Raw genomic sequence first — 144179 nt, forward strand, 5'->3', positions numbered from 1 at the left:
CATTTTAATGTCTAATTCAATTTGTACTAGTGGAGTAGAGGCCAAAAAATTGGTAATAAAGCTATTATAAAAGTCATGACACAATTATAATAGCCTAATGACAATTATGTTTATGACAGATTTATGACAAGTTATGTCATGAAAGACAGCTTGTGATGTACTGTAGTTGTCACGTTTTCATAAAAGACATCTCAAATAATGTCATTTTGCATTTAATGACACAACTGAGCGACAGCTGTCATAAGCAAGCACAAAATCTCATGTCATGTAATGATTATAAAGGTTTTATGACAGTCATATGAACACAGACTTCAAGTCCGATTTTTAATAATTTTGAGAGTAATCTTAAAAAAATGTATCGTATCTTCCTGACCCCAAATGTTTACGTGGTAGTTAAAGCGGTTGAAGATTTCCCTGCTGGAGAAAAGTATTCATCTGTATTGAATTTAGTTGACTGTACAAAGGTTAGAGAGGAAAAGTCCCGTTTGCTGTTTGCTATTAGTGCAGTCGGAGAGAAAAGCAATAACTTGTGTTTTATATACAGTGCTGTATTGTATACAGTATATGCAGTAGATCAGATATCAGAGCAGCACTTCAGTTTTACTTCATGTATTTGCATGTGCGCCTGTTGTGGCTGAGCTCTAGAAACCTTTTTTTTTTTTTGCCATTTTTAGGATGTCAAATTCAGCTTCATGTAGGGGTTTAGCATTCCTAGCTCCACATTTTCAACATCATCTGCTGGACTCGTCTAGATATCATATTCTTTATCAAAAATATTGATGTATATTAGGTGTCGGTGGTGATGACACTGGGTGATATTTGTACATGCTCCAAAGCGGGAGATCAATCAATCAATCAATCAATCAGTCAAACATCATTTGTATACCATATGTTTTGCACATTGTGTATATATTTTAATGGATGTAATACATATTTTTATACATGTTTGGCGCATCCATGAGCTCTATTTTGTGAATAGTTTTAAAGATACGAGTATATATACGCCATCACGTGTCAATGAAAATTGATGTATTGTGAAAAATACTGTTGTAGAGGATGTTTTAGAGTCTCTTAAATATACCAGAGGAATGACATGAGCAAACAAACTGTCTATTGGTGTTTATTTGTGTCAATGGAAATGCTTAAACAGTATATACAGTTGTTTGATAATGCACATCAAATGCAAGCAATGCAATCAAATAGCAATTAAGGGCATTTTACAGTGCTCTCAACTCTAAATACCACATTTAACCCGGAGTAAAGGAATGTTTCGCACATCTGGCTGGGGGTGTGTTTCCGAAAACCATCGTTAGCCAACTAAAGTCGCAAGTTCCATCATTACAAACATAGTTCATTGATTTGACGTTTCCCAAATCTGTTGTTCCAATAAAAATTCGCAAACTGCGTCGTAAACTTGTGCACTTGTTACTACATCTCTAGAGCTGTAGTTAGAAACATAATTCCTGGCTGTGTTCTATTCCCAGTTATCCCCTGTGCCCTATTTATTTAAAACATTCTAACGTTTGAATATGTGCCATTTACATATATTTCAATTATTTGGAAAAGGAGTGCATGTTTTGACCAAGACTAATATTGTTTTTTTTTATGTGTGTGTAAAACAATAGAATTTGCCCAAAGAAGTTATGAGTTTCTTCTCTAAAAAAGTTGCTACTACCCCGTTTAGAGCACCATTATGGGCGTTTTACGTTAACTAACATTGTTTAAATGATGGGTCTGCAACAAAGAAAAAACAGGTTTTGGGAAACACTCCCAAAACGATACATCAATATGAAGCCAGGAGTTTCGTCGCACCCCTGGTCGCACTCTCCGAATGATGCATATTGTGGCAATACTATATCTGGATAGCCATGGTAATGCCATGTCATAATTATCGCAATTTTGAGATATTTAAAAGTTCTAATTTGAGTTGTTTACATCCTTCTGTTTGGAATTATGCATTATTAGAGGGTAAACAAACGGCGTAAATGAATCTGTGGAAGTCATGTGGTACAATGGTCAGATGGTAGATGACTCTTGATTATAACTCTCAGTAATGTCTCCATTTACAATATGTAATTACTAGTTTTACAACACCTTGAATGCTTTTTACATGTAGTAATTTTATCCAGCATGCAAACAATTTTAACTTATAACGATAAAACGTTATATTTGGACCCAATATCCTATATTTAAGGACAATTAATTTAAATCTTGATATTAATATTTAGAAGCTTGGATGTAAATAGCAAATAAAAGTGATTAGATCTCATCCAGATGTCATTTATAAATTGCGATTCTGAAGTAAACTGTTTTTCAAGGTGAACTGCATGTTTTCCCTCTAGCAAAAACATGTAAAATCATGTCATGTCAATTTTTTCACCAATTAATTTTAATTAATTAATCAGGCTGGTAATTTTCCGAGAACGATAACATTAAAATATTTATCTGCAAGCAGCAGTATTTGGGGTTCAAGTGATTGAGAAAAACTGATGTGTTTTTGTAAAAATTTAATAAATTATAATTTAATAAATTGCTTTCTAATTCGAAGTGCGACAAAAATAATTAAAATTAATAATTTAAAAAAATTATTTTTAACAGTTGTAGCGCAACCAATTTGTTGAAGCATTGTCATGCTTCTTTAGAACGGTGTTATGTGCTTCTTAGATTACCAAAGTTTAGAATTTCTCTGGATTATGTTTACAAGAACATCAGTAATCCAATTATTTGCCTAAATCTGAATAAGACAATAATATGATGGTGTTTACATGAGCTGCTTTTTAAATGTTCCTTTCATGATCTTGTTTTACATGTTATAGCACATAATTCGATTAACGTCATTGCATCGCTGCTATCTACATTTCCTCTGGAGTTTCATGTGATTTCAGTTGTTTCATTTTTAAATTTGCCGAATTTTTACTGCAGTTTGGCACTTTCATGCAGGAACATTTCATGCATGCCCCCTGTGACAAACAAGATATTAAATGCAAGTATGAACTGCTGGTAAAGTGTACAAGATGCAGGTGTCTATGGTCCTTTACTGACTCGGTAGGTGTAGAGAATAGTGTCAAACAGCTGTGTGTATATAGACTATCCTGTCACAAAATCCTACACGATGGTAATAGCTTGATTGCGGTGATTACATGTCTCTACTTCAATAATGTGACTAAAATCGACATACTCATATCAGATTTCTGTTTAGTTCTATTATAAACTTAATCGGATTAAATGAATCGCTGTTTACATGGTAGACTCTTAATCTGAGTATTGTCTTAATCCCATTAAAATCAGATTATTGGTGTCCATGTAAACGTACTTATTGTGCTATCTACAGTCGCTTATACAATTAAGTAGCAAAATATCACCCCATGGGGACCCAGTGCCACCTTGGTCAATCAGACTAGCGGTCTCTCAGTTAAAACTGCTTTGATGTTAATTTTTGCATTGTAGCGCCACTATTTGGTAAGACCTTGCTACATCTTTTTTTACAGTGGCCTCAAATCAAGCTCATTCATACGAGTTTGGGTATGATAGTTCACTCTTTTCCACAGTTATGGAGGTTTTTGTAAAAGAGGCCTTGCACACTTTGAACGTTTGGTCATCCTGTGTTGAACCAAAATGAGAATTTCTACTTTTTTTGATAACTTTTACTATTCAGACAACAGAGTGTCTTGACTGTGCAACGTTTGGTTCTCTTCTAACAATTACAAAAGGGTTTCGGCGCTATTCTTAAATCTCTAATAAACGTTTTTCAGCCAATATCGATATATTGAGCATCCCTAAATCTTATGATTATGACATGACAAGAGTTCATTTATAGCTCCTTAATGAATATATAGCTGGTCAAACTTTCCAGATCTTCATGGTAATGTGTTCTACAAAAACATCCTTTTTACATGTTATGATATTGGTTATTATGACAAGGCATTAACATACTTCTGTTGCGTTAATTAATCTGCTTCAGTGACGCAGTACAAGTCAACAATATGTACTTCAGAACTTAAAGCCTTTATGTAAACAGGTCACAGAGCACAATGACACTGCGTATAATGATCATAAGCCAATGATTTATGGTTACAGTGTGAAACGTTGGATTAATTGTTAACCCTAGTTAGGATTCTGTTTACCCAAGGTTTATAACAACCCAGGATTAATCATTTCAGTTGTGAAAAGCCCTTCAGCCTCTTCCATTATGTAAAAGAAATATGTACAAGAAAGAAACATTGTTTTCAGAGACGTTCAATAGTGTTGTTCAACTAACTGTTCTTCAAGCTCATTTACCTGACTATTACATGAATGCAAACTAGCATTAAACTCCAGGAATCCTCAATGCCACTCAAACATGACCATGTTCATTTGAATATCAGTTAATATTGTTACAAAACACAATGCAAAACATCTTTTGTCTAGATGGCTTGTATTGTTATCCAAATTCCTCTCTCAGTCTACAATAGTTATGACTGCAGCATATTCAGAATATATGCAAAGCAGTACTTGAAGTATGCGACTATGTAGTGTAACTATATAGCTAAAGCATTGTTTTATTGAAATCAGTTAATTCAGTCTTTGGGGGTTATTAAACCCCCAAGTTGATCAAGTGAATGATTTGTGAATTTCTTCCGGTCACATTTTATTTTGATGATCCATTTGTTGAGTTTAAGTTACATTGCATCTAAATGCCAACTAATTCTCATTAGATTATAAGTAGACTGTTAAATTGGAGTTAAGATTGGGGTTAGGGTTATGTCGAGTTCAGACTGTATGATTTTATCCCTGACTTTGACTCAACGACAGGTTTTGAGGAATCGCCGACAAATGCCTGAAATCACAGTCAAATCTAAGGGCTTATGCATGTGAGTGACAATCACACAGTATGAACTATCAAAGACGCAATCTGAGAGAATCACAGATGAGTCGCCGATGCCTGTGAGATATTTGGCATGCTAAATATCTGGAGCTGTCTGCGATTCAAAACATGCCGTATGAAATGAGTTCTGACTGAAAATAACATCGGCGATCGCCAACAGCCAATTCAAGAGTTCACACTTAGCTGATGATTTACAAAAGCTTGTTTGGCATGCTGTCCTGGGAGAGAGCCCCGAGCTCAAGGACTCCTCGAGCCCGGGGCTTCCTCCCGTTGGCAGAGCAAGAGGGGAGCCTGAGCTTGGTGGATCTCAGAACTCCCCTGCCGCTGTAACTAAGGGAGCGCAAGGGATTAGACAAGCTTGATTGTTATGCATGTTGAATGTCTTTGGATGGTGGGAGGAAACCGGAGAACCCGGGGAAAACCCACGCGGACACGGGGAGGACATACAAACTCCTCACAGAAACACCCACCGGTCCTGTGGAACCAGGGCCGGCAGTGTTCTTGCTGTGTGGCTCACAGTGCTAACAACGGGGCCGCAGTGCCGCCCAATCGCAGGTAAAGGAGGAGAAAAGGGGAGGAGGGGGGTTTCTTCCAAACGAAGATAAAGTGAACTGAAAACTGTGGCTATTTATAGTAGCTTAGGGCTCATATGATTGGAAGATAGTGATTAGCAAATGCGAGACTGGCCGTGATAAATCATAAGCACGTGATCCTCTCGAAATTAGTTTATGAATAAACTTCACTAAGAGAGCAGCATTCACTTGTGTGTGGGTTTGTGAACCTGCAGGCCAGCGGAAGGTTGAGGGAGAAGTTAAAAGCGCTCATTTTCAGTTTGAACCCATGAAATGGACAAAAAACTAGTGGAGGTTTGATATGAGCACACGTGTCTGTTTCATACAGAAAGTTAAAAAAGAAAGTTGAGGAGAAATGGCTAATTCCCTTCAAAATCAGGTGAGCAAATATGTACATTTTCTACCCCATTAAAGGCTACTTTCTCTCTCATTATGTAGTTAATAACATAAGATATACTATGTGTTTTTGGCTGTGAGACGTAGTTTGGACGAAGTTGTCGGTGACTCTTCCTATTGTCAAGTCATGCAATGTGAAAGCCCCTGTCGCTGATCCATTTTGCTGTGTTAACAAAGCAGCGACAAAACGCTAGCCCAGATAGTCATGCAGTGTGAAAACATCTGTGACACGACTACTTCAAAAATCATGCAGTCTGAACTCGGCTTTAGTGTAAGTTGACGAACTAACAAATTTCTCACAGTCAGTTAAATGTCTGTTTAGCAGCAGTAATAAAAGATATTAAGCAGACAGTCTACTAATACTCAAATGGACCATCAAAATGAAGTGTTACCTTTCTTCCACCATTAGTGATGTCTATGATTATATGACCCTAAAAGCAATTCCATTAGAAGTGGCTAATACAAATGACAGGTAACCAGTGGTACAAAATCACATCAAATTTTCGCAATGTGAATAATCAGTTATTATTTGTTTAACTTGATTATAATTGCATTTGTTTGTACATGTATTTTTGGCTGTCTATGTATTAACTACAAAATTCTTTCAAGAGAACAACGAGAGAGAGAGAAATCCCCAACAGTCCAGACACATCTTCAGGGAAATTTTGTCTCAAGTCACTTCACAGGTCAAGATTTCACTCTGTTTTAAATCCTGTTTACTGCACAGATTTCTTTGTTGCAGGACGGACAACTGTGGGCGACATCTTTGAAGCGATTCAAACAGAAGGGGACAAGGCAACATCCGGCCACACACCTGTCCCAGAAACAAGAGAATGACATGGCACATGTTCTTTAATACATCTATTAACCGTAAAAATAAACATCAGTGTTAAGAAGTTTTATTGCCTGCTTGGCAGATTCAATAAAAATCAATGTTTTTGAATGAAAGTAATTTAGGTTGCAACTTTGCAGGAATACAATCACAATTTTTACATACACTTTTTAAGAAAATATAAGCAAAACCATTTCCACCACAGGATGAAAAAAATCCTTAATTTCCTCAATTTACTTAATTTATTAAAGTAAGAAGTTGCAAACAATTTAGATGTGCTGTATTTAAACAAACAAATTAAGTTGAGCATGTCTACACTTAATTTGTTTAAATTCAGCCCACATAAAATGTTTGCAACAGTTTTGCAAACATTTATTCTGTGTAATTGAAACAGAAGAATAATTAAATAAAAATCAAAACGCACTCATCTACATTTTGGAGATTCTTTATTCTGTTCAACACAACAGAAGATATTCTGAAGAAAGCTGAAAACCTGTAACTATTCACTTGCAAAGAAAAACAAGCATGATGAAAGTCAATGGTCACAGTTTTCAGCATTCAATGTACTGCCTCTTCCTTTGTGTTCAACAGAAGAAACTCAATCCTGTTTAGAACTGAAGAGTGGGTAAATGATAGCATGTGGGTCACCAATCGCTTTAATATTTACACTTTCCAGATAAAAAAAATATGTATAATTTTGTGTGAAATCAAAATAATTAAACTTTTTTTTTACCATGTGGTAGAAACTGGATTCCATATACACAAAGGATAAAAATTAAAAATACAAAACTTGTATTAGCTTAATGTATCAACATTTATGAAGTTTGAACACCTTTGCTAATTTTTTGAATCAGATTAGTGTTTCAAAGTGATAGTAGAGATTTTCCATGACTCTTTTGCAGGTTAAAGGGATGATTCACACACAAAAATAATGAAAATTACTTCATTTACTCTCCCTCATCTGGTTTTACACCTTTATGGGTTTCTTTCTTTCTTCCCTCTGTTGAACACAAGATATGTTGAAGAATGCTTGCAGCTGGGACCCATCGACTTCCATAAGTGAAAAATTATATGACAGTCAATGGGTGCCAGCTACCAGCCTGTTTCTTAATATATTTTTTATTTTCAACAGAGGAAACTCAAATAGTTTTTGAACAAATGAATGGTGAGTGAATTGTCATTTTTCTGAAACTGTCTTTTAAATTAAAACACCTGTAGATGGCGACAAGTGCACCATTTGAGTGAATATTGTATTGAATCATTTGATTTCTTTTCCAATATAATGAAAGTCAATACTCACAAAAATGATTTAGTTACCTGGAAGACTACAGAGGTTGGACAGTAGCCCCTTTCACACAGTGATACCGGTAAATATTCGGAAAATTTCCAGAAAGACTTCACTGGTAATTTAAAAAAAAAACCCTGTTCACACAGGCAAAGACGTTATGGAACTTTTCCAGAAAAGTTCCATCACAGGCAAAGACGTTATGGAATTTTTCCAGAAAAGTCCAATCGCACATCTATTCCAACATACCGGTAAATTTTGACATCATTAACCAAAAATGACCACTAAATGGCTGCGCTTGTATTTGTAAACATTTGACTACATTACAAACTCTGAGGATACATCAGTATTGTGAACAACTTTGATGAAAACATAAAGAAACACTTTTGAATGTCGAGATGTACATAATATGTGTGTGTGCTGACGCTCACTGGGTGTTTCAAGGGCACACGCAATGGGTCAAGCAACTGAAGGATGCAGAGCTTGAAGATAAACAAACAAAAGCTTTTCAGAAGCATCTTATCAATAATTATTTACACAATTGGCATAAACAAGGAACATAGAAACGTTATTTGACTAACATCTAGCAGCTCAATGTGTCTGGAAAAATATTCAAATGCTTTGTTTTTCATAAAGCGAGCGGATACGAATGCATCTAAGTGTTCTGATTGGCTAAAGTAGATGTCTTCTAGATGTGAACGCGCTCTTTCTGGCAATTTTCCTTCTGTGTTCACACAGCGCAGCATTCAGACAAATTACCGATCATGTTACATCTTCTCTTTACAGAAAATAGCTGGAACGAATGTACCGGTATTTTCAAAAAGGGCCTGTTCACAGCTAGTCTGTATGTGTGAAAGGGGCTAATGAAACTGAAACACTGGCCAGTTTTTAGTGTTGTAGGTTTCATGGCTGAATTTGACCAGCCTGTTGGCCAATCATTGAATGCACATTCCACCAGTAAGGGCAGAATGTGAAAGTTTAACTAACAGAGTAATAGTACAGTTTTGCTTAAAATATTGCAAGGCACATAACATTATATTTTGACCAAGACAGCAAGTCTTTGTGATGTATCAAGAGGCCCGGTATCCAGGGTAATATCAGCATACCACCAAGAAAACCACATCTAACTGCACGCAAGAGAAAGCTGTCAAAAGGAATGTCCAGGAGCTAACCTGGATTGTATCAAAAAAAAATTAAACCGCAGCAGAATTAAATGTGCAACTCAACTCTCCAGTTTCCATCAAAACTGTTCAGCGAGAGCTCTACAGGGTCTATGTACATGATCGGACTGTTATAGCCAAACGTTTGGTCACTCGTGCCAATGCCAAGCATCGATTTCAATGGTGCCAGGAGCTTGGGTTATGGACAATGTGAAACATGTATTGTTCTCTGAGTCCACTTTCACTGTCTTTCCCACATCATGGTGTTACAGTGTGGAGAAGGGCCAAAGAAGCTTCCCACCCAGACTATTGTATGACCAAAGTGAAGAATGGGGGTGGATCTGTGATGGTTTGGGCTGCAATGTCATAGCATTCCCTATAGACTGATTTCACGCGGCCGCCATTTAAAAAGTAATATTGAGGCTAAGGTGGGAAAAAACCTGGAAGTATTGCCTGAGTCATACATGAATGTTGCATACCTGGGTATTTATCTTATCAGTGAAGAGAAAGTGACACAAATGTAAAATTTCACCGCCTTTTGAGTGAACCAAAGGTCTGTTCTGAATGAAAATTGAAAATAAATAGGCATTTTAGACCTCCTTTTCAGCTTAGTTAAGAGAAATGGCACTAGTTAGCAAACACTATCTTTCATAAACACGTTTTAGATGGCATTTATCAAAGTCAAGTTGATGAACCGTTTCTTTCACTGTATTAGACCTGCCATGATACTGAATTTCGGTACTGAAATAAAAAAAAACAGCAATTTCCCCACTTACATTTGAGCGCTGTTGAAAACAATACCGCTAATTTGCCAAAGTATTCACCATTGATCAACAGAATTGACTGTGATTGGCCGTGAAGGTCATCAGTTCACCGCACTTCACAGTTGTTTACTGAGTGCAAACACAAACGAGCAATCGTCAAATCTTTGCAGCTTTAAACGCTCCACTATCCATGTATCTGTGTTTGTTCTCGGTGAAGAGCGGTGAACTGATGGCCTTCACGCCCAATCACAGTCATTTCTGTTGAACACTGGTGAATACTATGGCAAATCCGCATGTTTAAGAACTCGCTCAGCGGCGCTTAAATGTTAGCAGGAAATGGACGTTTTTAAAACTTCAGTACCGGGACAACTCTTACAGACAACATGAGGGTGTGCTACAGATGACTGCATTGTTTTATCGCTCACTGGGTTATATAGCAGGGAAGCCTCCACAGTGTCAACTTGGTGTCATGAACTGAAGCCTAGGAGGACACTCTTTAAGAGATTGTGGTTTTGTTTAATGCTTTTAATTGTTCAAATTAAACTTGACTGAATGATATTAAAGTGACGTTTACACAATATATACATTTTTAAATCAAGGCAACAGCTGGAGCTTTGAAGTCCACAGCATGTTCTTGCAATGTTTACAGTGCTGATCCTATACTTCCGGGTTTCTTCCCACAGCAACATCGCTTTCGTGTTTTAAAATGGCGGCCGTGTGTTATAAGCGTGTAGGCACAATACTTGTGCTAGATGTGTGTGTCACTGCCAAGGAGTACCAAAACATTCTGAAGGACCATGTGCACTCAATCGTTCAAACATTGTATCTTGAAATTGGTGACATGTATCAGAATGATAATGCACAATACAGATAGCAAGACTGGTCGGAGTGGTTTAATGAACATGAAAATGAAGTTGAACATCTCCCATGACCGGCACAGATGCTAGATCTAAATATTATTGAGCCACTTTGGGGTATTTTTTGAAGTTAGAAAACATTTTCCTCCACCAACATCACGTAGTGACCTGGCCAGTATTCTGAAAGACAAATTGCTCAAAATCCCACTGTTTACTGTACAGGACCTGTATCTGTTATTACCAAGACAAACTGACGCTGTATTGACAATAAAAGGAGGCCCTACACTATACTAATGAATTTTTGTGGTTTAAAACCAGGCCTTTCAGTTTCATTGTCCAACCCCTGTAAGTTTTTGTTGGTTTGTAAACTATCTGAAAGCAAGTGAGTAGTAGAATTAATTGCTTACTTTGTTCAAACACTATGATGCATTCTGCTTTGGTTTTTGTCTAATTGTTTTTAGTGGCCATACAAAAATTAATTCATTAACTGACTATATTGTAAAATAAAACATACATTCATTAAAATTGCATTACAACACTATTAAGGTGCTTTTACACTGCATAGTCAGGCATTGTTTGATTCGGTATGAGCCATACAATTACCAACATGATGTATACACACTGCTTATCATAACTACCAGCATCAATGGATTTGCGAGAAAAGATAGTAAGCTCTCTATATTTAAATTTTCATTAGTAGACACTGCTCAAGGACACCATTCCATCAGTAGAAGTCATTAGCCCCTTTCACACAGTGATACAAGTAAATATCTGGAAAATTTCCGGAATGACTTTACCGGTAAATTAAAAAAAACGCTGTTCACACAGGCGAGGACGTTACGGAATTTTTCCAGAAAAGACCGTTCACACATCCATTCCAAAATACCGGTAATTCTGACATCATTAACCAGAAATGAGCTCTAAACGGCTGCGCTTGTATTTGTAAACATTTGACTACATCACAAACTCTGTGGATGGATCAGTATTGTGAACAACTTCGATGAAAACATATAAACACTTTCGCATGTCGAGATGTACATGATATGTGTGTGTGCTGACGCTCATAGACTGTTTTTGGGCACAGGCAAAGCTTGAAGGTAAACAAACAATGGCTTATCATAAACATCTTATCGATAATTAATTACACAGTTGGCATTAAGATGAACATATAAACGTTATCTGACTAATTTCTAGCAGCTAAATGTGTCTGGGAAAAATATTCAAAGGCTTTTATTCTCATAAACAGCGCGGACGTGAATGCGTCTGACTGTTCTGATTGGCTAAAGCAGATGTCCTACGCCAGCACGTTCTAGACGTGCACGCACTTATTCCGGCAATCTTCCTTCTGCGTTCACACAGCGCAGCATTCCGGCAAATTACCGGTAATGTTACAACTTCTCTTTCCGGAAAATAGCCAGAACGAATTTACCGGTATTTTCAAAAATAGCTTGTTCACACTTACACATCTTTCCGGAAACTTGCTGGTAATTTTCCGGAAAGGTGTGTATGTGTGAAAGGGGCTATTGCCTCTGTGTTTTGGATTGGTTTGTGTCACATGTTTATGTTGCGTTTATGATGATGTCATGTCAGTATAGACGTTAAACAATTCCAACAATCTCACCCACTTTAACCGATACTAAACTGTACTGGAAATGTAAAACTGAAGCGAGCCGAACCGTACCATGCACTGGAAAAGCAGCTTCACATTCACAACTGTGCTGTTGGTCTGAATAATCAGCAACTCTAGCTTTAATCAGTAGTACTTGCTATGTACATAACAACAGCAATCTTGCCTGTGTGATTATTGATTATTCCTTGTAGATTACTCACCCCACCACAGACAGGAGACAGCAAAAGAGGAAGGCATTGCTGCTCAGTTTATACTGAATCTCAGTGGTGACAATCTTATGGCAAGAGGGGCATTTTACTTTGGCAGGGGACATGGTGATTTCATCCAGGGGTACTGTAGAACCTGGAAAGGTGAAAAATATTTGAGTTATTTTTATGTCAGTTCCGAATATTGTGCCATATAATACAGCTGTAACCCCTCCAGTTACAACTGTATTCGGACAAGCATCACTGACATAGGATATGAACAAGCTTTTTGGGCACCCAGGATTCAACAAGCATCTGGCATTAAATCTGAACATGGATCCTTGGCATGGGATTCAAACAAGCACCTGAAACATATTAGCATGGGATCTGAACAAACATTTCTGAAATGGGATTCGAAAAAGCACCTGAAACATACAGGCATGGGATCTGAACAAGCATCTCTGAAATGGGATTCATACAAGCACCGTGAAGAGATACTAGCATGGGATCCAAACAAGCATCTCTGAAATGGGATTTAAACAAGCACCTGAAACTAACTAGCATGGGATCAGAAAAAGCATCTCGGAAATGAGATTCAAACAAGCACCTGGGAGCGATACTAGCATGGAATCTGAATAAGCATCTGGAACAGAGAATAGCATGGCAATCAACGAAGCATCTGACAGAGACACTTGGCATAGGATTTAAACAAGAATTTCTGCCATGGGATTCAAACAAACGTCTTCTCCATGGGATTTGAACAATGTTTCTGCTATGGAATTTGAATAAGCTTTTAAGGCATCTTAAAGTCACGGCACTATGATAGCATGGGAGGAAGACATACTAACAAGGTCGCCCCCCAGCTTCTAGCATCAGCCACTAATGCACCAATAAGGGCAAAAGAGTGAGGTTAAGCTTTACAGCTCTAGCTAACTGTTCTCAATTAATCCCCCACCAAAACCTCATCAAGATCATGTCACCAGTGTAGCACTCCTCAGCAGGCACAGGACATCAACATGATGTCAGATTAATGTTGTACCCCAACAACGTGGGACATTGGATTTTGTGCAACAATGTTCAGTGTCAGACAGACGTTGGAATTTGGTTACTTTCTAACGCAACCTAAAAACAACAAAATATCCACGTCTTATGATGTAAGAGCTTGACATTGTGTGGACTTTACCACTATGACGTCTATCAGACATTGGAATTTGGTTGCCATAACTGACGAATAAATGTCAGTGTTTGATGTTAATATAACGTGGTTTAAGATGTTGGCTTGACGTTGGATTTTGATCACTTTCCAACACAACCTAAAATCAACCAAATATCAACGTAATTTTATGTCATTATTGGACATCAAAATAACATTGTCCTTAGACATTGGCGACCTAAATCTAACCTATCATTAATGTCTTATGATGTTGTGTGTCTGCTGGATCTTTATCGCATGGCATTAGTAGGGGGCACACTAATAAGGACACACACTGCAAGACAGCAGCCAGCATTATCAGTTACTAGTGTACCTCTCAAGGCCTGGCGAGTGAGGTTTACCAGCACAGCTCTTACCACCTACACTCACCCCCCAAATCTCTCTCACATCTGGGTCATAGCACCAATGTAACACTCGTCTAAAAGCATGGGAAGCAGGCACAAAAACAAGGGTGCTAAAGATGGCAGTTTCTAAGGTGAGATTTACTTGCAAAGCTCCTACTAGCTGGCCTACCTTAATGTATATTTTACCTGATTTTTCCTCTTGCAGAGGATTTATAGGAGTAGTTTCTGTAGTAGTTTTCAACAGAATAGGTTCTGTTGGGGAAATGTGGAGAATGTACTGTCTTTGGACTGGAGCTTTTTCATCCGACATGGAGAACATATCATACATTTACTGTTACAAATTTAAAATAACTACATTATATTACCTGGTAGAATGATGGCAGGATTAATAGGTTCTGCAGGAGAAATGGGAAGAACGTAAAGTCCTTGGATTGGAGCTTGAATTGGATCTGTCACAGAGAGTATATTATATAAGTTAACACAAAATAAATAATGTTACATTTGCAAAACTGATACTGAAAAAGTGCCATAAAAGCCACAATATCACAAAACATAATGATTTTGTATTGGCCATTTATGATGTGTCATAATTATCCGTAGATATGGAATAACAGTTCATACACGTGCTTCTGTGGTCTAAATTAAATTGCAAAGCCTAACATATGATTTTTTTCTCCTAAAAATGGAAAGACAATAAATAGGATGTAGTAGGGTTGGGCGATGTAGACCAATTTGGTATCGTATGCAGTCTAATGTGAAACATTCGTCGTCGTAGGCGGCGGTGAATTAACTATTTATAAATAATTAATTAATTCAAAATGAATTAATTATTTGTAGCCTACCATTACAACTACCTGTCCCGCATGGTCTTTATTTTACCCATAACCAAACCATAAATAAATGAAGATAAGTTACACACAAATTACCACCTGCCAATCACTATTTCCGAGGGACTCTGGCATAAATACGCAGAGTGATCTTTGTCGTTATAATGGCGTCAACAAACTTGATTGGTAAAAAAATAAATATGATCCAGTGGAACATCCTTGATAAACTGTCCGACATGCACTGCTCCTGGGGTTGTGTGCTCAAAGCACCTGCTTACTGCTTGAGCTTAGACATGCACATACGCTGTGGAAGGAGGGCTTTTCAGAAATGCTAGGTGAACGTCAACGCTAGAAATGCCAGTGTTAACGTGGACCGTATTTGTTCTAAAATGCCATTTTAAAACTAAGACGTATTAGTGGAAACGGGGCCTAAGCTTGTATTTTCCACGAGTGGGTTGTAGCTGCAGGGTGGAGGATCGTCTATCGACCCAACCCTAGTATGCAGATTTTTGTAATATTCAGTAAGTATTAAGTAAATATTCACAACCTAGAAAAAGAATTTCAATAATATTTCAGTCATTTGTATCTTTTAAAATATCGAATCATATTTAACATATTGCAAAAACTGGTTTTTGATCTTCTGTTTTGTTTGTTTAGAATGCATAGCCTAGTCTCATGCCTTTGTCTGTAGATACTGTTGTTAAGCATTGGCTTCTTTTCTGAATTAGGTCCCTCTCCTTTTGTTCCAGCTCCTTTAGCTCCTCTTCTATTCTGTCCAGTTCTGAAGGTCCATCTTCATTTGCATGGCATTCTAGAAGCAAAAAGAGATGTAAATATGTAAAACAACCAAATTATTGTTTGTACTAACTAGTCAAATGTAAGCATGCAGACGATTTCAGAGTAGAGCCATTGCGATTTGAATGCTCATTTCCTGGTAAAGCAGGCGCAGCTCCTTTGGTATTAAGATAGAACAAGTAATGACACGCCATTGTTTGCATGTTTTATTGTGCAGTGAAATAACCAAATGTTGTTGATCTTAGTATGAAGTTGATAGTGACTGAGTGGGTTTTAAATTACTTTGGGTCATTGGAAAAACATGCCTCTACCAACATACACTTTAAAAATAGCAGTTTTCCACAATGTCAGAGTATTGGCATGGTAGGGTAAAGTGCTTATAAGGTTTCTACAGGCCACACTTTCTAGCATTAGTTGCTTGTACGCCTCTTAAAATCAAGTTGAAAAAGGCTCTAATAAGTTGGCTTCTTATCTGACGGCAGTTGTGTCTTCAACAAGAATGCAAAATCTGCATCTGAGTCACACCACCAATGTGACACTTTACATCTGACCACATGAGTTAAGTGTCCTAAATGAGGGTGGTAAATCTGCATCTGAGTCACACCACTAATGTAACTCTTTACATCTAACCACATAAGTTAAGTTTCCTAAATAAGGGTGCTATAACTGGACCTGGGTCACGGCACCAATGTAACATTTTACATCTTAAATGTAGCATGAGTTAAGTGTACTAAACAAGGGTACTGAAACTACATCTGGGTGACATAACCAATGTTACACTTCATATCTGTCAGCAAAAGACATGTTAATGCAAACATGGATGTAAAAAAGTGCAGCCTTTTAGTCACTAGTGTACTTTTTGTGATTTACAGTGAGTACAGAATGTATTCAGACCCTCTTAAAACTTTCACTCTTGGTCATATTGCAGCCATTGGCTAAAATCATTTAATTTTAATCATTTAATTATTTAATCAAGTTAATTTTTCCTTATCAATGTACACACAGCCACCATATTGACAGAAAACACAGAATTGTTGATATCTTTGAAGATTTGTTAATAAAAGAAAAACTGAAATATCACATAGTCCTAAGTATACCTTTGCTCAGTATTTAGTAGAAGCACCCTTTGGATATACAGCCATGATTTTTTTTTTTTTTACACCTTACCTTAGGAAACCTCTGCCATTACTCGTTGCAGATCCTCTTCAGTTCTGTCAAGTTGGATGGTAAAAGTTGATGGAGAGCCATTTTTATGTCTTTCCAGAGATGCCTAATTGGGTTTAAGTCAGGGCTCTGGCTGGGCCATTTAAAAACAATCACAGAGTTGTTTTGAAGAAATTACTTAGTTATTTTAGCTATGTGCTTAGGGTCATTGTCTTGTTGGAAGGCAAACCTTCAGCCCAGTTTGAGGTCATAGACACTCTGGGGAAGGTTTTTGTCTAAAATTTTACTGTACTTGGCTGCATTCATCTTCCCCTCAATTGCAACCAATCGTCCAGTTCCTGCAGTTGAAAAACACCCCCACAGCATGATCCTGCCTTTTTGTTCCTTCTTTTTGTTTCTTCTTTACCTCACCAAGGCTCTTCTCTTTGGATAGCTTAGTTTAGCCGGACAGCCAGCTCTAGGAAGGGTTTTGGTCATCCCATTTAAGTATTATGGAGGCCACTGTCCACTTAGGAACCATAAGTGCAGCAGATTTTTATTTATTTATTTTTTGTAACCTTGGCCAGATCCCTGCCTAGCCACAATTCTGTCTCTGAGCTCTTCAGGCAGTTCCTTTGACCTCATGATTCTCATTTGCTCTGACATGCATTGTGAGCTGTAAGTTATTATATAGACAGGTGTGTGGCTTTCCTAATCAACACCAATCTGTATAATCAAACACAGCTGGACTCAAATGAAGGTGTAGAGGAAGATCAGAAGAAATGGTTAGCACCTGAGTTAAATATATGAGTTTTACAGCAAAGGGTATGAACAATTACGACCATGTGAAATTTCTGTTTTTCTTTTTTAATAAATCTGCAAAAATGTTAACAATTCTGTATTTTTCTATCGACATGGGGTGCTGTATGTATTATTATTATTGAGGAATAAAATGAACTTAAATGATTTAAGCAAATGGCTGCAATATAACAAAGAGTAAGAAATTTAAGGCGGTATGAATACTTTTCATACCCACTGTACCTGCACAACTATTACTAAATTGGTTACTCAAACTTCTTTGAGACAAGTAAATGATGACATAATATAATTTTTCGATAAACCATCTATTTAAGTGTCCTAAACAAGGGTGCAACAACTCCATCTGGGTCATGGCACCAATGTAACATTTTACATCTTAAAGCAAGAGTTAAGTGTCCTAAACAAGGGTAAACGGCATCTGGGTCATGGCATCAATAAAACATTACATGTGACAACATGACAGCAACATGTGCATTTTAACAAAGATACAGCCTTTATTAGCCTTTTAGTCACTACTTTGCTTCTTTTAGTTAAGGTTTACCTGCATAGCGTCAACTAGTTTGGCTCCATTTCACTCACAACCTAAACATCATCCCCGTCCGGGTCACCGCACCAATTGACATTGCACCTTATCTAAGGGCATGGGAGGCATGTAAACATTTGAGTGTTAAGAGTGTGTCCTGACCTGCTTCCTTGTGATTTGTTGTCCATGTGTGTTGTCTGCATGTTCTTCCGGAGCATGTGACTTTTGTTATGACTACTCGCCATGTGCTCCAGCGTGTTTCTTCCCCGCCTTTTTGTTATCCTATTATATTTTCATTAGCGATCAGGGTTGTCACCTGCGGTTCCTTGATTTCATCTCCTATTTAATCCCTTTTGTCTCTTCACCTTTTGTCAGACCGTCTTTGTGTGTTGTCTATGCAACTTGCTCGAGATCTGTATAGTTTGATCATTTTCCTGTCATGTCCTGTCAATCTTCTAGACTCCTAGTACTTTAGTTTTAGTTTTGGTTCTGCCCCTTCTACTTATCTCTCCTCTGCCCTCTCAGACCTACCGTTTTGGTGTCAGATCAAACCACCGATCCTTTGTGGTGTTTAGATTCCACCCATATCGATCTTCCGCCCACTAGCATCTCCTCACCTCCATCTTCCTGCCGTATCGTCTGCCGAACACGCCGTCATGCCGCTCTGCCCACTAAGCACGGGCACCCACCACGCTGCAAGTCTGCCACCGTGTGGCCAACCTCAGGAACTGTTCCATTGGTCTCCTCCGGGCTTCATTTACACTGAACATTGAACTTTTTATTTGCTCTTTTTCCTCTACTTAAAGTGTTTTTTGGTTCGATCTAAGAAAATAAATTCTGAGTGTTACCTGCATTACTGAATCCGTGATTTCTCCTAAGTGATCAGCTTGAACAAAATATGAATTCAGCGGGTGCTGATCAAGTTCGGAACGCAGTGACACAGCAAGGCATCCTTCTGGGGCAACATGCCACCCAGTTAACAGCTACTTTACAGGAGGTTGAGTTCCTGACTGCACGTGTACCCGAACTGAACACGTTAGTCCAGGAGCTCCAGCTGAATGTCGGAGTCGGCAGACAGGCAGCTGTTTTCCTCCACCCAGAACATGAGCCACATGCTAACAATACACCTCCCTACGACGGTGATCCCAGCTGCTGTCGGTCCTTTTTATCACAGTGTTCACTGGTGTTTGTGCTCCAGCTACGTCGCTACGCCACAGAGGAGTCCAGGGTGGCTTTCATTAGAACTCTTCTGAAGGGCAGGGCCCACGACTAGGCCACGGCGGTGTGGGATGCACGGGCTCTATTTTGTGCCACTTTCGATGAGTTTCCATAGGAGATGACTAAGCTGTTCGATCAATCAGCTCAGGGGGATGAGGCAGCTTCCTTTTTGGCCCAGCTTAGTCAAAACGAACGCTCCATAACTGACTACTTGATCCAATTCAGGACTCTGGCTGCTGCTTGTGCGTGGAACGAGGCAGCTCTTCGAGCGAGGTTTCAGGATGGCCTGGATGACGATATTCAGGATGAGATTGCCACTCATGATCTTCCCCATAATTTTGATGCACTGGTCGATCTGGCTCTGTGAGTGGAGCAGCGTCTCCATCGCCGCCAACATCGGCGCATGACCCGTCTTCCCTGGGGGCTGAAAGAGGCAGTTTTAAGCTTGTCCCATCCACTTTCACTGGCTTCAGATCAAGAGATTATGCAGCTAGGACACCTGCAAACGACCACCTAGGAGAAGTGGCATCGTCTGGCTAAGGGGCTGTGTCTGTACTGCGGGAGACCAGGCCATCAGGCAGTCCGGCATCCTTTAAAAGCCCCCGCTTACCAGTAAAGAGGGGGATACTGGTGGGCACACTCCCCTGTTCTGACACCCCCATGCATCGCACCTCACTGCCAGCCACACTTTGGAGACGTTGTGCATTCGTGTTCTGCCCTCATCTACTCTGGAGCCGAAGGCAAATTTATTGACAGCAGTACTGTTAAAGCCAGGGGCATTCCGGCCAGTCCCCTTTCCTCACCCATCTATTTTCGTTCCTTAAATGGTCTTACCAACACCTCCATCACCCATTCCACTCCTCCCATAAGTCTAGTTATTTCGAGCAATCATCGTGAGGTTATCAGTTTGTATGTTTTTGACACCCCAAGTTTTCCCATAGTTTTGGGGCACCCTTGGTAAACCAAACATAATTCTTATGTTGACTGGTTATGTAATTCTGTGTTATCTTGGAGTCCGTTTTGTCTTGCTTTGTGTTTGGGTTCTGCTCCTTGTCTGGGTCCTGTCTCTCATGTCTTACAGGCTAAAGCAGTGGATCTCTCTGGAGTCTCGTTGGAAAACCACAATCTGCGTCAGGTCTTCAGTAAGTCTCGGGCCACATCCTTGCTTCCCCACCGACCCTATGACTGTGCCATCGAGCTTCTCCCAGGCTCTTCTCTGCCCAGGGGTCGATTGTATTCCCTTTCTCTTCAAGAAAGAGAGGCCATGAACAGGTACATTCAAGAATCACTTAAAGCTGATCTCATCCGCCCCTTTTCCTCTCTGGCCGGGGCAGGGTTCTTCTTTGTTAAAAAGAAAGATGGCTCTCTGCATCCTTGTATTGACTACAGAGGCCTCAATGACATCACCGTTAAAAAAGGTACTTTTGTGCCGCTGATGTCTTCTGCCTTTGAGTTATTGCAGGGAGCCAAGGTCTTTGCTAAACTAGACCTCCGCAATGCCTACCATTTGGTCCGGATACGTGAGGGGAATGAGTGGAAAACGGCATTCAACACGCCCACGGGACACTTTGAATATCGGGTCTTACCTTTTGGGCTCACTAATGCCCCAGCTGTCTTTCAGGCCCTGGTCAACGATGTGCTAAGGGACATGGTAAACAGATTTGTCTTTGTGTACCTGGATGATATCCTCATCTTTTACCCGTCTAAGCAGGTACACACTCAGCATGTTCGTCAGGTGCTGCAGCGACTGCTGGAGAACCAGCTGTATGTCAAGGCGGACATACCAAGTTCCACACCAAGTCAGTTTCGTTCCTGGGAAGATAGTCTCAACGGAGGGGATCAAAGCTGATCCCGCTAAGGTAAAGGTCGTGGCTGAGTGACCAGCACCCAACTCTAGAAAAGCTCTGCAGTGGTTCTTGGGGTCACCAACTTCTATAGGCGTTTCGTCCGGAACTTCAACTTGGTTGCTGCGCTCTTTATCAGCTCTCACTTCCACTAAGGTAATGTTTACATGGTCTGCCGAATGCCGCTCCACCCACTAAGCACAGGCACTCACCACGCTGCAAGTTTGCCAACCTCAGGAACTGTTCCACCGGTCTCCTCCGGGCTTCATTTACACTGAACATTGAACTATTTATTTGCTCTTTTTCCTCTACTTAAGGTGTTTTTGGTTCGATCTAAGAAAATAAATTCTTAGTGTTACCTGCATTATTAAATCTGTGATTTCTCCTAACATTGAGTAGCAACAAAAAATAGCACTTATTTGGAAAATCATAATACAGATTTGACAGTACTTCACCATTGGGATTTTATGAGTTTTCTTTCCATTACCCTCTATTCTGTTCTTCTTTTGGATCTCCTGTAGAAACTGAAGGCGGTTTTGGAGCTGTTGTCGCCTGTAGAGGACGTTCCACAGGTTTTTGGTGTCTTCATCCTGTTCAGAGGCCTCCGGCAGCTCTGGGTTCATAGTACCACTGCCCTACAAGTCAAATTACATTGATTTTACAATCTAATTTGTACATTTACATTTTAGCAAATGAGAAAGACTCCAAAGTCCTACTGTTCTACACGTGTAGTTGTCTGTGGATTTACTGTAACAAGAATAAGCTTGTGAACCATTTACAGTTATCTGCAAACATAACAAAATGTGGTCTAAAATTTTATTGTTGGTTTATTTTGATTGAAGCCACTGTAAAAAACGAACACAATCTATGTAAAAAAAAAAAAAAAATATATATATATATATATATATATATATATATATATATATATATATATATATATATATATATTTATTTATTTATTTATTTTTATTTTTTTTTTACGTTAAAATTGATTAACATCATTTAGATCCACCCAACTTTTCATGTAGCTACCATAGATACTTCACACTCCACACTGTCCATACTGTACCAGTGGTCAACAGTAAATCAACTCCCAAATTGAATGGTTCATATACCTGGTATTAAAAGCTGAGAGATAAATTCTACTTTCCTAAACCTTTAGTTAACCTCCTTAAACAGCGGGTAAATAAGTATTGAACATGTGGATTGGAAAAAATTCAAACATGCAAATAAACCAATCTTTTTATTTTTCAGAAATCAGGACTTTTTTTTTTTTGGTAATGACATCTTCAAGATGCCTCTTGTATGGATTCACATGCATTTCTCAGGTATGACTTCAACAGCTTCTACAAATCTTAAAGGTTCTGTAGGTCTCAGCTTTCAATCTTATATTGTATTGGATTCAAGTCAGGTGATTGGTTGGGCCATTCTAGCAGCTTTATTTTCTTTTTCTAAAAGCAATTGAAATTTATCTTGTCTATGTTTGGAAACACTTTTATGAACAAATTCTAGTATGCGCATTAAAAAGGTCATGTGATGTTGTCATAAGAAATCATGTGATGATAAAAGTTTGCAAATGGACAAACCAGCTGGCTAAGCACATCTAAAATGTTGTTTTAGTCATTCTAAAACACCTTAATCATTTCAGTGTTAGTGTTATTATATTATTAATGACCTCCAGAATCAAGAGCATTTGTGCTGTGCATCTCACGACTTCAAACGCCACCATGCGCTCATTGCATGTCGCCATTTGTCTTCTGAGGTGCAAGTAATTTATTAAATAAATAAAAGATTCACGCAGCTTCTCCTACCACAGCAAATTGCGTTTTTACTGTTGATATTTGGCGCCAGATAATGATGGAAGTGGTGATTTCTTTCTCTTTGACTGATTGGATGGAAATGCTGCTTTATTTGCATGTTTTTTATGCAATATTCCTGCTTTGCGCATACATTTAATTTGCATCTTTGGATGGAAACATAGTTATTGTCAAAAACCTAAATTATATTGATTATGTAGTTAAACAATTGTAATTATAAATGAATAATAGCTTCACCACAGTATAAGCTTATTTTAAACATAGTTTTGTATTAAAACTAAACGTTTCTCTATTTGACTTGAGAACTGTGTTTGTACAAATGGTAATTTATCTGCCAAAAATAAAATTAAAAAACATTGCTACTACACTTTGAATATATTAAATCCATGGTTAATTATCATAATTTGAGTTCTAACAACACATAAACTTACACTGCACTTAACGTAGCACTGGAATGCTGAGTTAACAGCACAAATGCAATGCTACAGTAGCTTAACTCCAGACATAATCTTGTCTACAACTCAATCCTAATCCTGCTTTTTTAATTATCTTCTTAATCACTGTAGTTTATAAACACCCAGCTCTTCAGCAAAGCTTCTGTGGCCTTTCCCTGCTCTTTTCATCTCTGTATTGTTATTCAAAATCCTGTGAAAGCACTAACCACACTTTGCTCATCATTTTTTTAGCTATCTAATACTGACTCCATTTAGTTACTGTGTGAAAAAGTAGCAGTTAAACATTTGGAAACACAGATTCTATGATCTAAAGATTTAATAGATTAAGTGTTTTAATACATAAAATACAAATTGGGCCTTCAAATGCATTTCTTTACAAAACTATTAATTTATCCATTTGTTCATTTTTAAAAAGTCATTTTGACTAAAAATAACCAAAATTTGCTAAACTCATTTTTTGTATTATACCTGTGCAGCGTTTTTCACATTTTTGAGGTTATACATTAAATTAGGGATAAGCCGATACCACTTATTTTTACAAACCGATACGAGTATGAGTATTTTAGTTTGTGTACTTGCCGATATGGAGTACCGATTCCGTTAAGTGCAATTCATTTGAAAAGAGTTTTTTTTTCTTTTCTTTTTTTGCCTGTAGCAAGTATGAACACAAAAATCTTTAACAAAAGGCTATTCCAAGTCAAAATTATACACACATTGTTGATAACCCTTTAAATCAATAGACCTTATCGATTACCGATTAAGCATGGACATTTAAAGAATTAGCTATCCTTGCGTTGGCATGCATCCATGACTTTATAATCAAGTGTGTGCAGTTTACGTTACCTTATGGAGTCACTCTCTTGATATTGCATATTGGGGACCGATAGAATGTTTACAGAAGATAGTTTTGATTTTTTACATATAATGTTCCATTACTTAAAATTTTCTTTATTCATAGTTTGTATATGAAATGAGCACTAGCTTGTTTCACTGTGATTATTATGCAAGGATCAGATTGCTTTTTCGGTTTATTCCTAAGTAGCCTATTGTTGATTAGGTATTTTATAAACAGATTGTTTAAAAGGACTAAGCTATTATTATGCAATGCATCAATTAATACATTAAGACATTAAAGTCTGGTAGGACAACAAATCACATCCACATAGTGAAATACTGTTGAGTGGTATCGGCATTTCATGTACAATACAAGTACGAGTATAAGTATTTTAACCAAATATCAAACGATACTGGTATCGATATTGGTGCATCCCTACAATAAATAATTGTTTTGTAATAGTTTTCATTGCTTAACAGGTTTCCAAAATGTGAAAACTATAGCAATAATAATAGAATGAAAAGGAGTGTCAACCTCTAACTGGAATTGTAGGTGTACTAACACTTAGCACATTAAACAAACCAGGCTTTGAAGATCTTGTTATATTTGATTATGTGATTTAGGTAAATTTGATTTAGTGATTTTGCAACACAAATATGCTATGCACATTTTCGTGCCAATTTCCATAGAACTCCTCTTTGCAGATAGTTAGGTAATGTTTCATTTCTGAAGAACACACCCAAAGCAGGCTTTCTAATCATTGTCCACATAAACAAATACACAAGCACCAATAAAGAGACACAAACATGAACATTTCCTCACCATTTAGTGATTCTAAACATTTATGAATTCTTCTTTTGTTGAACACAAAACAACATATTCTGAAAAATGTTGGGTGAAAAGCAGCCATTGACATCCATAGAAGCTGATCCAGGATATAGGAATATATTGAAATGACATGTAAACATACAAGTTCATGTTTGGAGTTCAGGTATATAAAATGTCATGCATGTCAAAATATTGCAAAAAAGTCTGTTTACATTTTTTTGAACAATTAAAATTACAAATCTGTGCAAATATATTAGAAGTGATAATATGTATGTTAATATATGGACATATATTTTAAATAATAACTAATATATTTGAACTTATTTTACATATTTTTGTGTATTTGTAATTAATATTAGAAAAGAAAATGTTATCGACCGTTCTGAAATATATGTTGCATATATGACCTGTCTTATATACTTGTGAAATCCAACTTGTATGTCATATAGGAAATTTGCTTAAATTTCCATATATCAGATTTCTGTATAGGATAAGAAAAAGAAATGGCTGCTGCTCTTCAACATTCTTCATTATATCTTCTTTGTGTTCAACAGGAGAAAAAAAAACATTTTTTTTTTTGGGTTAATTATCACGTTAAGTGCTGGAAAATGACCCAATATTCTGATATACAGTTGCAGTCAGAATTATTAGCCCCCCTTTTTATTTTTTCCCTCAATTTCTGTTTAACGAAGAGAAGATTTTCTCAACACATTTCTAAACATAACAGTTTTCATAACTCATTTCCAATAACTGATTTATTTTATCTTTCTATACAGCTTAAAGTGACATTTAAAAGCTTAACTAGGTTGGGCAGGTTAGGGTAATTAGGCAAGTTATTGTATAGCGATGATTTGTTCTGTAGACTATCGAAAAAATATATAGCTTAAAGGTGCTAATAATTTTGACCTTAACATGTTATTAAAAAATTAACAACTGCTTTTTTTCTAGCCAAAATAAAACAAATAAGACTTTCTCCAGAAGAAAAAATAATATCAGACGTACTGTGAAAATTTCTGTGAAAAAAATTCAAAGAGGTTTAATAATTCTGATTTTAACAGTAGATAAAAACTTTTGTTGCCATTTTCAAACTATGCTCCCTCGATCTTAAACAATCTTCCCACACTGTAAAAATTAAATGTAAATTAATTAAAGTTTTAGGCTGAATCAAATTAACCTTATGAGTCCATTGAACTTATATTATGTTAAACTGACTTGAAACAGCTTGCACAACTTATAAAATTAAGTTAGAACATGATTAACTTAGGTTAATGAGTTACAATGAGCTAAAACGTGCTGTCAGGACTAACTGATCATATTTTTTTTACAATGCAGTTATATAATAAATTAAGGTCTAAGTTATATAGAAGTTATTAAGTTTGTAGTGAAATTGACAGCACCTCTTTTATGTATTAAGAAAATGCATGATCTACAGAAATCAGGCATTGTAAAATATTGCAGTACATATAAAAAGGTACCAACATTCTATTTGATATTTTAATGGGAATCAACTGATTTGCTTTTGAATGTGTCAAAAGTGTTGAAACATTACTTTTTTTATTTTTTTATTTTGCGCACCACTGGTGCATATGTTTAAATATATTCAATATAATACCATTACAGTCTATTTACATTTAAAATAGATGCTTTCTAAGTGAAAATATGTAAAGATTAAGTATATTTATGCAATTTAAAGCTGAATTCTCAAGATCTTTACTCCAGTCTTCAGTGTCACATGACCCTTCAGAAATTATTTTAATAAGCTTGAAACATTGATCAAGAAACATTGATTACTATAGTTAAGGATGAAAAGAGTTGTGCTGCTTCTTATTCTTGTCGAACCATGACATATTACCCCTTTAAAAATAAAATTTCAACAATTTTACCTCTATAAAATGCTTTAATTCATTGAAAACACATTAAATGTAAAATGATTTAAAACTTTCTATCCATCAAAGAATAAAAAAAAAGTTAAAAGCTTCTTGAGTTTCTACAAAAATATGCAAAACTGTCAACAATTTTAACAATAAGGACCATTAGTAATGCTTGTTTACCAATAATAATTGATCATAAAAGAGCAGAAAATCCTCATTAGATAAGAATCATCAAATCTCTGGTAGTTTGGTAGTTTTGTTTGTATATATTACACAAGTTGAATTCAGTTTTGAGTGTTTGAGGCTCCAGCTGTTATCAAAAAGAAGCCCATTTACATGATTTGTTAAGAAGTTCAACAATATTTCTGATTAAATGTTGAGGACACAACATTACCTGCAGGCACAAGGGTGCTGCGTTTGTTCAGTGAGTCACAGTTCGGTTCCGGTTGTGGAAATATATTGCAGTATTGAAGATTATGTTATTCCTCTTGCAGTCTGCGTTCAGCACTTTTCCTTATGCTGTGGTTTTGCACAGTAAAACCTCCATTATCTCTCATGCCTTCATCCTCATCTAATCATAACATCAGACGACATGGAAAAGCTAAAAAAACCAAAACAAAAACAGTGTGAACAATCATTAAAAATGCTGAAAAAATTCACAGCAAATCCTTCCGATGATATTCACCTCGTTCACCGTTTGTGTTTTTGTGAGCTAAACAAGGCAAGATAAAATTTCCATCTTGGTTTGAATGCATTTTCATAATCAAATTTGCAATAGGGGATGACTGTAAACTGGTGAGTGTGTGTGTGTGTGCGTGCTTGTGGTAAATGCATACTGCTGGTTTCCAATTAGAATATGAAGATGTTCAGCAATAAATAATACTTTCTTAACATAATATTGTGTTTTTAATTGATGAGGAACAAGGAAAATTTTAATCATGAGCATCGTGATATCAATTTTAGGTTGTAACCTTTTATTTTAAAGATATTATTTAAGTTTTTTTTTTTGGTTTGTTTGTTTGTTTTGAGAAGATGTACATGGCATCACTTCATAAATGCACAAAAATAAGTATATATGTAAAGAATAAAATAATAATAAAAAGCTTGTTTTATGTAGTGCCCTTCCAGTGTTCAAGGGTGCTTTGCAATAAACGCAGGAGAACAAGAAAAACAAAGCCATAAAAGGCTTGAGAAAATAGCAGACTGATAATAATATGTAACAGGAATAACAAAGAGAGGGGAAAAGACAACAAAAAAGAAACACTCAAATCTAATGAACTTAATGATTATAACATTCAGAAAATATGAAAATTTTAAAAAGAGACTCAAACAAAAATGTATCTGTTAACCTAAAAATATTTGTATATGTAATTTTGTCACATTGTAATTCTTTTTATATTTTAAGTTTTTTTTTTTCTAAAAGTTTGGCTGGAATTATTATTTTTAATTGCTAATGTCAATATTATTAGCTCCTTTCGGAAGCATTTTTTCTTTAAATGGCCACTGAACATACCACAGTTGTCCAGTGACAAGATTAGTTAACCTAATTTACCTAGTAAAGCCTTTAAATTGCACTTTAAGCTGAATATTAGTATGTTGTAAAATATTGTCATCATGGAAATGACAAAAGAAATGAGTTATTGGAAATTATTATAAAAATATTGTATAATAATGTGTTTTAAAAAATTTTACAGCACTTGGGAAACATTTGAAAAAAATTAAGTTTTAAAGGAGGTCTAAGACTTTTGTCTTAAACTGTGAATATACCGTATTGAAATTTGTCTTTTTCTGTTGGTCACCTCTAGAGGTCAGACTTTCACAGTGGACAGAGTTTGTCTGGACCATTTTATACAGTCATTCGTCTGGACACTGATGACGCTGATTTAACAAATTTAAACTTGCAAGTTTGGCTTTCAATTTAAATTTTAAGAATTATTATAATGGAAATGCACAAACTAAATCTGCTTAAGTGATTGTTTTTTGACAGATGTAGAATACCAAAGCATGGAGAGAAGTGTCTAAATCCGTGTTTAAGTATCATTTTTAGTAACATGTTATTTTAAAGTGTCTTTGTTACATATAATCCATGTATAGTGATTATAATTAATTATACATAATTGCATGCAACCTAACTGAAATTCATAACCCTAATCATGAATGTAGTTAATTAATATTATTCACTAAATGAATAGCACAAAACACCCTAAAATAAAATGTAACCTCCTCTTACTTTATTGTTTTTACTATCCTTGATATTGATATTTCACCATATATTCATATAAATTCTAAATTGTATATATAGAGATTTATATATAAATATATAAAAATAAATATATATTTTACATTATATATACAATTGCAGTCATAATTTTAGTTCCACAATTTAGCTCCACTTTTAATTGTTTTTCTTTTAAAAATATTTCCCAAATGATGTTTAACAGAGCAAGAAAATTTTCATGGTATGTCTGATGATAGAAAGTCTTATTTGTTTTACTTCAGCAAGAATAAAAGCAGTTTTTAATTTTTAAACAGGATTTTATTGTCAAAATTATTAGCCCCTTTAAGTTATATATTTTTTCAATAGCCTGCAGAACAAACCATCGTTATACAATAACTTGCCTAATTCCCCTAACCTGCCTAGTTAACCTAATTAACAATATATATATGCATATCTGGGTTTTTCAGCAATATCTCATAATTTTTGTATGTGGGTAAGTGTGATTATTTTTGTTAAATTTATTGCTTTATTTGTTTATTTATTAAATTTGTTTGACAATTATGTGTATTTATATGTTAATTTTATTATTATTTATTTTAATTTATTAATCATACCAAATATACCTTATTGTTTTTCAGTGTCTTAAATTTGTCTTTTTTTTTTTTTTTTGCATACTGAAATGCAAAAATGTGCATATTGAAATGCCACCTATGGTATGTACTGCAATACTCTTATAGCGTATTAAGGTTATATAATAAAAAGATAAAACTGTTTTATAATCATATGCCCCATATAACTTATAACCATATAACTTACTTTAATGCAGTGAAAATTAATGATATAATAAGTTCCCCCCCAAAGTTCCCTCATGTACATAGCAAGATGTTTTGTAATAAAAACATGACTATAATATAATTTAATATAATATGATATAATATAATATAACCCCTTATGCAGATGCCAATTTATGAAAGAAAAAAGTTTAGCATTATATTGTAATTTCCCTTTTAATGTGAAATTTAATAATAATAATAATAATAATAATAATAAATGTTTGCGTGGGGTTTCTCCCACAGTTCAAAGAAATGCGCCATAGGTGAATTGAATAATTGTATTGTATGTGTGTTAATGAGTGTGTATGGATGTTTCACAGTACTGGGCTGCAGCTGGAAGGGCATTTGCTGTGTAAAACATATACTAGATAAGTTGGCGGTTCATTCCGCTGTGGCGACCCCTGATGAATAAAGGGATCAAGCCGAAAAGAAAATGATTGAATGGATGGCTGTTGAATGATCATTATCTACATACACATATTCCCGCAGTGTTGGAGTCTGTGGGAGGCAGTCGACGTGTTTCTGTAAAGGGTGTGCGTGTGTCCATTGACATTGTCTGTGTGACCCAAATGCTGCCTGAGAGGAAGCAGCTGGACTGAGTGGGTGAGTAATAAGCCATAGATAATAAGCGGTAAGGTTTAGATGGCATACAGCTGTGGATCAATATAGCATAATTTTTGTGCCACAAACAGTACAACAATTACTGTTTTTACATTACGAGGGCTGGGGGTGGTGGGCGTAATAAAATACAACTGAGTCAGAGTATAATATGAATAATAATCGATGTAATTACTGTTTTTACACTAATGAGGGTAGAAGTTAAAAATGGTTAATTTAATAGACAATATAAATGATAAACAGCATAAATAATTATTGTAAACTTCCGCCCGCAGCTCTATCCCTTCTAGCAACAACCCTAATAAACGTTTCTGCTGCAAACCCTCAAGAACCCGCTCCTCCACTTGAGCATTCAGACCTGCGCCTCCTCTGTTTCTTCAGCTCCATCATTGCAGTTCTATCTATAGACCCATCAGTGTGTCACAGACGGGACGTCCAGTCTCTGCTGCAGGCACATGTGCCAAACGTGTCCTGGGTTGATGATGTAATCTGGGGCGGGACTTACTATAGAGTGGGCGTGGCACATGGGACTAAAACTCTGAGCAAAGGAAACAAGATTATGCTGCTGCAGTCTTTCATCGCACTGGGGAAGTAACGATAGATGAATATTAGGCCATTGTGCTGCTCTCTTGTTGGTGTTGATATTGTGGATTTATTCTTTAAAGAACATTTAATGGAAAATCTAACGCAATATATATGTTTTCATTGTCCAAATGGGAAATTAGAGCATATTTTAATATACTGCATGGAACAGATGCATATCAAAATATACATACAGCTATGAAGATAAAGACTGCACTACATTAGTGTGTAATTGCTTTTGTCCGTTGCCAGCATGGTGAAAGGAGCTGAAAAAATGTATATATATATATATATATATATATATATATATATATATATATATATATATATATATATATATATATATATATATATATATATATATATATATATATATATATATACATACATACATACATTTTTTCAGCTCCTTTCACCAAAATAATATATATATATATATATATATATATATATATATATATATATATATATATATATATATATATATATATATATATATATATAAATTTTATTTTTATTTGAGGTTTCAATACTGCATTTTAGTGACATTTTAAGCTCTGTTTTATCAGGATTAGCTTGTCTGCTGGTTGTTACCACAATTTTTATTGTACCGAAAGCATTTCTTAATTATTTAGAAAAAAGAAATAGGTTTAAAAAATACTTAATTACTTATTATTTTTAAAATACTAATTTATCACATCATAACATTAAAAAAATAATCTGTTAAAGTTTTAAATTAAAAACTGTAGTCTATTGTTTTTTGTTAGGAAAATAGCAAACTGGCTTTCACATTCAACTTTCCTCTGTGTAAATTTGGTCATTTGAATAATAAAAAATTCAAACAAAATTCATAGATAACAACAATAGTCTAATTAGTATTAAAAATTAACTTTAATATGTTTTAGATTTATATTTTAGTGCTTCACTTATTTTATCTGTCATTTTTTCATTCAAGAATAAGGTCCAAGTCAGCGCCTGGTAATGTGCGTGAACATATAGCAGTGACGTGCTTGCGGTGACCCCAATTCTTCCCGATTCTTTCCCTCTCTCTGCTCCTATAATACTTTCCTGTCTGAAATATCTACTGTCCTATTATATTAAAGATGAAAAAAAAAGAATAAGGTCCAAGATTTAGAAAAAAAAAAGTTACTTGTAAACTGTATTTTTCTATTTAACAATACATTAGGTCAGTAGTGAAAGATGACTTCACTTATGTCAGGTTTCACTTAGTCTTAAAGCCTTCTTTGATTAGTTATATTCACATTGTGTGATGGCATAGCAGTCAACATAGGACAAATGAGCTTGTATATGCAAATTCCTGACTTTGTCAGTGAGGGGTGGGTCTTTTGAACTACCGGAACCCCGAACTAAGCGGAAAAGAAAATGAATGAATGAAATATATATGGAAAGTAACAGCCCATGTATTATTCATATAATGCAATCCATTACACTAAATTTAATTTGGTGCATCTTTTACGTATCCATATAATAATCGTTGATTGGCATATCTTTAGAGAACAAGATAGGTGCTGCAGACTCTCATAAAGTCGAGGACGAAAACAGACAAATCACATCTACTGAGCGCAGACACAATTAAAGATACCTGCTTGTACTTGCAGTCATTACTCTACAGCTACACACACTGAGAGAAACACACATGCATGTACACACACACATACACACACACATACACACACACGATAACTGTGTTCCTGAAGCACAAACAATGGAACAATGAAAAAAGAGTCAAATTTGTCATCACAGGAACACACTGTTTTCAAATATATTGAAATGCTGCTTTTAATTGTACTGTATATACAGTATTGTATTGAACAATACTGGTGTTTTTACTTCACTACTTTTACTTTATTTTTACTTTAAGGGTGTCTTGAAGAACATGAGAGGTTCTGCTATAATTGAAACAGTAGTGTGCATGACTTTGTATGAATTAAACAATTTTGGAAACAAATATATTTTATATTGTTACAAATATATGTGAAAGAGTCAAATATGAGTTTTTATTACAGCAATTAATGCATAATAAAGCTTTTGTTTTCCCCCATACATTAGAATACACAGAATTACATTTAGTCCAGCTTAATTTGATTTTTCTGAATAAAGAAAAACGCAATCATTTTCATACACTTAGACAATGTAATAATAATGTGTACCAAACCAAATAGTTATTTCTGGAATGAAATGGAAGTTTCTTCGGATAACAGTACTGTAAAGTGACACTAGCTTTTTAATCTGTTTTACATAATGTTGATGAGGCAGATACTTCTGTTGTTGTTGCTTTCTGTCTGATAAATCTCTTTTTGTCCTCCATTTCATTGTTTATTTGCAGGAAGGTTGTGAATCTTTTGGATTTACCATTATATAGCTTTGTTTTTACTGACTTTGTCTTCTGGGCATTAATGTTTGTGTTTCTGTGACATTCAGTATTATTGTTGTCGAAATATCAACAGACAGTGGTAAGAGTACTGAAAAATTATACTCAAGTACTAGTACTTGCCCAAAAATGTAGTGCAAGTAGAGTAAAAGTGTCTGTTGTAAATATTACTCAAAATTTAAATAAAAAGTAGCTCTTTAAAAGTACTCAGTGAGTATTACACTGTGAAAAGTTGATGCGTTACATGCAGTTTATGCAGGAATGTGTAAATGTAACATTCTGTAGTGCATTTAGTGATCTTCCTAAATTTGTTCATTCCTTCCTTCCAAGCTTCCATCCATTGTTTGTTTGTTCCTTCCTTCCTACCTTCCTTCATTTATTCATTTCTTCATTTGTTCCTTGATTCATTTATTCCTTTGTTCATTTGGTCCTTCATTCATTCATTCATTCATTCTTGCCTTTGTTTGTTTGTTCATTCAATCATATTTTTGTGCCAACCTTCATTTGTTCATTCATATTTTTGTTCATTTCTTCTTTAGTTTGTTCAGTCCCTCCTCCCTTAGTTTGTTCAGTCCTTTCTTGAAACCTTCCTTCATTCATTTATTTTTTCCTTGCTTCGTTCCTTCGCTCATTTGTTCGCTTGCTCATTCGCTCATTCCTTCTTATGTTTGTTCCTTCCATCGTTTATTTTATTCATATGTATTTTTGTTCCAACCTTAGTTTGTTCCTTTATTCATATTTTTGTTCATTCCTATCTTCCCTGGTTTGTTCAGTCCTTTCTTGAATCCTTCATTCATTTTTTCCTCCTTTCATTCGTTCACTTCCTCGTTCGTTCATATTTTTGTTCCTTCCATCATTCATTTGTTCATTCATATTTTTTTCCGACCTTCGTTTGTTCCTTTATTCATATTTTTTGTTCATTTCTACCTTCTTTAGTTTGTTCAGTCCTTCCTTCCCTAGTTTCTTCAGTCTTTTCTTGAAACCTTCATTCATTTGTTCTTTCCTTCGTTCCTCCCTACATTCGTTCGCTTGCTCATTCGCTCGTTCATTCGTATTTTTGTTCCTTATTTGTTCATTTGTATTTATGTTTGTTCGTTTGTTTGTTCCTTCATTCCGTCATTCCTTTGTTCCTCCCTTCAATCATTTTAATGCTTCCAAAAGTTTTGCTGCATTTATAAAGTGCATATGTCTTGAGATAGTTCATTACGATGCAATTTACTTTGTGTAATTTGATTGGACATGGTCGCAGGACTGATTTTTCTACTTTAGCCAATCACCATAGACAAGAAATAATAAATTAGTGACTGCACGTTGAATGAAAGTGGTGGAGTAAAAGTACCAATACAGCACAAAAATGTACTCCAGGGAAAGTAAAAGTACACATTTATAAAACTACTTAGCAAATTACAATTCCTGAGAAAACCTACGCAATAACAGTAATTGGAGTATTTGTAATTACTTTACACCACGGTCAACTGATAATATTGTTTAATTTGGACAGCATACAGAAGGAGTTGTGTTAAAATTGACTAATAAAAAAGTACTTGAAAGTATATTCTCCAAAAGCTGCATGGAAATCATAAATGTTTTGAAATATTTTTTCTAAACAAAGTGTGATTGTGGATTTAAACTGCAACTAAATGAATTTCAAATATAAATTTTTGATGTTTTAAAAATACAAAGCAGCGAGTCTTTTTTAATCATTAACAATAAGTGAAATTTCTTGAAAACCTAATCAGCATGATTGGATGCCTGAAGGATCATCCGGAAAAAAAAAGCTGCTTAAAATTTGTGTCACGGTCACACAGGGAAGACAAAGATGAATAAACACCAAGGGTATTTATTAAAGCGATGCAAAAACAGTAGGAAGGTAAAGCATGTGAATGGTGTTGCAGAGGGTGAGCAATCTCACACACAAACAGTTCAGCTGGAAAGTTCAGTTCTTTGGTAAACAATAAATATAAGAATAGTCACTTCCCTGAAACTGGTTTATATTCATTCACAGGAGAGGGAGAACATCCACAGAAAAAGCAATGGAAAATACAGGAGAGTAGGCAAGGATAACCATCTGTCTTTGATTCCAGCCGGTTAGTGAGTGAGTGAGGCGAGTATATATAGTGTGCTGGTGATTGTAGGTGTGGGTGATTAGTAATCAGGTGAGGGTTCACAGATGTGGTGTGTGGTGGATGGTGATTGAGAGCGGTGATTGGGACTACGGGAACGAGCAGAGTCACACTTTGCAGTCAAATTACTCTTTGAATTTTATATTTATAAGTGTATAATAACTTTATAAGGTAAAAAAATATATTATACTGGTGAAATGTAATGGGGAAGGCTGAATATAGAATATATTTCAATGGATTCCTTCTGTTTGCAGCCTTTTGAGTGTTCCTATTTTTTTTTTTTTTTTTTTGGCCACCAGTCAGTCATCATCGTAATATCATATTCTTGTAGTGTAACAGTACTGTCACAGTTTGCTATAGACACTGCTGGTGAAAATGTTGATATAATAACAATAAAATAAAATATGTTATTATAATAAAATAACATATTAAAATCACCACACTAGAATAATTACATTAACATGCAACAACAATAAATACATAAATAAAAACAATACAAAAGCTTACATTTAATTATTAAATTAGGCCATTTATTTCAATATGTATGTGCTCCTTTGCACCAAATACACAAAAATGTGAAATTTGTATGAAGACAGGTAGCATGTTACTCTGCTAGAATCTTCAGAATATAGATATGAATAAAGTAATGACGTTTTAATGTTTGTCATTTTAGGGAAGTGCAAAGACAGGGAGCGAACCAATAATGAGAATACAGCCTTTAAAAATATGCATTGTAATTAAGATTTATATAAAGAATTTAATCAAATGATTTAAAAGAACCATTTAAAAGTGCATTTTAAATGTTTTCTTAACATAAGAATGGAAAATAATTTCATGAGGTCAAAAAGCCAGAAAAAAAAAAATCTTAAAGGAACACTCCACTGGTTCAGTTGAGTTTTACCATTTTAGAATCCATTTAGCAGATTTCTGGGTCTGCCAGGAGCACTTTATAGGTAAGCTTAGCTTAGCATAATTCATTGGATCAGATTAGACCATTAGCATCTCACTCAAAAAAACGTACGAAACATTTTTTGATAATTTTCCTGTTTAAAGTCTAAAGTGCTAATGGTTTTCCCAGTGATGGGTTGCAGCTGGAATGGCATCCGCTGCATAAAACATATGCTGGATAAGTTGGTGGTTCATTCTGCTGTGGTGACCCCAAAGTAATAAAGGGACTAAGCCGAAAAGAAAATGAATGAGTGCTAATGGTCTAATCCGATTCAATGATTTACACTAAGCTAAAGCTGAATGGAATCTCAAATGGTAAGAACTCAACTGTATCTTCAGGTGAGTTGTAAAATGAAACTACATTTCCAAATTAAAAATTGTCAGTGTCTCACATTTTAAAAGTAACTTGCCTACCCAGAAGTGGCCGCCTAGAGCAAAGACCCCTGAAGGAATCCTGTTTCAGAGATGAATGGGTGTATGGTATTTGTGTTATCGCAGTGATCAGATCTCTGGCTCATCATATCCTGCTGACTCACAATTGTCAGTCTTCGGCTCAAGCTGTTGCAGGCGTCTCCTGACAGGCTCCTGGAGCGCCAGAGTGACTCATCTGATATCAAACCTGTTCTCATTCATTCTTCCTCACCCAAACCTGCCTGCAAAAAAAAACTTGTTCCGATTGCAGCACAGTGTTCGCACTTAGCAGGACGACATCTGCGCTGTCCTTCTCTCCCGCCATGCAGAACATTGTGCCCTGAACGATGAGCTGTGCCAAATAACAGAGAGAAGAGCAGGAACCCATTTCAAAGGCCAAGACAGGCTGATTCAAGTGCTGTTTGATCCTTGCTTCATCTTAAATCTAAACACCATTTTTAACCAGTGATGGTAAACATGCTGGAGTAAAAGTACTATTACTTGCCCAAAAAAATAGTACAAGTAAAGCAAAAGTTGTAAATATTACAGAAAATATGAGTTAAAAAGTAGCCCTTTTGAAAGTACTCATGCGTAGTGAGTGAGTATAACACTGTAAAATATAGGTTGATGCGTTTACGTGTAATTTGTATGTGTGTGTGTGTGTGTAAACAACATTCTGTAGTGCATTTAGTTATTGTTTAAGCCATTTTGGTCATTATAAAGTAAACACCCATCATCTTCTCATCATCAGTCTAAACCAGCAAAGTTGGCCCATGGTAACCTTTGATTAAGCTCGCCACCACATCTGAGAAGAGACATAGAATGATTGGGATGGTTGGGGCAAAACAGAGATCGTCAATACTAATTTAACATTACTTTTTGTTTGTTTAATTGTTGAGCTACAAAAAAAGCTGACTGAAATTAAACGTTCCAGTTAAATGTTCTGAATCAATCAGAATACTCTTACTTGATGGATGGCAGACAAAGCACAGGCATTGTGTTCTAAATGGGATTTTGAAAAATGTTTTTATTGCAAGAAGTTTATTTAATTTTAAATAATAATAAATTATGAATTCACTATAGAAACTTTAATGTAACTCAGTTTAGTATATTTACCTTTGGCCTGCCAACCTCAATCAAGTTTGGAAATTGGCCCTTCATAAAAAAAAAAGTTTAGGTACCCCTGGTGTAAACATTCTCTGGGTCATGGCGAGTAAAGTATCTTCTTGGGCACTTTTAATACTTCCTAACAGTTTGCTGCATGTCTTAAGGTAGTTCAGTATGATGCAGTTTACCTTCTATGTGTGATTTGATTGGACAGGAATCGCAGGACTGTTTTTTTTTTATATTATTTCTATTGAAAGGAATGAATAAAGTAGTGACTGCAGGCTGAAGGAAAGTAGTGGAGTAAAACTACAGATACAGCACTAAAAATGTACCCAAGGAAAAGTAAACATACACAATTTTAAATCTACTTAGTAAATTACAATTCCTGAGAAAAACTACTCAAATACAGTAATTTGAGTATTTGTTATTTTACACCACTGTTTTTAACCCAGGATTTAAAAAAAAACATCTTGTGTACCCAGGGTTATGAAACTCTTGCACTTTTGCAGTGTTAAAGTGATAATTTACCCAAACTGAAAATCCTGTCTTCATTTAGGAACTCTTCACTTTTCACAAATGTTTTTTTTTTTTTTTTCTATTGAACAAACAAAACGATATTTTGAAAAATTCTAGAAAGTGGTAACCATTGACATCCAGTATTTGTTTTTCCTCAGTGGTTACAGGTCTCTAATAATTTTCAAAATATATTATTTTGCGTTAAAAAAAATAAAAATAAATAGAGAAAGATTAAAATAGTGAACAGTGTTGGGGAAATCACTGTCTATTGAGACAATACCCTTTACATTTTCTCCAATGCATTCAAAATAATGAAAACATTCTGTCATTGATTGTGTGATTCATAATAACTAATTTCATTTTAACTCAGCAATTTATTTTTTAAAAGCTTATTAGATAAACTAAAAAGTAACTCGTAGTGTGTTACTTTACTGGTTACTTAGAATAGGGATTCTCCGATCAGTACTGAGTACCGATTCCTTGTCATGGTAATCAGCCGATACCAAGTACTGATTCGGATGCTTTAAGCTTTATAATGCATAAAGCACACTTTCAGTCCAAGTATGATACTTAAGTATACCTAAAATACTTAACCATTTAGTATGAACATGTCATGGTCAGAAGAAACTTTTCAGAACAAAATAAAATCATGGAAACATTGCAAATCATGGATCATCAAATCATCAAGAAGAATTCAACATGCCTCAATGAAGTTTGGAGCAAATATTTGATGCATAAGAAGTTAAAATGCACACCTAAAAATCCATTACTTCTTTGATTAAAAGACATGGGTCCATAAACTACGCTCATTACAACACGTATATTAAAATAAGTTATACTGTTGAATATTCAAGTTTTTTTTTACATTTCCCTAATATTTCCAGCCAGGCTTTAATGAACTTGCAATATTGTTGAAAACACAGAACATTCAGTTTTGATATGTCAAAAGATTTCAGTTGTTACGTAAATCACATTACTTGTAATGTGTTACCCCCATCACTGATAGTAAATATATTTTTATTTTTAGACAGAACTATGTCTTTTAATCCTGTTTGATAAATGTTTACAGTGTGAAATGATGTAGGTGTTTGAATGTTATGGCTAGATGCTTAGCAACTGACACTGCAGACACTCTAAAAAAAGACTGGGCAAAGATATGGCAAAGAAATCATGTCAGTTGTTCATGATAAATTGAGTTTTACTTAGTATGTAGGCTATCTCAGTATTTAGATGACAAATTAAGAATGTTCATTACTGGTTATCACACTTAAATTATCATACTGGCTTCCAACATTCTTCAAAACATCTTTATTTGTGCTATTAAGAAAGAATTGGAATCACTTGAGTGTTTAAATATTTACAGCCCTATCATCCTGCAGCCCAAAACCAGTTACTCACTGAAACTGAGCAGGGTTGAGTCTGGTCAGTACCTGGATGAAAGACCACATGGGAAAACTAGTTTGCTGTTAGAAGTAGTGTTATTGAGACCAGAAGGAGGCCCTAAACCTGTGAGTCCTAATGCCCCAGTAAAGTGAAGGAGACACTATACTATCAATCAACTTTCGGATGAGAAGTTAAACCAAGGTCCTGACTCTGTGGTCATAAAAAATCCCATGGCAATGCTCGTAAAGAATAGGGGTGTAACCCTGGTGTCTAGGCCAAACACCCCCATCGCTCTTACATGGCTTCTCAATGATCCCTATCGACCGAATTAGCTCTGTCACTGTCTTTTCACTCCAGCAATACCTGGTGTGTGATGAGTGCACTGACACCGTTGTCCTGTGGCTGCCGTCACATCATCAAAGTGGATGCTGCACACTGGTGGTAGTGTGGAGAGAAATGAGGGGTCATGACTGTGAAGCGCCATACACAATCAATGTGCTATATAAATACACATTACTTGCTTACTTACTATATTCATTCAAAAATCATGCTCTTGTTGTGATTCTAGAACAAGTGGAGGGCGAGTTGAAACCAATATCATCATACCATGTTTAAATAGATAGTTCACACTCATCCTCTACTTGTTCCAAACCAGTTTGAGTTTCTTTCTCATCTTGAACAAAGGAAGATTGAGAAGAATGATTTAAAATAAAAACTATATTTTATTCTTGCTGTTTGTTTTTTTAAATATCTTTTGTGATCAACAGAAGAAAGTTAAAAACCACTTGAATGTGTAATTGTTGAGAAATGTTCATTTTTGAGTGAACTCTCCATTTAGATTTTCTCTTCATCATTCTAATGCTCCGACTGAGTTTTAGCAGATCCTCTTGGATATATTCGAAATCGCCCCCTACAATCATCGACTGTTCCCTACATTAGTGCCCTAATATAGTCTACGTAAATGAATGAGTGAATATGCGCACTGATAACACTAAAAAGCATAGATAGATAAACAGATATTCAAAACTCTGCGGCTAGAATACTTACTCATACCAAACGTTGTGCCCCAATCTTGTATGACCTCCATTGGCTCCCAGTTGCCTAACGCATTCAATTCAAAATTCTCCTCCTTGCATTTAGATCCTTAAATGGATCCCTCTTATCTTTGCAACATGCTTGCCCACTACATCCAAACTCGCTTATTCCTAGGTAGAATAGAATTTTGGCCCAGATTTGGCATAAAGCTGTCTTTAAGCCATGTTTAAGGCGACACACAAGATTTGGGCCAGATGTAAAATGTAGTATTTGGCCCAGATGTTACACATTGATATATGGGTCATCTAAGTTTGGCCTGTCTTGACCCACATTTAAAATACATTACATAAACTTTTGAGTAAAGACATTTTTTTACTAGACTACTGAATGCTTCATGGCTTTATCAATTTCATTGCAATCGAGACACACCAACATATCTGGCCCAGATCAGGCCCAGTTATGAGTTATGAAGGCTTGGCCCAGATTTGGTCCATGTTTGGCCCTTGTCTGAAAGCTAGACTTGGTCCAGTCATGTACCGTAATTCACTGCGGCATGTGGGCCAAGCAAAATCTGATTGTGTGGGCCAGAGCTGGGCAAGAGAAATTTCGCTACGTGGGTTACGTTCGTCTGACTCTGGCCTTCTTGCTGTCCCTCGGTACTGCCTCTCTTCAATGGGAGGCAGATCATTTAGTGTTATTGCACCCAAACTTTGGAACTCTACACGCTCACTCTGTTCTGTTAATAATATCTCAGAATTTAAATCTTTACTTAAAACTTACTTGTTTTCTGAATGTTACACTTCTGATTTGATAAACTGACCACTTGTTTGATCTAGCATGAACAAATACAGTAGTAAATGTATTGTTCATTGTTTGTTCATGTTAGTAAATGCATTAATTAACATTAACTAATGAACCTTATTGTAAAGTGTGACCGTTATTTCAAGTCTAATGCAACATTTAGTTTGTTTGTTTTATTGTTAAACACTACCTGAAATTAAATGTTTCAATTACATATTGTAAATTAATCAGATTTAGTTTAAATGTACTAATGGTGACCTGACAGATTGAGGACAATGCAGAGACTTTGGTTGACTAGTGTATTCACTCCACAGTTCATTGCTATGTTTTATTGCAATAAATTATCCTTTTAAAAGTTTTGAAATTATTTTTAAGTAAAGTTTCCCAAAATAATTTTGAGAAGAAAGCACGTGATATGATTAAGTACAACTGGCTTCTCCTCTCAGTAATAATCCAATCAGAGTGATCCAAGCATTCTATAAATGGACCGCTTTCCCCCAACTGCTGTATCTTCGTTTTGGGAAAATCCCCCCTTCCACCCCATCTCCTCCTTTTCCTCCCTTTTCTAAGGGGGAGCTCTTAGACCTGCCGGATCTCGGATCCTCTTATATGCTTATTGACTATGCGGGAGCCTTGGGCTCAAGTATCTCTGAGCTCAGGGTTCTCTTCTGGGACAGCAAGCCAAACCTGCTATAAACGTTAAGCATAGAGGGAACTCTTGAAATATTATGAAATAAATCTTTAATATAGTGTATTAATGTATATACTACATTTAAACTTTAGTATATACTGCTCAAAAAATAAAGGGAACACTTGGAGTTACATTGTGTTGTTTAAGTGTTCCCCTTTATTTTTCTGAGCAGTAATAGTTTGGTATTTTCCTTCGGCCCCGTGCACATAAGGATATTTAAATTTTCACTCTTTATATAAAAATCTTTACGCAAAACACAAGCAAGCAAGGAAGCAAACTCGGAGAGTATGGTGGGAAGCCTTATTTTATGAAAGATTAAATGTTAACTTTAAACATTAGGAGTAAATTATGAGAATTATGAAACATGAAGCAGGACAACCTAAAGTTTTGGTTTACTTGGGGTTTAGACTGACCCAGAGTTAATGGTTTTAAGTGTAAAAACATTTTAGAAAGGTGGGAAATTACACGTGTGGGATGGCTGATCACTGTGAGTTTGTGGGCCTGGGACAAGGTTCACCTGGCACACAACAGCACCATGCATGCTAACCCCCTGTTTACTTGGCAACATTTTGGTTTCCAAGTCACACCCTGAAAAACATACAAAAGAGAGGGAGGAAGCAGAGGAGCAGACTGAGACTGTGCTGAACTTAAGAACTCTCTCTTTTACTAAGTGCTTAATTTAGAGGTCACACAAGGACATCTAACATGAGAACCTGCTGACCACTTGATATTCACGTAGTAATGACTTAACCAGGCCTCTAGAAACATCTGTGGTAGGTTTTATGTTTAGTAAGTATATATACAATGCTCAGCATATACGAGTACATCCCATTTTGAAAATGAATATTTGTATCCATTTGTCAGTGAATATAGGCAATATATTTTTTTAGGGCATTTGAACAAAACAGAATTATTAAACAGATATATTTATTAAAATAATACTTAAGTCACAAGACATCTTTAGAAATTCAAGATAATACAATTAAATTAATGCAAATAAATTACAAACACTTAAACAAAATTGTGTTTATTTTTTGTTTCTCTTGATTTTTTGCTATTTTTTAACATTTTATCTAATATTTATTAACATATAAATTTGGGTGTGCTAGTTTTTTAACCATTATTGTAAGTTATTTTGTTTTATTATTTAGCTTTCAGATTTAGCTTCAGTACTGACTATAAAATAAATAAAATACTGTAAAGCTTCCTATTAAAAATATGATTTTAAATCAGAGTTTCCCTGTGGGGGTGGGGGGTGGTGGTGTACTAGTATAGGCTTAGCACTGTATATGAACAGTCTTCTAACCCAAATAACATTTTTTTTGTATAAAGAAAATGACAGGATAAAGGCACAGTATATACAAATATCTGCACACAAACATACATATGTACATACAGTATTGAGCTTATTCTTCAATGTGGAAGAGCCCTCGTTTTTGTGATTGTTTTAAAACTTATAATTCCGTTTCCTATTGGAGAAATGACTAGGAATAAAAAACATCAGAGAATGATCAAACTACTTGCTGTACAAACAAGTGTGTTTACGACTATAAATAAAAAGAAGAATGTAATAAGAAATTATGAGTTTGCAACAAGCAGATGAACATGCCCTTTTGAATGTCTGAAAATCAATTGAAGTGAATGAGACCGGAAGTGTCGAGTCAAAAAAGATTCCAATGGCTGCTCCCGCCAGTGAGTGAAGAATAAGGTCAACAAAGGCACATCATTTTTTCACCACTAGATGGCGCGCATTCACAACAAACAAAGGCATAGTTTGATGATTCAGCACTGTAAAAATTCTGCAGTTTTCTGTATTTTGTGGTTTTATTTTTGTCCTTTTTTATTTATGCTTTTGAATTGAATCATGGGACCTTGATCCCTTTTTAACAACTGTAAACCTTGAAAAGTAAAAAAAAATTGACTTTAAGTAACATTTTTTAATAGTTTAAAATGTGAATGTCTGGGTTGGTGTTTTATATTATAGTGCAAAACATTATAAACTGCGAGTACATTTTCTTTTATTTTACAGACTTATTTACAGTTGAAAGCAGAAGTTTACAGACACTCTGAAAAGGAACATAATCATTTTTTTTTTAAATGTCTGATGGTAAGTCATACTAAACGTTTGCTACTTTAGATCCGTTAGGATTACCTAAATTATTTTCAAAATGCAGGAATAATGAGAGATTTTTTTTTGAGAATTCTTTATTAATTTCTAGACGGTCAAAAGTTTACATACACTTCCTTAGTATTTTTGTTTAAACTGTATAACTTTGGTCAAATGTTTTAAGTATCCTTCCACAAGGTTCTCACAATAGTTTGAAGGAATTTTGGCCCATTCCTTCAGACAGAATTGGTGTAACTGAGTCATATTTGTAGGCTTGCTTCCACAAGCTTTTTCAACTCTGCCACACATTTTCTATAGGATTGAGATCAGGGCTTTGTGATGGCCACTCCAAAACATTCGCTCTGTTGTCCATAAAGCACATTATAACTATTTTGGCAGTAGGGTAATGGTCAGCTTGGAAGAGCCATTTGTGGCCAAGTTTTAATTTCCTGGCTGATGTCTTGAGATGTTGCTTCAGTATTTCTACATAATGTTCTTTCTTCATGATGCCATCTATGCTGTGAATTGGACCAGTCCCTCCAGCAGCAAAACAGCCCCACAACATGATGCTGCCGCCCCCATACTTCACAGTTGGGATGGTGTTCTTAGACTTGTAAGCTTTCCCCTTTGTCCTCCAAATGTAACACTGGTCATTATGGCCAAACAGTTTAATCTTAGTTCCATCAGACCACAGGACATGTCTCCAAAAATTTGTCTTTTTCCCAGTGTAATTTAGCAAATTATAATCTGGCTTTTTTTGTTGTTGCCGGCTTGTTGATTTTCCCATGTTGTCACAAAAGGAAGCAGTGTGTTTGAGGTTTTCTTTAAATACTGTTCTACAGTTGTGCCTCCAATTAACTCAAATGTTTTCAATTAGCCAATCAGAAACTTCCAAAACCTTTACACCCTTATCTGAGCTCTTTCAGAGGCATAATAATCTTATTGTATGTAAACTTGATTCTCAATAAAAGTTAGAAAAATTTCTCAAAAAATCTCTCTCATTATTCTGCTACTAAGGATAACAGAAACACATTTGATAATCCTAACTTACCTAAAAGAGAAAAAGTTTAGTCACATTAACATCAGACTTTTTTTAAATGGTTATGTGCCTTTTTATACAGTGTATGAAAACCTCTGGTTTCAACTGTATTTATAAATTATTTCTTATTAGTTTTATAATTTCAAACTACTAAAATGTCAAATTCACATTGTTAAACTGTAGAGTTAAATTATCAAAAGTTGACAAAGGAGATACAAAACAGTGTTACCTCAAGGCAAGAATTCACTAGTTCGAGCCTCGGCTCGATCAGTTAGCATTTCTGCAAGGAGTTTGCATGTTCTCCCTGTGTTGGGGTGGGTTTCCTCCGGGTGCTATAATGTATGTGTGTAAATGCGAGTGTGTATGTGTGTTTCCCAGTACTGGCGGGTAGATGGAAAGGCATCCACTGCGTAAAACATATGCTGGATAAGTTGGTGGTTCATTCTGCTGTGGTGACCCCTGATTAATAAAGGACTAAGCTGAAAGAAATGAATGAATGACAGAGCAGAGCTCAAGTTCCCATAATGCAATTCATAACCATAAATAAACAGAATACACTTGTAAATCACAAAATACAAAAACTGTTGTTTTTTAGTGTGTGACTGAGTGTGGAATTATGGGAGTTGTGGTCTTTATTATATCCAACAGGACTCCTGCTGAGTTTTAATTACGCCACAGTCCACCATTTTGAGTTCCTCCAGTTGTGATCATGTGGAGACGAAGCAGTGCTGTTTTATCGTACTAAGTACATTTTAGGGTTCTGGTATAATGTTGCTCTGTGCCATTTAAGACAATACACAACATATTAAGGTTTCTTTGGTGTTTCTGTTAACATCAAAATATTCTATTAGCATGACTACACTTGCTAAAATTGCTTCTTTTCAGGATTTCATCATTTTTCAAAACCTTTAGGATAAGCATATTTCACCCAAGCCTTCAAACTGACATCATCAGAGAAAGACTGTCATTCCAGAGCAGAAGAAGGTGCTTATGGATTAAAGATTACCAAAACAAACTGTTTTTGTGGAATAACTAGCACACATTAATTATTGACTTTAAGACTAACAGTGTGTGCTAGAAAAATAAACACCGTAAATTCTTATTTCATCCAGACTTTGCTAATTTATCTTGTAAGCAGAAAGAATTCTGTAATATTTCTATTACACCTATTTTAAAACTGATCGTACAATGACACAGCAACAGCTTATCAGCGGAGAAGTCATATCATAGGACATACAATATTTATTTAGGAACACAAACAATGATAAGTTAATTATCAGGTAGTCCACAAATATTGTGGGAATGGTCTCAAAACAGTCAAACAGGGGAAAACATACATGGAAAACCATTTGGGAACAAGGGACCCCGAAAGAAAAAGTTTGATCAGAAACTGGTGTAAATGGAAAATAAAACATTGTAGATCAGCAAATGAGTTTTTCTTTCTTTCTTCGGATTCATCATTTGAAATAAACGGCAATAGAAAAGCAGATGGTGCCAGAATCACAAGTTGAATTGGAGATCTTCGACTAAAACTAGCAATAAGACAGAATTCCCCAAAAAGCGTTCATGTAGAATTCCCCCAAAAAGCAAGAAACTACAAAATATCATATACATGTGAATGCGTCATGCAAAGTGGCAAGTCTGCTTACAAACATGTTGTATAGTAGTCCGGTTTCAAATGTAGCTTTAGCGGCGTGGATTTACTCTCCCCAACTAAGAAACAACAGTCTGGAAAAAAAGCTCCCATCAAACAGATTCCAATAAAACTACAAACCATGATTATAAAACACCCAGATCTTTCGTAATCTATTTTCAGACAATCTCTGAGGACATCAGTGAGCTACCGCTTAATGGATATAAAGCAAAGCGTGATGGAAAAATCCGGTTCAAAAAAGTGTGTTCAACTAGGAAGATTCCCTGATTGGTTGAGTAGTGTCAGGTGACCAGTGAGGTACGAAAAAGTCCCATTATCCAACGGGGAGAGAAAAGATCAGTCCCATATACAATGTTTAAGTGTGTCAGTCTCTCTCTCTCTCTCACACACACACACACACTGTACACATGAACGCTTGCATTGAATACTAGTTAGTTAAAAACCGCAAAAAACAGATCGCTAATCCACATGCAACGTCTTGCATAAAGAACACCAGATAAAAGAATTCAAAAGGAAAACGTTGAGAAAAGTTGCTGCCTTAGATGCTAGACGTCAATCTTTGAGAAAATATCAGAAATAATCCACAGGCGCAATGATCATAGTCCCGTAAATGTTAATCTACTCTTTCATTATAAAAAAAACTTGCTCTCTTTCTTAGTAATACAATGTGCGCTTGTTTCGTTCTTCCGCGTATTACCTTCTTGTTGGCTTTCGCTCCTCTTCTGTAAATGTCCATGTTGCTTGGTTATTCTTGGTGTAGCTCTCTCTGCCTCCATGTTTGGTGAGTAAAAGAGAAAAACGAGAGCCCTCCCCGAACCCTCGCTCCACGGGTCGGTGAAGGTGGGAAGGAGGACAGGTAGTCCAGGCCCTCATCTCTCGGCCTCCATTGCGGCGCTGGCCTTCTGTTCGGATGCCGCTTGCTGGTTGACAGCTGAGGGCCAGCCTGGGGGTGGGTGGGTCTGTTGGGCGGACGGGCCCTGAGTCCATAAACTCTGCTGGTTGGCCATGGGTGGGGCCATGCCCCAGCTGACTGGGGGTGGAGGGGGTGAGGTGGCCATGCTGGGACTGCTGCTGCTGTTGAAGCTTTCCGAGGCTTTTAGTCGAGAGAACATGGTAAGTGCGTCTGGGAAGTTTGGTGGCGTCGCTGGTGTGTTGGCAGGAGTACACATCTGAAATTGAACAGATGGAATAAGAATGATAAATATGCTTTTGGATAGTGTGCATTATTTGTAACACTTTATTTTGATGGTCCAATTGAGTATTAGTAGCCTGTCTGCTTTAAATCTGTTGATACTGCTCCTTCAACAGACATTTAACAATGATAAAGACTAGAAGAAACTTAGCAAGTATATGTCAACTTACACTAACCCTAACCCTAATCTAATAGTCAACTTATAATCTAATGAGAATTATTTGGCATGTTGATGCAATGTACCTTATATTCAACAAACAGACCATCAAAATAAAGAATTACTGCATTATTTCCTAAATTCCAATTTAAAATCTAGTGATATTGTGAAGACAGCAATAACTATAAATGTTACTATAAACATGTACTAACACATTTTATCAATCATAACGTCTGTGAAATGGCATGTTATTGCACGACAGATGGTCATTTTGAAAAGTGATTAGCCTGAAATTGTGCCTTCTGCCAAAATGTAGTATTTACAGTGAATTGTATTAATTGCTACATCAATTTAAACCATAGGTCTCATACTTAATTACTGGAGCAAAACTATAAGGAGCTGGGGCCCTCCAGGGATTAAGTTTGAGACCGATTTTTTTAAACAATCTCATGATACTGTAGAGGTAGATAGGTGTCATTTATTTGGCATAGAAGCCAAAGCCAAGTCAAGTTGAGCTTTATTGTCATTCTGCTACAAGTGTGGACATACAGTGAGTGGAACATAATGTTGCGTCTCGCAGGACCACGTTGTTACATAAATAAGCATGATCATAAATATGAAAGCAACACTGGCCGTAGAGCTGTTAAACCTATACATAACTAAAATACCAGCGAGGTAATCTACTAACTATACATATATTATAAATACTAACGGTATTCTTCGCGGTAATCTACTAACTATACATATATTATAAATACTTCAACTATAAAAACAACCTAAGGCTTGGCTTGAGTTTTATAGTGAACTTAAGAGAATTTGTTGTGTTTTGTAATTTTGCATGTTTTAAAATTTACTGTATACTTTAAACTTTTGTTATACCTTTCAATTCATAGATTTATTTTTACTAAATAATAATAATGGCTCTTTTTGATATAGGTTTAGGCACCAGTATTGTAAAAAACAAACAAACAAACAAAAACTAAAAAACAAATGATAAGCAACCCTAGTAATATTTTTGAATAAAAAATCTTGTGTTCACTAAAGCTGAATTTATTTGATTAGATTTAATTATTACAATTTTAAATTGGTCATATTAGTCATTGCAACACTACTCCCCGTGTATTTTCTTTAGAAAACATTCCAATTTGCTGCTCCAAGTTTTTCAGGATCTTCAAGAAGTTCAAAATAACAGAATTTTTCTAATAAAAATGATTGGAAACATTATTTCTTAACAGTCCCTTTTGATATGATGATGATGATGATGATGATGATTATGAAGTCTTTATTTGTCCCATACTCTTTTACAGTTGAAGTCAGAATTATTAAACCCCTTTTTTTCTTTTTTTTTTAATATTTACCAAATGATGTTTAACAGAGAAAGGTAATTTTCACAGTATATCTCATAATATTTTTTCTTCTGGAGAAAGTCTTATTTTTTTATTTTGGCTAGAATAAAAGCAGTTTTAAATTAAAAAAAAAAAAACATTTAAGGTCAAAATTATTAGCCCTTTTGAACTATGTATTTTTTTTTTTTTTTGATTGTCTCCAGAAAAAACAATTGTTATACAATAACTTGTCTAATTACCCTAACCTGCCTAAAATATCTAGTCAAATATTATGTATTGTCATAATGGTAGAAATCTGTTGAAAAAAAATCTTCTCTCCATTAAACACAAATTAGGGGAAAAAATAAACAGGAGGACTAATAATTCAGGGGGGTTAAAAATTCTGACTTCAGCTGTACTTGTAGCGAAATTGGACCATACACAAACATCACACATTTTAGGGGAAGACAGGTCTAAGGTCAGACGAGAGGTAGCTTTTAGAAAGACGAAATAAAATACATTTGGGAAAAGGGAGGTAAAAAAAATATATACAGAATAAAAGCTTTATTTCTTCATTTAAAATAGTACTTTTAAATAGTTTTCTTAAAGAATGATTTTAATAACTTGCTTTTATCTTCCTTAATAAAAATGAATCAAATCCTGCCCTTCCTCTAAAAGTAATTTCATGTTTGGCTGATATCACAAACACCATTGTACATATAATTAACAGACCACTTTTGATTATCCAATTAATTCTCAGCACATAAAACTAGGTCACATCTTTTAGAGACTCCAGAAGTAAAAAAGGTATTTCATGTAGATTTTTAACCATATCTTAACATTCGTAAACTAATAAACACATTTGAATCCGTATGATAAGCAACTAAAACATTTTGCCATTGGAAAATCCAGTTCGACTAAGTTGTCCCTGCAGATCGCTCCGACATTCCATCCCTTCCTTCGCATTCTTTCTGCCAGTGTTGACTGGTGCTCTTTTAAAAGTTCTACTTCCTGTTTCTCATCTGCCCTGGCATCACTCTCTCGGTCTTCCTCTTTGTGCCATTCAGCTTCACCATCACCTCAATGACCTCCCCCTATTGTCCTCTATGAACTCGCTGTCCTCTCTCCGCATTTACAGAGGTACACAATAGGCCTCGTGAGAGCAACCCCGCCATCCTGTAATGTTTTTGGCGACAGGACAACAATTACCAAAATAAACAACATTTGAAATCGCCACAAAAGTGCAGCCCGTGGGTTATCTAAGGACTAAAACATGGGGAGAAATTGAGAGATTTTGTGAATGAAAGCTAATTCGATGGTCAGCGTTTCATTGGGATACTTCCCGGTGTGTCCTTGCTCAGGTATGAGAACCATGTACATATTGTCTTACTGCAGTGATCACATCGGCATCTGTGTCCCGTCCTGTCAGCAACCTTGAATCCTGCTGCCTGCAGTTTTTATTGAACCGCTCGTAAGGATATCTCTCTCTAAAAACCACCACAATTACTCCATTGTGGTCGGTCAAAAGTCTCAAATGGACCTCCGTGTCCCTAGATGGCTTTAATTCTCAAGAGTGTTTACAACAAGAAGTCTAAAGGATTAAAAAAAGCTGCATAAATGACTCTAGTCATGAGTTTAGGAAGCCGCACAAAATGGCATCCGATAATACATCAGGGGTCTGGACAGATGTTGCAGATGTGGAGTTGAAGGTCAGTGGTTTTTTAAGACAACCGCCAGACTTGGAGCATCTGCAGATTCTCCATAATTCAGTAACATCGACAAAGAGCGTTTCGAGAGGTGCGGTGTACATAACAAACATGCTCCGGCCGACAGCTGGGTTGCTATGGAAATATTTTGGTTCTGAGGACAGATCTGTTGATGAGAAATGAGGTCAGAGTTGGCATAGAAAAACAGAACCTGCGGTACACAGTCCTGCTCACTTTGTTAGCCTTCATTTGTGTTTGTTACACTTCATTTACTTGGAAGCCGAGAGTATGTTTAAAACAATATTAGTCACTGTTAGCTAAAGAGTGTGATTTCTGCATCACCACAGCATCCCCAGACTAAATAAAGCAATTGTTTTCAAACAGGTTTTCCAAATTAGGCATGGGACGATAACCATTTTCAAGGCGGTTGGGGAAAAGTCAAGGTATAAAACCATCAAAATTTTCTGCTTTACAGTTCCTATACAGCATGTACGATTTTTTATTTACGTTTTTTGTTTTTGTTTTTTAGAACAACAGTATCTCTAACAGAGAAGATATCCAAAGATGCCATTTTCAATAGTAAAAAAACAGTGTTTTTGAAACTAATAAAGACAGCAGAAGTTAATACATTTGAATTATTTAGCCTAATATGTTTAATGCTCCAAAATATTTTAAATGTTTCTCAAAATGAAATATATTATGTTCAAAGGGGAAATAACTGCATTTAAAATACTGCATTAAAAAAATAAAACTAACTTAAAAATAAATAAAAAAATTAAAAATAACTTATTTAAAAAAGAAGTAATTACAATACGATGAAACGATGATATTTGTATCCAAGATTATCATACAGTTAGAACAGAATCTTATACTGGCCCATAGCTATTCCAAACACAGCCCTCGTCTTTCAATGGTTTGGTTAAAAGAAAAAAGGAAGAAAAAAGAAAAAAAATCTAACTCACCATTGATAAATGATTGTAATTTAAAAAGTGAACAAAAATTGGAAATAAAGATTGTTTCAGTCACATATAGCACAATTTTTCATAAGTGTTTTACTCACATTTTGAATTATGCTTTGCATTGCATTTGCATTTGTGTTTAATGTAGAAGAAAATTTCCATAAAATATAATGAATGATGTCCTGTCAGAATTTTGTGCTTAAATAAACTTAAAGTCTGCTTCCTCATATATCCCTCTTTTATTTTGAATATTAAAAAACAACAACACTTTAATATTTAGGCATATACCAACCCCACAACTGAGTGCGGTTGCAAAATAAGTTTCCTGTAATACCTGCTTCAGACATACACTACTGGTCAAATGTTTGGGGACAGTATGATTTTTTTAAATGTATTTAAATAGGCTTATCCTGCACACCTAAGCTGCATTTATTTAATCATAAATACAGTACAAATTGCAAAATTGTGAAACGTCATTGCACTATAAAATAACTGTTATAGTAAGTAGTTTATCATTTAATTTGTTGCAGTGATTTTAAAGATAAATTTTCAGCTTCATTACTCCAGTCTTCAGAGTCTCATGTTTCTTTAGAAATCACACTAATATTTTTTATGATTTTTATTACTAATGGTAATAGAAATAAAAACAATAATGACTGGAGTAATAATTGCATTTGAAACTACATACAATAGGGTGGACAGCATACAGCCATCAACTGACATCCTCCAAGTAAGCAGTAGGACGGTTTTGAATAGTTTCATTATTTATTGCTTATTTTCGATTTCCCTATAAGTGAAATGAATGTTTTTATTTTTACTTTTGAAACCTAAAAGCTGGGATGCACCAAGCTGACCGGCAGCCATTGAGCAACATTGGGCCACTAGTGCACTTTAGTGTTCACGAAAATGTTTTCGTACAAACAAGGCCAAATGCAACCGATGCAAGGCGACAAAACAGTTTGTTTTCATCACCGCTAGTTCTTTATCATGAGCTTGGTGTGTCCTAGGCTTAAGTGTTGCACACTATAAGATCTTGCTGACAATACAGGTCAATTGTGGGATTTGAAAATGCAAATCTTTGCTTCAGCAATGTTTTGATTTCAAAATAAATCTTGGCGCACATGAAAAGTGAAAGTGAAGAAAGTGTATAAAGCATGTTTGATAAAGCACATCTGTAACCACTGTATCATGACATCAGCAGGAAAAAAAACTTTACTTTTATTCAAGTAGTCAAACCGTTTAAAACAGCAAGTAAAAGGATTTACAACTTTAATATGAACACGAGACAAAAATGCTCCTCAATTTCGCTGAAAATGTATAGCACAGAAAAGAAACCCATCAAATTCCTTTGAACTAAAACAGTGAAGCAATTCACCACTCCACACTTTCATTGTAGCTTGAAGGGTCTAATACAACCAACTGCTTTGCATCTTCACACAAAGTATATATGGCTCAGTGCTGGAATTATAGAAAGTGAACACATTGTGGCATATGATGTATAAAAAATAAGAATAAGCTTTGTAATGAGATAATTGATAGTTCACTTCAGTGTTGTTGTGAGACAAGAACGCTAGACTGCCTGATCTGCTGTGTGAATATCTGAGAGAAAGAGAAGATGGGAAGTGCGTCAAACAGGCTGCCGTTGCCTTCAGGAGGTGCTTTGATTTTTTATAACAGTAATTTGTGATCACATACTGCAGAGATGCAGAGCTTTTTCTGATCTCTGTACTCTGTTATACTGTGTGTGTGTGTGCTTTTCAAGTGTTTGTACACATGTGAGCAAATGATCTCTCAGTTCGGGGCTTGATTATTAACCTGAGTGTTGACACAGAACAGAGAGATTTCAAATCAAAACAATAGGCAAGCATTGTCTAAAAATGGCGTTTTTATGACAAATACAAGGCTTGAATCATATTCAATATGTGTTTAACTTAAGGACACGACTCTGCGGCCAGTATAGACTGCGGTGTCCACTGCCAAGTGATTGTAAAAGAGTGAAAGTTGTTCAATCTAAGCGGTAAAAGACAGAACCCCTGGAGAGTTATGACAGTTTCAGTCTAAGTGCATTTTAAAGGCTATATAATAGTGATAAATCAAGCAGTGACAGATCCATTCTTCATTTTGACATATATCCAATTGCAACAGCTTATTGAAAAACAAATTAGAGCAGTACTTGATTCTATATATAGTTCACTGATTGGATTTTGGCCTGGTTTGCACTTGTTGGTATTAACTTGTGTGTTTGAGTGATCCAATCATGAGTGGTCAGCCGAGACGCATTACTGCTGACACCTGGTATTAACGTGTTCAAATGAGTCTCGTGATCTCGTCATGCTCTACATCACCTACAGTCCTCAGCGTAACACACGAGAACCACTGAAGAAACAAACCCATGTTATGGGGCTTACAAGAGAGAGGTAAAGCAAGCAAACGGAAACAATGACGACGGTTAAACAATCTCAAATGCAATCTGTTTTTTTCCATGCTAGGAACATAGAGAAGGTTGCCTTCTGTTAAAGTTAAAAGTGGACAGGCTCAGAACATTTTAGATGGTCTTTACTAATGTTTAATGTTGCCCATCAGGATGGAATCAGCATCTTTTGAGATGTGGGCATTCAAAAGTGGATGCAGATTAACGTGAAGTTCTGTAAGCATTATAGAAAAAGTAGGTTGTGTTCTCACTGTATTGTTCAGTTATAACACACCAATGAACGAGAATGTTCTGCTTATTATATATGCACATTCATTGCAGTTATGCTGTCTGTTGCTTTAAATGCTTGTGCTGAGCTGATTCTGACTAGTTATCAGTATTTGCATTGTTTATCAGCCAGCTTTTAATCAGATTTTCCCTGCCCCTCCTCCACTGTAATTGGACAGCTACCTAGTGTCATTGGCTTCATTTACATACAACTTTTGTTTCAGTCGGAATTAAATCATTCTGGGGTTTGTTTCCCAAACAATGACATAACTCACGGCTGAACTATCATTGTACGATGCATTGTTTGGGAAAAGATCGATGTAGTAGCGGGTGTTTCCTAAAACCTGTAGTTTCTCATTCACAGATTCATTGTTTGAACCAGGCTAGTTCTGATGTAAAACGCCCATAACGATGCTTTAAATGGGGTGGTAACAACTTCTTTATAGAAGAACCCCATAATCTTTGTGTGTTCGCACACACATTTAAAAAAAAATCCAATGTCAGTTTTGGTAAAAACATGCACTCGCTTTTCATATGAATTGAAATATATGTAAATAGAACATATAGAGCAAATGTTTCCTTATATATTATTGAGATCATTACATATTCTATTCTAAAACATAAAATCACTTACAAAAGCTAAAACGTATTCTAATATCATATATAAATCAAAAAAATAAATAAATAATGAGGATTTTTTTAAGAAATGAAATTTAATTTTTATTATTTACTAGGAAATGAAAAAAATCCTACTTGAATAACAATATTAATCATTTTAATGATGATTATTATTAAATAGGATGTAGTTAAATTTTTTTTTTTTTTGAAAATCTACTTTTACAATTTGACACATGCAGACCACAGCAGAAATGTTCTAACTAACAGGACCATGTCATATACAGTACAGATACTTAATAAGATACTTAAAATATATAACAAACGTTAATGCTTTTAATTCATAGCAGGTTGTTTATTGTTTTCAGAAGCCTTAAGAGACGTAACATAAATTCTGCTTTTAAATAATAGGTTACCTATAGCTTTCATCATGAGCCATGGCTGTGTTCAATGACATCAATATTTTCAAAGTGCACTGTGAAGGAAGCGCAATTGTCAATGAGAAGATCGCTAAAACTGAACTGTAATAATACTTTAAAAGCAAATTTAGGGCTCAAAAATAAGGACTGCGCGATGATCCGGGGCCAGCGTAAGAGACGTTCAGGAAAGTAGACAAGATCGTTAATGGCCTGATGGGGCCAGCGCTGCCTTGTCATCAAAGTTTAATTTGCCTGCAACTATTTGTCAATTGCATGAATACAGTCTTAGAATCGAGAAACAGTATGTGCATTTAAGCCTTTAAATGCCACCTTCTCTGTGAAGTCATAAACACCATATTGCTTTTCGGTTCCTTTTGTCTGATTGGATGCTGTGAGCACGTGATTTTTTTCTGTAGAAAAGAGATGGCAACATCAAATTAAGGCTAAATGAAAACATCTGTTTTTAACTGGACACAGATATACATGGGTACAACACAACGAAAAAATAAAGTGATGTTTTGCAGTTTGCCATGAGTTTGACAAGACACCTTTTGTTTTGCAATAAAATACCTGCATATTTTGTCATTTTTGTTTACATAACACTTTGAATTTTGCTCATTATACATTTATTAACATTTTTTAAATATTTAAATTCTAGTTTCACAGACGCTATTTTGACGCATTATTTAAAACATGGTTAAGAAATAGTTATTTACTTTATTTTTTGGTGGGGCTAGGGAAAATTTTGTCAGGGCAAGTAAAAATCTGAACCACTGGTGCAATCGGGCTAGCAGAAAAAATCCTTAGCGTTTAACCCTGAAATTAAAACCCTGTGTTTAATTGGGCTTAAAACTAAAATATGCAGGGCACTGACCCTCCAGGACTGAGTTCTATTCTAAATAATGAGGCTATTTTTTAAGAAATTAAATTTGATATTTATTATTTATTAGGAAATGAAAAAAATCCTACTTTAATAATAATAATAATGATAATTATAATTAAGTAGGATGTGGTTGATTTATTTTTTATTTTTTGAAAATCTACTTTTACAATTTGACACGTGCAAACCACTGCAGAAATGTTCTAAATAAAAGGCCCATGTCATATACAGTACAGATACTTAAAAAGATACTTAAAATATATAACATATGTTAATGCTTTTAATTTATAGTAGGTTGTTTATTGTTTATTGTTTTTGGAAACGTAACATAAATGGTGTCACTGGTGCAATCGGTCTAGTAGAAAAAATCCTTAGCGTTCCACCCTGAAATTACACCTAAACCAGGGGTGTCCAAACTCGGTCCTGGAGGGCCAGTGTCCCGCATAGTTTTGCTCCAACATCCTTCAAAACACCTGCATGGAAGTTTCTTGTATACTTAGTAAGAGCTTGAATAGCTGGTACAGGTATGTTTAATTGGGGTTGAAACATGAAACATGTAGGGCACTAGCAATCCAGCACTGAGTTTGGATACGTAACGCCCTATTCTAAACGAATAGGGCATAGGGGGATAACTGGGAATAGAACACAGCCAGGAACTATTTTTCAGCTCCAGCTCCAGAGGTGTAGTTGCAAGCATACAAGTTTGCAACTCAGTCTGTGAATGTTCGTTGAAGCGATGGATTTGGGAAATGCCAAATCAACTATGTTTGTAACAATGGAACTTGCAACCTTAGTTGAGGCCAACCAGCCAAACATTAACGTCATGATTTTACACATGTGCACCGTACATTGCTCACACTTTTTAGTTTGGGAATCAATTGCTGTAAATGTGGTTTACTCTCCCCACCACACTATTTACACGATGCAATGACCATGACATCAACTCAAGGCCTAATGGTACAGTTCAGACATAATAACTGACTACAGTTGAAGTCAGAATTATTAGCCCCCCTGAATTATTAAACCACTTGTTTTTTTTTCCCCACTTTATGTTTAATGGAGAGCAGATTTTTACAACACATTTCTAAACATACTAGTTTTAATAACTCATCTCTAATAACTGATTTATTTGATCTTTGTTATGATGACAGTAAATAATATTTTACTTGATATTTTTCAAGACACTTTTATACAGCTTATAGTGACAATTTAAAGGCTTAACTAGGTTAATTAGGGTAACTAGGCAGGTTAGGGTAATTAGGAAAGTTATTGTATAACAGTGGTTTGTTCTGTAGATTATTGATAAAAAAAATAGCTTAAAGAGGCTAATAATTTTGTCCCTAAAATTATGTTTAAAAAATTAAAAACTGATTTTATTCTATCCAAAATAAAACAAATAAGACTTTCTCCAGAAGAATAAATATCATCAGACATACTGTGAAAATTTCCTTGCTCTGTTAAACATTTAGGAAAATATTTAAAAAAGAAGAAAAAAATTTGTAGGGGGCTAATAATTCTGACTTCAACTGTATGTATTTGCTGCCTTTAATTAGACATTCTACTATTTCTTAGCTTCTAAGCATGTAATGTTTCACACTGTCTGCTTGTCCCACTTCCCCAATTCACAGCTTCCACAAGGGAGAACATCTGCTCTCTTTTATAGGCTACATGGACTGTAGGGTCATCAAGATAAGGAGCTTCGCTAAATGATCATTTTAATCAATCTGTCAGTTAACTGCTAGAAACTATAATCATTTCTCCACCCCGTCTCTAAGGTGCAAGGAAATAATCAGTGTGAGCGTTTAATAATATTGCCAAACTGTTTAAGTCACACCCAGGAACAAACAACTGTTAAAGTTACCAGAACTCGTACCCCTCCCTTTCAGCCCCAATGCCAGGAAAAGGGCCTTTTCTAGTCTTTGTGTGATAAATCCTGTTTTAATTACTGCTGTAACCAGACGAAAACTGGGCATCTCACTAAGATTTTCTTTCTTTTTTTTTCCTTTAGAGGTTACTGTGTACACAGAGCTTCACTGGATGGGATACAAGAATTCCCAAGGAAAAATGTTAAATTCTCAAAAGCTGGAAGAAACCATTGCACAATTCTCCTGAAGTTCTAATGGCCTAAATCAACATACACAGAACAGTTTTTCGTTTAACAATTGACAAATTAAATGTGCTAAATTTAGAAGCACTTTAGATTAGGAAATACAATGTTCAGTGTTTCCTCTAGGATTTTTTCCAGCTGTGGTGGCAGGCCTTTTACACAGATCTACCAACTACCTATGATGTTCTTCAATGACAAATGTCGTGAGCGCAGTATAATAAGTCAAGATAGCATTTATCTATTATGAGCATGTGATTTCCTCTGTTCGTGAGCAAAACTTCTTGCATGCCCTCAAATATACGCTGCTCAAGTGCGGATTTTCTTGTACGCTCTCAAATAAACGCTGCTGAAGTGCGATTTAGAATGTTTATGTAACGAGTATGTCTGCACCATTTTTTTAGATTTGCTAGGAATATTTATGAATGTCTCCAATAGACCTACAAAGCGGCATTAATGCATCCTGAAGTGAGGTGAAATGGCTAGGAACTCCAGCAAGATACAGTCATTGTATGCAGAGCGAAAGACCTTTATCTATAAAGTACAATTATGGAAAGTGTTCATCTTAACTGAAAGCCATGTAGTGTTTGCTGGCCTCACGCACCTGTCAGTCAGTCAGTCAGTCAGTCAGTCAGACAGCATGTCATCTTAAATGTTTAAACAAATAACATACAACACTAATGCGGTTAGAGAAAAGTTTACGCTGTTATAGTTCATTTACCTTTTAAAACATTTTGCTGTGAAAATAACCCGCTATTTTAAAAAAGAACGATTGAATGTTTTGAATGAGAAGCTGTATTGTAGCCATGGTGGGATACATTTTGATGTGGCACCCTACCATGAAAGAATGAATGTAGTGGAAACCAGTTGTATATTAAAATTCAACTTACACAAATTTCGTTTGTTTATTATTAGTACATGTAAAGCACATAAATATATACAGGGCTATAAAATAAGGACTGCCCGATGGGCCAGGGCCAGTGTGAGAAAAGATCGGGACAATAGACAAAATCGATACTAGCCTGGTCGGGCCAGTGCTGGATTGTCACTTAATTTTAATTTGCCTGCGACTATTTGTCAATTGCGTGCAAATACAGTCTAAGAATCGAGAAACACTTTTGTGCTTTTAAGCCTTTGAATGCTACCTTCTCTGAGACGTCATAAACATCATATTGCACTGGGTCCTCTTATCTGACTGGATGTTGTGAGCATGTTATTTTTTTCCCATAACCTGGTAAAAACCAGGACAGCGAAGAGACGGCAAGATCAAATTATGAGGCTAAAAGAAAACGTCTGTTTCTAATATCTTGGAAGCAGACATTTACATGGATAAAACACGATGAAAAATAATGAAGTGATGTTTTGCAGTTTGCCATCAGTTTGGCAAGTCAACCACCTTTTGTTTTGCAATAAAATATCTGCACATTTATGCTATATTTTACTGCTAAATATTTTACTACTTTAAAAACAGTTACAATATTTTCGTATATATATATATATATATATATATATATATATATATATATATATATATATATATATATATATATATATATATATATATATATATATATATATATATATATATACCAATCGGTCCAATCGGGCAAGTAAAAAAAAAACCTTAGAGTTGAACCCTGATATATTGCTGTATTTTGCTGACATTTTTCTACATATTTTAGTTCCCTTATAAACTTAAACATAGATACCAAAACCACTAGCAAGCAGTTAATATACTTTAATTTATTGAATGTAGGTAAAGCCTTAATTATCAGTGTCCTCAATATTTGTGACCAAAAACATTTTATGTATTGTATGAAAGTCCAATAATCTGTAATGGTGAGAAAATGTAAAATATTTATTTGTGAAAAAAAGCATCACCTTCAATATTATTATTGTTATCACACTGCTTTAAATACAAAAATATCTTTTGTGAAATAATACGCTAATGATGCATATTCAGTGTCATCATTGAGCCGCAATCACACTATATTTTCAGCATGCAAAGTTATGGATGCAGTTGTCATAATATATGAAATTACATTCAGTGGTGTCTTTTAAAACATAAAAATATGATAATACATACAAAATATCAAAAAATATCCCAGGCTTGCGATTCTACTTCACTATTGCAACAATGTTATCCTCAATATTTAAAGTCATTTCTTTTCTTTGAGCTTCAGTCTTTTACTTTAGCCAAGTCTAAGGGATCGCACCATAACATATCCATATTCTATTGGTCAAACGTTTTCTGGTAAAATAAATTAACAGGTCAGAGTTTACTAAAATTTATTCTGGAATGCAAGAAGGCAGAAAACTTTTTTTTTTTCATTTACATATATGTAAATGAAAGACACGGAACAAAAATAGTGACTGCCACTTTCATAAGAAATACATCGGACCAGGTGATTAATCAAAATAAGAGCAAAGCTACGGTTGTCATGCACATCTTCTCAGAAAAGCACAGTGTGAACAGCTGTAAATTTCCTTGGAAGGCCAGGGGCACCAAAGGAAACTTCAAATATCGAAAAACTAAAAAAGAAACTCTGAAAATCCCCATAGTGGTAGCTGAATAAATAAGCTTTAACTGCTTTCATTGGTTCAGCTTATATTAATAAACTATAGAATGATCTCACATAAAGATTTGTTTCAAACACTCAACTGAAGTTATGGCTTGCTTGGGACTTGTGGAGCTGATCATCAATGGATTTGCTCTTAAGTGTAAGGACTTTCTGCAGTTAAACTGAACCGCACTGAACTAAATTTCAACTGTGAAAACTGGACTGACACAGTTTCAATTGACTAAACTTTAAAGTTAAGCTGCTATGACAATCTACATCATAAATAAACTATAGAAATAAAAATGAATAGTACAGAGCCAAACACAGAGCCATAGTTCACTTAGAAATGACACTGTCATTATCACAGGATAATTATCTTGATGTCATTATCGAAGTCAAATTCAAATTCAAAACCATTTTTTTTTGCATAGCTTATCGTTGTACCACTATGTGTAGTAAATGAGGTTCCGTCTGAAAATATGTGCTAAAGGTTTATTAGAACCAGCTTTACCAACAAACATTTATTGAAAGGCCAAAAATGCATAATATTTATCCTTCTTTGTCCTACATTACAAATCTTCAAAGGGGAGCCATATGAATTTCATTATACCTTTATGCCAGTTAAGTTTAAAACCTTTTTTAATTATTTATGTTTTAACACCAAATCAGCAGCATCAGCTATATTCATGGCAACATTGGTATTAATTATTTAATATATAATTTACAATCATAACTAGGGCTTTACAATATATCATTTCAGCATCGATATCACAATGTGATCCTTCGAAATTGTCACATTGCAAGATTTTCAAGATTGAGTCTGTATTATAACGCATCATCTGCGTTTGTTTTTGAAGCCTGTGACTGTATGAGGATTGTAAAATCATTCAGCCTAGAGAAATTGTAGCGGTAGTAACTTTAATAAACATTTTATTATAGAAGTTTTATTGTATTATTTTTTTTTCACTTATTGTACTTGAATACAGTTAGACTTATAAAACACTGTTTGTTTCGCCTGTAACCTTTCCTTTATTTATATTTATCTATGCTTTTAATTTATTTATTACATTTTATGCAGATGCACTTTCCTACAGAATCATCCCAATCAGAAATGATCAATTATCTCCAAATAGAGATATTCAAGTCATCTGTATACAGTACACATGGCAATATATACAGCAAAGTGAAAAAATATCACAATATTAGACGTTCCCAACATTGTGCAGGGCTAATCATAACAGCTTATTAATAAACAAGCATTTTACAAAAACTTACAAATACAACAACACTGAAAAAAGATCTTTCAATTCGATCGTTGATAAATATTCCAAAATTCCTCGGAAACACCTTTTTCAACATTTCCCTTAGATTTTTTTCCTAAATAAAACCCTTCTCTGATATAGTTTTAAAAATATATATGATTGCTATTAAAATGTTTTATAGTCAAAATGCACTTATACAAGTCACAAATACGTTTTTCTTACCCTTTCAATAAATAAAGTGTGAAAAGTCCTGAGTCGCCAATTCTACACTTGTACGTACAACCTGGTCATGTCTACTTTCAAAATGGTTCCTATTTCTGTGTGGTATCCAAAGTTTTGAGTATTTCTGTAAATTATGAGCAAATGTGGTGGGAAATTACTACAGAAGCAAGATCACCCTAAAAGACGACATCAAACATTACATCTGTTCAGGGCATGATCTCAGCTCTTGACAACATGCCCATTCACAACAATCATTTCCCATTAATTAAGGTTTAGTAGTTAAACGAACAGCAGTGAATACAGATGTTAACCTTCAGGGAGCCCTTAACATGTGGCAAACTTTAATTGTGGCTGTGATGTTGTCAATAAAAATAAATGAAAGGATCAGTTCAGACCCAAAAAAGAAAATTCTGTCACCGTCTACTAAATGATTTTAAATTCAAAGATACAGTCACGTCATCTACTCATTTCAAATAGTCAATTCTACACAATACTCCAAAAAAAGGAATATAGAATCAAACCAACATATGGTAAAACATCTTTTTTCATACAGTATGACTTTACCGGGGGACAGAATAAGCTATTCAATGCATGAAAAATTGAAGCACAAACTTGATTAGGAGAGCTCAACCAATAACATTAAGTGTTGGGAGCCATGCAGCAAAATTACACCTGAAGCTATTTAAATTGTGATGCAGTGGGGAAACTATTCTGTGTTTATAGTGTTAAACAATGATCCAAAGACATTCTTGTGTTTTCCCTAAAACCTTTATTCCGCATAAGAAATTAATTGTTGCTGTAACTTAATTTAATTATGAAACACATTTCCACATATTTGAACTGCATTATTTCAACTAGTTTATGGTGTTATTTTAACCTATTTGAATTGCGTAATTTCAACATAATTTTGGCAAATAGCCCTTGAGCTAAATGTTTTTTTAATAATTTATGTTTAACATCTCTCATTAGAATTACCCTGCCCTGTGGACACAGCTTACTCTTCAGAAGCCAATTCATTTCTAATCACTTAATTTGGATAACAGGAATTTTGCGCTATTTATTGCAGCTGCTTTGATAATGAATACAAATAGCTGACACTAATCTCAGATCTAGCTTTAGTACAGTTTGTCTCATTAAGCAATGCACAAATATATTATAATTAAGTTGCCAACACCCATACTCTTCTGCAAGGTGTAACCTTAAAACTACACATTATATGAAACTCTATAAATTTTAAAACCAAGTGAGGATTAAATTAAAAAAAAATGTCTTTTTCCTAACTTAAAACATCAAAGAACTTTATTGTCAACATTTCCTCTCTTAATTCAATCCCATGCAAAGCATGCATCGAACTATACACTAACCAGGTTAAACCAACACAATTCCTTCATGTTGTCCCAACACAAAACAATTAGGTTAACTTAATGTTTTACAAATATAAATGGATTGAATATAAAACAAATTGTCTAAAGAAATGATAATAATTGTGTTGTTTCAGCTCATTTTATAAAAGTAGTCTAAATAAACAGTAGCAATCATGTTAATCACAAACAGAAAAAAACAAGGATTGATCTGAAATCTGAAAATATTGCACAACATTATATAGTGGTGTGCAATATGTAACTAAATATCTAAGAAAGCTTTCATTACATATTTTGATATTGATTAAAAATAGTTTTTATTAATAAACAAATAAATATATTTATCAATTTAACAAAATGCAAAAAAACATATTAATTGAATAAAATAAGTCAAGTAATTCTAAATATTAGCAAACAAGTAACGACTTTTGCTTTAATAAACTATTAATTACCTTCTTTTTAATAGTTATTATGGTATTTTAGGTATTGAGGAATATCTAATAAGATAATGCAGAATAAGTAGTAATAATAGAAGTACAAATAAGCAGTAACCAATATCTCAATAACATGCATGCTAAAAAGCAACAAGTTAATAGTGAGAACTGCTCTCTAAAGTGTGACCTTATTATGTATTAATTTTGATTAAGTTGATTCTGTAGGGGAGTGAATCATGCATAAAATGTAATAAATTACAAGCATATGATAAAAGCAATAAAGCAAAAATAACAGTGAAATAAACAGTGCATGCTTTGGTTTTGTATATGTAAATGTAGAAATTACACTGCAAAGTCTTTATTGTATAATTAATTCAATAAAATGATTCTTTATTAAGCTTCCAATTGGTAACACTGTTTGTGCCTGAATACTTCAATCTCTCCTAGACCTTAATAACATGCAAATTATAAAATTTCACTCCATTGTGGTTAAACACTGCATCAACATTGAAGCAACAATCCCAACTCAACATTGCATATCCTGCAATGTGACTATTGCAGATGCACACATTGCGATATCGATGTTGAAACGATATATTGTGCAGCCCTAGTTACCATAAGAATTATTACATGTCATTTAGATTCAGACTAATGAATAATTTAGAACATTGTATAAAGCAGTCTGATGTACGTGACTCAAAAAACAATTCAGTCACAAAGCTAACCTCATTATAGCTGTGTTTACATCTGGTATTAAGATGTGTATCTATCAATCCAATCACAAGTCAAAGATGTGAAATACTGGTTTAAATGGAGACATATTTTGAGCTTGCCCACTTTTGACCACTTATAGATAGGCTGAAACCATATGAGACTGGATTGCTTTCATAGTGTAAATGCTCATGTAGTTGAATGCATTTGAATAGCCACAAAAGACCAGCCACTCTCCACTACTGACTCAATCCTCAAATAGTTTGATATATGTTGGTGAAATGTGCAGGTGTGAATTCTTAGGTTTGGTTTGACAGTATAAAAATGTAAAAAGTTCAATGTTCTCTTCCAGTCTGGATTCAAACACAAACTCAGATAGAGTTCAGCATAGTTCTAAGTTTAATGTTAAAGAAAAAATGCTGGTCTCTATATTGCTTTCTGTCTGCATGTGTGAGTCTATTTTTACAATAATAGACTGAGAGTTCAGGAAATCAGGAAATTGCTCAAAGTAGACAATAAAAATGGACACTGTGTAAATGGGAATGTTTCTCTGATCCAATTGAATAGCATACATCTTAATACCATTTATACAGCCTATGAATGATAATCATGTTTTATTCCACACATTACTATTGATTAGGTACAAAGTCCTAGAAAGATCACTATAGAAAGTTCCATTTGTAAAGGGGTGTATACATAGACACACACACACACACACACACACACACACACACACACACACACACACACACACACACACACACACACACACACACACACACACACACACACACACACAGAACACATTCTTTAAAAAATGTCCCCATTTCGAACTCACGTTATACATACAAGCATCAGCCAAATAATTACACATGAAAAAAATTAATGCTATCATTGTTAATTTGTTTTAGTGTATGGAATGGGACCACATTGTAAAGTGCTATCTATACATCTAATATCTCTATGTTTCAACTGTGACAACATTTATTTATGTATATTGAGTACACCCCATTTTTAAAATGAATATTTTTTTTCCATTTCTCATTGAATAGGCAATGCATTAACAGATATATGTATTAAAATACTAACTAAATTTTCCATATTTTTAGTTTCTTTTGATTTTTCCTCCTGTTTAATACAATTTTTTTTTAAATTTGCATTAAATATTTATCTATAACATACATTTGGGTGTACTAGTTATTACGTAAGGTATTTTGTTAGATAATCTCCAGATTTGGCTTCAGTAGTGACTAATCTAATGCATACGCATTGCACAAATATAATATTGTTTAGCTTTCTATTAAACATATTAATTTAAAAGATAGATTTGTAAGGGTGTACTTATATATGCTGAGCACTGTATTTAAATGCCATGCCAGCAGCACTGGCTTCATGTTAACATTGGTATTTAATACATAATGTATCATCATTAACAGTTTCTTAATAAACAAGCTGTACACGAAAACATTCAGATAACTGACAATGAGATATTCCAGAACTACATTATTATTACTAATATATGCACATAGCTTATGTTTCTTTATCATCAAGGAATTAAACAACAGTCCTCTGCTCAGGAAGACATTGATTTGGATTGTTAGACCGATGAAAAACCACATCCGTGATACTTTAACCTTGCGGCCATTATTTCATTTCATTTATGCTGCAACACTGAAATACTGCCTACCTCGGCACACTACAGTAATAACACAGAACACAGCTCGTGTGTGTGTGTGTGTGTGTGTGTGTGTGTGTGTGTGTGTGTGTGTGTGTGTGTGTGTGTGTGTGTGTGTGTGTGTTTATTTCTGGAAGTCCCGTCTCTCCGCAACATGGCCGACACTATGGCTACAGCTTTACATTGTTATTGTTTCAGCCACGGCATAAACTGAGCACGTACACTCAATATAACAAACACATGTATAGAAAAAAAAAGTTACATTTAATAAATCAAACACTTACGAAGAGTAAGCCTACTCACCATTTGATGATGGTGACCATAAGGGATATTTGTCTCTTGAAAGAAGGCACTGAGGGCTGTCTGTGAGTGAAAGATCAGAACACAACATTACTTCACATGCCGTATTATAATAATTACAGGCCATTTTAACATCAGGCTAGACTGGGGAACAGTAGGGGTTCGCTTATTTGGGAATGGCTGTAGGATTTATCCTGATCCAAACGAGAAACGAAAGCACAACATTGTATCAGTGTTGAGCTCTTTGAGTGTAATCTGTCAGCGGTCATCTTCATTGCATAATAGCATGGGAAGCTAGTACAGTGTGTCATGTGGACGGATTATAGTATTTAATCTGGAGTAAACTCTAATTGGATAGTAGCCTGTCTGTTGAGCTTTTTGCAATTTTTATACTATAAAGGTGTAGTTTTTCATACAACAAAGCACATGCAAATGCAATTATTATATTTAAAACCGCTCAGTGAGGACACTAAAACACGTTTGGGTCATTGTTATCACTCTGATAATACAGAATGACACATATGCATATGTGTGCTATGCAGTGCACCACATAAACAATGCACTGGCGTAGGCATGCATAGTGTGCTCTCCGCTGCGCTTACCTCAAACTGCCAATGTGCCGCTTGCAAAAGCTGTTTCGCCTGGTCTGCGGCACATCCAGCTGTCAGGACGAACTGGTTGATCATAACTTGATGTTTGAGTTCATCCATTTTGGCTGGTGCTTGTTTCCGAGCCACGAACACTGGTGTTTTCACCCGGGACAGGATTTTCGAGATTTAGCCTCTCTCCGCTTTTCTCTTTCAGTCGTCCACCATTACAGCCGGTTGAGCAAACACAAATATTTACTGTAGGAGCGCTGGTGTGACGAGCGCCGAATGATTGACACCGCGAATCAGCCAATCAGAGCGGGGCGGGGATCATGGGAATTGTATGCGTTGGGATTCCACGTTTGTTGTGTTTCTGATGACACTATGCTAGTTTGGCGTTTATGTTGAAGCGGTAGATATACACATTACGATTTGGTTTATATAATGTCAAATAATCGATTCTTAAACTGAGAGAGGGAATATGTAGATTACACAGAAATGACAATGGCGCGTGCTGAAGTTGCTCTTTAAACAGCGAAACTGCAGGTCCCGTCATGCAACGCTTTGTTTGTTAAGTTCTAGAGGGCTGAATTTATGAATGACGGTCGTTCCCGTCCAATTCCCATTCGAGCTATGCCACTACCTTCCCAAATATGGTAAACAAATCTTCCAACACCAATTAAATCACTAGCGTCTTAACAGAGGACCTCCGATGTACTTTTAGCGCAGTCATTTCTTTTGCCCTGCTAATAGTAAGCATATGGCGACTACTTTTAGATGACGCCGCTTTTATATTTATTATTATTATTTTATTCTATTTTCACAACAGTGCGTGAATCTTTCGTTTGCGTGAATGCGTAATGTTAAAGAAAAAAGCATCACTTTAAAATACGACATCAACAAAACATTAAATCGTGGGAATTTTTGTGGTCTTTAAGATTCCAAATTTTTGGGGTCCAAATTGAGACCCCCAAATATTGTCAGGAAACCCCATCCTAAAAGTATAAAGCCCCAGTTTATACTGTGACAAAATATTATATTCCATGGGTCTAAATAGTCTGTTTTTGAAAACTATTTAGTTTTTTTAATGTTTTTTTAGCCATTATATTAATTGTTTTCAATTGTTCGCATTGCTATTATTGGTTTATTGTTTACAATTTTATTTTACCTCATTTTAATTTAACATTATTGTCATGTTGTATTAATTTTAATTATTACAATTATCATAATTATTACAATTGAACTGTTATTAAATTTAAAATAATGTTTCTTCTTACTACGGTGACGATGATTATGATTATAATTATTATGATTATTATTATTATTATTATTATTATTATTATTATTATTATACTTAGGCCCCAGCATTTAATCTGTTTACATTTTACATAACGTTCTACTTGTTATAGTATTGTTGTTTAGTTTATTTTGACATTTTAATATTAATTTCAATCGACACTGTGTAATTTATTTTAAAGTTTTTTATTTTATATTGATTATTTCTAATCATTTGTTTTATTCCTATTTATTTTTGTTTATTTAATTTCCTTTTTTACTAATGTTAATTTGTTAATAGAATGCTTGATGATTTTTTTTATATGATGTTTATTTATTTATTTTACAGTTTTGTGCGTTTTGTACTTTTGCTTTAGTGCTTTTTGACTGGGACACCTATCATTTGCTCAGGCCCGGCGCCAGGAAGTCAAAACTGAGGGGGCACTTTAAATCCATAGGGGGGCACTAGACCTGGTGACTGATTTTGGTCTCTTGTTTCTTTCATTTAGGCTATTTATTCGCATTTATTATTACTTTGCATTACTGCCTAAGTTACTGACCTAAGGCAGTAATATAGGCTACGTTTTAATAGTAATAACAATACGCAGTTTCGCTATTACGAATTTTATTAACGATGGTAATGCATACCGCTTATTAATGCAGACGGATGATGGCTTCAGTGCCAAACGAGTGCTTTAAATCATATGTTATTCTCCTTATTTCCGTTTTATTTCAAATAACAGCCCTATGAATGTTTAAAGTTTTAGGTAAAGACGTCAAATTATGCCCACACATGCAAGCTGACCCACGATCAGACAATTCATTTAACCGGTAAATAAATATAGTGAAATCAGCTTAACCGAGTCATCACGCTTCACAACCAACATCAGTGTTGGGGAAAAGCTAAATGTGACAATCTAATGTCATTCAAAACAATTACTTAGTTACATTTTAAGGCATTAGTGTAGCCAGAAAAAATACCTAAAAAAGATACAAAAATTCACAGTTATTACCGTGAAAATTGGTTAAATTTTTATATGCTATATAACTTTTTTTTTCATCATTTTAAATGTAAAAACAAAGATTTGTCTAAGGCTATTATAAATGTGCTTTTTTCGTGATATTGTAAACCATCATAAACCATATGTACCATAGTTTCTAGGCCTACCCGTCATTTTATTTATTAATTATTTTATTTATTAGGCCTTTTTTAATAGTTTGTTTTCAGGTTATTTTCATTTTAGGGCCATGAGCTAAGTCAAAACAAACTCGATATGTTGTATTTTAGCTCTTAAAACAGATCTACAATATATTTTATGTTGTTTAATTTTGCATGAGCAAATAGCAGTATAGCCTAAGTTACATACTTTTAAAAGATTATCATTCTGCCTACCTGCAGCGCACGAGATTTCTCGGTTGATCCGCGGTAAATCCACTTAAGCACTATACCTATTCCATTTATAACACTGCAAACTTGACTTCGCAGGCCGATCATCTTTAAACGCAAAATGCATTTATTATGTGTTATACCTTGACTGCAGTTGCATAATGGGATGTTTCTCTACGCAACTGTAAAAGTGCACTTTTCAGCAAAATGAAAGCAAACATTCAAAGGGTTCTGCGTTTTGTCAATTTTAGCTTAATTGTAATAATATTAATAATAATATTAATAAATAAATTAAAATATTATTTATAGTGTAGCCTACTGTGGGACTGTGCAGTAAACTATTTATTTTTATTAAAACATTTTTATTAGGCTACATCTTCCCGAATAACTAATAAATGACTGGCAGTTGCGTCTCTGCTAAAATTAATTAGCAAATAAAAATTAACAGCAAATTTCTTATGTGTTTTTTCCTTTTAGAGCTCAAGAGAGTTGTGTTTAAATAATTAGTTAACCAAAACATGTAATGAATTAAGCTGCTCCTATGTCACCCATTTTCTCCCTTGTGAGTTGAGTGCGCCTCCATCGCCGTGTGCGCGTTTTAAAGGCTATTTACGGGCGCACCAGACCTGACGCGGGGACCGGATCTCTGGACTATAGGACTAGCTTTAACCTCACCATTTTCATAATTTAATTGCTATGTCATATATTTTAAAATATTTAAATGTGTGTTCTGAAGGTTGGAAGGACGGGAGTGTTAATAATTAATGACAGAAAGAATTTTCAGTTTGAGTGAACAATCCTTTATAAAAACTGGGGGGGCACAAACTCTGTCTGAGGGGGCAATGCCACCCTTTGCCCCCCCGTAGCGCCGGGCCTGCATTTGCTGCACTGACATGTGGAATATCTAAACTGTCATGTGAATCACAAACAGAATAACACAATATAACATAATAAAAAATACAACATAATAAAAACATTTAGCTAATTACAATGTATTTAAAGTGAAAAAAATGTAAATATAATAATAATTATTATTATCATTTTAATAATAATGATAATAATATTGATAATAATAACAATGACGATAATAATAATAATAAAATAATAATAATAATAATAATAATAATAATAATAATAATAATAACAACAACAACAATAAACGTATTATTAATAAGCTAATACATAAATTAAATTTTTATTGCCTTCTGTTCAAATCAGTAACAGAGACCACAATAACAGACACCATTTCCCATCATCCTCGGGAAATCCCATCTCGCGAGAATATGGGCTCCCCAGTAGAGAGTCTTTTTCGTTAGTCTTGTTGTTTTTGTTTATATTTCGTTCACCGAGAAAAACGTCGTTTATTTGTCGTCTGCGTATGGGTTCAGAGGTTTGTATAAACCAGTCTGTTTTTTTCCGAAACGCCAAAACGTAGAATCAGAAGTTTATTCCTTTTGTTTGCAGTTCTTCTTGACGCCAGAGATGGAAATGTGTCCGTAGTAGCGGAGAAACAAACGGCATCCAGCTAACTGTCCAAAACAAACCTGCGTTTACCCACATATATCGTTCTCCAGCAACTCTTTACGTCTAAACATGGGTTCAATACTGAGCAGGAGGATTGCTGGAGTTGAAGACATCGATATTCAGGCCAATTCTGCGTACAGATATCCTCCAAAATCAGGTAAAATGTCACTTAAGTAAAGTGTCGACAAATGTTAGCTTTACTAACGTTACAAGTTAGCTTATACGATTAGTGCGTGTTTTAGGATTTTCTGGTGTCATAAATCTACTTTTGCACGTTATTGGTGTTTGTTACATTTTGTACTTTTTCATTAGAAAAATCTGGTAATAACTGGGCTTTATCTTCTACTTTGGTTGTGTACAGAATATATATTAATTTGAAAAGTGTTTATTTTCCAGCTCTATCTTAGCATCATATCCATTCTAGGTTATAATCTCTATTAATAATAACGTTACCATTGTTGCAGGAAATTATTTCACTAGCCATTTCTTCATGGGAGGAGAAAAGTTTGACACACCCCATCCAGAGGGATATCTTTTTGGAGAAAACATGGACTTGAATTTCCTAGGAAACAGGCCTGTACAGGTGACCAAATGAAACGACAACAAAACTATAAACAGCCTGAAGTTTTACATCGTCTTTTAGGGCTGCACGATATTGGAAATATCAGACATTGCAATATTTTCTTTTGCTGCCATTATATATTGCGATAGAAATATAATTTCACCAGATGATTTGAAAAGCTCTATTTGTAAAGAGTTCATTAATTTAGATTGACAGTGTTAATCAGGCATTTTTCTATGCTGTGCAGCTGCATAATTTATTGTAAAATACAAGCAAAAATGAATAAATAAACAATGTTTAATGGTTTTGAGTCTTAACAGTGTTCAAGTACAGTAATTGAACCATCAAATGTAAAATAACATGGTCATCATTGTATAAATAATAAAGTAATATCTTTATTATTTATTCTTTAATAGATAATGCAATCTTGTGATGTGACTATAGCAGATACACACATTGCGATACTGATGCTCAAACAATATGTTGTTTAGCCCTGTCATCCTTACTTAAATGCATTATCCTGTTTTCCACAGTTTCCCTATGTAACTCCAGCAGCACATGAGCCTGTGAAGACCCTGCGGAGTTTGGTGAATATCAGGAAGGATTCCTTACGGCTTGTCAGGTGTGTATATGATCATGCCTTTAAAGTGCCTGGGAAATGAAATTAAGTTTTTAGATGTTAGCATCAGTCTATTGGGTTTAAGATTATCTATAGGTGAGTGTGCTCCAAAACAGTGACAAAATTGGTATTAAGTAGATATTATCATCCAAAGTTCGCAGTTTGTCACTTGCCCCCGCTTGTTAAGTGTGACGTCACGCGAAGCGGCTTCCGGGTCCAACCGCTCTATTCAACTGAATGGGGAGACTCATGAAATGGTAATAATAAACGTTTACAAAGTGATTTAATACTTTCGAAAGTCACGATTGCAATATATATGTCCATGCCTCATAGCCGATGGCCAGAAAGTGATTCATTGTTTTATAAATTGTTAAATTTTTGGTATTTGTTCTGCAGCAAGTCCAGAGATTGTTGTGTCATAAATTGTTGTATCATAAACGAATGATTTCTCTACTCAACTGAATGGCGGCTTGGACCCGGAAACAGTATTACATAAGTCACAAACACGTCACCACTTATCAAGGGGATATGGATCAGTGATTTATTATTTTTTTTCTTTTACATCATCTCATTCTTTAGTTTCTCACCAAATCTTCTGACCAATCTAGTGCTCTTTAGTATCTGACATGTGCCATCTCTTCAAGACGTTTTTAATTTCAAGACTTTTCATTTGATGCGCCTGAACTCAACCGCTTTCTGTGGCAGAGCTGTCATTGGCTGTCTTTTAAAAAAAGGGGAGGGGCTACTTCGTCTCACCAAGGTTTTCATGTTTTTGTTAATGTTCACATTGAACAAAATTGCACATTTCAAAAGCACATCACCAGATCTTTTAGAAATTTCTGATGACGAAATACAATACAAAATACAAATATGCACTACTGTACAAAAGTCTTAGTCCACTAGTATTTTCACCAACATAAGCTATTTTAAGTCACTTATTCCAAACTTTTGCTGTAGTGTGTCAGTAGAAAATATCAGATTTTATTTTCAAACATTTTTTTTGTTATAATCCAGCAAGATTTTTTTAGGCGTAAAGCAGTCAGTGCTTCACACAGAGATCTAATCTCAGCATCATCCAGTCCATCTGAAAAGACAAACTGAGTCTGACTAAATCCTGTAAACTACATGAAAATGTATGCACGAGTGTACATAGGACAAGAGCAGTTATAAATGCACATTGATAATAATGAGATCAGATCTCTTTGTGAAACACACTATGTAAAGTACTTGTATAGTGTTAGGTTATTTGTATAGTCAACTGTTCATAGTATATGTTCAGTTAGATTATCGCTTCAGTACACAAAAAAGAAATAGAATACATATTACTTTTTTGAAAAAGTACATTATACTGTATAACTAGATTAACCATGTATATACTTGTTAGCTTTACTGTCTACCATACTCATACCTTAACTTTTTTTATTTTGATTGTAATGTAAACAGCGCACCATTTGTAAAGCTGCTTTGGAACAATAATTCTTGTTATATGATTATTAGTTGGTGAAAATAGTGACCCAAGACTTTTTTTTTAACCTTACTTTTTGTTTGCAGATATAAGGATGATTCTGACAGCACACCAGAAGACACAGGAGATCCCAGGGTGCTTTATAGTGTTGAATTCTGCTTTGATACTGATGCCAGAGTGGCGATTACATTATACTGTCAAGCCTTTGAGGAGTTTGCCAACGGAATGGCAATGTAAGTTTCCACTGTGTGGAGTTTCTGCAGTTTATGAATTGTAAACTAGTGGTTTTGTGCTCAGTTTTGTAACTAATGCTGATTTCTGACTGCATGATTTTCAAAGTAGTCCTGTCACAATGTTTTCACACTGCATGACCATCTGGGTTAGCTTTCGGTCACTGCTGTGTTTACATTGCAAAATGGATTGGCGACAGAGTGTTTCACAAAGCATGACTTTACAATAGAAAAAAATCATCAACAACTTTGTCTTGGTGTGCAAATTAACATCTCGCACCCAAACAACATGAAAGTAGTGACATGGAACCAACATGAGGGCACATAGTATATCTTTTCTTTATGTTAATGAGAAAGAAGCCTTTAGGGGTGTAGAAATGTACTTATGTTGCTCACCTGGCTTTTGAAGGGAATTATCAATTTCTCTCCAACTTTTTTTCTTTTTTGAACCGGTTGTGATATTGCTCAGATTACACCTCAAACAGACACAGGTGCTCTTACTAAATTTCCATCAGTTTTTCCTCCATTTCTTGAATCCAAATAGACTAAAAAGAAACCTTTTTTTCAAACGAAGCCATGCTTGTTGATATTGTGTTCTATACTTTCATAACTCCTCCCTCAGCTTCCTGCTGGCCTGGCTGCTCCTTTTTTATTGGCTGTAGGTAATTGCCAATGTTATTTTCAATCAGAACACAATTTACACTGCAAAATTGTGCAGACAGCTCTAGATATTTAGCATGCCAAATATCTCACAGGTCTTTAATAGTTGACACTGTGTATTGTTACTCACGTGAAGGAGCACCGATTTGCCTGTGATTTTGTGCATTTGTCAACGATTTTTTACAACCTGTCGGCGAGTCAAAATCGGGGCTAAAATTATACCGTCTGAACATTACATCAGTGATTAGTTATGTAGAAACTTGAGTTTCTTGTGATTGATAGCCTCGGTTTTTTTAAAGTCCCACTTGTGCCAATGGAGCCCAGTGAAACATAACCCTTTGTTATCTAGGCGTCTACACACTCCACTACATAGCAACTAGATTATTTGCTTAGAAAAAAGGTACAACTATTACTCGATCTTTTTGCAAAAGATTATTCCCTTTTACAATGGTACCATGGTTTTAATGTACATTACTCATAGCTGACACTCTCAGATGTGTTGATGACAATTGCTACTATTTTCTTTTTAAAGATACAGTGCCAAGAGCCCTTCAATGGTGTCAGAGACGGTCCATTATAAGAGGGGGATAAATCAGCAATTTTCTCTGCCATCCTTCAAAATTGATTTCACCAAATGGAAGCCTGAAGAGGTGTGATTTTTCTAAGATTACATTTCTCTAGATGATTAGAAACAGGTTTGCATCAGTGCAGTCTCATCAAGGCAGACTTTTAAAATATGTATATTTATAATTAATATAAAAGCTATTATTAATAGTTAGTCATACAGTATTTTTTTGTAGCTGAACTTCGATCTGGACAAAGGAGTTTTTCCTTTGGTGGTCCAAGCAATAGTGGATGATGGAGATGGTCGGTGTAAAATCTTTTATAATAAAATACACTTAGTTTTGGTTATGTGTTATCTGTCTCCTCATAAAAAAATATATTTTCTGTTCCAGATGTCACTGGGCATGCACACGTTCTCTTGGCAGCATTTGAAAGGGTGTGTATTTCTTCAGATTTGTTTTTAGCTCAAGAATGTTAGCTGGACTCTTGCTGGATTTTGCAAGCCTTCGTTCATGTTTTACAACATTGAGTCAGTCATTAACCAGGCAGCATTTTATACAGTTAGGAAAGTTTGACATTTATAGTTCCCATCATCATGGAAAATTTGTAAATATCATTTGAAAGTTTATTTTGGTTGTGTTATTTAGTGAAATATTTAACCTTATAAATATTAGCACTTGCCAGAAAAAGTCTGGGAAAAGAATGGAAACCTTAAAATATTTTGGATATATATATATATATATATATATATATATATATATATATATATATATATATATATATATATATATATATATATATATATATGTATTATAAACACTGTGTGTAGTGAGATTAATACACTGATAAATTTTTAATACGCACTATAATACAAGTCATTTGATCTCTCACATTTTTAAAGCACAAAATCCAGCTTGTTGTTTCTATGGTACTAATATGTATATTCCTTAATTTACAGCATGTTGATGGCAGTTTCTCAGTGAAGCCTTTGAAACAGAAGCAAATTGTAAGTATTGTGGATCATATTTTTCATTGTTGACTGTTAAGGCCATTATAAACTCAGCTGTTTTTTTAAACATTCTTCACTATTAAACATTGACCTTTTGGTTAGCGTTACACTTCAATTGCAACTATAAATCAGCACTTCAGTGTAATTGGTTTATTTCTCAGTTTCATTTAAAGTAATCCAGGGCCTCAAAGTAGTGGTTTCCAACCATTTTAGCCTGGAGAACCCCTATTTTAACATTCATAATACTCAACGATCCCTCAAACCCTTTAAAAAAGTGAGAAATGCACTACGACTACATACATTTTACTTATACTGTTATCTTGTACATTTAAAACATTTCTACATTTTTTTAAAAATCTGTTTTTTAATCTTTAAGTTATTTTATAAGTTTTTTTTTGCAATAAGCAATAGTAAAACTTATTTTTGCATTGATCTAAAAGAAAGAAAATGTTTATCCATTTTACATGAGGCGTTATTTTATCAGGAAGATAAAATTAATTGAACTGTCATTAAGGTTTTTCTCAAGACAATCGGTTTCCTTCTTATAATTTCACTTTGCTCTCAGTTCAAGCTTCTTCATCAAACCTCAAACATTAATTAATTTGGCTGATTCCCTCCTAAGTCTTTGTAACCACTTCCTTCAAGCAATAAAACCTTCTCATTTGACAGTATATTTATGATTGTGACAGTGTTTTTTTCGTAATTGTCTGCCTCATAAAACCAACAGACTCAAAGCTTTGATCCGTCCACACTCAATTACAGCAATCAAATGTCAAAGCAATAATCAGACCATGTCACTTCATAAAACAGATAATCGTCATTTTGATCTGTGCTATGACGTTTCTCGTGCCAGTCTTTATTTCTCAAATCACATGCTTATCCTTTTATGAAGGTAGTTTTATCTTTGATTGAATAATAAATACGAACACAATAATCCTCCAGGTGGACCGTGTGAGTTATCTGCTGCAGGAGATTTACGGCATTGAAAACCGGAACAACCAGGAGACAAAGGTAAATGATGACTCTATGCCAGAGGATGTTGCACAAATGAGATGACTGACTGGTAATAGGATATTTCCTGTGTCTGATTTCATGTACTGTTTGTTTTGTCTTCTCTCTGCAGTCCACAGAGGATGAGAACAGTGACAACAGCAGCGAGTGTGTGGTTTGTTTATCAGACCTGCGTGACACACTCATTCTTCCCTGCAGGCACCTGTGTCTGTGCAATGCCTGCGCCGACACACTGCGTTACCAGGCCAACAACTGCCCGATCTGTCGACTCCGTAAGTGCTCATTAATCAATGCCTCAGCTTCCTGTATTCTTCTGCTATTATTATTCAGATGGGTTCCGCTTAGTGAGTGGGTATGGCCATAAAGATAAAAGACTGTGCTGTGATTTAAAAACAAAACAATCTGATATGGGGCTGATTTGCTATAGTGGTTTTATTCCTCTTTTCATTGTTCTTCTTGGTAATGAATACTGTCAGTAGTGTATCATTGATCGCTCAGGCATTGCAGATCATATGACTGTTAGAGAACAGAGCCATCTGCTGGGGTTGCCTGGTAATTGTTATTATTAGGTTGATCATAGTGTTATCAAATTTGGACCCACAAGGGTTGCAAGGAAGTGTCTGAGGGGGAAATTGTGTATATAACTGTAATAATTAAATTAGTAAGTTATTATTACTATTATTATAACCTTTATTTTTCCAGAAAAGACACATTGAGATTAAAAATCTCTTTTACAAGAGCGTCCTGGCCAAGATTAGGCGATACAGGTTATATGGTTCTAACAAACAAAAAACAACTGACAGTTAACATGAGTCACACATTGACAAACAAACAATTCAAAACATCGAAAATCTTGTGTTTCAATTTCTATATCATTTCCACTCTTTTTAAAAGCATTTAGAGAAATCAATTCTTTAAGCTGCTACTTTGTAGATTATTCCATGCAAAAGTTGCTCCGTATTTAAAAGCATTTTTTTTCTATCTCAGTCCGCACTTTAGGAAGAGACAGTAAATAAATATCCTGTGATCGAAGGCCATAGCTAAGGACAGGTTTTTTTACAAATGTAATTCTGGAGAAATGATGGGAGTAAACCCAGTATAGATTTGTCAATGCTTGAGCCTACCAATGGACAAAGCAGACCAACCTACCCTAATATACAACACACAATGATGAGGAAGAGATTTAAATTAGTTTTAAATCTTAGAGCACCATGGTAAACAGTATCCAATGCATGCACACTCTGAGACGAAGCATGCATTTATATAACATTACTGTACTCCAACATCGACATAAATGTTGCATCAACCAGCTTCTTTTTAGCATTAAAATAAAAATTTAGAAAGAAAAAAAAAGAAAGTGTATCATCATACTGGGACACCTATTCAATCTCTGCGCCATGAGTAGTAGTAATGGAACCCAGCTTTTGCTTAGTTTCTTTTGAATTTGAAAATAACATAAGTTTTGTTTTAACGGCATTTAAAACTAGTTTTATCTCAGATAAATTACATTGATGCGAATTAAAAGCTATCTGTAGTTGAGAAAGGGCCAGGGTCACTTGGTGATTTCCGAAAATCTCATATATGTTAATAAACTATTAAAATTACTGTTTTATCCAGAACCTATAGAAGATAAAAATAGTATTCAAGTGTTGAATAAAAACAACAACAACATGCAAATTAAAAAAAATCATCAGCCTTTCAATTTTATTTTTTTCTATTGGATTGCAACCCCTTACTTTATTATTCACAACACAGAAATGGGATTAGTTGCAGCAGATTAATTTACAGCACGATGTTCAACTTTTACGGCACTGGTACATTAAAAATAAGTCACGACTGAACATAGAGGATGATCTCCAAGTGGAGGTCTCCAAAATTAAACAAAGAATAGTCTTGTGGTGTAAGCATTCTGCCTGCCTCTCTCATTAACCCTTTAACTGCCCCACCAAGAAAAAAAATTTAATTGCACTTCTGAACTTCGAATGTCGCTAGTTAACCTACTCAGTGCATTTTTTTTTTCAACACATCCCTTATTTTCTAAAAGATCAACCTCTGCCAAATAGTAGATATGTCATTTTATGGTAAAAGAGCTGGAATTAATACATATTTATGAAAAATAACGAAAATTACGAAACACTATTTAGTATTTAAACTACATATTTAAAATACTTAAATTATAAATACTGCCCATCCCTAAAACCCTCATTTAATACAGGGGTTCCCAAACTTTTCAGCTTGTGACCACTAAAAATAAAAATCCCAGTGACTCGCGACCCCCACTATCTTCGGAGGTGGTTATAAATATACAAACACTGTAAAATGGACACTACAAAAAAGTATTTTGTAGTATTTTCAAAACACAAAATGTGATGCATGGAAAATTGAGGTGTTTGGTATTTTATTTTAAAATACATTTCAATTTAATTTCAATGTATTTTTATGCATTTTAAAGGATAAAAACTGTCTGCAGTAATCACAAAATATTTGAACAAGCTACTTGTTCACATTAAAATGTCAGAAAACAAATTACTTGCATATACACAGAACATTGTTAAATCTCTGAAACAATTATTTTAATAATCATATTTAGTATTTCGGTCACACTTTACCATAAGGTTTCATTAGTTAATTGAATTACTAACATTAACTAATTATGAACAATACATTTACAGCTTTTATTAAGTGTTTCCTAATGCATTATTAACAACCAAATTCATACTTGTTTACCTTAATGCATCATAAGTTAACATGAACTAACAATGTACAACAATTTACATTATCTAACATTAACTAACATGAACAGATACTGTAATAAATGTACTGTGTTATTGTTTGTTCATGATAGTAAATGCATTAACTAACATGAACTAATACAACCCTATTGTTAGGTATTACCATTATTTCACAGTCAGCACTACATTGCTAAAATGCATTTACACATTTATCTATTTAGGGCACTGTCATCAAACGTTGAAAAAAGAATGAAAACATCTTTTTTATATATCAAGATTATATTAAGCTATGAATTATTTGACATCAACTGATTGTTTCAATTTATTTTGTATTTCCAAAGAAAAGGCATGAAAACATATTTTCATGGATAACGGACGAGGAAACATGTTTAGAAATGTAGAAACTATACAAACTTCGCTGACATGAGTTGGTAAGCTTTTGTGTTCATGTGTAAATCAGGTTTCTGCCCTTTAGAACTTCTTCACTGTCAGAATGTGCACTGATTTCGCTTCAACAGAAACACCAGCTGGGCAAATATTTACTCCTCTTTGTCGCCAAATGAATCTAGTAACATTTAAGCTCATCCATGTGAAGATGCAGCACCTGTGTTTGTTTATGCACTCTGCACTTGTTTGTGTCCCTTTTTTCCCTCAAATGACCTTTTCCTCTCCCTGCTCCAGCATTCAGAGCCCTGCTCCAGATCCGAGCCGTGAGGAAGAAAACAGCCGCCACTCTTTCCCCGGTGTCCTTCAGTCCAGTGCTGTCCCAGAGCTCTGACCATACTGAGCATTCGGTAAAATGAGCGTGTGCTTGTCTAATTGTTAATATATCATTTATTCTGCTGTAATGTGTTACTAGAATGCCAATATTGATTTTGCCATATAAAATCTTGCTTTTGATTCCAGTACGGCCATAATTGAACTTTTTTTGGCTTAAAGGGCACCTATGATGAAAATCATCCTTTGTAACTGTGTAGGTATAGTGTCCATAGTCATATTGGGGTGATATAAAGACATTTTACATTTCACCCACCGATTTGATTGACAGATGCATATTAACTTCTCTTCAAAGTAACATAATCATATCCACAAGATAGGATGTGTGCAAAGCAACTGGGCTTAAAAGATCTGTTGAGCTGGCTGTGATTCATCAATCATCAAACGTGATCAAGAATGTGTTTTACAAGTTTAAAACAGTATAATTAATTTCAGCGATTTTACCGTGTTTATCACCACAGCTGCATAGTGTCAGTACAATTACAAAAGAAGACACTTTAAACTTGTTTTGTGGATGTTAATTCAGGTTTATTTTGTACATCAACATAACAGATCTCCATACAGTAGTGCATATCAACACGTATCCTATCACATTTGCTGTGCAAAAATAGTGGAAAGTTAAACACGCGCTGTGTATGTGTGTCTGCTGTGTGTGTCTGTGTGTGCATGTGTATGCGTAATATTTGTAACGACATTGTGTGTGACTCTTTGTTGCAACACCACAACAAATACATCATATAATCACTGGTAAAGTTCTTACTGTAGTATTTCTCACAAACGCTACGTGAGATCTGCTTCCTTTATGTCTGTCACCGTGCTGTTTATCTGATGCAGCTGGAGATTTGAGGCACACTCTGACAGGCATGTGGGAACGGTGGGCAGGGAGAACTAGCATTAAAGGCACAGGCAACAAAAACAGCTACTTTGTATTCAGAGCAGAAAATTTCAATGTTCTAAAAGGTATAATAAATAATCTGATGCGTGTTTTGAGCTGAAACTTTACAGACGCATTGTGGAGACACAAAAGACAGATCTTAAATCTTGAAAAGGGGGTAAAATAGGTGCTCTTTAAGCAGTTTTAGTAAATTCTACTGGTCTGTTTTAGGTTTTCTTGGCATGAGGTGAAAGTTTGGGATTGTTGATATTTAAAAAAAAAAAACTTTTTTATTTGAGAATGAGTTTCTTTTGCATTAAACGAGAGCATTGTATCATTTGGTCAAAAATACAGTCAAAACTCAAAAAAATAAATAAACTTTTTTGGTTTAAATATTAATATTGGTTTAATAATATTATTATTTAATAACGGTTAAAAAACCATGTAATGGTAAAGCTGTGTTTTCAGCATCAATACTCCTGTATTCAGTGTTACATTTTTCTTCAGAATAATTATAATTTGCTAATTTGGAAGCTCAAGACATTTATTATCATTATTTAAATTCAACTAAACTAAAAGTGTTTCAGGGGTAATTGATGTGTCTGTTCCCTTTGAACAAGGATTCATAAAGATGTACAAAAAAATCATAGGTCACTCACAAATTTTTTGACTTATCGGATGCCTTGGGTTTTTGGACTTTTTGAAAAAAGTTATACCACTTAAAAAAATTTTTGAATATGTTGTTGAAAAACAACATCATTTAATTGTAATAGAGAGATGTATACATACTTTTACATTTTAGTCAATTTTTTTTAATTGAGGGTGACCATAATTGGGGGTCCCTTGGCATTTTAAAGACCAAATCCTTTGTCTGCAAATAATCACATAACATTTAAACATGTTGCCTATGAAACAATCCTTTTAATAATCATATTTATTATGTCAGTCAAACTTTACAATTTAGTAGATCTAAAGCTGAAAAAGAACAGCATTGAATTGTAATAGATATAAAATGAAATGTCTGTTTTCACTTTACTGATACCAAACTGTTGAATCACGCTATTTGTTGTCAGATAAAAACAACTCTTAACTTATTAGTTCTATGCTCTTTAAATTATGGAAAGACGAAATTCAGACCTTTAATTTCCATTTCGGTCCATTTAGAAAGTGCAATTAAACACAACTAATGCTGACCCATGTGCTGTACAGAATAGATAAATAGTAAAGAAATTTTAAAATAAAACATGAAACCAAGACAGCATAAAACAAATAGAAATGATTTTAGTCAAGGTTTAAAAAAATAGATAGTGTTGGAGCCTTTCTAATTTCCACAGAAAGGCTGATGGAACATTTTGGAACAAAAGCTCTATTACCCCCTCCATTTTTATTTTCTGCTTCAGGGAACCACCAATATCCTTAAGCTGGCTAACCTAATAGCTCATGTAGTTTGGTGTTTTGTCAGAGATATGAACGATGTAATAACTCAAAAAAACACAATAAGAGAAGTTTTTTAACAATACTTTTCTTTTTGAATTTCAGAATGCAGACAACATTCCTCCTGGCTATGAGCCCATCTCCCTGCTGGAGGCCCTCAACGGTGTGCAACCCGTGTCTCCTTCAATCCCATCAGCCCCTCTATATGAGGAGATCCAGTTTTCGGGAGAGATGGGAGATCCTCTCAACCTGACCGGCCGGCAACAGAATGGAGATCCTGGAGCTCTGAAGGGCAAAGGTAGCAAGTCACCTGATGGGTAGGTTTTATAACTGTATTAATACTTTTGCTAATGAAAATAAAAATGCAAATGCAGTTTTTGATATGTTATTTATGTGTGTTTGTTGCTTCCAGGTCTGTACGTTCTCCCTCGTCCCCCATTCAGGAGGAGGAAGACGAGGAGAGGATGTCGGAGCTCTCTGATGCACAGCCGCAATCTGTTTTGCCCTGTAGTCTCAGTCCCTCTGAGGTCAGTCACTGTCACGTCACAAATAATGAGCTGTGGAATATCAATGTAATGTTTTACGATAAATTGAAAGGCTGATGCCAATAATTCGGCATAGATTCATAATTATAAACTACACAGTTATAAAAAAGTTATTGAATCATGTCAAACATATTAATGGAGCGTTTTATTGCAAATAATGTACCCCTTTATTGTATACAGTTAAAGTCAGAATTGTTAACCTCTTTTGTTTTCTTTTTTTAAATATTTCACAAATGATGTTTACAGAGCAAGGACATTTTCACAGTATGTCTGATAATATTTTTTTTTTCTGGAGAAAATCTTATTTGTTTTATTTCAGCTAGAATAAAAGCAGTTTTAAATTTTTTAAACACCATTTTAAGAACAAAAGTATTAGCCCCTTTTAAGCAATATATATTTTTCGATAGTCTACAGAACAAACCATCGTTATACAATGACGTGCCTAATTACTCTAACTTGTCTAGTAAACCCAATAAACCTAGTTAGGCCCATAAATGTCACTTTAAGCTGTATAGAAGTGTCTTGAAAAATATCTAGTAAAATATTAATTACTGTCATTATGGCAAGGATAAAATAAATCAGTTATTAGATATGAGTTATTAAAACTATTATGCTTAGAAATGTGTTGAAAAAAATCTTATTTCCGTTTAACAGAAATTGAGGGAAAAAAAACAAGGGCTAATAATTCTGACTTCAACTGTATTTATTCAGTTAATTAATGTTTATATTCCCTATCATATAATATTAAAGCAGATGAATCAAACCCAAACGATTTCCTAAATAACCTGCACTTTACATGCAACTTTTTAAATTACATGGCACAAATTTGCACACATATTTTTGTTTGTTTTTCTTGATATTAAATGTGTGTGATACTAAAATGTGCTTTACTTGGGCTCAGAATCCTGATGCACATATAGAGACCTCTCTTTATCTTGAAATTGGATGGGTATAAATGAACTGGTTGTTGAAAACACATTTTTATATTTTATATTTTAAAAAAAAAAAAAATATATATATATATATATATATATATATATATATATATATATATATATATATATATATATATATATATATATATATATTTTTTTTTTTTTTTTTTTTTTTTACATTTCATGTCAAAATGTAAAAAAAAATGTATTACAGGGTTTATGAGTCCTATATAACAGTGCAAGTGTAGCACACAATGGCAATGCTACAGATTACAATTAGTAGTGTTCGTTTATTTCCTTTATTAACATTTTACATTGTATTTTTGACCTGTTGTTAACTGTTAGATGATAAAATTAGGATATCAAGTGAATATCAAATAGTAGCATTAACAATAGAGTCATATCACGTGCCTGTAGTAGCCTACCACTATGAATGGAGAGGGGAAAAAATTAAAAGTATAGTAGTATATATTTTAATATGTTAACCATATATTTTGTTGTTCATTTACAAAGGAATGGTTTTTATTGTTGGGCGAGTAGGTTATACACATTAATGTTTACCCTTTATAGTTTTGAATGATGTCTTGTGCATATTTGTACAATAAAAATTGATGTTTAATTTGGCCTGTAATGATGGTAATCGTAGAATCCACCTTGCGGTTGTGAAGTTTTACCGAAACACAAGTAGAGTACAAAGCCTCATGTAGCATACAGATAAAATAATTTGTATACTGACTAAGATATCTAGCTTACTTAAATTTGCATATAGCGTTAAATCAGAAGATCTAAATAATATCAGTTTAACAGAGACACATCTTTGTGACTAAATGTAAATAAAACAGTTTGAACAAATCAGATAGCTGTACGATCAGAGAAAACACATGAAGTGACCAGGTGTAACCAGGTCTATAAGATTCTGAATTAAGTTGGTCATCTGTTTTAAAGTAAACAAGCATTAAGTTTAAGAAGAAAATCTGAAGTGCTACAATAAATGGGTAATTAATACACTTCAGACTAATACACTTCATTATTTATTTTTCTATATTGAATTTTAAATAGGGCGACAGGGTGGTGTAGTGGGTAGCATGTTCGCCTCACAGCAAGAAGGTCGCTGGTTCGAACCTTGGCTGGGTCATTTGGCATTACTGTGTGGAGTTTGCATGTTGTCCCTGTGTTCGCTTGAGTTTTTTCCAGGTGCTCCGGTTTCCCTCACAAGTTGAAAGACGTGCTATAGGTGAATTGGGTATGCTAGAACTGACCGTAGTGTATGTTTGTGTGAATGAGTGTTTATGAATGTTTCCCAGTGATGGGTTGCAGCTGGAAGGGCATCCACTGCATAAAACATATGCTGGATAAGTTGACGGTTTATTCTGATGTGGCCACCCCAGATTTATAAAGGGCCGAAAAGCTGAAAAGAAAATGAACTTTTAATGTCTTCTGTAAGATTAACTTTTTATTTGCTTTTTTATTTTTGCTTTGTAATATTGTTTTGTTGTTCTTTGTGCTGTTCTTCTTGTTATTTACAATTAATTTTTACTTTTAATAGTTTAAATTGAATTGTTAAGATAAAAAGCAGATAAATTGTAATGAAGTATAACTCACTTTACAAGTCATGTTCATATAGACTATTTCAATGTGCTCATGTCATTGGCCCATGATTATTTCCTGCTTGTTATTAAATTATTTCATAACTGACTGTAACAATAGGCAATTCAATCATATCTCAATGTTAAAACAGCTATCATAACATTATTTATCAGTATGTGGCTCTTTTTGCATTCTCGGAAGCTATAGAAATTAAATATGTAATATAGGAAATACGTTGGGACCATTGTTTTTGTTTGCATCCCTCAAAATGGTATATATTTGTATTCTACACATTCTTTAACCATTTTATACCCCACTCCAAAACAAAGCCTTTCAATTAAAAAAGAAATCCTGCAATATTCCAGAAATAATGTAGAATAGAACATTTTGGATTTCATTGTGAATTTAACATTGACGCTATTAATATTGAAACAGTGAGAATGTGCATTATATATGATCGCTCAGTAACTATTTATGTAATTACAATATATAAGAGTCACCGTAAAATAAAGTGCCGTTTTTTTTTCACCAGTGTGCTTTTCACTTGTAAGTGCAAAACATAATAACTTGACTTCTGGTTTATCGTTTGGAAAAGTGACAGAAGATAGACTTTTCTGATGAATCAATAGTTGAACTGCATCCCAATCATCACAAATTCTGCAGAAGACCTGTTTTAACCCGCATGGACTCAAGATTCTCACAGAAATCAATCAAGTTTGATGAAGGAAAAGTCATGGTTTGGGATTACATTCAGTATGGGGGTCCTCGAGAGATCTGCAGAGTGGATGACAACATCAACAGCCTGAGGTATCAAGACATTTGTGCTGCCCATTACATTACAAACCACATGAAAGGGCAATGTCTTCAGCAGGATAGCGCTCCTTCTCATACTTTAGCCTCCATATCAAAGGAAAGCAAAGAAGGTCAATGTGCTCCAGGATTGGCCAGCCCAGTTACCAGTAATGAACATTATTAAGCATGTCTGGGGTAAGAGGAGGTATTGAAGATGAATCCAAAGAATCTTGATGACCTCTGGCAGTCCTGCAAGAACACTTTTTTCGCCATTCTAGATGACTTTATTAATATGTTATTCATGTCATTGCAGAGATGTATGGATGCAGTCATTCAAGCACATGGAAGTCATACACAATATAAATTATTTTTCAACTGCACCATGACTTTATAACCTATACTGTTCATTATTTCTGTTAAGTGACAAGATTTTGTCTAAGCAACCTACAGGCCTATTAGACCTTACTCTCATAATTGAATAATTAAAAATCAAGGCATAATGAATATGTTTTTTTTTGTTTTGTTTTTTTGCTAAAATAAGTGTAATCTAGAGGCTTTTGCCTTTCATAAAAGCCACTTCTGATACAAATGATCAACTAGAAGTCAAGTTATTATTTGTTGTTTACAAAACTTGGATAGGCAACAAGACTTTTCTCAGGTAGTGTAAGCTTCTGCTCTAATTTTCTTACATTTGGCCTTTAAATGATCTGCCTGATGATTTGTGTAAACAATATACAATGGTTTCTTTAGAAATGCATTTTTCTGTAATGTTTCATTGTGTTGTGTGTAATTCATGCTATGGTTAAGCTGACTGTTTGATACTATTAGTTTTGCATAGACCTGTGGTTTTTACCTGGTTGCACATGACTGATGAAGACATGCAAATTAGTTAACGTCATACACTGTTGTGTCTGTTCATTGTTTCCCACAACATTGACCACAGCCTGTCCTGTAACCTGTCAACTCATCGTAGTTTATTTCCTAACAGGACACAGTAGAGGGTGTGACTGCCAAACCTGGCTTACCAAATTCAGGTTAGCAAACTCCATGTGCAAATCTCTATTAACATAATGTTTTTGACATTACTGCAAAGTTTGTATGCATGTTTGACAACCAGTCAAAGGTTTCGGTTAGAATTATTTTTTTTACATTTTATCTATTCTGCAAAAATACAATTAAAATAGTGAAATAATAGTGCAGTTAAAGTGCAATTTATTCCTGTGATTTAAAGCTGAATTTTCAGCATTACTCCAGTCTTCAGTGTCACATGATCCTTTAGAAATCTTTATATTATCATGATCTGCTGGTCAAGAAACAATCATTTTTATTAGTGTTGAACATTTTTGGACTGCTTCATATTTTTGTGGAAACTAATTTAGTACCATTTAAAAGTAAGATAAAGAATGTTGACTTGTATGTCTGTTGGACACATTAAATTAGTCAAGAGGGAATTTAAAGACATTGTAATATAATGTAATGTAAAATATATATTTCATAAAAAAACAATAATAATATATTTCAAATTGCTCATAATACAAAAAAGTGAAATTACCATGAAACTGAGGCAAGACATTTTTTTTCAACATTAATTATAAAAATCATTATTAATGATTGGATGTCAATCATAACTGCTCATAACCTAAAGTGATTATTTCTGAATGGTCATGTGACTGGAGAAATGATAACAATTAAGCTTGGAATCACAGGAAGTGCTTTCCATACATAGACTCTACTTAGACGGGCTGCCCAGGTAAATAAACACCCGCCATTACATGGCAACAATTATTATTATTATTTTTTAGCTATTATTATTATCCTTTTACACTTTTTTTTTTATATATCCACCCAAGATAACCAAATATCTGCGATCGATTAACCAGTGGAAAATTGTTTCTAGTTTACCGTTTCGTAGGCTACTGCTGGTTCTGTGTCTGCAAGAACTGTAAACACTCCCACAGACAGTCACATGCTCTGCAGACCCACAGAGACGCACCTTTTTAGCACCTAAAACATGCATCTGGCTGGGGTTTCTAAATCACCTAATGTCCGATATTTGGCTTTCACTTTCAAAAGTTGTCATTAATTGTATCCGTTTTAACATTACCTTTTTATTTAAACATACTTTCACTTGGTTTCGTTGCTGATTGAGCACACACAGCCATGAAAGCGAGAGAAATATTTCATTAAGAAAACAAATAGAAACAAATAATTCATTCTTAAATCTAAACGACTCAGAAAAACTTTACTATATACTCGAAGGGGACGAAATGATATCTAAACTGACTGCTTATAATTAATATATATTTTTAGAGATATTGTCTGTTTTTATTCCTTTTTTCTGTCATTTATTTCTCATTTGCTGTATATTTTCTTAATTTGATGATGTTAATATTTTACATAGGCTATTTTATACATGTCTAAAATGCTTTGGCAATACTGTACAAAATCATACCAATAAAGCAACCTGAACTTGAGAGAGAGAGTGTAGGTCACTCGGCAGAACTACAGTTCGAACCGCTGTGGTTAAAACCCATTCTTACAAGAGAGAGAAACAAATAACAATAAAAATAAAACAAATAAACGGTAAAAAAAAATCTTTTTTTTCTGTTTTTCACATGTAATTGACCATTTATGCGTTGTGGGTAAAAGGTATGTTTTAATCTGACTACCACCGCAAGTATATTTCAACCCTGTGGGAAGCATTGACAGGGATAAATTACATTTGTAACTACATTAAATAATTTATTGGTTGTTTCAAACCGTAATAATAATTCACAGTTTTACAGATGTCCTGTGCTTTGGATCACATAAATGCATAACAGAAGTCTTACTAAACCTGAACTTTTGACTGGTAGTGCGTGTGAAACTCAGACTTGACTTGAATTCTTTATTCATGTCATGATGTCAGGTTCCGAGAGCCGATCGCTGGGTGTGTCTGTGAGTGAAATCCTCCAGGACTGTCACAGTGAGCGCAGCAGCCTGAGCCAGTCAGAAAGTGACCCCTCTGCAGATCTGGCCCTGCCTGGTGAGCTACTAACATGAACACACACATGCAGGACCCTGACAAGACTGCCTATAGAAGTTACTATTATAAAAGCAGTTCTTCCGAGTCTGCTTTTGCAGGCGGGGTGTCTTTCATGTCCTGATAAAACCTTGTACTGTTGACTTTGAGAAAATGCAAAACAGCAAAGCCGGAGCAAGCAAATTTTTCAGCATGTTTTGCAGAACTGATGCTGTGCTGTGAGATCCTTCTCTGTTATTGCTGCCTCTTTGCTTAATTTCTACCTTTTAAGTAAGTTTTCCAGTGTTTAAAAGCATTTTTGCTATTTTCTGGTTGTATATCAGCCCTCTACACTTAATAATTTAACCGTTTTCTGTTCTAAAGTGCAGTGTTTATTCAAATATACATTGCATAGATGTGAATAATTCCCCTGACATTTTGATTATTATTGTGGATGTTAAATTAAACTAAGAAAATGCTAAGATTTCTCTTTCACCTATGATGAAAATCAACCTTGTAAGCTGTTTGTACAGAACTGTGTGCAGGTATAATGTGTCCACATCATATTGGAGTGATATAAGCACAACATTTTTTTTATTTATTTTTTATTTCCTGACATTAAAATAGGATCCAAATCCCTCCTATTTTAAGGCCCATCGCAACATGACATAGAAGTGCGGTTTCCCCACCCACCAAATTGATTGATATTAACATGTGTATTAACATGTCTCCGTCTCCGTAACGTGTATAATACACATGATCATTAAATGTGGTCAAGAATGAGTTTTACAAGATTAAAGCGTTTCTAAAACATTGGATGTTTGTAATAAATATAGTTAAATCACTGTAGTTTATCACCACACCCTCATAGTGTCAGTAAAATTATTAAAGAAAATGTGGTTTGTGGACTTAAATCAGGTTTATTTTGTACATTAACATAATGGATGTCCATACAGCAGTGGATGTTATTATATGCAAAAACAGTGCAAAGCCAAATGTGTGTGCGCGCACACAAGCGATCTTTATAAAGACATTTGTGTGTGACTCATCATTGCAGAAGGGCTTAAATTAACTCCACATCAGATAAAACAAAGAACCATTGGGAAAGTTCTTACTGTAGTAAGGGAGATCTGCTTTATTCTAGTCTGTCAGTGTGCTGTTCGTCTATGTGAAGGCTATGGCTCTGACACACACATGGGAACGGTGGGCTGGGAGAACCAGCTCATTCGCATAAAAAGGCACAGGCAAAAAATACAGCTTCGATGTTATAACAGCTCAAATTTCCCAGATTTGAAAAGGTATAGTAAATAACCAGAAGGGTATTTTGAGCTGAAACTTTACAGACACATTTTGGAGACACAACAGATTTATATTAAATCTTGAAAAAGGGTTCAAATAGATGCCTTTTAATTAAGTTTACTTTTAATTGTACTAGTAATTGAACTAGATCATTTAATTTCATAATAAATGCTTTGAATTTTTCTTTTTATATTTATGTATCAATATTCACCTATTTCTAAGAAGAATATTTCTTTTGCTATAGAAGTCCATTTTTACCACATAAGAAAAAAATATCCATACTATTTTTGTTTAGAATCTTCTGCATAATCAATCAAGATCGATTGACTTGTTCACTCTGCAGGCTTACTGTGACTTTATCTGTAGCTGTCTTTCCGTTTTAACTGAGAAATTCTACACATTTATTACATTTAAACTAAAAGTGCTGCTTTATATTTAATACATTTCCCATTATAAATGGTCTTTTGGATTAAAATGGTTTCTCACATAATACTAAAAATGAATTGAAGAGGTTCAGTATAAAACTATAAATCTTCCTTGTTCTTGTAATTTTAGAGCAGTTGCTTTAGTACTTTATGACTAAAGCAGCAACATTCACCAAGTCATGAAACATACTAGCCAGGTGTTAAGATGACCTTAATACTATAATATATAAAGTGTGTTTTTTTTCTTGTGTGTCTGAAATGGGCTTCCAATCTGATATTGTGTGTTTTATGCATGTGTTATGCTGTGCTGTCTCCTAACCCTCTCTCTTTCTTACTGAACTTGGCTTGCTCTTAACACACATAGCGTCTGAGTCGTGGTCAACTGCTGTAGAGGAGTGTTGACTCGGGTAGGTCACCACTTTCATAGATAAATCAATCTTTTGACCCATTGTTCATTTACACATTATATGCACAGTTACATATTTTCTAATGATTTTTATGCAAAAGCTTGAATGTCTAGCATCTACTGTATGATGGAAACTTCTTCTTAAAGGTCCAGTGAAGGGCTTTTGAAATGAACATTTTTGTTTCAATGTTTGACAATCTCAAGTGAAACGTGAAGACAGGGTGGGACATAGAGTAGCTCCTCTCCTTTTAAAAAAAAACAAACAGCCAAGAGTGTTTTGTTTTGTCACATCTTATGACATGAAGAAAAATCATTCATCCATTTGAGTGGAAGTGACAAACTGCAAGCTTTGGATGTTTTTATCAGTTTTATATCTTCCAAACACAAATTTTTTCACTGTTTTTGAGCACACTGGTTATAGATGTCTTTAAAACTAACAATACCCTTACTAACATCTAAAAAACTTTATTTTAATTTTACGGGACATTTAATTCTTATACTTCTGCGTTGAGTGATCGTCATACCCTATGGCATATACCTTGCACTTAGCCCGCACCATTGTGAGCATTTGTTCTTCCGTTCTGTTTGTGCTGTTCTGTCAATAACACATCTAAAATCCAACTAGCCATGCTGTTTGTATTGTTCCTCTGTGTCGAGTTTCTTTGCCGGTATTTTGTTTTAAACCAAAATTTTCAATTTTAAAGCTGAAAAAGTTTATACAACATGAAGCTTGTCAAATTCTTGTTTTTCACTTGAATCCAGTTGCGTTTTTACCACCTACTGAATAATAACCTTCTGACCTGCCAGTGGCATTTCTTGTAAAATAAAGAGAACTTGTATCTTAATTTAGTTTTAGTCTATTAACTCAAAGATAATTTGAACAATTTTGAAAACCAGTAGCTATTAACTTCCATAGTTTTTAAAAGTAATATTATTTCTTCTTTTGTAGAAAGAAAAGAAATTAGTGTTTGGAACCACCTGAGTGTGAGTAAATGTTCAGTTCTTTGGTGGAACTATGCCTTAAAGGATTAGCTCAACGTGAGATGATAATATCGAGTAGCACATTTTAGACACAGTATGTTGTATATTTATTTTTTCTTTTATTTGAGTCGGCGCCAGTGGTCTAGTGGTTAGTATGCGACATATGCACTCTGGTGCTTACGGCGACCCGAGTTCGATTTCCACCTTGTGGTCCTATGCCGATCCTTCCCCTTTCTCTGTTCCCCATTCTTTCATGTCAATACTCTTTACTGTTCTGTCCATTAAAGTTGAAAACACAGAAAAAAATATTTTTTAAAAAAGGAAAAGAAAAACCGTTAGCTAAAGAAAAAAAATACCATCAAATATATATTTTTAATGATCTTTTTGTTTTTAATTATCCACTTATAAAGTTTTCTCCTAAATGAATTGCTTTAATGAAATCTCAAACACAAAGTCAGGGACTTGCCACCACCTACTGGCGGTTTTTGTGTCATTTATTAATCCATGACTATTACCAAATTACATTATCTCATAAACAAAGATAGTATGTTTTCCTCTATCATGCACCTCAATCTTTTTGCCTCAATCTCCGTCCTGTCTTCACTTCCTCAGGGTCATCAGAGTCCATAGAGAGCCTGAAGAGTCAGAGCACCAACAGCTCCAGTCAGCCTCTGCTCTGCCTCCCCAGCAGCCTGCGCATGGAGGATGAACACCTCACATCATAAACACTCAAATCACTCTACTCCCAATCCTGGACACTATTGTTCAATCAAGACATTTTGAGTACCACAATCAAAGTCTTACGTTGAAAAGTTCAAGACATTTCACTGTTACAGGAAGTCTACATGCTAGCTTAAAGGAACACTTAAAAAAAAAGTTTACTTTACAAGTCTCTACAGTTAAACATTTGAGTTTTACTATTTTGAAATGGTCTGTGTCTAGCTGGAGATTTTTTAGCTTAGCATAAATCTTTGATTCAGATTAGACCATTAGCATCTCACTAAAAAAATGTAAAAAATGAGTTTAGATCATTTTCCAGGAACTGTACTCTCATTCTGGTGTAATAATCAAGAATCCCTGCTGACTAGCTGGGCAATCTTTTCAGGTGCTGCACAATATTGTATAATATATCCATGGTGTAACGGTATGGCTGCAAAGTTTTTTGAATATTACACTAGAATGAAAGCATCATTCCTAGCTCTCAGCCTATGTAACTACAGAAAGTCGAGCTTTAAATAGAAAATGTATCTTTTTAATTTTGGAAAATGTGAAGCTAATGGTCTAATCCGATTCAATGATTTATGCTAGGCTAAAAGTGCTCCTGCCAGAAATGGCAATAGGCTGAATTCTTTCAAAAATGATGAAACTCAGCTGTTTAACTGGGGAGGTGAAAATGGGTCTATTTCCCACAGAGATCTACAGTGTTCCTTAAAAAAATAAAGATAAAAATCAAATGTAAAAACCGTCAAACCTGGACTTTTAGAGTCAAAAACATTTCAGTGGTTTAAAATATTTTCATAGGTGCCCAATCTTTTTGAGGTATGCAGCATAATGGTGATTTTAAGACTGTGTACTTGATTTATTCTTATTGTTTTTTGTAAAATCAGCAAGTAAACACTAAGTGCATCAGATTGCAGTCTAGTACAGACACATGGTATAATCATTTATCCAGTTGAAGTAATTCTCTATGTCTGTATCTTCTATATTTGTTTTGTGCCTTACATTACTGTGTGGCTGTCCCTTTGTCCACCCTTCAAAACATGCAATGTGGGAAGCTGTAGCACTTCTTGAAGCTTTAATGAGTAGTTTATAGAGGGATCTGCCATCATTTACAAACATATCTGATGCTTTTAGTGAATTCTCTGCTGCTTATCTATGTGATGCACCTTTAAAAGTTATGTATATTTGTATGTAGTCAAATCGTTTTATCATAAAGTGTTGTACACTAATGCCAGTCGCTGTGGTTATTTATTGAAAATGCATAAATTATGTAAAGATCCTGCTTATCTGTGTAAATCCATATTCTAATAGCTGGGTCGTTCCTTGTAGTTGGTACTTTCTAAACTCTTATAAAATAAATTTTTGTATGTGAAAAGTAGGCAAAATATTTTGGAATAGTTTATACTATTGTTCAGATAGTTCAAAATAGTTTAAAGAGGACCAAATATGCTTAAATAGGGCTATTAAATGCTGTTATTTAAGATGAATTCAAATGAAGGTTGTTGATCAATTTTAAGGCAATGATATCGTGATCTTATGGCAAAAATAGGTACAGAATAAAAGAAAAACATGCAAAGAATAATTTCTGATAATACCATATAGAATTTTTCATTGAGAAAGTACATAGATTGACAGACATGCACTATTGCTCAAACGTTTGGAGTAATACTATTAATTATTATTATTTATTTTTGATCAACGAAATATCTTATTTCTAACTATTTGATTGATAGATTGTGGCTAGCGTAGGGATATTGTTCAGCCAGTGGGTGGCAGTGTATTCTCTGTTTTGGAAAATCCTCATTTTCTCTGACAAAACTTCGGTAGTTTCTGAAAATCCAGTAAAGCTATTATTTACCCAAAGTACACCAAGCCTCCGAGAAAACGGCTACATGTTTGACAATGTGGTGTGTAAGCTAATGCTTTGACTGTAAGGAGAGGGTCATAGAGGTCTCCTGCGGCGGGATGATTGGCGCGCTCTTGTAAAAGCGCGTCACTGTTTTCATTCTTGCGCGCTTCTTTCATTCTTGGCGCGGGCGCAAAGTTTATTATCAACGACTTTTAACGACTTACTCGAGGAATGTGCACTCTTAAAAATATATTTTCTTTAAACCCTGCCACTCCACAGAACGTTTTTATAGTGGAAAATGAATGCTCTTTAAGAACAAAAGGGGTTTTTTGGGAACCAAAGAATGATATTCTAAAGCATCACTGCAAAAAAAAAAAAAAAAAATTATAATAGTAATAAAAAATTTTTTTTGGAACCCTCTTTTAAGAATGTAGCAAATTTCATTTTACAATGTATGCCTAGTTAGTGTAATTCTAAGGCAAATAATCATAATAATAAATAAATCGCAGATCCTCGAATGTGATGCATTTTAATCAAGACAACTTTGTTAATTTAAGAGATGAAAAACAACATTTAATTATTTAACACTATAATTGCACCAAAATAAGCACCTGTAACATCTTCATCTGATTAAACGAGTTTTAAGCTGTGGTCCGGTTTGGGCCCCTTGATGAACGCATTTAAGGCATTGATAAGAGGTTCATTGTAACGTTTGTAGACAAAAGCATTGCAACAAATGCAAAATATATATTTTGAAAATATATATATATTTAATAAAAAGCTATAAATAAAAAAACAAAACAACAAAAGATCTGTGGCATGTAAAAGCCTGAAACCCCCAGAATGCGCTCATTGCGCAGGGACAATGACATGTTCTACTCTGGAGCTCTCAGCCAATCAGAGAGCGTCAACATTTAAAGGGCTATTAAGAAACGGGCAAAACGGCGGAGTGCGGAGCCCGCATCTCATTTCTTTCCTGTTGTTCACTGCTTACGAGTTACGACACAATAACTGCTTCCACTGGACTTTCTTGAAGACGAGATTGGAATGCTACTTTTTTCCAGCAGACATCAGGACATGTGTGATTGTGTGGACGCGCTCCGTTATCCGCTGCACTTGTTGCTCTGAGAAGAACAGGCTGAATCTAACGGACTGAAGAGACATACACCGCTACCGCTCAAACGTACGAGTTATTCGGCGTGTTTTCATTTCGCAGGTAGGCAGTTTGTTTAGGAGATCAACTCTGTGGTGGATTATTTACAATCATACGCTTATATTAAAATAGTTAGCTACTTTATTTTATTAGCCGTTATTTTCGAATATTCAAGCGTGTCTGTCTGTCGTTCACAGATCTGCTCTTTCTAAACTCGCGATCAAGATGCCGGTGTTAATGAGTCCTGAAATAGCGAATAAATTCAAAGAGAAATGGCTGATGCTTCATCCGGAGGATCAGGATAATGTCAGCGGCTCTGTGCACTTTGACGACAGTCTCACTAGTCTGCACTGGCTGCAGAACTTCTCCATCCTCAGTGCCAACCCCGAGAGGACTCCCAGCTCCGGCTGCCACCCGCAACACCTCTTTTACTACAAAAACCAGCTGGGGGGTACCGACTCGCCCTCCAGTCCACCTGCCGGAGATACCGCCGCCACAGGGATGCCACAGACACCTGGGAATCCCACAACGTCCTGCAGCAGTTTGGCCAATCCATACGCGCTTCAGCAAGCCGGAAACTACATAACGGGTCAAACAAACCCGGCTGAGGAGATAGACTATAAAACAAACCGCCACGTGAAGCCACCCTATTCATATGCCACTCTGATTTGCATGGCAATGCAAGCCAGCAACAAGACCAAAATCACCCTGTCAGCCATATACAGCTGGATCACCGAGAACTTCTGCTACTACAGATACGCAGAGCCGAGCTGGCAGGTAACGTTAAATTCAGTTTATTTGTTTCTCTGAGGATCATTTAGAGGGGCTCTTACTTTATCTATTAATTGTCATGTGTACCATGTTTCAAAGACATTTTTAACATATGCAGCAGGTGCAACGACCTGATATAGGGTTATTTTTAACGACTCTTTAACGGTTCCATTAACGACCCTTATTACTTATTTTGGAAATAAATACATGCAGACAGTTTTCTTCGAATTCACTGCCTGTAGCATGTTTTTTCTGAATTATCAGATCATTTTATATTTAAGTTAATAGAGATGAGCAGTCAAAAGAGCATTCATCTTAATACAAAAACGTGTTTACCAATAAAAACTTTTGAAAATAATTATAATTTCTGTTCATTACTCGGTAATTTAGTAATCCAATTAACCGTTAGGACCAAATCATTAAATTTCAAGATCTTTGATTCATTAGGAGAATCGATTCAAAAGAGTCATTAATTTAGGCATCAGTCATTAATTATTAATAATTGATTATAAATAATTTGTCAAGCCATATATTTCAAATTTACTAAAAAAAAAAATCATTTCATAGCCTTCGAGTTAAACAACTGTTAAACAGACTGCTCTTGTCATGCTGAATATTTCTAATTCTTTAAAAAGTATAGATTCAAAAGAGTCAAATGTTTAGTACTCTGGTCATATATATATATACATACACAGTTGAAGTCAGAATTATTAGCCCCCTTTTGATTTTTATTTTCCTTTTTAAATATTTCCCAAATGATGTTTAACAGAGCAATGACATTTTTACAGTATGTCTGATAAAAAATTTTTTCTTCTGGAGAAAGTCTTATTTGTTTTATTTCGGCTAGAATAAAAGGAGTTATTAATTTTTTAAAAAACATTTTTGTGACAAAATTATTAGCCCCTTTAAGCTGATTCTTTTTTCGATAGTCTACAGAACAAACCATCATCATACAATAACTTGACTAATTACCCTAACCTGCCTAGTTCACCTTATTAGCCTAGTTAAGCCTTTAAATGTCACTTTAAGCTGTATAGAAGTGTCTCGAAAAATATAAAGTAAAATATTATTTACTGTCATCATGACAAAGACAAAATAAATCTGTTATTAGAAATAGGTTTTTAAAACTATTTTGCTTAGAAATGTGCTGAAAAAATCTTTCCTCCATTACACAGAATTTGGGGAAAAAAATAAACAGGGGCACTAATAATACAGGGGGGGGGGGGAGGTAATAATTCTGACTTCAACTGTATATATATATTTATAATAAAATAAAATAAAATAGATTTTTTTTAAAGTTATTAGTTCTGGAATCAGATTACAGTTGTTGCACTATATTTTTCAGATACTCAATAAAAAGAACAATTTTTTAGTCTCCTGAGTCTCCTGCTTCGTTAATCAGATTACTCCTGTCATGCTTTATATTGTACCTGAAAGAATCGATTTCTAAGGATCAATAGTTCTGGAAACAGATTACACTTACATATTAGCTGTGCATTTTTCTAATACTTACTAAAAATGATCAAATTATAAGAGTCACTTGCTTTAGTAATCAGACCACACTTATTGCATATCTTCCATTTTATAAAAGAAATCCTAATAGTCATTTAGTTAGGAATCAAATTAACTGTAGTCTGTCAATACAGAACTACCAAAACATTGAGCCATAGACCAAATAACTGGTGTCAGACCTGTGCACTCATGTGAGATGTGTTAATATACTTAATGTTAAGACAGGGTGACTGATGATGGAAGCTGAGACCACTATACCCAAGAGCACTGGTTTCCTGAGGCCTTCTGCCCTAATGAGGGATCCTTAAGGGAGCCGCTGATCATGTGAAACTAGAAGTGCTGCATTACTAGAGAGCTTTATTCACCGCATTTTCTTCTCCTGTACACACAACATTCCCCTCCCCCATTTGTCTCTGTCACACACACACACACACTGAGCCAATGAAATAGGATACCTCTACCTGTTGCACAAAGGGATTTTATAGGAGCCTTTATGCATGTTGTCTTTTTCCGCCAGAAGAAGTTATTGTATTTATGCTAAATTATAATGCTGGCTTATAATTCAGTTAAATTAGTTTCACAATGATATATTTTACAGTATAAAAATGCTAAAATACATATTGTAAATTAAAGTACTATAAAATACTCACTTGAAGCAAATGGAAATAGAAAGAATGAGAGACAGAATTTGCATTGTGTTTCTATTTACTGTGACCTATTTATTTGTTACACTTTATTTTAAGGTATAATTCTACAATTCACACACGCACGCACGCACACACGCACACACTCATTCATTCATTCATTTTCTTTTCAGCTTAGTCCCCACGCGAACACAGGGAGAACATGCAAACTCCACAAATAAATTCCAACTCACCCAGCTGAGGCTCGAATCAGCGACCTTCTTGCTGTGAGGCGACAGCATTACCTACTGCGCCACTGCATCACCTATATATCATCCTTATATCCTTATATAATATCCTGTTCACTAAGGCTGCATTTATTTAATCAAAAATACAAAACAAATTGTAAAATAGTGTATTGTATTGCACCATAAAAATAACTATTCAAAAGTAGTTTATCATTTTATTTAATAATTTATTCCAGTGATTTTGAAAATGAATTTTCAGCTTTATTATTCCAGTCTTTAGTCACATGATCCTTCAGAAAACACTAATATTATTTATCATTATTGTTATTTTTATTAATATTACTGTTATTAATGGTAATAGCAATAAAAGCAATAATGAAAGGTAATTTCATTTAAAACTACATACAATAAGAAAGCAGTTATTTAAAATGTTAATAAATATCTAACAATTACATTTATTTTTACATTTAATAAACGCCGCCTTTATGAACAGTAATTTTCTTTAAAAAGACATGACAAAAATAAATAGATAAAAATGACCCCAAACATTTGGCCTGTAGTGTATATATAACATAAAACTAAATTGGTAACACTTTATAATAACTACACACTATGAATCATTTATTAAGCATCAGCAAATAGTGAATTCATTATCTGTTAAGCATTAACTCTACAATAATAAATGTAAGTAAGCAGTTTATAACAGCAGATACAAATGCTGTATTCTTGACTTGACTGTATTCTATACTGTATAATGTGCTTAATTATTGAATTTTCATACTTTGTTAATTAGTATGTTTTCATTAGTAAAGTAAGTATTGCACAATTAACAAACTAAATATTTGAGACAGAGTCTGGTCTTTAAAGATTATTCAGAATGCGTAAGTAAATGTTTATTAAACTGTTAAAATTAACATTTATAATTCTCATTATACAGGCACATATTAATAGTTAATTTGTAAGTTTATAAATGCTGTCTTAACTCAACTTCATCCTGTTTTTTTTTTTTTACCTAATCTAAAGTGAGGATTATTTATGCTTTATAAATCCCTCATAAAGGACAATTGAAGGCTCAGTTATATTCTAAACAGGAAAGAAAGAACTTTATTCATTTCTATTTATTTGAAGAAACACAAATAAATCTGTCTTAAATGAAAAATAAATATTTGCAATCTTAGCTAAAATAAAATTTCTGTACTGTTTAAACATCACTAAATGACATTGAAATGTTGTATCGTAATATATTGTTAAATTATTAAACTGTTGTTTTTTTATACAGTTTCATGTTGTATTTTGACACTCCTGTTATTCAGCAATTTTTAAACTCTACAGGAATGTAACTTTTTAGATAATATTGCGAAGATGTGTTGTTTATTTGATACTGAGCCTTTAATTATCATTTACAGTATAAGGGATTTATAAAGCATAAATAGTCCTCACTTTAGATTAGGTCCCAAAACTGGATGAAGTGGAGTTAATAAAGCTTTATTAATATATAAATTAAATATTAGTGTATGCCTGAATAATAAGAGATATAAATGTTGTAAATTCTGGTATACATACACACACACACACACAATAGTTCTGTCTGGTTCTTGAATCTGATTGGCTGATAGCCATGATATATTTAAGTAATATCAGCACCCTTAAAGTCTTTTTACCTTTGTGTTTACCTTTGTGTATTACTCCACCCACATACAACCAGCAAAAAGCAGACAATACAGATCTAAAGTTTAAAAAATGCTTGCTCAGCTGTTTAACTGTCAGCTTATGATTTGAATCCAAGGCGGAAGGATTGCGGCCTCGTGCCAACGCACGCCTCCCACCAGTGCTGATATACAGCCATATCGCACTGCTACTCGTGTGATATTGCGTTTATACAACAGTTTGACTGCATAATTGTGTATATAAAAACAAAATCAAACACGGAGAGTTTCAAAAACCCTTTGGAATGTAGAACTACTTTCTTCCGCCTTGGATTCAAATCATAAGCTGACATAACCTGCTTTTTGCAGGTTGTATGTGGGCGGAGTAATAAACAAAGGGTAAAGAGGCTGTAGGAGTTCTGATATTGCAGAATATTGCACAGCTATCAGCCAATCAGATTTGAGAACCAGACAGAACTGTTGTAAATATATATATATATATATATATATATATATATATATATATATATATATATATATATATATATATATATATATATATATATATATATATATGCAGGGAGAACATGCAAACTCCTCACAGAAACGGTTACTGACCCAGCCGAGGCTGGAACCAGAGACTTTCTTGCTGTGAGGCGACAGCACTACCTACTGCCAGTATGGACTCATAGACTCTCTCCCTGATAATTTGAATAATTGAACATAATATTAATTATATAAATTAAAAATCAGAGCCTCAAGAGTTTGACCCTTTAGCTCTACCATATTTAATGTGCACTTGTACACAAAAATGTATGGATTTTGTGTAAACTACTCAAGATAATGTAGCATGTTTGTATTGACATGTATTGTGACACCATATCCCGTATAAATAATAAATGTTTCTCCTAATTTTTCTTGGGTTTTTCAGAACTCAATCCGCCACAACTTGTCCCTGAACAAGTGCTTCATGAAAGTGCCCAGGCAGAAAGACGAGCCAGGAAAAGGAGGCTTTTGGCAAATCGACCCTCAGTACGCTGACATGTTTGTGAATGGCGTTTTCAAGAGACGGCGAATGCCTGCCACAAACTTCAATACCCAGAGACAAAGCAAAATGCTTTCCTCCCCGAGCTCCTCGTACACCTCCCAGTGCAACCAACAAATGGGCATGGGCCACTTCCAAGGAAACAAACGCAAGCAAGTCTTCCCCAAACGCGGGAACAAGCTAGCCCGTATCTCCAAGAGCCCTCTGTTAACCAGTGACATCAAAACCTCAGACGTCCTGAGAGGAGACTTTGACCTGGCGTCGGTTTTCGATGACGTCCTAAGTGGGAATGACAGCACGTTTGAGGATTTGGATATCAACACAGCTCTAAGCTCGCTAGGATGCGAAATGGAGCCGTCTTCCCAGATCCACAACCAGTCTGGTTATAGCAACGAGGATGAGCAGGCTTGTGCTTACCTGGAGGCCAACGGCATTATTGGATGCAACATGGAGGACTTCCACCACCAGCAGCACCACCAGCAAGCACAGGTCCACCCGCAATATTACGAGGGGATGTTCTCGGATCAGCAGAATCAACAACATCCTTGGGAGATTAAAGAGGAAGCCCAGCCAGTCCCTCTTTCGTTGGATCACGGCTATGCGTTTTGTGAGGGATTCTTCTCAGAGATGCAACTTTGGGAAAGAGGAGAGTCATATATGTGAACGCATGACATATACACGCACTGTCTTTGCTGGTCTGAAGATCTACTGACTCTTGTTTTGCTACATTAGCATAATGAATTACAGAAGTTACCTGTAATTATTATTCTTTGTACTTCTTTTTTGCATTTTTTACCAGTTGGTTTATAATCACTATTGATCTTTTGATTTTATTGTCATTTTTCTTAAGATGAATACACTTTGTTGACAAATGTAGTTGTGTAGGATAGTGGCATTTTATTCCTGTATTGATTAATTGATCTAATATATTCATTTTAGTTTACTTTATATTCTAGGCGATGCTTTATATACATACGTCTAACATTAAAAACGAAATACACTATGACATTTTTGAGGGAAAAGGGATGCAACAAGCCGAAAGTGCTCCGCAAAATCAATTCCAGAGACAAATAAACGCACAAGCACTTTGAAACATAAGCTCAGTTTGTTGCCCTGCGATTTAGCCTCATCGTTTATTTTCTCTCTTTAGTAAGGATATTCCACTGGAGAGTAAAGTGTCCCGTGAGAGCCCTCGTACGTTTCAGAATGTAATGCATTAGTTTCAGATTTACCATGAAGTGTGGGTGGCCATCTCACGACGCAGTGACTGTTCTAGAAGTGTACTTGTATTGATTCTTTGAGAAATGGACTAAAACATGCAACGTGAAACAAAATATATTCTGTACTTGAATAAAAAGATCAATCTGTACAACTGCTTTTGTTCTGTTGCTAATGATTTTTGCCTATTGAATCCCATTTGATGATTTTTAATTAGTTGTATTCAAATTACAGTATGCTTTGTTGTTCTTCAAAAAACGTCATTCATTAATATTATTGGTATCTTTAAAGACATTTAAAGGGATAGTTCACACACACAAAACAAATTCATCAGTTATAAATGCCATCATTTATTCACCCAGTTAGATTTTTTGGTAACACTTTAAGGTTCATTAGTTAATGCATTTAGTAACATGAACTAATCAAGAAGAACACATGTACAGCATTTATCAATCATAATTGAACATTTACTAATGCATTATTAATATTCAAGTCCATGCTTGTAACATAAGTAAATGCGCCATGAGTTAACATGAACTAACAATAAACTACTGTATTTTCATTGACTAACGTTAACTAACATAAACAATTATAGTAGTAAATGTATTGTTCATTGTTTGTTCATCTTAGTAAATGCATTAATTAACATTAACTATTGAACCTTATTGTAAAGTGTGACCGATTTTTTTTTTTTTTGTTCTGTTGAACACAAAATATGATATTTTAAAGAATGTTGGAAACCTTTAACCATTAATTGTTATAGTTTTTCCTTCTATGAATGTCAGTGGTTACAGGTTTCCAAATTTTTCTTAATCTCTTTAAATTGTGCTCTGTGGAACAAACAAATCTCACACTAGTTTGTAACAAGTAAAGGGTGAGTTTTCATTTTTGTTTGAACTATCCCTTTATGAACTATTACTTGAATTAAATGTTCAGACAAAACAGACGTTAAAGCTAATAAAGCTAATAAAGTTTTGAATGCTAATAACAATGCTGTAAAAATTATTCCAGTTTCAGTAGTATCTGGATGCCTTTATGATGCAAGCTGAGATTGCATACTGTATCTCAAAGATGCAATGTCAGACACAATGCACTCAGTGGAGCTTGTGACATCACTGCGACGGGTAAGCTTAAGGGTGGGGTTAGGCGAGCCCATTCAAATGCATTGCATGCAGCTCAGATTGCAAGTGACAAGTGGTTTGAAGTTTTTATAGGGGTTGACTTTTAGCACTCCTATTGGTTTTTGGTTTTTGGCAGCCAATCAGCTGCTGGTGAAAATGTCAATGTTCATAGACTATAGATTTTACCCTAGGGTTATAGAAATCTTTGGATTTCCAAAATTTCAAAGAGGCACCTTGATGTCAAAAAACAACATCAAATTGACACCAGCTATGTTTCCATCCACCTATTTTATGCGCATTTTGGATGTGCGCATAAAAACCGGTTGATGGAAACATCAAGATGCTTATAATTTTGAAAATGGACATTAAAAAAACATATGTGCATAACTGAGTAGAATAGACTTTTTATTTAATAAGACAAGATGTGCATAAACTACCATGGAAACATTTTTACTGAACAAATTACAGTATGTGCATTAAAAAAGGTCATGTGATTTTGTTATAAGAGATCATGTGAGCATAAAAATGTGTGTGAATGGATAAACCAGCAGGCTGACTACAATATAAAACATCTGAAAAGTTGTTTTTTTCATTCTAAAAGGCTTTAACCGATTGATTATTAACGTTCACTACTTGTCAGTATTGCCTGCTGAGGCGCAAGTCATTTATTAAATAAAGAAAAGATTGACTCAGCTTCTCCTACGACACAAATTCAGTTTTTTCTGTTGAAATTTGGCACCAGTTAATCAGGAAGTGATTATTTTGTTCACTTTGACTCTTTGGATGGAAACACTGCTTTATTTGCACGTTTTGTACGCAACATTCCAGTCTTGTGCATAAAGTTCATTCACATTTTTGGAAACATAGCTACTGACATTAAAAACATTACAAAAATGCTAACCGATTTCAAAAATGCTAACTGATTTCAAAAATGCTAATTGATTTTAAAAATGCTAATTGATTTGATTTCATATCCCTTTGATGTCCACACACTGATGCCTTTTGACCACCAAAATAATGACATAAAAAGTATAATAAATGTTTTATGTCTAAATTGTACATCCATGTAGTCAGTTGACTACCTTGATGTCAAAACAACATCAAATTGACATCTAACACTGGCATGAGAAAACGTTAAAAATGGATTTCAGGACAGTCTTGTAATCAAATTTTGATGCCAATGTTAGATGTCAATTTTGTGTCATTTTGACATCAAGGTAGTCAACTGACATAAACTTTCCCAAATCATTGCCAAAGTTGCATAGTGTAAGGGCTGCAAAATATATCGTTTCAGCATCGATATTGCAATGTGATCCTTTACAATAGTCACATCGCAGAATATGCAATGTTGAGTTTGCATTGTATTTCATCTTTTGCATGTGCTTTTGAGATCTGTGTCTGTATAATGATTTTAAAGCATTCAGGAATAAGACACTATACTGTTCCTAAACTTTAATAATGATTCATTTTTATTTTTATTATTCGGTTACCACACCTGAATGATGCTAGACTCTGAAAACACTAAAATACTGTTTATTTCAATTGTATATTTTTCTCTATTGTATCTCTGCTAGAGGCCATGGTTTTTAGCCTCCTTGGTAGAACACACGATTCCCCTGCGGAAGGTCGCTGGTTCGATACCAGCTTGGAGCGGGTTGGGTGACTTGGGACCGGCGGAGTTACATATAGTTGAAGTCAGAATTAATAGCCCACCTTTGATTTTATTTTTTCAATATTTCCCAAATGATGTTTAACAGAGCAGGGACATTTTTACAGTATGTTTGATAATATTTTTTCTTCTGGAGAAAGTCTTATTTGTTTTATTTTGGCTAGAATAAAAGCAGTTTTAATTTTTTTTTAAACTATTTTAAGGTCAAAATTATTTACCCATTTCAGCTAACTTTTATTTTTGATAGTCTACAGAACAAACCATTATACAATAAAATTAACCATACAATAACTTGCCTAATTACCCTTACTTGCCTAAATAAACTAATTAACCTAGTTAAGCCTTTAAATGTCACTTTAAGCTTTATAGAAGTGTCTTGAAAAAATATCTAGTAAAATATTATTTACTGTCATCATGGCAAAGATAAAAACAATAAGTTATCAGAAATGACTTATTAAAACTAGCATGTTTAGAAATGTGTTGAAAAAAATCTTCTCACTGTTAAACAGAAATTGGGAACAAATAAGCAGGGGGGCAAATAATTCAGGGGGCTAATAATTCTGACAATATAAATATATGTATGTATATATTGCAAATATCAAAATATTGCAATATTAGATTTATTTTAATATTGTGCAGCCCTGGTGTGACCCAACGTACACTCACACTTGTTAATACACTGATCCCATAATACACGTGCACAATGTCAATTTTCACAAAGCTGCATTTTTGTACTTTACATGATATCATGTTTTATCTTTAAAATGTGCACTTTGAAAGAGTTTTCAGGCCCTCAAAATGCTTCTGTTGTGTGAATGAATGGCCAACATACATGAAACATTTTCAGTTCTTCATGATTAAATATTTAAAATTAAAATACTATTTAAAATAGTATTCTTTTTGCTTTAACTACTGAACATGCTAAAGCTTTAAAAGAAGATGCCTCAGTTATTTAATAAGCTAGTATGTTTTTTTTTTGTGTGTGTTTTTTTTTATTTATTTATGGGGCGACATGGTGGCTCAGAGGTTAGCACTGTTGCCTCTACATGTTCTGTCCTTGTTGGTGTGGGTTTCTTCTGGGTGCTCCAGCTTCCCCCACTCTCCAAAGACATGTGCTATAGGTGAATTGAATAAACTAAATTGGCCGTAGTGTATGAATGTGAATTAGTGTGTATGGGTGTTTCCCAGTGCTGGGTTGTGGCTGTAAAGGCATCTGCTGAGTAAAACATATGGTGGAATGATTGGCGATTCATTCTTCAGTGGCAACCCCTGATAAATAAGGGACTAAGCTGAAGGAAAATGAATGAATGATTTATTTAGCCAACAAATTTCAAACCTACCTTTTTCAAATAATTTCTATTGGCTAGACTGCAATAAGATTGTTTTGGTTGTTAATCATTTTAGTTCCTTATGACAAATTGTAATAATAGTCTACCACACATACATTACCAGCATTCCATGGTCTTATTCAGGTGGCTATTTGTGATTTATTGTCAGAGCGGTTTGATTATTGACTTGGAAATACAGTGAAACATGTTCAGGCTGGCCCACATTGCTCAGATTACAGTCAGTTTCACTTCAGTTTCACAGTTTCACAGTCAGCAACAGCTTTAAGCTTCACTATAGATGTTTGACTAGCATGACCTTTACCCTTTACATCACCATGAGGCATCAAAGAGCATCAAGTGTGTCTGAATTGACAACTACCGGTTCAGGGAACCAGCTGACCGAGCTCATTTTCGTTTAAAGAAAAAAAGCTACAATCTCCTTTCACCCCAGAATTGGACTTTTCTCTAGATCATAATAAGTGATCTGATGGCAGTTTTGAGCTGAAACCTTACAGACACATTCTGGAGACACTAAAGACTTATCTTGGATCTTGTAAAACAGGTAAAATAGGAACCCTTTAAACATTAATGCCTGTCTTATGTGTAGTTTAAGTATTTTATTTTATAGTATATGTTAGTTATTCACAGTTTTTTTAAATGGCTCTTATGTCCAGTGTTGTATTTTTATGAATACTCTATGAAAGCAAGACACAACATTTCATTCCTCTGTATGTCCACACATGTAGCGAAATGACAATAAAACTTGATTTGATTGATTAATGTTGTTTTTTAAAGTGTTACTGAATTATTAAGGAGAATAAAAGATGAGACCCAATTTTTTTTTATGTTATTTTCTGTCTGTTTTACTCTAAACATTAATAGATCTGACTGAACTGGTGACTTCTGTTCAAATGGAGCAGTCAAACTAGGACAGAAATGCTCTTTTTAGTAACTTGTGTTTTACTTTCTTTCAAGTTAATTTCCTTGCTGTGCCTCCCAGCTTGCAAAATAATCCAGCTGACTTGAATATCTGTGAAAATCCACCGCATTTGAGGAAAAAAAATAATACTTTCACACTTAAAATCTCTTTTTAATGAAAAAGAAAAAAGCAAAAAGAGGATTAGTCTATTTCATCGGCTCTGCCTCCTTCTGTTGGAGGTCATGTGTAGAGACCCTTCTGAATCTGTGCAGTAATTCACATTCCTTCAACATCAGGGAGAAGCAGGCATGGTAATTCCAGCAGGCCATGGTCTATTCCCTGTAATGTCATGGTCTACGCAAGGGCACACGTTCATGCAGACATCCTATGACTCTACAGTTTATGTGTTCAGTTTCTTTTTTCCACACCTTTTATCACCCTTTTTGGAACAATGGGTTCATGAGGAAACTTTCACGTCGGTGGAAGATATTTAATGCACAGAGAGTTCTTACCAGCTATTACAGAATCATCAGCACTTTAGGAACAACCAAACAATCAATTACAGTAATGTTAAATTTTCAAGAAAACAACCGAACAATAAATTGCAGTAATGTTACGTTTTTGAGAAAGCAACCGAACTAAAAATTACAGTAATGCTACGTTTTTGAGAAAGCAACTGAACAGTAAATTACAGTAATGTTTTGTTTTTGAGAAAAGCAACCAAACAATAAATTACAGTAATATTTAGTTTTTGAGAAAGCAACCGAACTATAAATTACAGTAATGTTATGTTTTGAGAAAGCATCTGAACAGTAAATTACAGTAATATTTAGTTTTTGAGAAATCAACCGAACAATAAATTACAGTAACGTTTCATTTTTGAGAAAGCAACCAAACAATAAATTACAGTAATGTTACATTTTTTTATAAAGCAACCAAACAATCAATTAAAGTAATATTTAGTTTTTGAGAAAGCAACCTAACTATAAATTACAGTAATGTTACATTTTGAGAAAGCAACTGAACAGTAAATTACAGTAATGTTTTGTTTTTGACAAAGCAACCAGACAATAAATAACAGTAATATTTAGTTTGTGAGAAATCAACCGAAAAATAAATTACAGTAATGTTTCATTTTTGAGAAAGCAACCACACAATATATTACAGTAATTTTACGTCTTTGAAAAAGCAACTGAACAATAAATTACAGTAATGTTTTGTGTTTAAGAAAGCAACCGAACAATAAATTACAGTTATGATATGTTTTTGAGAAAACAACTGAACAATAAATTACTGTAATGTTTCGTTTTTGAGAAAGTCCTTAAAACTTTATTGTTCATTTAGAATCTGGCAAAAGCCCACAGAGTGGGGGCACCATTTCTTGATGCACAACCCCAGTTAGACTTTAATAATTGACTGAATTGCTTTACTGTATATATTAAGTGCATGTATTGTCAGATTTTTATTTAGATTTGTATTTTCTTTTCCCTAATAACAAAAACTTTCACTTTAAAATTGCATGATGTCTTCACTTGTGTTAGCTTTGATTAATATATTTACATTTGCTCGATAATTTGAAACATTGAAGTGTGACAAACATGCAAGAAAATAAACAAAGAAATCAGTAAAGGGGCAAACACTTTTTACACCACTGTGTATATTATAAACACACATACACACACACACACACACACACACACACACACACACACACACACACACACACACACAAATAGCTGGTTCTTCAAACTTTTTGTTTAAAATGAGCTGAATCAACACAATTCTTGAGTTTTTTAGGGATAACTTTTATGTTCAATCCACTTAAATTTGCAAAAATTATTATGGTAACTTAATCAATATGTGTGGGGACAACATGTAGGAACTGTATGGAACCCAGCATTTTTCATATTGTACACGCAGAGCTGACATTGAAGCAAAATAGAAAAATGCATATCAAAAAATGTAAGTGCATAGCTCATCCAAAAATCTAATTATGAAATGATCTCACCCTTCACTTGTTTTCAAAACTGTTTGACTAAATTGTTTCTGTCGAGCAAATAAAACAGAAGAATTTGGAGGAAGCTGAAAACCATTCTTTTAACATTATAAAGAAACTAATTAAGGATAAAAAGACCTTTATTTCAGTCTATAGATGTACTTCTAACTGAAATAAAATATTGAGTAAGGGCTGCAACATCATCCATTGCTTATCATCTCATAGAAAACTAACATTAAGAGGAGGCATGGTATGGAAGAGTATTGTGTCTGAAGCCATCAAACTGGCATCAACAGAGAAGGGCCACCAGAGTAAACACGGAAGCAAATGGTCAGAATTTGAATAAAGATTACTAACACAGACAACTTTTTCAGTGGACAAACTCACATGGATTAACTGTTCGTCTAAAGAAAAATGTGTAAAGTTAGATTTTACATGGATTTTAAAGGGCATCTATTTTACCCCTTTTACAAGATGTAAGATAAGACTTTGGTGTCTCCAGAATGTGTCTGTTGTAACGAAGTGGCTGACACAGAGGGATCCATTTGCAGAATTTTTATTAAACACAGTTTAATAAACAATAGCACACAGAAGTTGTGCGTGCGCAAACTCACATCAAACACAGTAGTATGTAGTCGTTTGGCTGGCGGCAGGTAAACACAGGATGAGTATGCAGGCATGGGTCAGAGGCAGGCGGCTAGGATCAAAGTCGGGATTCAGGCTGAAGTACAAGGCAGGCGGCAGGCAAGACTGGGTCAGTAAACGAAGCAGGATCACAACGGGAAGGCAGGCAAGGATGAGAACGCTCAGTAGTGTTAGCCGGGGCAAAACAAGACTTCGCAATGAAGCAGCATGTGAGTGCTGCTTATATGTGTGTGGAGTGTGATTGCTGGATGCGTGTCAGGTGTTTTTTTTTTTTTTTTTTTTTTTTTTTTTTGAGAGCATTCATTATAACTTTATTGTTACATTGTTGTTTTAATACATCAATATTTTCAATGAAAATGTTCAAACTGATTAAATGTTTTTTTTTTTTTTTTTTTTTTTTTTTTTTTTTTATAGTAAAAGATAACAGTTCTTTTACACAACAATCACATTACATACACAAGATAAAAGTAAAACTAAAACACAGTACATAAAAAAAATAAAATATAAATAAAAATAAAAAGGACAGTATAATAAAAAAAAGAAATAAATATTCAAGTAGCATGAAAGATCTCATCATATTTGCTCAAGAAAGAAGTACATTTCTTATTTTCAATTAATCTAAGAGATTTAATTAAATGTTCTATTTCACATAAGAAGTCAATAAAGATTGGATTTTTTTTAAGAAACCTCTGTTTGTGAAAATAAAATTTCCCAGCAAGTATAAGAAAGTTCACAGTGGCTTCTAACGCCTTGTTTTGGTTTTCAAAATAGCAAATAACATCCTTAAGGTACAAATTACCACTTATATTAACCTTGGAGAAACAGTATGAGCTTAAATCATCCCAAAACAGTGATGATACATCGCAAGAAAAAAATAAGTGACAAATGTCTTCACTCTCATTCTTACAAAATGTGCAAATATCAGTAACATCACAATATTTGGATAAAAGTGCATTACATGGGTAAATATTGTGCAAAATTTTAAAGTGCACCTCTTTCATTTTATTAGGAATACAGAATTTATATGGTAATAACCATGTTTTCCTCCATTGAATATTAACAATTATGGATCCCCAAAAAAACTTTCCTCTAGGAGTGATTGCGTTATGTGACTGGGACACTTGACGTATAAACTTATTATTGCATTCTTTACTAAGAATAGATTTTCCTCCTAGGAGTAACTGTGACAATTGTTTGGTACCTGTCTCATAACTAAGAGCAGCTTTCATCAGACATAATAATCCACTAGGTATAGCCTTTATAATTGACTTGAATTCCATATAGCGAATAGGGAATTGATACATGTTTATAAAACTCTCATAAGTTAAAAGATCACTGTTACTGTTAAAAAGATCAGAAACAAAAATAATGTTTTTGTTAAACCATTTATCCAAGAAAAAAGATTTATTATTTATCTTAATGTCACCATTATTCCATAGAATGGTTTTGTGGGGTGAGAAGTTGTGGCTGTAAGTCAGTTTCCAGGCTAAAAGAGCTTGTTGATGGAATTGAGCTAATTTAATAGGTAATTTACCAATGGAGTAATTGCACTTCATTAAAAAAGAAAGGCCACCAATCTTTTTAAATATATTGTTTGGAATAAAATACCACATAGAGTCTGAACCAAGCAAACATCTCTTTAGCCAATTGATTTTAAAAGTATTATTGGTGTCATCAAAATTTAGGACTTCAAGACCCCCCTCACTCCTTTTATTTGATAATAAATGTTTCTTCAATTTGTGAGGCTTATTATTCCAAATAAAATCAAGAAAAATTTTGTCAATTTTTTTAGAGGTCTGATTATCTACTGCTAAAGATAATGAGGGGTATACAAATCTAGATAACCCATCTGTTTTGGTTAAGAAGACTCTGCCTAGAATTGATAAATCTCTTTGGAGCCAACTATTAAAAATATATTTTACTTTAGATAATCTTGTTGAAAAATTTAAAAACTGTCTGCTAATTAGATTTTTTGTTATATTAATTCCTAAGTATTTTACTTCCTCTTTGATCGGTATATTTTCAATTTTTGCATCTAAGGTGTCATACAAGCAAATAATTTCACATTTTAATAAATTTAGTTTGAGTCCAGAAGCATCTGAGAATGCATTAATAATGGTTAAAACAGGAGACACTTGATCTTTATCCTTTAAAAATAGTGTAGTGTCATCTGCCAATTGTGATATGCGAATCTCTCTGTTAAAGATATTAATACCAACCAAATTATTATTGTGTAGAATATCTATAGATAGAGTTTCTACAACAAATAAAAATAAGAATGGGCTCAAGGGACAGCCCTGTCGTATACCACGAAGCACAGGAAATCTTGGTGAAGTACATGAATTTAGAATTACACAACTATTAATATCTTTGTACAACATTTGTACCACATTAAGAAATTTTAAGGGGAATCCAAAGGCTTTCAAAGAGTCTAAAAGGAATTCATGCTTTACGGTGTCGAAAGCCTTGTAAAAATCGAGGAATAGGATAATAGCATCAGAGTCAATTTCATTTTTATAATCAATTAGATCCAGCACAAGTCGAGTATTACAACTAATATGACGCCCTTTTATAAATCCAGTCTGCGTTTCATTTATAATATAATGTAAATGTCGTTTTAATCTTTTGGCAAATATGGAAGCAAGTAATTTATAATCAAAATTTAGAAGTGTAATAGGACGCCAATTGTCAATAATAGTTGGATCTTTGTCTGGTTTGGGAATGAGAGATATCACACCTTGTTTCATAGTAGGGGTCATTGTTTCATTCTCTAAACACTCTTGAAGCATTAAAAGAAAGGGTTGCTCTAAAAATTCCCAAAAATGTATAAAAAATTCTAATGTTAGGCCATCAGAGCCAGGCGACTTCCCTTTTTTCATTAATTTCATTGCATCCCTAATTTCATTTAAAGAAATTGGAGCTTCACATAATACTTTAAACTCATTACTTATCTGAGGTATATAGTTTTCTATTTGTTGTAGGTAAGATCCGTTTTGGCTTGCATGAGAGTCAAGGGAATATAGGTTTCTATAAAAATTTGAAATAAAATTTCCAATGTCTTCCTGATTTTTTGATAAGGAATTATTTATTTGTAGAGCAGAAATACTCTTTCTTTTAAAATTTCTTTTCTCAAGTGAGAAAAAGAAGCTTGTATTTTTCTCTCCTTGCTCAATCCACTTTGCTCTGGATCTAACAAAGGCACCTTTAACAATTTCTATATACAACTGGTCTAATTCTAATTGACAGGATTTTAACTGAGTAATTTCTTGAACAGAGAGATTTTCTTTTCTAATCAAGGCATTTATATTATTTAATAAATTAGCTTCCTTACTGGCATTAACCACTCTTAAGGCTTTAGATCGGTTTATAGCTAGAGTTCTAGCTTTAAATTTAAAATAATCCCAATCAGCAGCATGTGACTTACTCACACAATTTGAGAATATTTCATTAGCTAAATGTTTAATCTGACTATTAAAAATTTTATCGTTTAACAAATTATTATTCAATTTCCAGTAACCACGTAAGGTATTCTCCTTACGATTCGTTTGCAGAACTAGTCTAATTGCTAAGTGATCAGAAAATGGAGCATACTGGTGACTTACATCAAATACAAATTGTAACAGCTGTTGAGAAACAAGGAAAAAATCTATTCTAGATTTATAAGTTTGCAGATTATTACTCCATGTGTATTCCTTCACATCAGGATGAAAATGTCGCCAAGCATCTGTTATTTGAAGATAATCACACAGAGTATAAATAATGTCATTACTGCGACTCATTTTTGGGGGATATCGGTCATATGAATTATCTAAAACCTCATTAAAGTCTCCAGCAAATATAACAAAAGCCTGATGATATTTATTCTTTAAAGCTTCAATTTTTATCTGTAGTGAAGAAATAAATGCTTTATTGACGGAAGTTAAATTGTGGCCATATATATTAACTATTATAAAGACTGCATTATCAAGTTTAGTGACAAGAATAACCCATCTACCCTCTGTAGAGGCTAGAGATTCAACAATATCTCCTTTAAATTTATTGATGAGAGTGATAACACCCGCTGAATGATTAGACCCATGACTAAAATAGGCTCTATCACCCCACTGTGATTTCCAAAAACGAACATCATTCTCACAAGAATGGGTTTCTTGTAAAAGTATTAAGTCAACATTCATTTTCCTACAATATAAAAATAAAGCCTTTCTTTTTGTAAGATCTCTCAAGCCACGGGTATTTAACGAAACAATACTCAAAGAGTTAAACTCAAAGTTTTTAACATTCATATAAAAAAATAATAATAATAACTAGAAACAGAGATAAAAGAGAAAACTAGAATAAAGTTGAATACAAATAGAACAAAATTAACAATGCACACTTCTTGAACTTACCGCTGTAAACGAGTAACGGCAAAGAGGAGAATAAAGCTAACATGAACCTTAGCCAGTAGTGCAATTACTTATGAAGGAACAAATTACATATAAAATATAGTTATGACAGTCAATAGGGAAAAAGAAAAGTCTCAGATATACCGTTAGTTATTCTTCAATTGGAGATTGCTTAGATAACTAAAAAATTACGTTCGGCTACATATGCTCCGTAAAGTTTTTAGGGAATAAGTTCAAGTTTTTTTCCAGCAACAAAAGCATAGGGGCCATTCCACGAAACCTTTTTGCCTTCCTCACGAGCCTTCTTCACTAAAGGCCATAACTTGGCTCTAGCATCCACATCCTGTTTGATTAACGCCTCCTTGATGCGAATTCTGTTTTCCGTTAGATAGCGAGACTCTTTTGCAGCTCGCCATACAATGTCCCTGTAGGTACGCATAGTAAAACGCATCACGATGTTACGAGGTGCTCCGTCAGACCTCCTTAGCCCCAGGCGGTGAGCAACATCAATTACATCTTCCATCTTGTCTTGTATGCCAGGGACCACCTGTTTCAGGATGCTGATCGTCACACTTCTCGTGTCTTCTCCGTCGCGCTCTGGAACCCCTTGTAACTTAAGATTCCATCGCCGGGAGTAGCGCTGCATTTCGTCAAAGTTCTCTTTTAGACGTAGATTTTCTGCCCGCAATTCTTTATTCTCCTTCTCAATTAGAGCTATTTTAACGCCATGCGTCTTGATCTCTTCACTCATGTGGGAGACTTTTTCAGACAATTTATCTAGTTTTTCACAGGAGACTGCGACCGTATTGTCAATGGAAATCACTTTGTCGTGCGTTTCATCCATTTTAGCGGTTAGCTTCTGAATCGCGTCAAGGAGTGTAGATAAGGATATTTCATCCGTACCTTTTGATCTCGTATGATTCTTGGATGGAGTAGAACAAATAGGCTTTGCAAAAACCTCTTCATTGGCACCAATTTCTGTCTCAAGATCGATATTTTCCAAGTTTGCAGACTCCATGTCCCCTTCTTCCACGAGGTATCCAGCCAATATAGCACTTTCCTGAAGGGACTGATTCTTTCTTTTTTTCCCCATTGTCACGTCAGAAATTAAAATGTCCGTTAAAAATATTCAGGAACACATACACTTTCAAAATTTAAGATTCTACATGCAAAATAACCATTTTGTTAACTTTAAAACTCCTCGTAGTACCTAAGCGCTAAAAAACGTGACCATTCACTCCGCTGCCATCTTGGCTCTCCCGGATGCGTGTCAGGTGTGTCTGCAATCAGTGTAAGTGGATGACGTAATGTCAATAGTCCGGTGACAATGACCTCTGCTGGCCAGCGAGGGGAATGACTGGGACCGAGTCGGTGACAGTCTGTAAAGTTTCAGCCCAAAATACCCGGCAGATTGTTTATTATAACGTAGAATTTCCCCATTTTGGTGTCTTGAGGACAATGTAGCTGTTTTTGTAGCCTGTGACTTTAAATCCAAATGAGCTGCTTCTCCCTGCTCACCGTTCTGACGTGCGTGTCTGCTTCTCATGCGTATATCAGATAAGTGAAGTTTATTCATAAACTAATTTCGAGAGGATCACGTGCTTATGATTGACACGGCTGGCCCCGAGTCAAGCAAATGTATGAATCACCAATCAGACTACTCCTAACCAAGTATAAATAACCAAACACCTTACCTTTAGTCATCTTCGTCTTGAAGAATAGCCAATCGCTGTAACTTTCAAGCAGAAATCTCCGAGGAGAACATCCTTAAACTGCCAGCTCCTATCGCTTCTTCTACTTGACATCCAGCGAACTACCACTCAGCAGAACAGACCAACAAGTCCGCGGCTTCAAACACGGGGCCGCTGGCCTTCACGCAATGCCGCCGCTCTCCCAAAGCCTGGAACTAGCCCCCATCGGAGCGCGCAAGCCTCCAGCGCCCAGTATTGGCTGTATTCCACCGTGCATCCTGATACAGCGGTCGATAATGCTCCGCTTGCGGCACGTAAAACTTCGGGCTATTCAGCCTGTTTTGTCGCACTACCGGCCTTGCCAGGTAAAGATCCCGCACATTAATACCAAGCACACGCGCACTGCTTTTGCTTTATTTAGTCATGTTCAACCGTGGCGTTACAAGCAGACCAAACATTCAAACGACGATCAACACGCTGCACGTAGACCATTCCCATAGCTGACAGCACTTGCTATAGTGTCAAGCAGTCATATACGGACAAACATAAGCCGTTATTATGATTAGGCAGACTTAAAACATTTACTCAGTACTTCATGCCAAAGCCTCGTTCCACGCACTCCGATTTTAATCTAGACATCCACAGTGCTTCCGGCGAACTCCTTCCATTAGAAACCATCATATTAGATCTGAATTCTTTACAAACTAGCTCACTGACTGATGTTTTAAGTAAACACTATGCATCAGTCTAATTAAACTAAACAATGACTATATGGCAAGCCATGTTTACATTAATCCAAATCCATTCCGTATGGCAAGCCCCATTTGCACGTATACTCTTAACTAATGCAAATTAGCATTAGATATTATATGCTGTCATATATTTTACAGCATTTAAATATCCCGATAGCTACTTGCTATTCGATTAGTCATTATTATGCCCACACAGAATCTGCACGCACGAAATTCTTAGCCCATCACTGTTTCTGTTTATTTACTTTTGAATGTGTGTAATGTTCATATTCATCTAGATGGTAAATTAACTTCAGTAATATTATTGAATAATTTAAAATGTTTACATAATCTATAGTTCGTAAAGTTTTATTTTCTGCCTTTCTAGTAGATATATTATATGAGCTTGCTTGTTTACCAAATAAGTGGATATAACTGGATTTCCATCGTAAGACTAAAAAGTAAAAAAGATATCACTGTTATTTAATCTATAAAAGTTTAGTTCCGATACTCATAAAATCATTCCACATAAATCTGCAGTTTTTCCAAAGTCAGGAGATTCTGTCTAGCCCTAGTCATTAGCACTACTTTCATTACTGATACTTAATCATTATGATGGCACGAGAAACCTACATTCTGTCATGCTGTTAACTAATTGACAGAAAGTCGTCTTTGTTGTATATAACACTGGCCACACCTTCAGTCATCAAATAAATAATCTAAGCATTATATTTTCTATGATATGGCAAGCTATTTTTCACTAGTCCAAGTCCAGTTTTTACTGTCGTAGAGACATCCGGCTCGATTTCAGCATTCACACAAGAAGCTGCGGCGTATCACCTCGCTAAGCTGTCAATTTGATCCATAGCAACAACAAACTAACCTAGTAATAACTTATGAACTGTTCTACTTCAGCATCAGAACAGCATTGTCTCGTCTGACACATGCTAGTAACGTGATTCCTTGTATGCTACAGTTGGCAACAGCGACTTGCCACGCGATGATCTGCTTAACGCTATCACATGCTAGAAACACTTGCTAAGCATAGGGTTTGACCAACATGTAAACAAGGCTCGCCAGTTAACTATCCAGGGAACCCCAGGAACCGCCCAGGAATCACTCAGAACACCCTAGCAAGCACCTAGCAACGCTTAGCGACACCTTAGCATCAATGCTATTCATGCCAACTGCCTCAGAGCCCCAGTGCAGTCACGCTGGCTCTCTCAAGCCAATATCAAGTCTGTCAAGAACTTGGGTTCCAGCTATTTTCATCACACATATTATTTAATCTATGTCATAATAGGGACTTCATGAAATCTATAAGTCACATTTACCTCCACTGGAATATTACTGGTGGCTGAAACCACTAACTGAACATACAGCCATCGTTACAGCGATTGGTTGCTGCTCGATTTTCTCAAAGAAGCCATGCCCCCAGCCGCACTGCCCGCAGACTCTGCCTCCAATAACCCTGGACCACCCTCTCCCCCTTCAACAATCAATCTTCAGGACCTTATTAAGTTATTCTCAGCATCCATGGCTGATCTATGCATCTTAGGAGCTTGCATGCGAGGCAATACAGAGGGAGAGCGACTTAAAGACGGAAATCAAAACACCTTGCCAACTCTTCATGTATATACAGAAACTCTGGCAGCTGGCCCCGAAGCGGAGTCCAACCCTACTCCTGCCCCTCCCTATTCAGGACTGACATGGTCGCAAACCACCCAACTACTACCTCTGGGAAACCTCCATCACCCTCAAATACCCTCTGACCATATTCCACAGCATGGAATGCTTCCAAAGACCATCACACATTTTTAAAGTTTACCCTATTCATTTCTAATCTCCACACTGCAAATATCCAAGTCAGTTCTACTAATACCTACTCTTTGGTGCCCTGGGATGACTAAAACTTCCAACCCCCACAAGCCTTTACGCAGACGACGCTAATCATCTCATAACATGAGGTAGAAGATAAGGTCGTCGAAGATAAAGGTCGTCCTCCGCCTTCAGGTTTTCCACAAACCCCCTTTCCAGCCATTCATCTAGAATCTGAGCATTGTCCCTGCAGCCCACTAGGCTTTCCCAGCAATCCAGACTCATGGCATCAGCCTCAGCCATTACTACATCCACACTGTCCAAAGACCCTCACCAGCCACCACTCAACCATTGGTTGCCAAATGAATCAGCATGCCTAATGCAGAGCAATACCCACGCTCCTCCCTCCCTGTACCCCTAGCATGGACTCGACTCCGCTTCTCCCCTCAGCAAAGCACCACTATGACCTGCTCCTCGCTCCAAGCGAACAAACTTTGCTTACTCTCCCCTTTTCTTTTAGCTTTTATCCCTGCTTGCACTACCCTGTGTCGCTAACTCCTGCAGGAGCGACACCCCAAGTGCCGACTCCGGCAGGAGCCATGCCCACTCCAGCCACCCCTTCACCTTTTACTCCCACTGCAAAGTCACCACCACTCTCTCTTTCCCTCCTCTCACAGGATCCTGGCTCCCGCAGCTCTGACTCCAGCAGGAGTTACCTTAAGCTTCGACTCCCACAGCAGTCAACCACTGCTCAATAGCTTAACCTTTCTTTCTTCCAGCGTTGAGTCTCTCCGCCCCTACCCTTCCTTCCAGTGTCGAGTGCTCTGCTCCCTTCGAGCGTTAGAGTCTCTTCACCCCCCCTTTTCTGTCCCAGCGTCGAGTGCTCCGCTGCTTCTTAAGCAGCGAGTCTCTCCGCCCCACTTTTATGTCTCCCGGTGGCGGAGGTTCCGCGCCTGCCAAGCACCGAGTTCCTCCGCCGTCCCCCTCTTTTCCCTTTCAGCGTTTAACTCTTTGCTACCCTCGTCTTCCTTCTAGCGCAAATCTTGCTTCTCTATATTCCTTCCGCATAGGCCCTACCCACCTGCTCGGACCCCCGCAGGGGTAATCCCCCCGAACATGGAGCCCCAAAACCTCCCTGCAGGAGTCTTCACCGCCCATCCCCTTTCCCGACTCCTGCAGGAACTTGGCCCAGCAGCTCTGATCCCGAGCTTCGACTCCCGCGGAGTCTGTCACCGCCCCCCCCCCCACCCACTAGATAATTTTCTGTCTTCCTTCTAGCACCGAGCGCTCTGCTGTCTCCCAGCATCGAGTCTCTCTGCTCATACCCTTCTTTCTGGTGTCGAGCGCTCCTTGCTCTCCGAGCATCGGAGTCTCTCCACCCCCCCCTTCTCTGTCCCAGCGTCGAGTGCCCCGCTTACTCTTAGCGGGAGTCTCTCCGCCCCACTTTATGCCTGTCTCTCAGTGTTGAGTGCTCCGCTCTCTCCAGCGCCGAGCCTCTCCACCTCCCTTCGATTTTCTTTTCCTTTTCAGCACCAAGTCTCTCCGCTACCTCCGCTTCCTTCAAGCACACCTGGCTCCTCTATGTTCCTTCCGCATAGGCCCTCACTCACCAGCTCTGACTCCCGCTGGAGTTACCCCGGAGCACGATTCTGGCCACGGCCCCTCCCCGCAGGAGTCATTATTGCCCCCTCCCGCTCCCGACTCCAGTGGGGACACAAAAACTGGCCCAGCAGCTCTGACCCCGAGCTTCGACTCCCACGGAGTCTGTCACCACCCACCCCCGCCCCTTAGAATTTTTTCTTTTTTCCTTCCAGCATCGAGTGCTCCGCTACCTTCTAGCGCCGAGTCTCTCCACCTTTTCCCTTCCTTCCGGTGTTGAGTGCTCCGCTCCCCCAGAGCGCTCGAGTCTCTCCGCCTCCTTTCTGTCCCAGCGTCGAGTTTCTCCGCCCCACTTTTTTCTCTACCCTGCGGCGTCGAGGGCTCCGCTTCCTCCAAGCACTGAAGTCTCTCCGCCCCCTCTCCTTTTCTTATTCTTTTCAGTGACGAATACCGCCACTACTCCCCCTAGCTCTACTCCTCTATCTTCCTTCTGCTTAGGCCATCACTCCCAGCTATGACTCCGCAGAGTCTCCCAAGCTTCCCTGCCCAGACTCCCACGGAGTCTATGCTTACTAGTGACGAATACCGCCACTACTCCCTCTAGCTCTACCCCTCTATCTTCCTTCTGCTTAGGCCATCACTCCCAGCTATGACTCCGCAGAGTCTCCCAAGCTTCCCTGCCCAGACTCCCACGGAGTTTATGCTTACCCACGCTCCCGCAGGAGCCCCTCTCTTTCTCCTACTCTTCCCTAACTGTATATCCAGCAGCCGGATATGGCATTGGTATCAGTGGCTCTGGGGGGGTTCTTCAATACGCGGCTGCTGTCCCGAGCATAAAGCACTTTGGGGGGTTCTCGAGATCTACCCGAGCTCAAACTCCCCTCTCGCCCTGCAACGGGAGGGAGCCCCGGGCTCGAGGCTCTCATGAGCTCGGGGCTCTCTCCCGGGACAGCATGCCAAACTAGCTTATTACCAATCATCAGCTAAGTGTGAACTCTTGAAGTGAAGTTTATTCATAAACTAATTTCGAGAGGATCACGTGCTTATGATTGACACGGCTGGCCAAGAGTCAAGCTAATGTATGAATCACCAATCAGACTACTCCTAACCAAGTATAAATAACCAAACACCTTACCTTTAGTCATCTTCGTCTTGAAGAATCCCCCCTTCCACCCCTTCCCCTCCTCTTTTGTCTACAGGGCAGCACGGTGGCCCAGTGGCTAGCACTGCAGCCTCACAGCAAAATGCCTCCGGTTCGGGCATCTACCCAAACGGTCAGCATTTTCGTGTGGAGTTCATGTTCTCCCCGTGCTTGCGTGGGTTTTCCCCGGGTCCTCCGGTTTCCTCCCACACTCCCAAAAACATGACTCTTAAGTAAATTGACTAATCCAAATTAGCACCAAATTTGATTCAATTCTGTCAGCAACGCATCACCTTAGCAACCCTCACGCAGCAGGAGGGAGGGGGGTTCTCGAGATCTACCCGAGCTCAAACTCCCCTCTCGCCCTGCAACGGGAGGGAGCCCCGGGCTCGAGGCTCTCATGAGCTCGGGGCTCTCTCCCGGGACAGCATGCCAAACTAGCTTATTACCAATCATCAGCTAAGTGTGAACTCTTGAAACAGCCGTCAGTGATAGAAACAGGCATGGATGTAGGTCACAAGTCAAAAATACTAAGCAAGTTTATTTCATGTATTTGTGGTGTTTATTCAAGCCTTTCTGAAATGATCAGTCCCACACAAATGTCATTTGGGGTATACACACACATTTATGCATTTACTGACAGTTACATCGGTTACATGGGATTACAAGAATTACATATTGATTTTACTGTCTTCATTAAAAACATGCTCTGTTTTAAAAATGCTTTAAACTTTTAAAATTAATTATTGAGGTTCAGCTGATCTCAGAGTTTTGTAACATGTTTTAATCACTGTTTCTTTGCAAAAATGTTCTGTGGACATGTATAACATGTATAACATGTGTAACATGTGTATACATGTTATTGTGGAGACATGGCACTTCTTAATGAATTCGTTGTGTGGGCAAAACCGCATCACTTTGTCAGGTTGAGGTGGCCCTCAAAATCACTGGGATTTGGGTCCTATTTTAACGTAAGAAAATTAAAAAAGAGACTTGTTATGTTTATATCGCTCCAATATGACAATGGACTACACACAAACACAGTTCTGTCCAAACAGCTTACAAAAGTAAATTTTCATCATAGGTGCCCTTTAAATGGATAGTTAACGCAAAAATGTAAATTTCTGCCCCATTTACTGACATTCCAGTGGTTCTAAATTTTAATGAAATTCCTGTTTTTCTGTTGAACAAGAAAAGACATTCTGAATGTCCACTGACATATATTAGGAGCTAAAAATACAATGGAAGTCAATAAATGCTTTTTCTCAACATTCTCCAATATGTTTTCTTTGTGAAAGAAAGAAAGAAAGAAAGAAAGAAAGAAAGAAAGAAAGAAACTCAAACATGTTTGGAACAATTGAAGCAAGAGTGAATCAGTTCAGTTTTGGGAGAACTATGTCTTTAAATGTTTTTCTATGCCATCAGTTGGAAAACCTCTTATTGGATGCTTTATTTCTGAGATTGTAGGCAGGGTAAGAGGGGGTGAGATGCGTGTGCTTCTCAGGGGATGGTTTTTGTGGAGGAGGGATGGGAGAACTCCTTGACGCTGGAGATAACATTATCTCCCCAGAGGCAGAGACTCCAGCCTGTATTTACACATGCGCTGTCGCCGCTTCAGCCCTGCATACGGACCTGTCAGCAGGAACAAGGACTGCTGTCACGACGGGGCATCGCCACACTTTCTTTATGTCCCCCCGGGCACTGCTGGCAGCCCCTGATTACAGGTGTTATGTGGGCATGTCAGCCAGATCACACAGAGAGATGTGTCAGCCATTCTGCTGGAAAAAAACAGCGAAACACTGGCGTCAGCACCCAATGTGGGTATTTTTCTCCCTACTTTAAAATCATTTCATTTGGAAGTTCTAGTTTTATTCTTTTTATTAAAAATCTATTTGATATTCTTATGAAGCTCAGAAGTTTGAATTGTCTAAATATTATAGCAAAGAAAAAAAAGAAGCATGAAACAATAAATGAATTTTATTCTTGAGAGATTTTTAAATAAAACCTTAGTTTTGTATATATTATAATTTTCATGTTGTTTGTCTTATGATGCACTTTTTAATTTTTTTTATTATTTAATTTCTTTTATATGGCAAAAATCATTGGAATATTAAGTAGATCATGTTTGATGAAGATATTTAGTAAAATGTCCATATTGAATATATCAAAGATTTGATTTGTATTTAGTAATATGCATCACTTTTAACTTAATATAGACAACTATAAATGTGATTTTCTCAATATTTCAATTTTTTGGAACCCTCATATTGCAGCTTTTCAAATAGATGTATTTTGGCCAAATATAGTCCAATAACAATCTATTTACCAATGAAAAGCTTATTCAGCAACAAATGAAAATACTTACAGGTTGTGGCTCACAAACTACAGCTTCGTCGGTTGGAGAAGATTTTAGCCGAATCCAGCACTGATCAAATGCTATATATATATATATATATATATATATATATATATATATATATATATATATATATATATATATATATATATATATATATATATATATATATATATATAATAAATCTCTGGAACATAATTAAAATTGAATTGTAAGCACTTCTCTTTTTGTGTCGTGTCCTTTGGAAGCCCAAATATAGAAACAGAACAAGCTCATGGAAATAGCAGCGTTTGGTTTGGTACAGCATTGCTGCAAATCTGGCCATGTAAAAGCCAATGTCTCCCTTTGCTCTTTGAGGATATTGCATTCAAACATGTTGTGTATGTTAACACAGCTAAATTACACATCAACTAAAGTTTAAAATATGATATAGTAGTGGACCACCCCTTAAAATATTTGATAACTTGGCCAATTTAGCAAGATACAATATAATAATAATAATAATAATAATAATAATAATAATAATAATAATATGGCAATCATACTGTAAAATATTTAAAAACGTAAATACTGATAGAACACAGTGTATATTTTACAATACATGCAATGACTTGATTGTTTGCAACATATAAACAGTTTTATTGTCTATATGCTCTAAATCTGCTAAATGAAACCATAAAGCTTGATGATATTAGAATGGTAAATGCATTAACATTATGGTTTTCAAAGCTGGTTTCCTAAAATGTTATGTTTTTGACTTGACCCGAAAACATAGTTCATATTCGGCCTCCTAACAAATTTATTTCATGCTTTCAAAGCATTGTCTGTTAATATCTCAGGCTTTTCTTGAGTCACAGATGCAGAACTGTGGGAATACCCAGTAGGAATAAATTGTGATTGTGAATAGTTTTGCCTATAATCTTATTTAAAGCTTTACCTAAGCGTACAAACCCTTTTCATTCCAGGCTGGATCTGCCAGTGGTCACTAGCAGAACAAGGTTAAGAGGCAAAGGTAATAAAATGATTCTTATCTTACAGAGCTTCAGAACAGTTAGCGGGATGATGTTTACTAGTTGATATGTGTCTCTGATTATGTGTCAATTCAATGTGTCTATTAATGATTATATTATATTATATTATATTATATTATATTATATTATATTATATTATATTATATTATATTATTATTCTAGTTGCTGTGTAAGAATCATATTTTCATCATGATATATATCATTGTTGTATAAAACAGGTTTTTAAGTGACAGTTCACCCAAAAATGTTAACTCTGCCATTATGTACTCATCCTCCACTTGTTCCAAACCTGTTTGAGTTTCTGTCTTCTGTTGAACACAAAAGAAAATATACTGAAAAAAATGTTGGGAAAAAAAACAGTCATTGGGTTTCATACTATTTTTTGAAGGTTAATAGCTGTTTTTCCAACATTCTTCACAATACACTACCTGACAAAAGTATTGTCATCAATCCCAGTTGTAAGAGCAACAAATAATAACTTGACTTCTGTTGATCACTTGGAAAAGTGGCAGACAGTAGATTTTTCAGAAGAATTGTTTGCTGAACTGCATCCTAATCATGACAAATACTGCACAAGACCTATTGGAACCCACATGGACCCAATATTCTCAAAGAAATCAGTCAGGTTTGGTGAAGGAAAAATCATGGTTTGGGTTTACATTCAGTATGGGGGTGTGCGAGAGATCTACAGAGTGGATGGCAACATCAACAATCTGAGGTATTAAGACTTTTGTGCTGCCCATTACATTTTAAACCCCAGGAGAGAGCAAATTCCTCAGCAGGATGACGCTCCTTCTCATACTACGGCCTCCACATCAAAGTTCCTGAAAGCAAAGAAGCTCAAAGTGCTCCAGGATTGGTCAGCCCATTCACCAGACATGAACATTATTGAGTGTGTCTGGGCTAACATGAAGGAGGAGACATTGAAGATGAATCCAAAGAATCTTGATGAACTCTGAGAGTCCTGGAAGAACATGTTGCCTTTATTTTTAGTTATTTGAGTCATTGCACAGTTGTATGGATGCAGCCTATGGGAGTCAAATATGATTGACAAATATGATTGACCAAAGGCAACCATAACTTTTTTTTATTCTATACTGTACATTGTTTTTGATAGGTGACAAGACTTTTGTCTGAGCAAAGTCATACCTTACTGTCCTAATTAAATAATTAAGAATTTAGGCATGATCATATTTTATTTGGGTAAAATGCATGGGCATAATCTAGAGGGCTTTGCCTTTCATATAAACCATTTCTGATACCAAATGATCGACTAGACGACAAGTTATTATTTGTTGTTCCTAAAACTTGGACAGGCGATAAGACTTTTGTCAGGTAGTGTATTAAAATAGCTGTCCCTTTAAAGCATTATAGGTAAAGACTTGGTTCCATAAGTAGATTTTAAGAATATTTTACAAAATTGAACAATATTTTTGCAATGAAATGGGTGGCTTTTTTAAATTTTATTTTAGCAGGTTTCATGAATAAATTACCCCATACTTTTTTACATAGGAATTTTTAAAAAGTTTATTTTTATATTATTATAATATAAATAATAACAAATTATTATAAACTATGAACAAACAAACAGTTATGAACAGATTAATAACATTAAAAAAGTAGCAAAACAAAATACAATGAATTAACAACTGCAGAGCTGAAAACAGACCAATCTATCAGATAAAATACAAAAAAAAAGATATTTTAGATTAAAAAAAATTGTGTGTGTGTTTTTTTTTTTTTGGTATAATTTATTTATCAAAAATTTACAGGGACCCAAATGCTGCACTTTATAAGGTCTCAAATATGCATTTGGGGGTAAAAAGTACAGAAGATCTATCAAATGTATTTTAAAATCTCAAATCTCCACTTTATAATCACTTTTACTTCAAGCAGGCCAGTTTTGGTATGTCTCTGCTACTACTGTCGGCTTTATTTTTGTTTTCCTTGATGTGCTAATTTTAATGATTGCTGTAGTGGTTAAAACCCACAAATAGAAACATGCTGCAATAAACTGTGCTACGCAGCTCTGTTTGCGTCTCTTTAGGATGACGTCTTTTCACCAATATCTGGACAAATGGAGATGCTATTAGGGGACACTTCAGATGGGTGAAGAGCCTATTCAGACGCCTCCTTGCACAAAGACCCCAAATAGCCTTTTTTGTCTCCTTAATATGTCACTGTAGATTTACCTTACTCATTGGAGAATAATCATTTCTGATCAATTTCTCAAGCAAAATTATATTAAAAAGCCGTAATGACATATTTACATAATATTAATTCATGCTGACAAACGGTTGATCGGGATTACTTGCATCCAAATTTTTGTTTATATATTTGATCTGTACTGTATATTTATTATGTATGCATATATGTATATGAAAGTTTAGAAAATGTTAATTAATATTATATGTAGATTATTTAGTGTAGTATTTTTACATAAATATATGCGGTACACATATTATGTAAACGCAAACTTTTATTTTGAAACACAATGAAGTGTTTGACAGCATATTTGCATTATGTTGTGCTGGTTGCAGAGGCCACACAAAAATGATTTTGGTTATTGATTTATCTTAACTGGGTTTGAATTCATGTCGTGGACAGAAAGAGCATTTCACAAATGCAACGTACTGAAAATATGGCTCTTTGGCTATGAGCCACGGCCGTGATTGGAATGCAGAATTAGTCAATACAGTCCTCCTAAATGTCACTCCTGCCTGCTCCTTTCATTTCTCCTCCATCTCCTTTGTGGGTTGCTATAAAGCGTGATGCAGGCCCAGGACGGTTGGCAGGGTGGCTGGTGAAAAGCATTCCTCAGGGGTTTCTTAGATCTCTGTGGCTGAGCAGGAGAGAGCAGCCAAAGGGCAGAGTGTCGGGACGCCCAGAACCAGAAGCAGTGCCCTGGAGCCCGGCCACACACTCTGCATCATGCCAGCAAGCAAAGACAGAAAACAAACGTGAGTGCCATTCTCTGAATCTTGTACCACCTAACCTGTTGTTCACTCAGAGTCCTTTAATACTGAGGTGATATTTTAGGTCTCAAGTTTGAGGATAGAATTGTGAATTATTTATGTATCACCTATTTTACTTAACGTATCTGTAACCAGGGGAGTGTCACTGACAGCAGAGGTGAGGATCTACATGCAGGTTTATTAGAATGGTCAGGCAAGCAATGGTCAACACAGGGGCAAACAGATGTATACAGGCAGTCTAGAATCATAGTCAAAATAACAGGCAGATGGTCACAAGGCAAGCAGCAAACAGGATGTAACAAAAAAACAAGTCAAGGATCAAAAAAACACGGTAAAACAAGACAAAGGAAACGCGTTTTAGTGTCACTAAAACAGTAAAAAAGACTCAGCAACAACTGTGTGTTTGAGAGGTATTCTTATAGTCCAAGTAATTAGTCTGTGAGCAGTTTCAGCTGTGAAAGTCTAATCAGAGCAGACTTGGAGCAGGTGTGTGTGTGTGTGTGCTGCATGACCGAATATGTAGTCCATAACATGGTGGATTTGTAATTGGACAGTATCAAGATTAGACAACAATGTACTGTATACGTGCTTGATTTTTTTTCATAATTCAAATGAATTCAATTCATGTTTATTAATTTACAATTAGGATTGTAAAAGCAGCTTCACATAGAAGTTGTAATGAATTGAAACTGAGACAATTTTCAGAGTTCAGTTCCGTTCAGTGTGGTTTAAATTTCACTGCTGAAAGTCTAAACACTGAAGAGCAATCCATCAATGCGCAGCTCCACAAGTCCCAAACCAAGCAAACCAGTGGTGACATAATGTAATCTTCAGTGTTCAGATTTCGACCAATACCATGCTGGTAGTTTTACTAAATAACCAAGGCACTTCAATGAAAACTATATTTTGTGAAAAACACCATGGTGGTTATAACAAAAGCAATCATGTAGGTTGAAAAAAGATTACCCGTAAAATGTCTGAAGGTTACAGGCCTTGGTTTGAATGACTTTAGCACATAAGTCATTACTAGTCTCTCACTCTGCTTCACTGACTGTAGTTGTAACGCCTGAGTTCACTTCAGGAAGGCACAGGATTGCAGGATTTATCAAAACACCTGGATTTATTGATAAACACTCGAAGAAAATCGAAGAACACAGGAGACAAGACATGGCGTGAAAACAGACATCAGCTGAGACATCACGACAAGAATAACGCACAATGAATGAACCAAATGAAAGGGTATATATACAGGAACATAATGACACTGATGATACACAAGGGATAAACACAGGAACAGATGAACATTAACTAATGGCGGGAACAAAGGAGCACATGGGGAAAACAAACACACACGGAACACAGGACCTGACTAGTGTTTCTCAGCCATAATTTTGTGTCATTTTCCAGAGATTTTCAATCAGGTTTAGATCGGGTCTTTGGAGTGCATTTTTTTTATATATTTTAGCCATTTTGCTGTGTTTTGGGCTCATTAAATGAATTTGTTTGATTTATGAAAGCAAGGATTAAACTGCATGTTGCTGAAGGAATGTTGGATAAACATTAATCCATTCATTCATTCATTCGTTCATTTTCTTTTCGGCTTAGTGCCTTTATTAATCCGGGTTTGCCACAGCGGAATGAACCACCAACTTATCCAGCACGTTTTTACTCAGCGGATGCCCTTCCAGCCGCAACCCATCTCTGGGAAACATCCACACATTCTCATTCACACACATTTACTACAGACAATTTAGCTAACCAAATTCACCTATAGTTCAATTCAATTTTCAATTCAATTCAGCTTTATTTGTATAGCGCTTTTACAATGTAGATTGTGTCAAAGCAGCTTCACATAAATGGTCATAGTAACTGGGACAGTGTGGTTCAGGTTTTAGTGTTTAAGTTCAGTTCAGTTCAGTTTAGCTCAGTTCAGTGTGATTTAATCATTACTGAGAGTTCAAACACTGAAGAGCAAATTCATCGATGCGTAGCTCTACCAATCCTGAACCATGCGAGGCAGTGGCGACAGCGGAGAGGGAAAAAAAACTTCACCTGATGGGAGTGAAGAAAAAAACCTTGAGAGAACCAGACTCAGTTGGGCACGAACATTTTAATTTCTCCGCTGGCCAAAAGTCTTGTGCAGAGCTTCATTCGCCGTGGTTTAGGCTGGAAGATGGCCTCAGCGAAGACTCGTTTGTCCCTGGAGCGTCGCTGGAATCAGACTCATGTTCTCCACTCCCCACGACCATCAGCGCAGCAGCAGCTCAGGATATGGCCTGGTCCCGGATATGGAATCCTTGGGATCATCACGTCGCTGGTCTTGGATCCAATCAGTGACTCCGCATAATCTGAGGACCTTGGGATGAGTATCCCCAGGTGAAAATAGAGAATAAAGAAAATAATTAGCGTAGCTGCTGTTCATAGTGTATATAAGCAAGATGCAGATGCCTGTGTGGAACCCGCTAGGTGATGCATTGAGTGTATGCTTTACTAAACAGATAGGTCTTTAATCTAGTTTTGAACTGGGAGAGTGTGTCTGAGCCTCGGACGTTATCAGGAAGGCTATTCCAGAGTGTAGGAGCCATGAAAGAGAAGGCTCGACCTCCTTCACTTGATTTTGCTATTCTAGGTACTACCAGAAGCCCTGAATTTTGAGATCTTAAAGAGCGAGTTGGTTTGTAGTGAGACAGAAGGTTGGTTAGATAAACAGGAGCTAGATTATTTAGAGCTTTATAGGTGAGAAGTAATATTTTAAATTCAATACGAAACTTAACAGGCAGCCAGTGTAAGGAGGATAAAATTGGGGTGATGTGATCCTATTTTCTAGACCTGGTCAGAACTCTGGCTGCTGCATTTTGTACTAATTGAAGTTTGTTAATAGAGGATGCTGGGCAGCCAGCAAATAGAGCACTACAGTAATCCAGTCTCGAAGTCATAAAAGCATGGACTAGCTTTTCTGCATCTGAGATGGATAGCATATTTCGTAATTTAGCGATATTTCTCAGATGAAAGAAGGCAGTTTTTGTGACATGGGATAAATGATTTTCAAAAGTTAGATTGTTGTCTAATATGACACCCAGATCTTTTATAGTAGAGCTAAAGCTAACTTTGTATCCCTCTAATTGTAAATTGAGTTGCGAGATCTGCTGTGTGCAAGATTTAGGCCCAATAAGTAATAATTCTGTTTTGTCGGAGTTTAAGAGAAGAAAATTGTTGGTCATCCAGTCTTTGATGTCTTTGATACACTCCGTTAGTTTAGAAAGTTCAGACGTCTCGTCAGGTTTAGTTGAAATATATAATTGAGTATCATCTGCATAGCAGTGAAAGCTGATCCCATGTCTTCTAATAATGTCTCCCAGAGGTAGCATGTAAATTGTAAACAGAAAAGGGCCTAAAACTGATCCTTGAGGCACCCCATACTTTACTGGGCAGATTTGTGAAGGCTGTCCATTAATATTCACAAACTGGTAGCGGTCAGTTAAGTATGACTTAAACCATTGTAGAGCCTGTCCCTGGACACCTGTAGACTTTAAGCGATTTATGAGGATATTGTGGTCAATGGTATCAAATGCCGCACTAAGATTGAGTAAAACTAATAGCGAGACGCACCCTCGGTCAGCAGCTAAGAGTAAATCATTGGTTATTTTCACTAAGGCGGTTTCTGTACTGTGGTGAGCCCTGAAACCTGACTGAAACACTTCAAAAATATTGTTCGTCTGCAGAAAAGAGCATAATTGAGTGGAAACAACTTTTTCTAGTATTTTAGACATAAATAATTGATAATGTTAGAAGAGGTTCTCCTATAGCAGGTAGCAGCTCTTTCAGTAATTTTGTTGGAATTGAGTCCAGCATACACGTAGCTGGTTTAGAGCTATTTATAATTTTTACTAACTCTTCATGTTCTATGATGTTGAAGCAGTGTAGGTTATTATTATGATTCAATGAAATATTTACAGGATTTGGAGTATAAGCCAGTGCAGAAAGTTTGGCATCTCCTATTTTCTGTCTAAAGCCTTCTATTTTATTACTAAAAAAATTCATGAAGTCATCACTACTAATTTGCGGTGGAGTAGTTTGTTCCAAGGATGACCGATTATTTGCTAATTTAGAGATGGTGTTAAATAAAAATCTAGGATTGTTATGATTATTTTATATCAGTTTGCGCAGGTCTATAGTACATGTCTTTGGACTGTGGGGTTAACCGGAGCACATGGAGGAAACCCACATGACTGCAGGCATGACATGCAAACCCCACACAGAAACACCAACTGACCCAGCCAAGGCTTGAACCAGTGACCTTCTTGCTGTGAGGCAACAGCACTACCTACTGCACCACTGTGTCGCCTGTCTGATAAACACTGACTTGTATTCACTCTGTTATGTATCTTTATTAGAGACACATTTGCTTACCTATATCTTCCTTATCAGATGAAATGTTTTAACTTTTCTTTATTGTAACATTCTCTTTATTATACAGGACAGTGGTGTGGAAACAGGAATATGTGAAGTTTGTCTATAAACTAATTCCGAGTAGATCACATGCCTATGATTGTCAACTGCTAGTCCTGCATAAGCCTATGCTTGATAGTCCAGATGATTCCTAACTCACTTTAAATACCCAGAGTTTCTTATATCCATATCTTCGTCTTGAAGAATCCCCCCCACCAACCTCTACCACCCCTCCTTTCTTGATGGCCAACACAGCTCTAATTCTCCTTAATCAAACACACCTGATTCAGATCATCAGCTCATTAGAGATACTGAAAGACCTGTAATGGGTGTGACAGACAAAGGAGATATCCAAAACATGCAGTGTTGGTGGTCCTCTAGGAACGTGGTTGAGAAACACTGCTCGCAATCAATATTTCTGTGCAGAGTTTGCTCATTGTCCCCATGCTTGCATGGGTTTTCCTCAGGTTCCTACAGTCCAAAAAAACACAAAACCTAAGAAAAAAGAATATAAGCAACTGTTATCATAGTCAAGCTCTTTGCAAGTCGTATATCTCTACTTATATTTGTCGGGAAAATTCATTGAGATCTACATGAGCTCAAACTTCCCCTTCTAACTGGAGAAAGCCCGGGCTCAGAGCTCTCTCCCGGGACAACATGCCAAACAAGCTTATTACCAATAATCAGCTAAGTGTGAACTCTTGAAATGAGAAGGAGAGAGATTGAATGATCAAAACTTCAAACTCATTGTTGTATATGGAGGATGAGGAAACTCTCAAATTCTATCTAAAATATCATGATCCAAAGATGAACAAAGGTTTTAATTTTTGAGTGAACTAACTCTTTAACTTATTTTAAGGCCCCTTTGTGTGTTAGAACGGTCCACAAGGATGTCTCTTGTATATCATCTTATTTTTATCTTTTGGGAAAAGCCCGTGTCACTCTGGTCAAAGAGAAACTTGCCAGTCAGAATTTGCCACAGGTATGACTAATTTTGGGCTTGACTGTATATGGTTTTCACCTTATTGTGTAAATCAGAAGTTTTATGTTTCTGCAATTGTTTTAGAAACTAGGGGAAATTACAATATGAATAACAAACACAGTAAACAACTTGTCAACAAACAATTGTGTTTATGAATACATCAAAATAAAATACAAAATAATTATCAGTTATCATATTGAGCTGTTGTTTAAAAATCCAGTAAATGAGACTGGAAGTCACAAGATGAATAGGTTCTAAGGCCCTTAAGTGAAGGAATAAAGTCAATCTGATTAGTGCTCGCTCACATGTAGCGCTTTTTAAACTGTGTTTATCCCTTTCTCATTAAAGCCAGCTGTATGTCATCGCCTCTCTTTAATCTGAAGACTCCTCTCTCTTTCACCTGCTGCTGGTTTGGCCCTGTTCAAACTCTCTCCTCCTACACTGTCTGGCCGAGTGGGCCGAGAGCAAATCTCATTTGCTTTAGCACTCACACTAAATCAGTGAGAGAAATAGCACCTGATTGCATAAGCATGACTCCACAAGGGGAAACGCGAGCCTTGGTCCTCTGACACCTCTGTTGAACGTGTCGCTCCTCTGCTTTATTATTGATGACCAACCCGCGGGTTGCGTGTTCGGGCTCCGTGCCGAGATGAGCGGCTGTCCAGAGGCTTAAATGAGCTTGAACTTGACACTTGGCTCTGAACAGAAACCCTACAATGTATTGCATCGCCTTTAAGTCTGGCTAATTAAGTGCTGGTGTTGGGCAGGTTTTTACCGAGAATGCTTTAATTGGTTTACAATAAGGCCTCATTTGTTAACATTAGCTTATGTTAGTGCTGTCAAACGATCAAAAAGAAAGTTTGTATATTTACATAATCTACTCTGTCTACTCACTGTGTAAATATTGTGGAGCCTAAATAATTAAGAAATATCTAAAATACCAAAGAAATCCAATATAATTTTTTTGCATGTAGATATACACTGTATTATATATAAATAATGAATTTATAAATATAAATAACAAAAATTCAAAAATATATACATGTGTATTTATATGCATACACAAAATAAATATGCAGAGTAGACATAGTGTTGAAGTCAGAATTATTAGCCCCCCTGTTTATTTTTCCACCAATTTATTACATAGTTTAATAACTCATTTTTAATAACTGAATTCTTTAATCTTTGCCATGATGATAGTAAGTAATATTTGACTAGATGTTTTTCAAGACACTTCTATAAAGTTTAAAGTGACATTTAAAGGCTTAACTAGGTTAATAGGTTAACTAGGCAGGTTAGGGTAATTAAGCAAGTTATTGTATAACAGTGGTTTGTTCTGTATACCAGTGGAAAAAAAAATAGCTTAAAGAATAATTTTGTCCATAAAATGGTTCATAAAAAATTTAAAACTGCTTTTATTCTAGCCGAAATAAAACAAATAAGACTTTCTGCAAACGAAAAAAATATTGCAGTCATACGGTGAAAATTTCATGTTAAACATCATTTAGAAATATTTAAAAAGAAAAAAAATCAAAGGGGAGCTAATAATCCTGACTTCAACTGTGCGTATTATGTTCAAGTACAAGCTTTTATTTAATCTTGATTAATCCTTTGACAGCACTAGTTTAGCTAACAAAAACAAAGATGAGATAAGAGTAAACAGTAGCCATATGCATTTTTACAAAATTTACAAATCTTCATTTAGAAGTAGTCTACTATTGATCTTTGTTAATCTTAATTCACAGTACATTCAATAGTTTATTAATGCTTACAGTTACAATTCTGGATTCAAAAAATGCATTAATAAATGCTGAAGTTAAAGGCATAGTTCATATTCATTCATTCATTTTCTTGTCGGCTTAGTCCCTTTATTAATCCGGGGTCGTCACAGCAGAATGAACCGCCAACTTATCCAGCAAGTTTTTAAGCACCGGATGCCCTTCCAGCCGTAACCCATCTTTTGGGAAACATCCACACACACACACACACACACTCATACACTACGGACCAATTCACCTGTACCACATGAGGAAACCCACACGAAGGCAGGGAGAACATGCAAACTCCACACAGAAACACCAACTGAGCCAAGGTTCAAACCAGCAACCCAGGGACCTTCTTGCTGTGAGGCAACAGCACTACCTACTGCGCCACTGCCTCGCTGGCATAGTTCATACAAAAAAGAAAATGTACTCATTATTCTCTCACCCACTGGAAAGCTGAAACCCAGCTACTATTAACCATAAAAACAAATACTATGGAACATAACATAGCTAGGAACATAATGGTTACAGGGTTCTAACTTTCTTTAAAATATCTTCACTAGTGTTTATCAGACAAACAGGTTAAAGGGTGATACAATAATGATTTATTTTTTGAAATATTATTTTAATTTTGGGTGAACTGTCCCTTTTAAAAAGTACACTCTCAGAAATAAAGGTACAAGAGCTGTTACTGGGTGGTACCTTTTCAAAAGGTAAAAATTTGAGCCTAAAAGGTCCATATTAATACCTAAAATGCACATATTAGTACCTTAATAGTACAAAAGTGTTCCTTTTCAAATTTGTAAATACTAATATATACTTTTGAGGTACCAATCTTTAAGTACAAATATGTACATTTTGAAAAGGTACCACCAAAGTGACAGCTCGTGTACCTTTATTTCTGAGATAGGCTACAGCTTTTTGTTTTGTTTTATGATATTTATAATTATTTTTGTTTGACTATATTTTTAATTGATATAATGTAGCTTATAATATGTAATTAATATATAATGTTAATATATAATATGTTTAATTTTCTTTATGTAACTCCGTCACATTTATCTACTTCAGATTTCCAAGTTGCCTTGAAATGTGTTTCATTCTGTGTTAAGTAACATATAAAAAAAAACGTATCCCATTTCCCATCATTGCTTTGAAAATTACAAATGTTATAGTTGTTGTAATTTCCCAAATTTGTCACTTTTAATTTTAAGCATTAACAATATACTATCAAACTGAATTTCATTGTAAATCCAGCAAATGTTCAAGTGAAGATGTTTTCAAATAATGGTATGCTTTAATATTTAGTGCACAGAAAAAATAAATGAGAAAATGTTAATACACTAATATTTTTATATTACCTGTTTCTAATTGCATCTATACCAAAGCATAAATATGTTAAATCTGTTCATCAAAAAAAAAAAATCATGCTAATATTTATTTTCTAGTTGAATTCATGCCATGCTGCATCCATTCTCCTCTATAATTAATCCTGGCGTCAGAATCCTTTCAACATGTCTTCTTTTATGATATTAACATTTCCAGTACAAATAATCAGCATATGTTAATTTTGTTCTCCTGCGAGTGTATTTTATGTCCTCGGGTGATGGTCTGACATTTGTCTGTGAGCTGCAGTTGTTTTCCTGTTTGTCAAACAGCAATATTTCTTCTTTCGAGGCACATAAAAGCTCTCTAGAGATACATCATTTGTATGTGCATACTAAACCCCTGTGGCTGTAAGAATGCTTTGGGGCCCGGTTGCTTTTGGGAAAAGGAGTCACGTTATGTCATCTGGAATTAAAGAATGCAAAAGCATTAGACCTCCTTCTCCGAAAAAGGAGAGCTTATAATGACAATGTGCGTGTGAATTATTAAACAAAGAATACTAATCACTCCATTTACGATGTTTCCATCCTTTCGCACGCTGAACGGAACCTCTGATGCGAGCATACGCATAAATGCTTAGTAAATGAGATTACAGAACTCGTGCATTCAGAGCTGAATCAGAGAGGTGATGCAGTGCAGATATACTTGCTGATACCTGAGAGAGGAGTAGAGCAAACATCAGCCTATTCCTGTAGAGCAAACACTACCACCAGGGCTTCATTAAAACTGATTGGACCCACAGGGACCACACCTGTTCCGGGCAGGTTGGGATCCACACACACACACACACACACACACACACATAGACATGCTCTGTGGCTTCAGCTTTCAGGGGAACTGGGTTAATACACTGCAAATACACAATCAGGAGAACACAAGTGCTCTGGATTCTCAGAAGCAGTGGGAAATTCTGGAAGCACTTGGATATTATGAAATATAAAGTGTTTTCATTGGTCTGCCATATTGGAGGCACAGAAAGTAAACAATGCCACTGAATTTAACTAAATTTGTGTATTTTGCTGACTAATGCTGCTGAAAAGAATCTATTATTGTCATGTTTTGAGCTGTACTAATCAGCCAGAGAGGAAAAAACATTTAGAGCAGTGGTTCACAATTTTTTTTGTGAAAAAAACCTCAGAAAAAAAAGTCTCTCCAAGTACCATGAGCAGTATTTAAACTCAGTAGCATAGTAGGCCCAGTAAAGCAGCTACAGCTCTGCACAGTTAAAAAATGAGGCAGAATAATTCCTATTATTAAAAATATTTATTATTGTCAGCCACTTTAAACATTATACATAGTCTGACCACTAACACTGTACTGTGCTTATATGCAAAAAAATAAATAAAATAAAATAAAAATTAAAGGTTAAAAATTGTAAGCAACTGTTCTTAAAAAGTGAAAAAAAAAAACTGTAACTTCGTATAACTTCGTTTAACTTCATTCGTGTTTTACCGTCATGCTTTAAAAAAAAACGCTAAAATAAAAACTGCTAAATTTTGCGATCTATAATTCATAATCATAAATCCTGTACAGCAGTCCCACAACATTCTGACGCTCGATGACACTCGAATAACCTGTCAGAAAAGTTGCTGGGAATGAATTTTTTACAGTGTCTGCTGTAAAATTAATGTTGTTTTTAGTGTATTTACATTGATGAATATGGCCACTGTGTTAAATGCACAGTATTACAATCTTATTACCACATTATATCGTTATGATAACATAATATATACCTTCAGTAATTTCCTTAAGATAAATACCAATAAATAACACAACTGGAATAACTACAGCAGTCGCGATCGTCTGATCTCATGAAGCAAGGTGGTCACTTGTGCAGGTGCTGTAGTGTTGTCCCAATTCTTAGAGGTAAATTGTGAAGCCCTTCCCCTTTACACTGGTGGTTTTAACGGCCAAGGGGAAGGGAGAAGGGTAAGGGGTAGGTACAAAAATAGAATTGGGATTGGGCCAAATTAACATATTATGCTTTTTGATCAGTTTTTGATGCCATTTTGACACCAACATGCACACTGGATAGACTGACAAATATTATAACAAATCAAACAGAAGAGCGGCAAAAACTTTCTGAGGAACTAAAGATGTTTGTGTTTGGCCAAACTGAATCAGAATTTCAAAAAAAAAAAAAAATGCATATTTATAGGACATTCTACCAGAAACGTACGTTTTCACTTGTACTGAATGTAACAGGGCCTGACTTAAGTTTATCATCCTGAAAAAATCATACAAAAACAAGAATAAAATCATACAGTTCAATAATAGAATGTATCCTTGATCACTGTCAGCTTTTTCTCTATCAAAAGATGTCACTTTCGAATCATAGCCTTAAAGATGTAATGCACACATTTTATGTTTAATTTAATGCAAATGTGACAGGACTGACAGAAACACAGGGACAATTGTACATTTGTATTATAGTATTTATTCATGATTTCACGTTTTTAATTGATGTAAATGATAACAACTAAACTTGCTATGTTATTGAAGTTATTCTTTTTATATTTTACAGTTTTTAGCAAAACAAAACGATTGAAGCTGCAGGTTCAGTTGGGCTGAGGACAAGGACAATGAGTTTTTACAGTTTAATGTGTTTTAAAAAAGAACAAAAACCTGAGAACCAAATGAATGATGTATTTCTTTATAGAACAGCTCACAGAAATCAACCATCAGTCCATTTCAGAAATTCTTTGGATGAAATACTTTTTATTCACTGTATTTATGCTTTTATTTCAGGGACAAATAATGTACATTTCTGGTATAGAATGTCGCTTATATTCCCTTTTATTATTTCCATCAAGTGAAATATTAGGCTATTATCTTAATTAATGCTGCTTAAACATGTCTTTTACCTCCTATTAATTTAGTTTATCAAAATTGTTTCTGCTTACTAAGTCCTTCTTTATATGATTAGGCTGTTTCCACAAGCTTTTTGTGTGATTTGGACTGCATAAATAGGCAGAACAACATATTGAAAAGTCCATTACCATCGCAGCTCATGCTGTTGTTTAGATTTGAGTATTAGCAGTATCATACGAGCAACTTACTAAATTTGACATAAGCACAAACCCTTTATTCCCTGCACTTCCAGACATGCACATTTATTCTCCCCCTGCTTCCTGTAATCAAGCTGACAGCAGGTGGATGCAGGTGAGCACTGGTCACATGACACCCTAGCAGAGTATTATAGTGTAAACTGGGCATGCAGTGATGAGAAACATCCTCAATAAATTCTTTGTTCTGATGTAGTTTTGAAAGGCACACAAATATCCAAATACCAAATTTATTTGTTACACTTTTTATGGGTGTTTATTTAAATACTAGTTCACAAAAAATAGTGGTTGGGTCATTGCTTTATTGTTTGTTAAATTAGAGTAAACAAGCCTTAAGCCTAAAGACCCTCAATTTTAAAGTGTAAACAAAATCATCTTCAAAAGTCTTCAAAAGGTTTTTGTTGTTGATAACTGACATAACAGGTGTTTAAAAGCATCCTTTACAGAAGTATAATATAGTGAAACTAAGGAGCTCTTATTTGAAGAGGAAAAATTAAGTTTTCTTTCATTGGCTTTTCTTTTTTTCATTGTCTTTCTTTCATTTCATTCCATTTGGTGCAGTATTTACATGGAAAAGAAGTACAAATTGTATTCTAATGTAAACATTTATTGTTTATTGCTCAACGTGTTTTACAATTATGGGGGATTTTATTGACAATTATCCTGATATTTAATGACTGCTCATCCTAAAGACAGCACCTACTGACAGTATTGTGTCCTTTTTACTTTACTGGGGCATTAGGACTTGCACACACCGCAGGTTGAGCACCCCATGCTGGCCTTAGTAACACCACTTCCTACAGCAACCTAGTTTTCCCATATGGTCTTCCATCCAGGTACTGACCAGGCTCAGCCCTGCTTAGCTTCAGTAGGTAACCGTATTTGGGGTGCAGGGTGATATGGCAGGATGAAATGTTAACTTTTGAAAACCAATTTTAGAGTGCAAAAACAAATCTGTTAAAACTGCAGGTGTTACGCACATGCATATTACTGTACGTATTCAGTATTTAGTAGGGCATAAGTACTTTAAAAGCAAAATAACAATTGTAGACTACAGGGCCTTATGTATGTAGGTGCATCTTGGTTCTTCAAAGGGTTCTCCATCTACTGGCTTACAAAATACTGGCATACATAATACAGCAATTTTATGAGATTCATGTTTCATTAATTGTTTGAAAATATAGTGATCTGTATGCGACAACTATGCAACTTTAAAAAATGCAAAGCACAAACATACGTTTTCATACAAGTATTGCTGCATACTGGAAGATTTTGTAATTTGTAAGGTTTCGTTTGATAATCAACAATCTGTAGTTTTTTTGAAGGGGCAACACATAATGTTTAAAACACAATGATGATATAAATATGTCCAGATGTCCTAGTCAACTCTGTTACATCAGTCATAAAATGGCATAACAATATTTAAAGCACTGATAGAAATATCTTGCAAATTCCTCTAAGCTATTTCACTTCCTCTGGTGGGAAGCTCTGTAATTAATTGTCAACTCTGTACTGTGATTTTTCAGTGAATTTCTCTTTCACTTTTT

The 144179-nt window shown here is 35.3% G+C and overlaps 4 protein-coding genes across 9 annotated transcripts; 2 read left to right on the forward strand and 2 right to left on the reverse strand.

The window, feature by feature from the left end:
• Positions 1-1104: 1104 nt before the first annotated feature.
• On the reverse strand, positions 1105-31219 carry LOC103911911 (uncharacterized). 2 transcript variants are annotated; one of them, XR_015504047.1, is made up of 8 exons: positions 31105-31219; positions 27472-27678; positions 21759-21906; positions 15609-15740; positions 14468-14551; positions 12561-12702; positions 2820-6646; positions 1105-2728 (listed from the first exon to the last, which is right to left on the reverse strand). XR_015504047.1 is itself a non-coding variant. In XM_087276218.1 (7 exons), the coding sequence occupies exons 2-7, from the start codon at positions 21892-21894 to the stop codon at positions 6538-6540; spliced, it is 669 nt and encodes a 222-aa protein (XP_087132344.1). In that variant the 5' UTR covers positions 21895-21906; positions 27472-28444; the 3' UTR covers positions 1105-6537. The 2 variants fall into 2 exon arrangements, 1 of the variants encoding a protein (XP_087132344.1); XM_087276218.1 differs by lacking the exon at positions 31105-31219 and adding an exon at positions 14289-14354 and having other exon boundaries at positions 1105-6646; positions 27472-28444.
• Positions 31220-47103: 15884 nt separating this feature from the next.
• ubald1a (UBA-like domain containing 1a) lies at positions 47104-68949 on the reverse strand. Its single transcript, NM_001002488.2, is given in 3 exon segments — positions 47104-48704; positions 68120-68179; positions 68719-68949. Coding segments are annotated over 3 exon segments (468 nt in total). The 5' UTR covers positions 68827-68949; the 3' UTR covers positions 47104-48404.
• Positions 68950-72625: 3676 nt separating this feature from the next.
• On the forward strand, positions 72626-96746 carry mgrn1a (mahogunin, ring finger 1a). Of its 4 annotated transcripts, XR_015503603.1 has the most exons (19): positions 72626-72755; positions 72830-73046; positions 73354-73472; positions 73985-74073; positions 75622-75768; positions 76958-77075; positions 77226-77292; positions 77382-77425; positions 77948-77995; positions 78941-79009; positions 79122-79281; positions 82423-82535; positions 84932-85143; positions 85239-85353; positions 89674-89719; positions 91594-91710; positions 93775-93817; positions 95410-95807; positions 96138-96746. XR_015503603.1 is itself a non-coding variant. In NM_199879.3 (18 exon segments), coding segments are annotated over 16 exon segments (1590 nt in total). In that variant the 5' UTR covers positions 72643-72755; positions 72830-72958; the 3' UTR covers positions 93813-93817; positions 95410-96746.
• Positions 96747-98319: 1573 nt separating this feature from the next.
• On the forward strand, positions 98320-105736 carry foxj1b (forkhead box J1b). 2 transcript variants are annotated; one of them, NM_001008648.1, is given in 3 exon segments: positions 98335-98582; positions 98717-99296; positions 104251-105736. In NM_001008648.1, coding segments are annotated over 2 exon segments (1329 nt in total). In that variant the 5' UTR covers positions 98335-98582; positions 98717-98744; the 3' UTR covers positions 105028-105736.
• The last annotated feature ends 38443 nt before the right edge of the window (positions 105737-144179 follow it).

Source organism: Danio rerio, chromosome 12, assembly GCF_052040795.2.
Source record: "Danio rerio strain M-AB ecotype USA chromosome 12, GRCz13ab, whole genome shotgun sequence".
In the NCBI taxonomy this organism is placed as follows: domain Eukaryota; kingdom Metazoa; phylum Chordata; class Actinopteri; order Cypriniformes; family Danionidae; genus Danio; species Danio rerio.

What these genes read in the sequence shown, in the direction of transcription:
- LOC103911911 (XM_087276218.1), bottom strand. Translation starts at nt 21,894, where the DNA reads ATGAACCCAGAGCTGCCGGAGGCCTCTGAACAGGATGAAGACACCAAA. An exon ending in TCCTGCCATCATTCTACCAG is followed by an intron (nt 14,355 to 14,467) that starts GTAATATAATGT and finishes TTTCCCCAACAG; the next exon opens with AACCTATTCTGTTGAAAACT. An exon ending in TGTCTCCTGTCTGTGGTGGG is followed by an intron (nt 6,647 to 12,560) that starts GTGAGTAATCTA and finishes TTTCTGGGACAG; the next exon opens with GTGTGTGGCCGGATGTTGCC.
- foxj1b (XM_087274978.1), top strand. Translation starts at nt 98,745, where the DNA reads ATGCCGGTGTTAATGAGTCCTGAAATAGCGAATAAATTCAAAGAGAAA. An exon ending in ACGCAGAGCCGAGCTGGCAG is followed by an intron (nt 99,297 to 104,250) that starts GTAACGTTAAAT and finishes TGGGTTTTTCAG; the next exon opens with AACTCAATCCGCCACAACTT.